The 111,283-nt window shown below is 49.4% G+C and overlaps 10 protein-coding genes across 29 annotated transcripts; 5 read left to right on the forward strand and 5 right to left on the reverse strand.

Annotated features, from left to right (window-relative positions):
• Positions 1–2,522: 2,522 nt before the first annotated feature.
• On the reverse strand, positions 2,523–28,252 carry bcl6b (BCL6B transcription repressor). 3 transcript variants are annotated; one of them, XM_088911445.1, is made up of 12 exons: positions 28,207–28,252; positions 16,881–16,957; positions 15,740–15,961; positions 14,967–15,188; positions 13,587–13,802; positions 12,663–12,864; positions 11,906–12,150; positions 11,205–11,341; positions 10,469–10,636; positions 9,777–9,907; positions 8,783–8,920; positions 2,523–8,362 (listed from the first exon to the last, which is right to left on the reverse strand). In XM_088911445.1, the coding sequence occupies exons 3-12, from the start codon at positions 15,952–15,954 to the stop codon at positions 8,222–8,224; spliced, it is 1,815 nt and encodes a 604-aa protein (XP_088767571.1). In that variant the 5' UTR covers positions 15,955–15,961; positions 16,881–16,957; positions 28,207–28,252; the 3' UTR covers positions 2,523–8,221. The 3 variants fall into 3 exon arrangements, with proteins under 3 accessions (XP_088767571.1, XP_088767568.1, XP_088767569.1); XM_088911442.1 differs by lacking the exon at positions 28,207–28,252 and adding an exon at positions 20,996–21,047 and having other exon boundaries at positions 15,740–15,956; XM_088911443.1 differs by lacking the exon at positions 28,207–28,252 and adding an exon at positions 19,564–19,708.
• trip6 (thyroid hormone receptor interactor 6) lies at positions 27,213–45,422 on the forward strand. 8 transcript variants are annotated; one of them, XM_088911449.1, is made up of 11 exons: positions 27,213–27,330; positions 30,764–30,813; positions 34,507–34,714; positions 36,057–36,211; positions 37,501–37,614; positions 38,490–39,107; positions 39,793–39,883; positions 40,096–40,265; positions 41,078–41,256; positions 41,839–41,959; positions 42,084–45,422. In XM_088911449.1, exons 3-11 carry the CDS (start codon positions 34,510–34,512, stop codon positions 42,213–42,215), a joined length of 1,785 nt encoding a protein of 594 aa, XP_088767575.1. In that variant the 5' UTR covers positions 27,213–27,330; positions 30,764–30,813; positions 34,507–34,509; the 3' UTR covers positions 42,216–45,422. The 8 variants fall into 8 exon arrangements, with proteins under 8 accessions (XP_088767575.1, XP_088767572.1, XP_088767574.1 ...); XM_088911446.1 differs by lacking the exon at positions 27,213–27,330 and adding an exon at positions 28,582–30,508; XM_088911448.1 differs by lacking the exon at positions 27,213–27,330 and adding an exon at positions 28,582–30,323.
• Positions 45,423–47,041: 1,619 nt separating this feature from the next.
• sst5 (somatostatin 5) lies at positions 47,042–48,609 on the reverse strand. The gene is made up of 2 exons (XM_088912053.1): positions 48,475–48,609; positions 47,042–47,227 (listed from the first exon to the last, which is right to left on the reverse strand). The coding sequence occupies exons 1-2, from the start codon at positions 48,607–48,609 to the stop codon at positions 47,042–47,044; spliced, it is 321 nt and encodes a 106-aa protein (XP_088768179.1).
• Positions 48,610–54,575: 5,966 nt separating this feature from the next.
• Positions 54,576–58,148, forward strand: LOC148838414 (uncharacterized). Its single transcript, XM_088911007.1, has 3 exons — positions 54,576–55,567; positions 55,753–56,022; positions 56,845–58,148. Exons 1-3 carry the CDS (start codon positions 55,057–55,059, stop codon positions 57,435–57,437), a joined length of 1,374 nt encoding a protein of 457 aa, XP_088767133.1. The 5' UTR covers positions 54,576–55,056; the 3' UTR covers positions 57,438–58,148.
• A 4,407-nt stretch (positions 58,149–62,555) lies between these two features.
• On the forward strand, positions 62,556–64,890 carry LOC148838415 (uncharacterized). The gene is made up of 2 exons (XM_088910860.1): positions 62,556–62,980; positions 64,441–64,890. The coding sequence occupies exons 1-2, from the start codon at positions 62,582–62,584 to the stop codon at positions 64,819–64,821; spliced, it is 780 nt and encodes a 259-aa protein (XP_088766986.1). The 5' UTR covers positions 62,556–62,581; the 3' UTR covers positions 64,822–64,890.
• A 7,420-nt stretch (positions 64,891–72,310) lies between these two features.
• LOC148838416 (uncharacterized) lies at positions 72,311–77,962 on the reverse strand. 2 transcript variants are annotated; one of them, XM_088911261.1, is made up of 4 exons: positions 77,577–77,962; positions 74,539–74,618; positions 73,513–73,662; positions 72,311–73,042 (listed from the first exon to the last, which is right to left on the reverse strand). In XM_088911261.1, the coding sequence occupies exons 1-4, from the start codon at positions 77,746–77,748 to the stop codon at positions 72,581–72,583; spliced, it is 864 nt and encodes a 287-aa protein (XP_088767387.1). In that variant the 5' UTR covers positions 77,749–77,962; the 3' UTR covers positions 72,311–72,580. The 2 variants fall into 2 exon arrangements, with proteins under 2 accessions (XP_088767387.1, XP_088767386.1); XM_088911260.1 differs by lacking the exon at positions 74,539–74,618 and adding an exon at positions 74,619–74,872.
• A 2,410-nt stretch (positions 77,963–80,372) lies between these two features.
• On the reverse strand, positions 80,373–83,395 carry LOC148838417 (bolA-like protein 2). Of its 2 annotated transcripts, XM_088911775.1 has the most exons (4): positions 83,353–83,395; positions 83,149–83,237; positions 81,847–81,944; positions 80,373–80,731 (listed from the first exon to the last, which is right to left on the reverse strand). In XM_088911775.1, exons 2-4 carry the CDS (start codon positions 83,209–83,211, stop codon positions 80,632–80,634), a joined length of 261 nt encoding a protein of 86 aa, XP_088767901.1. In that variant the 5' UTR covers positions 83,212–83,237; positions 83,353–83,395; the 3' UTR covers positions 80,373–80,631. The 2 variants fall into 2 exon arrangements, with proteins under 2 accessions (XP_088767901.1, XP_088767900.1); XM_088911774.1 differs by having other exon boundaries at positions 83,149–83,373.
• Positions 83,396–83,757: 362 nt separating this feature from the next.
• Positions 83,758–89,110, forward strand: slx1b (structure-specific endonuclease subunit SLX1B). Its single transcript, XM_088911044.1, has 7 exons — positions 83,758–83,856; positions 84,540–84,746; positions 85,345–85,396; positions 85,704–86,021; positions 86,158–86,285; positions 86,777–86,864; positions 87,670–89,110. The coding sequence occupies exons 2-7, from the start codon at positions 84,574–84,576 to the stop codon at positions 87,697–87,699; spliced, it is 789 nt and encodes a 262-aa protein (XP_088767170.1). The 5' UTR covers positions 83,758–83,856; positions 84,540–84,573; the 3' UTR covers positions 87,700–89,110.
• A 1,702-nt stretch (positions 89,111–90,812) lies between these two features.
• LOC148838419 (uncharacterized) lies at positions 90,813–100,681 on the reverse strand. 5 transcript variants are annotated; one of them, XM_088911822.1, is made up of 8 exons: positions 100,277–100,349; positions 99,451–99,494; positions 98,420–98,609; positions 96,809–96,919; positions 95,466–95,519; positions 93,584–93,742; positions 92,077–92,199; positions 90,813–91,557 (listed from the first exon to the last, which is right to left on the reverse strand). In XM_088911822.1, exons 3-8 carry the CDS (start codon positions 98,537–98,539, stop codon positions 91,483–91,485), a joined length of 642 nt encoding a protein of 213 aa, XP_088767948.1. In that variant the 5' UTR covers positions 98,540–98,609; positions 99,451–99,494; positions 100,277–100,349; the 3' UTR covers positions 90,813–91,482. The 5 variants fall into 5 exon arrangements, with proteins under 5 accessions (XP_088767948.1, XP_088767950.1, XP_088767945.1 ...); XM_088911824.1 differs by lacking the exons at positions 99,451–99,494; positions 100,277–100,349 and adding an exon at positions 100,602–100,681; XM_088911819.1 differs by lacking the exon at positions 99,451–99,494 and having other exon boundaries at positions 100,277–100,566.
• LOC148838420 (uncharacterized) lies at positions 100,366–104,338 on the forward strand. 5 transcript variants are annotated; one of them, XM_088911816.1, is made up of 8 exons: positions 100,487–100,611; positions 101,161–101,226; positions 101,442–101,566; positions 101,693–101,800; positions 102,232–102,285; positions 102,828–102,998; positions 103,877–103,999; positions 104,119–104,338. In XM_088911816.1, the coding sequence occupies exons 3-8, from the start codon at positions 101,456–101,458 to the stop codon at positions 104,209–104,211; spliced, it is 660 nt and encodes a 219-aa protein (XP_088767942.1). In that variant the 5' UTR covers positions 100,487–100,611; positions 101,161–101,226; positions 101,442–101,455; the 3' UTR covers positions 104,212–104,338. The 5 variants fall into 5 exon arrangements, with proteins under 5 accessions (XP_088767944.1, XP_088767942.1, XP_088767940.1 ...); XM_088911814.1 differs by lacking the exon at positions 101,161–101,226 and having other exon boundaries at positions 100,505–100,611; XM_088911815.1 differs by lacking the exon at positions 101,161–101,226 and having other exon boundaries at positions 100,529–100,611; positions 101,404–101,566.
• The last annotated feature ends 6,945 nt before the right edge of the window (positions 104,339–111,283 follow it).

The following is a 111,283-nucleotide window of genomic DNA, read 5'->3' on the forward strand; positions in this document are numbered from 1 at the left end:
TGGCCAGATGGGGCTTCTCCACGGCGAGGGAGCGCTGGAGGGGACTGTGGCCCCTGTACAGGGACTCGTGGACAAAAGCAAGTGTTGGGGCCTGGAGGGACCCTTTAATTGCGCAAATCCGGCCCCATCATCCCCTTGCACGGATTGATCATGGACAATCACCCCCGTGTGGAAAGTTTTTATTGCATGTGAAGTTCATGCCTAGTCAGAACGTTTACCAAATTCGTGAAAATATTTCTTTTGTGAGATGTTGCTATGGAAATAAAGTATGGTTTTGATTTTTAACAAATCCGGACCTGGAATGCTGGACCCAAGGAATGGCAGATCCAGCAGAGATCCGCTACTTCACTCGGATGACCCCGACGACACACCCAGGAGCACAGAGACGGCTCACGCCACGGGGGTGGCTGCACCACAAACCACTTGGCCGTGCCCACTGGTGCAACCATCGAACCCGGGACCCCAGAGTGTTTTCCTCTCCACCGTGCCCACCTGCTCTTCCGTTGCTGTTCAACATTGTCGGCCGCTTTATGATTGCGGAAGGGGCTCTGTGGCAGTGTGTGGCAAAGGGCACTTAAGCAAACTAAAAGATGAATGGATTGACGTTGCATATAAACCTGCATAACTCTTTCGCCCCTCAGCCTGACATATACAGTCCCATAACACAATCCATAGCAACTGCTTGCTCTTAAAACTTAAAATGCACTATTAAACCTGCTCCTTGCGAGTCACACAGCTCTTTCTGTCTGATCTAGTCCAGTCTGCGGTCCGTGTCGCTGATGAAAGTGAAACTCAGGAAAACACCGAGTTAAGAAACAGGACCAGCTGGCCAGCCCCTGCCCCACAGGCCAACACGCGGGAACTGTGGTGTGCGCCCCCAGGTCAATGCTGTACCGGAAACAGGTGCCTGGCGCTCAATTGTTCCTCCTTTTTTAAAAAAAAAAGTACCCGTTGCACACCCTTCGGCTGAGTCACGGCAGCAGGCTGGCGAGTTAATGAGACAGGAAGGAAGGCAGGCGGGGGCGGGCGGCCAGGGGCCGACACCGGCGGAGGGTTTCTTTAAAAGAAACCTTCTCACAATCGCATGTCCAAGAAAGAAAAAAAAACACGTCCTTTTGCTCCTCTCTGGATGGCACTCGGCGAGAGCCACTGTTGTCGCTGGCTTGTGCAGAATGGACAGGGGGGGAGCTGGGAAACTGCAATGACTCATCCCTCCATTTTCAAACTGCTTTTCCAGTTCAGTGCTGCGGGGGAGCCGGAGCCTATCCCAGCAAGCAGCGGGCACAAGGCAGGACACACCCTGGCCAAGACACCAGTCCAGCGCAGGGCACAGAGAGAGACACACATTCACACCAGGGCCAATTTTTCCAGGAGCCCATTAACCTCCCAGAATGTCTTTGGACTGTAGGAGGAAACTGGGAAAACCGGAGCCGCCAGAGGAAATCCACGCAAACTAGGTGAGAACATGCAAACTCCACCCAGACAGAACCCCTGTGTGGATGCTGCACACTGGTGGTGGTGGAGGAGAGTCCCTGTTACCTGTAAAGCGCTTTGAGTGGAGTGTCCAATAAAGTGCTATATAAGTGTAAGCGATTATTATTAACCCCAGGTCTGGAAGTGAACCCGGTGCCCTAACCAGTGCACCACTGTGCTGCTGGTGACTCAACTGTTACTCGGCTCCTACAATGGGCCCAAGCTTGCGTGATCACCTTCCCTTCTTGGTTAGTTATTGTACACTTCGGCTTTGTGTTGAGTCCTGTGTGCACTGCTGATCCTGAAGGGATCTCTCACCCCTTCTCCGCCTCCGGTCTGTCTCACGGCAGAGCTCCCAGTTGAACGTGACGCTACCTGAGAGAACCGTGTCGCGATGGTGGAGTAACCTTCTCATTCCTGCGTGGGAGGCTGCTGGTGTACGCCCTGGCCAATAGATTAGGAACCCACACTCCAGTGGAGGATGCTCCCGCAGTGTGGGTCCCCAGGAGAAAGATTCACCTGGAGAAAACTCTCCCCCCCTCACTGTTGAACTGTAGACTGCAAACCTAAGCTCATGGGCCAATATATTAGGACCCCCCAGCCAGACTAGGCTCATGGGACGGGTGTGCTGGGTCAATGAAGAGGCTGGATTTGAGGACCAGAGGCCAGAATTCCCTGCCCTTCCCCGGACAGAACAATCTGCTGGATCTCTATCCTACTGAAAACGGGGACGACAGGTGGAATCATGCAGTGCACCTCCCTTTATCCGTTCCCAGCGGAAGTTGATCCCCCCGGAAGAATGGATCAGGACTGGGCTGCAAAATGTGTATACTTTAAAACTTTCTCACAGCGACAAAAGCACGTTGATCCGTTTGTTCTGTATGGGGGGGTAGGGGGGGAGGAGGGGGGACCCCAATACTTCAACCAGAAGAAAGTGGTTATTCCCCCCCAGTGGGAATCGATCTGCGCAGAGGACACAGAACCTCTTCCTCCCCTCCGCACAGCTCTGCCAGGAGCAGGAAATCAGCGCACTCTGGGAAACACCAGCGGAAGACAGCACAGCTTTATTGAACGAGTGCATGAGGACAGAGAACAGGCAACAAAGCCAGCTTTGCGTAACTTTCAGTAACCAAAAAACACAAAGTGGAAAAAAAGCAGCACTTATGAAAGAAGACATACAGTAAACCACATGGCCAGGTGCACCAGGACAGGACTTTTGACTCCTATACTTCAGTGCAGGTCATGAAATGGGACAGTATGTCAAACAGCCCAGATATTATGTAGATACGTCTCGCAGAAGCAGAATGTTATAATTTTTTTTTTTACAATTTCCTCTTTTCACTTAACTTCCTTAATGAAAGTTTACCACAGTGAATTTACCCTGTTTAACCTGTTTGATTTACCAGCAGGCTGTATGTAACCACACTGCTCAGTGCTTTCCATGCTTTAACCAGGATGGTACCACACTTTGATAGGCTTCACTTTGCTTTTACAATGATCTACCACAGTAAACTTTTTAAGGGTTGTCTGACTCAGTTTCCTTGTAGTGATTCCCCATTGTCTTCTTCATGGTGTGTGCCCGAGAGGTGAAAAACACCTGCAGACAGAGCTGTTTTGCACCATGACCAAAGGAAGTGGCGTGGGGAAGAATGTCAAGGTTACACGGTGTAACACAGATTTGCCTCCCCAACCCACTACCTTCATTTTCTGAAGTCTGTTGACAAAGACGAACATAGCTGAAGAAAAACACTGGAGAATCACACAGGACAAAGGAAACCAGGAAGTAATTAAGGAGTAAAGAGTCAAAAGCAAAAGACTCCTTCGAAAGCTACGAAAATAGAAAAGATAGCTTTTCTAAAACGTACTAAAAATAACAAACTGGTTAAAAGAAAAATCACACCGCCTCTTCACCCAGTGAAGCACAGGATGATAATACCATAGGAAAGCACAGCAAACCAATGCAAAATGTGGGCTGAACTCACAATAAGCAAAATAATAAAATTGTCAGTAGGCTGGGAATCTGTATAATCTGAGTTGCAAAGAATTCCCATTGAGAAACCATTTCCTGAATTTCAATCACGCGAATCAAGGGCATCCTGGCCACATGGTGCCCCACCCAGACAACAGGGAATTGAGCTACGCCAACAGCACGAGGGCATGACGCCACCCAGCTTTCGAGGGGGTGATGTCATCTCTTGTAAGAGGCGTAGTGCTGAATGAGTCCCATCACATCAGTTCTCAGAATGAAACACAGAACCAGCTCCTAATAGCACGCAGAACTGGGGGAGAGCCAGGCATCTCGAGATGGAGCGGAGCAGGTCAACTTCTCCTAACGAAGCAAATCGGGTCACGAGGTCGAAACACTCCCGAGAGTTTCGCCCCCCGGAACGCGGGGTAAAAGAACACATTCGCGCAGTTAGAAATCCCACACGCACCCACAAGCCACTGCACAGCCACACTGCCGACAATGGCAAATCATCGCAGGTCTCACACACAATTTTTATTTTAGGAGTTGTACTCTCACAGATATCAAAGATACCTTGTCTTTGGCCAGCAAAATATATTTTTTTTTCCCCCATCCATGTACAGTATATATTATTCTTAAATCATTTATACTGAAGCTAACAGCATTGCTTTCAAAGCATGTTACCTTTAAAATAATATATATATATATTTGTATAAAAAGGTTTGATTCCTAACCCTTTCTGCCTTGAGGGTACTGAAAGAAAGAAGCCCGTGGCGAAGCCCGCTCCAAGTGTTTCAAACACAGATTGGAGGGATTTCAGGTTGAGCTACAAGAGTTCATCAACGTATTCTGGGTAGACATGCTCAAAGGATCCCGGATCCAATTTCGCCACAGTTAATATGACCTTTTGGATTAAAGACATTTTGCTGAAACGTTTGTGGGGAAAATGGGAGCAGCTTTACACAAAGGGCGGCGGGGGTCGGGAACAAGCCAGACAGCCAATACCCTGGCTTCTTTCGAAAACAGCCTGATGGGATGCTGGGACCAGACAAACAGGCCAAAGAGCCTCCTCTCGCTGGGAGCCTGGATTGGTTTGACTAAGCTCATGCAGCAGGAATGTTTGTGTCTCCATTTTTCCCATTTCATTCTTTCAGCTTTAGGTCTCCGGCGTTTAACACTCGACGCTGGCTCACATTTTCTACCCAACCTTTTAAATCAATCAAGATCTCGCTCTAGGATGCCAGAGCCGACAGTTTCTTCAGTCTCTGGGAATTGCGTCATGTTCTGACCCAGCACAGTAGCAATGATTGGTTTGGGTTTTCGGTCCCCCCCCCCGGCGGTTTCGCCCCAGTTACACTGTCCCAAGAAAGGTTCTTCCCGCTGTGTTTTTTTTGGGATTAGCACGGAAAGCCGGAGAAAAAAGGGAGAGCACTGTGAACGGAGTGCGTTCTTTCCCTCCACAGTGATTCTTTCTCGGTTCCACAGGCAGACAAGGGGTAGGAATGTCTATTTACATCACAATGTACAGCAATATCATAGAGGGCTCCTACAGTGGCCACCTGGCTCCACAGTGCTGGTAATGCAGCCACATGTTCACATGTCTTTTACTGCAGGAGTGATCATGCTGGCCACTGAGCCAATTCCTCCAGCCCTTCCCGAAATAAGGGGGAACTGCAGTCCCAACTGACCAGACCACCTATTCACCCTCGGTAACAAAACAAACTCATTGACGTTATAGAAATAAAATCGCACATTTCAAAATCGCTTTGTGAAGGTTGCCATGTCAAAGCAAACTCGTATCCGAGTTCCCAAGAACTGCGATGTGGTGCGGCCCTTCCTGCTCACTAGTCACCATAATGTGACGTACGAGCCGGCTCATTTACAATGTAAATCAGGTCCGCTGGACCTCGCCGGAGGTTTTGTTGCCTCGTTCTGAATCGCAGGACGTGGTGCTGTGCGTATCCGGGCATTTTGTCTATTTTGTGATGTCAGTTGGAGGTTTTACAAGTTACTGTGTACATTTTACTTGTCGCGTGGCGTGAAATGCTGATTCTTTCCAGCCCTGAAATATAACCAGAGCGTCGCGGCTCCCTTTCAGCAGTGCGGCCTTGTTTGTTGGCCTCGCCGACGATGGCTGGAGCGATTTAGCAGCTGGAGCTGATCGGAGAGACTGACTCGTTCTGTCAAGGGGGGGTTGAGTGCAGTGGGGGGTGGGCAAGGAAGGGAATCGATGTGGGATGGATCTTTATAGCAAGGGAGCTCACAAAAACAACCATAACAGAGAAATTCAAATAAAAAGCAAAAAAAAAAAACAGTTAAACTATAAGTGGAGTAGAAGGCTCCCAGCCAAGTGCCTTCCCACTTACTTTCAAGAGTGTAAGGAAACCAAGGGGAGACTAGAATGATACCCTATTTGTTGTGAAATGGCCTTTCGTCAAGAAACGAGTCATCTCATTTAACAGGTTAAAAGGTCAGGCAGTTTCTGGGCAAGGGGCCGTTTGTGTGACAGGCTGCTTTTCTCAAAACGGTTGTAGGGCCCCAGATTTTGCTGGCAGAGCAATGGCAGATCCATCCCAGCATGCCGGGCAGGTCAGAGGTCGCCAGGCTCACTCGGTCTTTGGACCCGAGCAATTTTGAAACAGGCCAAAAAAAAAGAATGGAAGCCATCGTGACATAAATAATCCGGGGATGATTCCAGACAGGAATGGTGCTGGAAAGAGTAAGAAGGGGGGTGGCCCAGGGTTTGAGGAAGTTAAACACTAGCATATAGGTTTCCTTCTGCAGTGATCTGGGGTCCCTTTTGCACAGGGGGGGTGGGGTGGAAATAAGTGATTGTGAGTCTAGGGAAGAAACTATAAGAAAAGTGATTTTAAACGGGTAAAATATCATCATAGACGAAAACAAATATCATCATCATCATTTGAAAAGGGACCTAGGAACTAAGGTGAAAAAGACACTTCTGTGACAAGAAAAAACTGACCTGTGTGGATCTTGAGGGCTAGAATTAGGAACCCCCTCCTGCAGTAACATGTGAAGTATTGTAGCTTTGGGGCGCATTCCATCACCCCTCAAACCTCGGAAACTCGGGATAGTGGAGCCAGGTGCCGACCGATCTCGGAGTCTGTGTGTGTGTGTCCAGGGGGGCAGAGAGTAGGCAGTATATCGGGGGCGTGGCTTCTAATCTAGGCTCCGCCTGCGGAGTGTGATGTCACCCAGAGATAACCGCCTCCCTCCCCCCAGACTTCTAACAGCTTGTGCCCCTTTCTGCTGGCCTGCTGGCCTGCTCGCCTGCGCTCTCTGTTGGCATCTCCCCTTCAGAAGATCCAGAAGGCCTTGTTGCCCCTCCTGTGAGGTTGGGAATTTCTCTAAAGCATGATGCGGAGAAAGAGATCAGCACAGGGGAGGGAGCATCAGGGGACAGAGATGAGAGGAAAGCACAGACTGTGAGTCCTGATCTGACCCCGTGACCTCAGGAATCTCTCGAGCCCCCATGACACACACACACAGCAGCAAGCTTACACCAGAACAAAATTCAGTCTAGACACTATAAAATTTCTCCCACACTGAAGACTCCAGCCACAGATCCCAGGGACTCTTCACTCAGCGCTTCACGGATCTCTACAGGCAGGGGGACCTTCCTGCCTTACAGATCAGATCAGTGGTCAAGACTTATAGCAGTCAGTCACTCACAAAAAAAAAAAGCACTCTGGTGCCACTGTGTAGATTTTGTGGGCAATGAACTGTGATGAATCGTGCAATTATTAATTATTACCCTTCCCAGCCTGAGTGAAGCCCCTGGGCTTCTGTCTGTCTCTCCAGCACTCAGTACTATGAACCTGTGACCCAAAAACCCTTCCGCGGCAGAGAGAGAAGCCTTCATTCTGACCCCTATTCCCTGCTGTTCGCAGGCCTGCCCCCTTGGGGGCTGTCCTTACCCCCCGTCCCGCCCACCTGGGGCCAGGTGCCGATTGGTGGAGCCGCGCGTCCTGCGCCGACATCACCGCCCAGGAAGTGGGCCGAGAGCCAGGCCTGGTCGCTCCCACGCCCACCCAGCTGTCGCCCGAGGAATCCTGCTCACAGGCGGCCGTGGTGTGACTCCGGGTTCCATCTTGCGTTGTCCGGGGCGTCGAGCGCAACCTGAAGGTTCTGTTTTCTGATCGGTTGCCGAGCAGCCGAGGAATGATGGATTGTACAGTTTCAGTGACCCACTCCCATGTTCTGGTTCCCTTCCCATGGATAAAACTATTCCAGGTTTCAGCTGTACCAATAGCTCTCTTCCAGGTCCTTCTCACACAGTCTTCCTCCAGCTTTCTTCCTTTACAACGGTTCCATTCAAATTCCTCATCCCATACACAGCTGTGTTCCACCAACACTTGTGTCTAGACTAACTGTATATTCACCTTCTGATCTGAACAGGGCAGTGACGCCAGGTCTCATCTATAGTTCCTTCCCAATCCAGTTTTATTCCAGCTCCTTCCCTTGGAATAGGGCTGCATTCCCACTCTGGAACAGCTCCCTTCCGGCTCCTGTTCCTGTCGGGAATCCAAACCATTCTTCCCATTTCTCCCCTTTAACACTGAACAATATAGCAAAGGGTCCATCTCCTCACTGAGGAGTGGGGGAACACTGGGGGACAGTCTTGCGCGGGTTGGGACACCTTGACCTCTGACCCTGCCCGAGCGTGGCAATGATCACCCGTGCAAACCAGGTTGGGGAAGGAGCGGGAGGTCGGGCCTGTGTGCCCGTGGGGGCTCAGGGGTCGGAGGGTTGCGGCGCCGGGGATCAGCAGGTCTCCAGGATGGTGCGGTAGGGGTCGGAGAGGACCTTGTAGCGGATCTTAGTGTTGGTGACGGCCCCGTGTTTCTGCCGCAGGTGGAGACGCAGCTGGCTCTTGTGCCGGAAGTGCAGGTCGCATTTTTCACACTGCGAGGCAAAGGAAAAACGTGCACGCACACACACACACAGACACACAGACACAGGGGCTGTAATTAGTATGCAGGGTCATCAGAGCATGAGCACAAAGTGAAGTCTGTTGGTGTGCATGTGTCAATATGACACCTACTGGCATTTCTAATTAAGCTCTCTGCTGTCCAGTCCCTCAGAGGTGGTCTGCATGTTTGCATGGACTTGAAAACATGTATAGTATGTTCTATGATGGTTGGAGATCAAGAGACACCCACAGAAAATGTCTAAAATGTAATTGATGGGGAAATGATCTGAGTGACTGTTTACAGACCCTGGCATTGGCTGTGTGGGGAATAACACCCTCGCTCCCACCCCCAGCTGGGCTCTCATGAGCCAGTTTTTCGCCAGGCGAAGGTCAAAGGTGAAGGGCAGGCTCACCGTGTAGGGCTTCTCTCCCGTGTGGATGCGGATGTGGCTCTTCAGGGTCTGCAGGTGCCGGAAGCGCGTGCCGCAGGTCTCACAGGGGTACGGCTTCTCCCCAGTGTGGATGAGAACATGGGCCCGCAGGTGCGCCACCTGGATCGACACAGCGCACCTGGCATGAGATATGCATGACCCACATACACAGAGGAGCATCTGCACATACTGTACACACACACACACATACACACAACATATGCACACGCATACACACACGTGCACGTGTGCACACAACACATGCACACACACATAGACAGACACGTACACACCTGCACCCACAAAGCCCCCCTTATTCAGCGTGTGCCCGTGTCTGCTCCTGGGATGGGTGCAGCCCCGCTCTGCCCCTGCGAGGATGTCATGACAGTCACTCGAGGGGTCAGAGCTCTACAGACAGGTTTCCAGGAGGCCCCCTTCTTTAAAGTGATCGCTCCCGCTGAGCCCTGTCACAACCAGCAATTATCCAATCTGCCAGCAGGATCTCTCTCCTGCTCGTATGCGACAAAAGGTTCTTCTGAACCGCTCGGCAGATCACGTGCACTGGTGAAGCCCAGCTGTTGCAGGCCACAGGAGGGGGGAGGGTGGTATCTACTGCGATAGGAACGATCACGGATGGGCTAGGTGGCATCTACTGAGCCAATCAATCGCCTGGCAGTTGCAGCAGGTCCCACCCGGCCCATTCCAGTCCACCACCCTCACACTGATGACCAATGGTCTGAGTACGAACACATCGCCTGGCAGTACAGAGAGCCCTCCTTCCAGGACAGAATGGAGAGGGAGTGAGCCACTGGTTTAATTTCTGAGGGCAGGTACATACAGATCTAATAAGAGGGTTGTGGCGAGCAGGCACCGGTTAACAGCTGGTAAAGATCAAGGGAAGGGCAGGGCTCAGTAATGCCAAGAGTCACTGTCATCGACAGCGGGCCAGGAACTCTCACGCCACAGCGCCTCCTACCTGCACGAAGCGGGCACCGCAGGTGTCGCAGCGGTAGGGCTTCTCCCCGGAGTGGATGCGTGAGTGGGTCTTCAGGTTGGCCGGCCGGTTGAACTGAGCCCCGCACACACTGCAGCGATACGGCTTCTCTCCTGCGGGGGGCGTAATCACGGCACCGGTCAGCACTGTTACACTGGAGTGACCCTGCTAGGTTTCTTCACTCTTTATTGTCTGTCCCACGTTTCTGAGACAACGCCGGGAATCTACCCATGATGCACTGCCTATAGGGTGGCAACCCCAGTGCGGCAGGAAATTGCTCCCCCAGTGCACTTCCGTACTGTTCTCTTTCAAAACTTGTTCCTTGGTGCATCACTAGTGGCCTTTTCTGCAGAATATCAGAGAGTATTCTAACGAACACTAAACCAGTAAGCAAGGAAACAATTCAAGCACACTAATGCAATAAATGATGCTCTTTAAGCACATAATAAATGAGTAATTAACAAATCATTATTTATTTACTGCCTGAAGACATGTTTTTAACAATGCTATAATTCCTTGTCGCTGTTTCTGCTTCTGGGAGAGATTAATAAAACCCACACACTGCTGTGGGTTGCATGAATGAAGCAACACATAACACCAAACACCGTTGCTGAACTCAGTCAGTTCACTTCTCTTGAGTGTGCAACAGAAGACGGCAACCAGCGCATTCCTACCTGTATGGATGGATTTGGCCCCGCCCAGGTTGCCTCGGTAACGTAACCCTGAGCAGCAACACTTGTTCTCCTGCCTGTCGTCACCGTGGTAACGCAAGGGATGCCCCGGGCTGGCCTGCTCCAGGGGGCAGGGCCGGTGACACAGGGAGCAAGAGTTGGCTCCTCCCACTGGGCGTGGCAGAAAGACAGTAATCAGAACGATGGCAGTATACATTTGTACCAGGGTCTGTAAATCTTGTTACACTATAAATTAATCAAGCACTATTTTGTTTAAAGAGAATACAGTCTTCAGGTCTTATTTGCATTTGGACTTTCTCAATTCCTGCTTTGGCACCCAAAGAATCTGAGTCTCTATGTACCTCATAAGGTATGTAACAAATGTTACTTAACGGAGATTATTAGAACATTTCCAAAATACGTACAACCTGTTTATCAGCTCCTAAATGAGGCTGTTCTCTACTTGTTGTTCCCCTTGTATTCAATTTCCTCCTCATTTCTGTTATTTCAGAAGCCAATTATGATGAAGGCAGAGGACATCTCGTTAACATTCCTCATTAAGACTTATGGCCAGCAATTAGCTAAGCAAGTACATGGCATCAACATGGTGAAATCATGGGAAAGCAGCACAAACACAGAGGGAGCGTAGAGCGTACGGAAATCCTCAATTCCATGCGCTCCTGCGGGCGAGAGACCTGATGGCACTGCTGTGCTGGACTGGACAGGCCCGGGTGCCTACCTTGGGTGCCCTCTGGCAGCAGCGGGGGGGGCACCGGCAGATCCTCTCCGGGGTGGCTGCCCAGCATGTGGCGGCACAGGTGGGCGAGGCTCTGGAAACTCTGCTGGCACACCTGGCACCGGGGGCACGCTGCCAGCCTGGAACAGCCGCACAAACACCCACACGCGTCAGCGCAACCACTTTCCTACGCCAGGAGCACAGCTGCGCTGGTCTTTGCTCGATGGGAGCCAATCCCCTCCGCTACCTATGAATCACAGCTTGTCGCTCCAGGATGAGACAAACACGCTCTCTAGTGGGGAAATCAAGTGTCTGCTCTTCTGGAGTCGGTCCGCAGAAGAGCGACCAGGTAGATTGCAGTCCTCAAAGGTCAATGACAATGTCAACCCAGTGGAGCTCTTGAGGACCGACAGTGAAGCCTGATTGACTAACCAGTGGACACAAGTCGAAACAAGTAAGTCCATATAAACAGTGAGAACAGGAGGCAGTGTTTTATTCACACTAAGGGTTTTTGGTGTATGGGAGAAGCTGCCCAGCCAAGCTGTTGAAACTGGTGACCTGACTGTCTTCAGACGCTACTGAATCAGATCAGAGATGCTTGGCTCATTTAGCCCCTGATGAGATAATGAACTGAAAGAGCTGACATGGCCTCTCGTTTGCAACCTTTCCTAAGTTCTGGTTATTTCCATGGGTCTTTCCCCTACCTGTCTGGCTGCACCCCCTCTTCCATTTTCCCCGCCTCCTGGGCGGGGCTGTCAGAGGATGTCGTCCTATCAGGGCTAGTGGGGGTGTGGCTATAAGGTTCCGCCCCCTCCTTCACCCCAGCCTCCTCTTCAGGCTCCTCCTCTTTGACGGCAGTTCTTGTACAAAGTGGGTTGAGAACAATGAACTTGTATTTCTTCCAGTTGCAGGCCTTGGGGTCTGGGTTGGGCCTGGAGTCCGACTGGGCCTAACACCAGACCACAGGACACAGGGGTTAGCGCACTAGAACCTCAATCAAGGCCATTGGAGAAAATTATAAATTGATATCCTCCACAACCCGTCAGAGTAGGAACAACATTCCTTATCATTGATGTCCCGATATCAACATGCTACTTATGCATTTAATACAACAAAAAAGCTAAGTTAAAGAAGGTAGAGCCACACAGTAAACTGTAAACGACTCTTTACGAGTGTGGTGCTGGTAATCTTCACTAAACGATGGATCATTGTGTTGTACTATACAGATTCACAGAAGAGCCTGTGCAATACCATAGGGGCTATTTTTGAGATTTTGATGATAGTGAAATCAGATATTTTCCCTAGGAAAGGGTTGATGGCAAAAAGCTATCAAAACACCACACCTCCATGCCTCTGGAATCTGTTTCCCTCACGGAAGCAGCAGGTCCCGAAGTGTCAACCCCCTGCCAGCAGACTATGGGAAAGGGTGGTGTGGAGAAACGCACAGGTGGCCACACTCACCGCGAGGGGGGGGTGGGGGGTCTGGCTCCCGCAGCCGCTAGCCTCTGACGGAGAATTGGGGTGACAGCTGGACCGCGCGGGACTGTCCGGGGCCGGGGAAGGGGACCCCGACGACTCCGCCTCCATCTTGACTCCCTCGGGCCTGGGCTCGGAATTCAGGCAAGACCCAGGGCCTCTCAGGGCCCAGCTGTCGCAGAGACCTCTGGGAACATAATTAACAGAGAAGCACAACGTCAAAACCCCACTCCTCTGGCAAAAGTGTCGCAAGCAATACGTGGAAATATCAGCCACTTTCACTTCCCCCTCTGGTGTGAATTGTCAAAATCCTAAATTATTCCTCTGTCACTGACTTCCCAACAAAGCAATAACTGACAATGTTAAACCAATTCAGTTCAAGCTTTATTATCCTGTAGTAGAAGTTTGTTTAAAAGCACAGCAATACATCAAGGAAGGCAAACATTACCAACAGAGCAGACGGTAGGATAGTGTTGAAGGAGATGAGAGCGTTTCTTTGCATTGTTTGAGAAAGATTATATGTAAGATATATGGAATATATTTTTGTAAATTTTGTAACTATTTATGTTAATATCTTATGATTGTGTCTTTATTGCAAATGTCTGTCGATTTTTGTTTATGTTAATTGTATTTGTTTTGCTTTGGCAACACTGATGGTACTCACCGGTCATGCCAATAAAGCACCTTGAATTGAACTGAACTGATTATACAGCAGAGGATTGTGACTTTTACACCTTTCACAGTGCAAATTCACAATGGAGGGGGTGAGACACACTGCATGAGAAGCTAGCCTCGACCAGGCCAATTAGCATGCCAATTCAATGCACATTATCAAGAAGTAGGTTCCATCAGCGTCCGTTAGACATCCCTTCAGTACCACACACTCCTGCCACATGCAGTCGCGCTCACCTTGTTATATCCTTGTGCTGGCCTAGAGGTGCTCCCTCTTGTGGCTGGGAGGACAGCGTGTGCTGGGCTGAGCTTGGCGCCGGCACACCGTTGGCCTGAGCGGCCAGTCCCATGCCTCTGCCTGAGGCGCTATAGGGATATGCGCCGCCGGCGGGCACCTGCAGGGCCCCAGAAGAGTCCAGCCCGGGGGATCTGGGGTGCATGGCCATGTTCTCGCTGCAGGAGGTCAAGCACAGAAACAGCGTGTCAGAGAAAGGGCTGTCTGCAAACACAACATCCATCCATGACCAGGAAGCCAACCACTCATCATTCTTCGGAGGCAATCCCAATCCAGGCACAGAAATACGGCAAGCAGGGCAGGGCTCCGCACTGGACAGGACACCAGCTCATTGCGGGACAATGCACACAGGGCCACTGCAGAGGGATCTCTCTTAAATAACGAAGCACTAACGATCAGAGCTCCTGCCTGTCGATTCATTCTCAGCAGCCATGCAAACGAAGCGACGTCTCCTGACAAGGTGGCATACTTTGCGAACAGGACGAGAAACGCTTGGAGTTACTTGTTTTTATTTCCGTTAATGAAATGGTATCAGCTGAGAGGGGTCAGTCTCCGACTTTGTCATACGTCTGATTCAACGAAACCCCTTTCACCTTCAACATCCCGGAGCCACGCAGAGGGAATAAACAGGCCACTCAATGCGAACCCCAGCCAATCCGCTCTATGGCGGGCCCTTGTGACAACCAGCACCTTCACTGCTGTACTTCCTGTGCTGGAAGGCAAAGGCTGGCTCTGCTCTGGGGCTGAGCCTTGACCCCCTGGAGCTGGTGGCGGAGAGAAGATTGCTGGCCAAGCTCACAGCCATCATGAGCAACGCCTCTCATCTGCTACATGGGACTGTTATCAGGCAGCGGAGCACTTTCAGTAACAGACTGCTCCAGCTACGGTGTTCAAGGGAACGTTTCTGCGGGTCCTTCCTCCCGGCGGCTGTCAGGGTGTCTACCACTGCCCTAGGCTAGGACTGCTAGCCCTTCATTAATATACTGCTGATACTGTGGTACTTTCAATCTGTATATACCTATGCGCATTCTGTGCATATTTTATTGTTTTACAGTGACTCTTAGCATATTTTGCACACACCTAACTCTATTTATTTTACTTTGTATTGCTGAACTTATTTTAATTCTTAGTCTCTTCTGATGTCTGTTTTTGCTCGTCTTGGGCTGGGCTGCTGTAACACCTCAATTTCCCTTTGGGATCAATTAAGGCTTAATCTATCCATCTGTTATCAATTAAGCAATTAGGGAGCTGCCTGTCCCACGGCTGTGCAAGGAAACGGGCCAGCGGTGAGTCGTGAGTCCTGAGCGGTCCCTGCCCGATACCTGGCGAGGATGAAGGCGCGGCAGGTGTCCGCCACGTGCTCCATCTGCAGGTAGGTGGCGGCGGTGAGCACGGCCCCCACCGTGTGCCGGGACAGGGGGAGGCGGGAGGTGTACATGAAGTCCAGGAGCAGCGAGATGGCCCCCACGTCCAGCGTGGCGGGGAGGGTCAGCACGCTGAGCTCCGCCGAGCCCCGCCGAGAGAACAGGGAGTAGAAGAAGCCACTACAAGGGGGACGAAAGAGAGAGAGAGGAGTCATTACCGCAGTTGCCATCATCTGCTCTGGTGCTCCTTATTCCTCAAGAGCTGCCCAGACTATCTCAAAACTAAGTTTAAATGAGCTAAATCTGCAGGGGGGAATAATGGGAGGTGAAGTAGAAATGTCGAGAACAACAGGTGCTTCTCTACCCTAAGAGTGGTAGGAGACTTGAACGGGCTGCCCAGCCTTGCTGTCAAAGCCGATCTACCTTCCCTGTTCCAGGATGCCCCGGAACCCATCGAGAAACAGCTGGATAAATTCCTCGGATCAACCAGCGATTTGCTGCTGAACACATTTGTTCCTGTGTTTGTAAAGACCATGTTTTCTCTTTTAGTCTGCCAGATGTTAAGCCAATGTAAAGCCAGTCCTGCAACCCTATCTGTAGATGGTTCTGTACTTGGGCTTTAGTCTAAATTGAAAATCCCTGGGGTGATATTTGATTCAGGCTTAACATTTGACCCACATGGGCAGCGTATTAGTAAAAGGGGGTGGGGTGGTGGGGGGGGCCGCCCTCACCTGCAGGCGATCAGCACGGCGCAGTGCGCCCGCAGCTTCGTGGTGCCCACCACCAGGGTGGCGTCCGTGAGGATCTGCCGGTGCCGGAGCTCGTTCAGGTTGAGCAGGACGTCGTTGGAGTGCCGGGTGAACTCCTTCACGTATCCCTCCGCCCCAGCGCTGCCGGAGCGCTGCTCCTCCGCCGCGTATCCTTCCGCCGCTGACCTGGAACTCATTTCTGTGCTGGGAGGCACAGAGAGAGAGAGAGAGAAAGAGAGAGAGAGAGAGTTTTACTTTTGTGTTTTGTTCAATGTTAATGTTATTATTTTTATTTGCTTTGGCAACACTGATTGTACCCATCGGTCATGCTAATAAAGCACCTTGAATTGAAATTGAATTGAATTGAGAGAGAGTGTTACTGAGCATAGAAGGGAGCAACATCTCTAAGACAGGGATTCCCAGTCCTGGTCCTGGTGACCCACAAACCCGCTGGCTTTCAGTCCCTCCCCCCTTCATTAGATAACTGAAGCCTCAACCGATCGAAGAAGTTGCTTCAATAATAATTCAGTTGCTTCTTTATAAGCATTTCATTGCGCTTGTAATGCTGAATGCATTTTATTTCTAGACACAAGTTTGGGATTTTATTTCATTGTCAGAATACAACGGTTAAAGCAGCTCCATGTCTCAGAACAGTTCCGATGAATCTTCTGATTATTAAGTCAATGAAGGGCTGGAAGAAAACCCAGCAGGTGTGTGGGAACCACTGCTGTAAGACACAGGTAGCACAAGCACCCCCTTCACCCCGCCACACCCCCCCACTTAGAACCCATGTGGGTAAGGGCAAAGGCGCGGGCATGGGTATTCGCTCCAGATCGCCCCCTTGCCATAAAGCGTTGTATTGCACTGTCAGACACTGCACTGTCTTATTCCCTTCTGCAATCAAAGCTCATCATAACACCTCCTGGCAGGCTTAAGAAAGGCAGAGGGCGCTCCCCTGCGGCTTGACGGGACTGGATTGGGAGCTTCCCCGATCACAGTGATGTCAGACCCTGGATCCTCCCCAGCTCTGCTGCCAGGGGTACGACAGCAGTGCAGAACGGAGCTGCTGAACGCAACCGATCGGCGAGCGCGATCTGACCGCTACCGGGCGGGGCCGACTCACCTGCGCTTGGGCTGGCACTGCAGGGGGCACGCGGCTGGCGGCGTCCGCCGGGCGAGACCAGCTCCCGGGAATCGTACCTAGGGGGCGACAGCGGGCACGCACTCGTTAGAGCCCCTCACCGGACAGGCATGCGCTCCTGACCCGGTCCCAGGGCGCAGGTCAAGACACTGGCTTGATCGATCACGCTCGAGCTTCTGCATATCTGAGGAGACGCAAGGACGTCCAGACACCTCACCCTGCAAACAGCCTCCTTTAACACTGATTTTCATTAAACATCTAAAACAAAGCAAGAAATCATATTTAGCATAGGAGTGTTTTGAGACCCTGCTAAATATACAGTACTAAATATACAGTACGTGACTTATTTTGAATGAACCCCTTTAAATTGTAATGTGGGTGAGAGAAACACCATGGACCTTCTTAGAGTAAAAACCCACTTGAACACACGGAAAGCACACTTCCTGACACACCCCTTGGTGAGAGTGTCATTGCGCAGTTGCGACATCGATCAGCCAGCCTTAGGTGAAACCCCGGTTTCGAACCATGTGTGCTGATTCTGCGCTTTTATCTTCCCATTGCATGAGAAAACCATCACGGGTCCTCGACTGTCTTAAAATCCAGAGCAGAAGAGGGGCCATTCTTCCATTCGAGACCTCAGAAACTCCCGATCCACTCCACCCAGCGCAGGGCTTGCCTCTGCAGCCCTCTGTCCCAGCGCAGAGGGAGAGAGCAGGGACACCGTGTGACGGGTTGGGTCTTCAGTGCACAGCAGCCCGGTCTGGCATCGCCACTTGCTCTGTCTGTGAAGATCTCCCGCTCCCAGGACCGATCGAGCCACACGGACACGCCCCCCACCCCCCCAGTTTGTCACACCAGGTGCTCCACGCCAGACAGAGGGGGGAGCACTGATTGGAGGAACCACATGCGTCTCTCTCTCTCTCTCCTTGACGTTGCTACAGGCTGACAGGTGCCTCAGCGGTTCACAGGAGCTGCTGGCCAAACCCGAACTCCTGCCCTTGATCAGAGAGCAGTAGCACTGGGGGGGGGGGGGGGGCCCAGTGACCGGCCCCCAGTAACTGACTGAAATCTCAGACTGGTTGATTCCCGGGACACTAGGCTCACTGCCCAAACCATGGTGGTCCAACCTGCAGACCTGGATAGTGTGGTGTGTCTGAAAGTTTTCGTTCCAGTTCAGTTCCTCATGACCTTAACGCGCTCGTTACCACCTAACCTGGAGCTCAGAAGGGACCCTGAATGCTGGCAGACACATTCAGGACCTGCAGGACTGGTTAACCCAACAGAGACAGAGGGATTCCGCTGGGGACAGAACACAGCTCCGTGTCCCACTCTCCCTCCTGCAGCAGCGCGGGCACGGTGGGCGTGCCAGGTGCTTCCCATGGCAGCCCCTGCTTTCTTTACACCACAGTCGCCCTCCTCCACCCTTCTTAACCCCAGCAGACACACCCGACAGCTGGGCACTGCAGGACGGAAAACTGGCATTCTGGTGCCTTGGGTGGGGCTGGGGGGCGGATGACCTAACTGCAAACCCTCCTTTCTTCCAGACACGATAGCACAGCAGCACAGAAGAGACCCCACTGGTTAAACCGTGACGCTGAGTACAACTAAAGAACAATCAAAGTCCTGAAACTTGTTCAGGATTGTGCTCCCTGTCTGCTGGGGTCAAGTGAGACCTCCCCCGCCACTGACCCATCTGCCGGCGGCCGTCACAGGCACAGCCTTAGTACTAACAGTGCTCACTGCGGTGGGAGCTGCAGGAATGGCTGCAGTAAGACCAGAGGCTCACCCACTGCACAGATACTGTTCATCCTGCAACTCACACACACACAGGCTCACAAAGACACATATTCACCCCAGGAGCGCACACACACACACACACACACACACACACGTGCGGATAGGCTCACCCCAGGAACACTGACACACTGACACACTGACACACTGACACACTCACACACTCACACACTCACACACTCACACACTCACCCCATGAAGAGCTCCACACCGAGAAGCCAGAAACGGCGCCAGAGGCAGGCGACTCTCCCTTCCCCGCCCCACCTCCCAGCCTCCTGCCAAGCTCACGCCGCAGGGGAGCACGGGGGCACGGGCCGAGCTCACGCTGGGACAATTCACTACAACCGAGAACAGCTGAACACGCAGAACCACCGTTTGACGCGACAATTGCTTCATTCTGCTTCACCCTTCCCGCTGCCGACACGGACGGCTCACCTCCGAGAGGGAGGAGATGCCCAGGCTGGAGAGCGAGCCTGCCAGCCACCAATCCTCGAACCCCTTTCACCCCAAAGAGCCCTGGGTGGGGGGCCGGGGGGTGGATGACCTACAGCGCTGAGCAAGACCTCGGCTTGACCACGGCACGCGGGGCGGTTCAGCCCCCGGTTCGGCGGGACACGCGTGCTGGAGGTCCCTTCGGGTGCTCTCACCCGCCGGAGCCTCCCCTCCGCCCGGAGCGCATCCCGCCTGGCCATCGGACTTGCCCGCCACCCCCAGAACAACAGCAGCCTCAGCGCAGGACCCCTGGAGCAGGGGACAGGAGGCTCGCAGCCCGTCCTGGCTCAGCAGGGTCCCCCGAGGTCTAGGAACCGGCACGCCCGCCCTGCGGGTCGCCCCATCCCGCAGCCCGCCTGCTCTCACCGGCACCACTCACCCCGACCAGCAGGGACGAAGCGGAGACCCGCCCGTCCTCCGGACCGGGCCGCGCTGAGCGAGATCCAGCCGCCCGCTGGCCTGTGCCAAGACCCGATTCCCAGGATCAGGAGCTGGACCAGCCTCCTCGAGTGCCTGCCTCGACTGTCCGTCTCTCTCTCTCGCCCTCGCTCTTTGGAAGAGGGAAGAGGGGCGGCTGGGAGCGGGGAGGAGGGACAAGGGGAGGGGGGGGACTCTATATAACGTCGCACAGGAAGCGCAGGGCAGCCAGGACCTCTCGTTTCCCCTTCCCTCGCGGCCCACGCAGGGGCAGGAAGCTCAGCAGGAAAGATCCAGGCCCCTGAGCCTCTTGTATTTTTAGGTCTCCTTGTTTTTTTTTTATATATGTGTGTGTGTGTTGCAGCAATGGCAGGAAAACAGTTCTCTGTTTTTCTTTCGAAAAAAATATCCCCTGGTCAGGAAAGCTACCGGCCCACTCCTAACCCTCTCCCGCCCGGCCCGTGGCGAGGAAAGGGAAGCCGGCTGAAGTGGGAGCACCTGGATTTCCACTAGGGCCTGGGGGAGAGGGGGCGGTGCTGGCGACAGCACACACTCCTCTCTCGGTAGCGGCTGCTTTTCAGAAAACACAACACCGGCTTTGCGTGCTTGCTTCCAACGCAGCCTTAGGTTTTCAAGTGAAACCGGAATAATGTCTACAATTTTGGTCACCCTGTTCCAGAGCTGACATTGCTGCTCTGGGATCAGCCCAGAGAAGAGCAACCGGATATGCCCCAGGGCTCGAGGGAAGGATCTGATTTGTCAGGCTGAAGGAACTGGATCTCTTTAGTCTTGAGCAGAAAAGACTACAAGGGGACCTGCTACACGTATTCAAACTTCTCAAAGACGCGGACAAACTCTCAATGGCAACCTTCAGAAAGAACAGCGAACACACACACACACACACACACACACACACAAGTGGAAACTACTGTATGTGGAAGTGCATTTAAGACTGAGAACAGGAGGCACTTCTTTACAGAGAGGGTGGTGGGAGTGTGGAACAAGCTGCCCAGCCATGTTGTTGAAGCCGATACCCTGGCTTCTCTCAAGACACAGAGGGATGAAATCCTCCAGTCAGGACAGCAGGCACTTCTTTACACACAAAGTGGTGGGAGTGCTGAACAAGCTGCCCAGCAATGCTGTTGAAGGGAAGCCAGGGTATCAGCTTAAGACACAGCGGGATGAGATCCTCCAGCCAGGACAGGAGGCACTTCTTTACACAAAGGGTGGTGGGAGTGTGGAACAAGCAGCCCAGCTATGTTATTGAACCTGATACCAAAAAACATTTGGATAATGAGATTCTCAGCTCAATGAGCTGCAAATGGGCCAGACAACCAGACAAGCAGAACAGTCTCCTCGATACAGCAGCGGAATGACGGGTTTAGAGACTCGACCTGTCTGTCAGGCACAGCTCCATTCCGACCTGCTGGTGTGATGAAGCCTCCAGTGTTTTTACGGTTCCTTCTGTCTGGAGCTCCGCCTGGTTTCCGGGACGGAAGGTGGACCAGGAGCACAGGGGCTGACCGGGACTGGGGGGGGAGGTTTGCAGTAGGGCGGAAAAAAATAAAATCACAGGAACTCTGGACGGGAAAACAAGACTGAACCGCAGCCCTCCCACTCCCCCCTCGCAAGAAGTACAGACGAAGACAGATGTGCCGGAACAATGGGAACCCCCAGCACGCCCCCCAAAATCCGGCGGGCTCTGGAATCACCCGGGCTACTCGCAGAAAGGACGCGTAGAGCCCTGATCCTGGCTTCCTGGTGGCGCTTTCCTCGGTGTCAGTAGGCTTCCGAGCTTCCAGAGGGAGGTCGGGAAAATCCTCCGGTCAATGTCCCACCACCCAGACTAACGCGGCTCAGTCCTCATAAAATCGCAGAAAAGGCGTCAATTCTCTCGTTCGTGTTTCTCCATCCTCTGCACCAGAGAGTACAGACCTGCTCGCGCCAGCAGCCATATCACCCTGCAGGTCACAGCTGGCAGCCCACCGGAGCTCAGCAGCTGTGAGCCTAGCCAGTACCTGGAGGGGAGACCCGCTGGGACAGCTAAGGCTGCTGCTGGAAGAGGTGTTAGTGGGGTCAGTAGGGGGCGCTCAACCTGTGGTCTGTGTGGGTCCTAATAACCCTAGAATAGTGATGGGGACACTAAACTGTAAAAAGCTGCTGTCCTTCAGATGAGATGTAAAACAGAGGTCCCGACTCGCTGTGGTCATTAAAAATCCCAGGGCTGAATCAATCTGTTCTTCTCCCCACTGAGAGCTGGTGTGTGGGGAGTGTACTGGTGCACTCTGGCTGCTCTTGCATCATCTGTACATTGGTAGTTGTGGAAGGGAGTCCCCATTACCTGGAAACTGCTCTGAGTGGAATGTCCAGAAATGTGCTGTATAAGCGTAATGAATTATTATTATTATTATTTAGTCTTGCAGATTCAAATTTAGATGCTTTCCTAATTCTGGGAGTGAATTAATCTAGAATCTAATCTAGAATTAATCTAGAAATTCTCTAGAAGCTAATCTAAAGAAGCTAATCTAGAAATTCTCTTAACTGAATGCAGCACCTGTTTAACTGGTCACGATGATGACGCTGCATGTCTTCAGAAGTGAGCGATTGGAAGCGGGCTAATAATCCTTGCAGGACTGGGACTGAGACACCTGCTCTGATTGATCTCACTTGTCCAATCACGCTCTGTCTGAGCGCGGTATGCTGTCTTTATTGGGCTAAATCTGCAAAAGCAGCTAAAGATGAAAAGTTAGCTGTGGTCTTTGAGCCTTATAAGTTAGTTATTAGTCATTTCAGGGTGTCTGCCTCTGGGTTAAATCTAGAGAGATTTTGAGCATTTCGAGTGCTTTTACAAATACTAATAATAATTCCTTACACTTATAAAGTACTCTTCTGGACACTCCACTCAAAGCTCTTTACAGGTCATGGGGATCCCCTCCACCCCCACCAGTGTGCAGCCCCATCTGGATGATGCAACAGCAGCCATAGTGCACCAGTACTCTCCCCACACACCAGCTCTCAGTGGGGAGGAGAACAGAGTGATGAAGCCAGTTCAGAGAGGGGGATTATTAGGAAGCCAAGACTGGTAAAGAACAGGGGGAAATATGGCCAGGACACCGGGGTAACACCCCAACTCTTTTCGAGAAACACCCTGGGATTTTTAATGACCATAGAGAATCAGGACCTCGGTTTTATGTCTCATCTGAAGGACGGCGCCTTTTTACAGTATAGTGTCCTCGTCACTATACTGGGACATTAGGACCCACACAGACTGCAGGGTGAGCGCCCCCTTCTAGGCCCACTAACACCTCTTCCAGCAGCAGCCTTAGCTTTCCCTGGAGGTCTCCCATCCAGGTACTGGCCAGGCTCAGCTTCAGTGGGGCTGCCAGTCGTGAGCTGCAGGGTGATGCAGCAGCTGGCTAAGGTTTTCTGGCACTTACATGGAATTGCACACATTAAAAATAGAGATCCAGCCTAGGAATGAAATGACCAAACGTACTGTATGACCCACGCAGAAAAAAAACCTCTTACAGCACACAGCATGTGCGCTATGTTTGCAGGAGAGCGTGTGGAATTACTTTTTCAATTCTTTTATGGAAGGAGAAAAAGAAACAAACACAGCAGGTCTAGGCAGCTTCCAGGCATTGTGAGCACAGGAACCGGAGGAGCAGAGGGAGAGGGAGAGGGAGAGGGAGAAGGGAGAACGAGACAGGAAGAGTGAGAGGGTGGGAGTGCTGGGAGCCGAACGAAAGGTGAAAGGTCACGGTGCCGGCTGTTAGAATCCCAGTTAGAGCTGGACAGTCCGGTCTATCGGACTCGAGGTCAACTTTGGGAAGTGTGTTCTTTTATAGCATCCATCATTTAAATGCCCGACCTGACCAAGGCCATGGACACAGAGCTCACGATCACAAACGACCAGGTCGAATGGTTGCACTGCGCGCGCTCCTCTGACACACCCACCAATCAGAGCTGTTTGCGCCGCGCCACACTATGACCTAGAACTGGCACTCAGGTGACACCTTCCCGACGCCAGTGTGAGCTCCCAGGCCTATGCCCTGTACCCCTTCTCTCTACACTGTCCCATGTGGACACAGTTGATAAGGAGGGGAAACCAGCTGTTTTTCTGATCGAGATAAAACTGGGGGGGGGGGGGAGAGACAACTTTGACTGCATGTCTTTGGAAGATTGGAGCTCTATGCCGCCACCCCCCCCCCCCAAACCTTCAACACAAATCTAGCAAGAACATGCAGGCTCCACACAGAAGGGTGGCCGGGGCACTTGTACCCAGAGCCTTGCAGGTGTGAAAGGGTGCCGTTAACCATCCTGCCACTCTGTGACCTGACATTACAGCCACGCATGTGGAGGACACACAACATGCCACATATCCAGAGTCGAATCTTCTGACCCCCTTGCCCACCAGGGCTGACTGCGGGCCACCACAGCCCGAGCCAGACCGGCCTGAGCCCAGCGTAGGTCTCTTCCAGGTTTTCAGCAACAACCGGAGCAAAGCACTCGGATAAACAAACCAAATAAGCAGAATTTCCCTTTACACGGCTTCCTGATCTGGATTTTGTACTTATATGGCGAGATGGGGAAGCGATTCCACAAGGGAGAAAGGGGAAAGGGGAGGAGGAGAGGACGGAGATCTACTTTTGTTTCGGAAAAATGGAAAAAAAAAAACAAAAACAAAACATTCGCAAAAAAACACGAACGCGACTCTTCCTTGGCAACAGCATCCGTCCTCTGCATGAAAGACAGGAAAGTCATCTCCTCCTGAGTCACTTCCTCAGCAGGTGGCACAGGGAGAGAGCGCTGGCCGGCAGGGCTGGAGAGGCACAGAGGCGGAGACTGGGAAGGAAAGGAGGGAGAGCAGGTCTGCAGAGCAGTGAAGCTGGACTGGGAGTGAGGCAGTGGGGTTAGAGCTGAGGGACTGGGAGTGAGGCAGTGGGGTTAGAGCTGAGGGACTGGGAGTGAGGCAGTGGGGTTAGAGCTGAGGGACTGGGAGTGAGGCAGTGGGGTTAGAGCTGAGGGACTGGGAGTGAGGCACTGGGGGTTAGAGCTGAGGGACTGGGAGTGAGGCAGTGGGGTTAGAGCTGAGGGACTGGGAGCAAGGCAGTGGGGTTAGAGCTGAGGGACTGGGAGTGAGGCTCTGGGGGTTAGAGCTGAGGGACTGGGAGTGAGGCTCTGGGGGTTAGAGCTGAGGGACTGGGAGTGAGGCAGTGGGGTTAGAGTTGAGGGACTGGGAGTGAGGCAGTGGGGTTAGAGCTGAGGGACTGGGAGTGAGGCAGTGGGGTTAGAGCTGAGGGACTGGGAGTGAGGCTCTGGGGGTTAGAGATGAGGGACTGGGAGTGAGGCTCTGGGGGTTAGAGCTGAGGGACTGGGAGTGAGGCTCTGGGGGTTAGAGCTGAGGGACTGGGAGTGAGGCAGTGGGGTTAGAGCTGAGGGACTGGGAGTGAGGCAGTGGGGTTAGAGTTGAGGGACTGGGAGTGAGGCAGTGGGGGTTAGAGCTGAGGGACTGGGAGTGAGGCAGTGGGGTTAGAGCTGAGGGACTGGGAGTGAGGCAGTGGGGTTAGAGCTGAGGGACTGGGAGTGAGGCAGTGGGGGTTAGAGCTGAGGGACTGGGAGTGAGGCTCTGGGGGTTAGAGCTGAGGGACTGGGAGTGAGGCAGTGGGGTTAGAGCTGAGGGACTGGGAGTGAGGCAGTGGGGTTAGAGCTGAGGGACTGGGAGTGAGGCTCTGGGGGTTAGAGCTGAGGGACTGGGAGTGAGGCAGTGGGGTTAGAGTTGAGGGACTGGGAGTGAGGCAGTGGGGTTAGAGCTGAGGGACTGGGAGTGAGGCTCTGGGGGTTAGAGCTGAGGGACTGGGAGTGAGGCAGTGGGGTTAGAGTTGAGGGACTGGGAGTGAGGCAGTGGGGTTAGAGCTGAGGGACTGGGAGTGAGGCTCTGGGGGTTAGAGCTGAGGGACCGGGAGTGAGGCAGTGGGGTTAGAGCTGAGGGACCGGGAGTGAGGCAGTGGGGTTAGAGTTGAGGGACTGGGAGTGAGGCAGTGGGGTTAGAGCTGAGGGACTGGGAGTGAGGCAGTGGGGGTTAGAGCTGAGGGACTGGGAGTGAGGCTCTGGGGGTTAGAGCTGAGGGACTGGGAACAAGGCAGTGGGGTTAGAGCTGAGGGACTGGGAGTGAGGCAGTGGGGTTAGAGCTGAGGGACTGGGAGTGAGGCAGTGGGGTTAGAGTTGAGGGACTGGGAGTGAGGCACTGGGGGTTAGAGCTGAGGGACTGGGAGTGAGGCAGTGGGGTTAGAGCTGAGGGACTGGGAGTGAGGCAGTGGGGTTAGAGTTGAGGGACTGGGAGTGAGGCACTGGGGGTTAGAGCTGAGGGACTGGGAGTGAGGCAGTGGGGTTAGAGCTGAGGGACTGGGAGTGAGGCAGTGGGGGTTAGAGCTGAGGGACTGGGAGTGTGCCAGGCTGCATTGTGTTCAGTGTTGCAGTGTCAGAGTGCTGGGCTGCAGTGTGTTCAGTGTCTCAGTGCCGGGCTGCAGTGTGTTCAGTGTAACAGTGTCAGAGTGCCGGCCTGCAGTGTGTTCAGTGTCAGAGTGCCGGGCTGCAGTGTGTTCAGTGTCTCAGTCTCAGAGTGCCGGGCTGCAGTGTGTTCAGTGTAACAGTGCTGGGCTGCAATGTGTTCAGTGTCACAGTGTCAGAGTGCCAGGCTGCAGTGTGTTCAGTGTCTCAGTGTGAGAGTGCCAGGCTGCAGTGTGTTCAGTGTCACAGTGTGTGAGTGCCAGGCTGCAGTGTGTTCAGTGTCACAGCGTGAGAGTGCCAGGCTGCAGTGTGTTCAGTGTCACAGTGCTGGGCTGCAGTGTATTCAGTGTCACAGTGTGAGAGTGCCGGGCTGCAGTGTATTCAGTGTCTCAGTCTCAGAGTGCCGGGCTGCAGTGTATTCAGTGTAACAGTGTCAGAGTGCAGGGCTGCAGTGTGTTCAGTGTAACAGTGTCAGAGTGCAGGGCTGCAGTGTGTTCAGTGTAACAGTGTCAGAGTGCCGGGCTGCAGTGTGTTCAGTGTCACGGTGTGAGAGTGCCGGGCTGCAGTGTGTTCAGTGTCTCGGTGTCAGAGTGCCATGCCGCAGTGTGTTCAGTGTCTCAGTGTGAGAGTGCCACGCCGCAGTGTGTTCAGTGTCAGAGTGCCAGGCTGCAGTGTGTTCACTGTCAGAGTGCCAGGCTGCAGTGTGTTCAGTGTCACAATGTGAGAGTGCCGCGGCGCAGTGTGTTCAGTGTCTCAGTGTGAGAGTGCCGGGCTGCAGTGTGTTCAGTGTCAGAGTGCCAGGCTACAGCGTGTTCAGTGGCACAGTGTGAGAGCGCCGGGCTGCAGTGTGTTCAGTAGTTCAGTGGTTAATTCAGTTTTAAAGATTCAGCAGCTGCTGCATATTTTGCGACTGCTGGACTGCAGTGTGGGAGTAAACTCCAAGACGAGTGGGGGGGGGGAAAGACCAATTACACCGAGCCGTGGCGAAGTTAGACTGCCAAAAATAAAGATTTTGTTTTTGTAACACGGCTTGTCAGTTCAGTGGCGTCGTTTCCAGTAGCTCCGTGGTTTTTTCAGTGCGCGATCGGCAGTCTGCGGTACAAACGATAAAAGCGCCTCCTCACACTCTCCACTACAATCTCACAAGGAGGCCGGGCGCTCCGGCGCGCTTGGCGGTCTTCCAGATCGGAGAGACGCGGCTGTGCAGAGAGTATCTGAGGTCAGTGCGCTTTCGCAATGTCGTCTGATTGCTGTAAATACCGTGAGCAACGCGAGCAGAGAGGGACCGAGACAGGGATAAAGTCGCACAGACGATTAGCTCGGAGCAACCTTACGGTCTCGACTCAAGGCAGGTAAACGGGAACGATTTGTGAAAAAGATATAGGACTAAGTAAACACAGACTCCTCGCTCATCTTAGAAGCCCGGACATACGAAATAAAAAAAGAATAAAACGTTTCGTATGTCAATGCCCTCGGAAATGTGTAAACAAGTCTATGTTTATGTACAGGGCCACCCTTTCTGTTGACAAAAACGCATCAAAGCCCAGTAAAATAAATATATAAATCACCCAGGCAGACATGCACCTGACTCTACTGTATTCCTCTTGCAAAGACCACAACTTGCATGGACGTCCAAAAGCGTCACTGAAAACGTAACGAGCGTTTCGCAAAAAAAATACACAACGTCAGAATGACAAAAATGACAAAAACATTAAAAATAAGTTCTGTGTATTTCTCAGCGGCAGCCAGAATATTTCAGGTAAAAACAATTAATGAAGGACACCCGCCTTCTTACAGTTAACCACTCGAGATTAGCAACAGAAACAAGTCGGGTAACAAACTTGCAAGTTGTGACGCTTTCTAAACCGCCGGATTCCCCACAAACACACAGCAGCATCATTAAAAAAAAAAGTAAGAGACATTCAAATAAACTTCGAAAACTGATTTCAGTTCTGTCCTCTCCAATAATTGGAACTGTAACAAAATACAGTGCTCCCCAGTTCAGCTCGTTTGCGTTCTGCCAAGATGTGTTTTACAAGGACTACAGCAAAGCGACAGGGCATGTTATATAGACAGAGACGGAGCGATACATCACCTGGTTAAACAGCGTGGCCTAATTTCCTAGAACCAGCTGCCTCGCCGGCTTTTGAGGAAATAATATTCCAAGAAACAGCCAGAGCTCAATTCTGAGAATCCAAGTAGCGGCGCATCACACTCTCGCCAGCCGTAGGGGTGCCCTTACTTTCTTGTCACGGCAGATCAGCGTTAAAGTGTTTCTGTTTTTCATTTTCACCCAAAGTTTGTAATAAAGCCTATAATGAAAGCGACTCACGCCTATCGCCAAAAGACAAGTTATTTTGGGGGAAGTTTCTTAATCCCCTTCACCCCTAAGCACCCCTCTCTTCACTTTGTGTAGTACAACCTGCTTAAAATGAATGTCACATGTCCCTGTCCGGGTAAACACGCTGATCTCAGCGCAATTTCTCAGAAGCGTGTTGGCAGAGGTTGATGTAATTTTAAACTCTCAGTGCTGTTGTTCGGGGGTCGGCTGGCGTTTCTCGTACAGTTCGGGGGTCTTTCGGGGAAATTTCGGATCTTGGTACTACGGGACTTGGGTGTCAGTGTATTTTTAGTGACGCGTGGGTTGTGCGGTGGTTTGTGTGTGTGTGCGCGCCGTGGGGAATGTGAAAGTACGCAGATAGATTTCTCTTCTTGTTCTCGTAATGACTTGTCAAACCGGCGTGTGGGGCTACCAGCAAAATCATCGAAATTTAATTTCACCTGGATGGTATCCACACATGATATCCAAAAGACGCCTTTTGCCCCATAAGAAGAAGTAAACCGATTTTAAGCAAAACCCTTGGTTTTTTAGTACTATAAATTAGAAAAAAACTCCTAACAGTGCTAATTCACAATCGTGAAGGATCAAGGGATTTAAAAGAACAAGGGTTCTGTTGCAAAACGTTTAGAAATACTGCGCCATATTGCAGTTGACGGAACTGTCAATGGCGCATTTTATTTTCGAAGCTGTAATATTCAAGTTCTGTAACAGGTGCTAATCCATCCACCTTTTTCTGTTAAACACACACAAAATTAATTTGGGGTGCAGCGGTTCGATCTTGTGAGGTTCAGACCTTTTTTAATGAGGTGATTATTGAAGATGGTTTCGCGTTTATTTCACGGTGACAGTGGAGTGAACGAGTTGTCAGTAGGGCTGGGTTGATGGTGCTCCCAGGACTGTTTATATCAGAGAATATACGTAGATCACAATCTGTCTTTGAAAATAGATGTTAACTATACTTGCAATAAAGTACAACAACAAATTTACTTGCTCCACAGGTTGCAGTTTGTTATTGTACCAGTTGTCAGATTTTGTGTGAACAGAGTGTGTCGATTAATCGTCTGGTATTACAGTCGGTCTGTGCAACAAAAGGCGGAGATGTCCAGACTCAGCAGGACGTGCTCTCAGTCAGCAGGGCGGCCCCGAGAGCAGAGCTCCGGAGCTGCTTACACTCGGGGTGCACAGGGGCCGGCTGGTGGGGTCTCCTCTGACCCCTCGCTCGTTCTGCGTGAAGAGTCCCGCCCCCCTCACGGCGGGCCTAACGAAATGAGCAATGCCTTTCCCCCACATTCAGAGGACTCGATCAATAGCATAGCGTTGGTCTTTGGGCGAGTGCGATGAGTGTTGTGTGCACAGTGAAGAGGGAGTGTGCAGTTATCGAGGCTCAGGGTGATCGTGGGCCAGGAAGCTGTGCAGATTCCGGTGGGAAGGACGTGTAATGACTGATGTATGGGTTGACGTCTTTTATGTCATGTTATATTGATTTTTCGTGTAGTGTTTGTATGTTTTTTGTAAGCCTCTGTGTGTGTAAAACATCCCATGCCTTCAAAACAATTTTCTGAGAAATCGGGCAATAAAGTATCATCGTATATAGCTATTCAGTTCGGTTTAACACCCTAAATGGCTTCGGTTATATCCTTCATGATGCTACAAAAAAAACTTAAGTCTGTTTATGAATTTCTGTCTTCTATGTAAAGCTCATTTTTGGCGCACGGGGTAGCTACACCCTCGGCCTGTCAGTGTCCACAGTAGCAACCCAGCTCGACCACAGAACCACGTCTCAGGGCGGTGACGTCACGCACTTGGATAACGGTGACGAAATAGGCCTGGAAAGTAGAGGCAGGATCCTTAAAAAAACTTTCAAAGTCGGGGTAGGAAAAAAAAAAGGAGAGAAGTTTTATTTATATTGCAAGCCCTGCGGTTGAAAAACGATAAGACGGAGTAGGTGTCGGGTTAGTGTCTTGAGAACGAAAGCAAGCGCCTAGGAGCTTTTGGAAAGGGGACGTTTAGTGAAACGTGCCGGGGAAAATAAAACTCGTTTTAGAATTGGCGTTTAGTAAGTTGCTGATCTTAACTTGTCATGTGAGGGGAAATCGCTCTTTTTTTAAAAAATCCAACATTTAGTCTTGGTCAGTTATGAATAAACAATGCACTTTAAAAACGAAATCCCAGTTTATTGGAATCGGGCAATGCAAATGCAAACTAGCTGCTCCAAAAACACCGAATAACTGTCCTATTGAAAGGTTTTTCATGATGACCCAAATGATTGAAAGACAGAGGAGGCAATATCGTGTATATCTTTCTTTTGCAGAGAAATAATAAAGAAGTCGGAGAACGAAAAGGAGGGACTTGTTTTTTAAGGTAAGACTTTCAAAAATGATTAACTCTTGTTACGGCTGGTTAGCAGAAACGCTTCCCGTTGCTGCTAAAAAAAATAATTTATTGACAGAAGACGTGGACTAGATGCATAGACCCAGGCGTCACGTAGCCGTGTGCCTTTACGGCGCACAAGAAATTGTAAATACTGTAACGAAAAACAGCCCCGGCGGGTCAGAGCGCAACTGGTTGAATCAATTTTAAAAACACTGGTAATCGAGCGCAGCCTTGGGCTCGACTCTTTATTACAATCACATCGATATTTTTCCCTTGTCAGCTGTGCCCATAGAGGCGGTTTCTATGTTTGTATGCTTAACTCATTCTCAAAGCAAGTTTAGTATTATTATTGCTTTGAACTTAACTCGCCTTTTACGTAATGAGATTGCGTCGGGCCTAGCTGACGCCGGGCTCGAGTGTGCCTGCGTGGTCGGTGTCTGCATGTGGTCGGGCGGCGTGGCGTGCCGTGCCGTGCCTGCTTGGCTGCAGTGATTCAGATTTCCTGATATTACTAATAGGGCAGTGAGGTGCGGAGATTATATTTAGGAACCATTGGTTTTCATCATAAACACGTTTCTGACTGAATCGTAGACCTTAGTGGAGTGAAGTGTCGAGATTATATTTAGGGCACATAGGTTTTAGGATAAACTAGTTTCTGATTTTAAACGTAGACTTTAGTGGAGACAGCCGTGGGAGTAGTTTACACATTTTCAGTCTAGTAAAATGGGAATTTCCTTCGCTATCGTTGGTTTAAAAACTTGATAGATTCGCCATATAGTAAATATAAGAAATTAAGCACTGACAGCTTTGTGTTCATTTTGATATCTGGAGAAGTCTGATTAGTAACCTTTTGTTCACCTGTTGGTAATGTTTACTGCATGCCAAGCTTAACTAATGTTAAGTCATCTTACAAAAGCACATGGATCTTTGTAAAAGAAACCTATCCTTTCATATACTTTAATACTGTTAATGAAATGCCACATTTGACTGTGCTGTAGACACTGCTAGAGCCACTGCTGTCCCTCTCCTCTCACACTCCCCCTGAATTCACCAGCACACACACACTGTCACACCTGACTGTACTGTAGACACTGCTAGAGCCACTGCTGTCCCTCTCCTCTCACACTCACCCTGAATTCACCAGCACACACACACTCTCACACCTGACTGTACTGTACACACTGCTAGAGCCACTGCTGTCCCTCTCCTCTCAACCTCACCCTGAATTCACCAGCACACACACACCCTCACACCTGACTATTCCCATATTTTGGCAAAATTCTCTTCTTGTTTTAACCTCATTAAGGGTAACAAGGCACAACTTTAAATTGGCACTCAATTCTGTAGAAATCTCACCAGCAAGGTCAAAGACCAAAGCAAGTACTGACAAAGTACAGCTCCTGTTGGCTGCTGAGATGCTCAGGTGGATGATGTCCTGCAGTAAACAAAACTGCCTTTCAGGGTCATTGTCTGCCCATAACAGCAGCAATCACACAATCAGACCTACTTCTCAAACTGTGGCCATCCTGATCCACTGCATTGCATAGCTGTAGTGCAACTAGTCCTTAATTGTCAAATTCCTGCTGCACATTATCAAAGCACCGAGTACCAGTTGGCACTAAATTCCTGTAATGATGCACATTGGAGGAGCCACATTATGTGACTGACACTGATATTGTGAATCCTGTACCTGTTGTCAGATTTAGGTACTGCTTACACGTGGTATGCTCTGCCAGAAGCACTGCTAAGACCTAATCCCTTACCTTAGAGGCAGAGTGAAGACAGGCAGAGGGCGAGAGATCAGATTGCAAGGTGCCCTCTCTCTGAATGCGCTCGTCACGCAACACTGCATTAACGCTCATGTCGGCCTGGAGAGAGATGGAGAGGGCATCGCGGGGAAGGTGTAAGCCGATCGGGCCTGGAAATAGATTTGCCAGGGGCTATCCGCTCAGGAACTGTGTTCCCTTTAGAGGCCTGTCGCTTGGAAACTGGGGTAATGAGGCTTTGAGGGCAGGAGTCCTCGAGCACCCAGGGGGGGATCCCAGCAGGAAGGGCAGTCTAGTGCAGTGGGCACAGCTAAGGTACTGCGTGCCTGCCGACTTGCAGCTCTTGAGAAGCCAGCTTCGTGTGCAGGAGGGTGCACTGTCTGTGCTCTGATGGGGAAAAAAAAGTCATCAGGCGGGACTGATGGTTGAGGTGCCGGTGGCAATGGCAGAGGGAGGAGAAACCTGTCCTGAAACGGGCCTGCCCCCTCAAATTTTCCCCGAACCCTCCTCCCCGGAAGAAGAGGTGTGGACAGCCACACCATCCACCATCCCTCCTTCCAAACAGTGCTGACGAGGCAGTTCTTATTGTTGTGAGGTCTCTCTGACTGGCCCTTTGAAGCTCAGTTGTGGTGGATGATGCCTTAGAAGAGCCACAGAAGCAGAGCTCCTGCAGTGCCCTCCCCCTCCCCCCCTCCCACCTCGCCCTGGTTCCCAGCCTTCAGGACCAGGGGGACGAGCACCACGATGTTCGGCATACATCCAGCGGAGCGTCTTGTTGGTAGGGATGAAGAGGGAGGGAGACCGTGAATTTCCCCTTGTGCAAAAATGGACGCGATCCAGTATTTTCACGGGGGGACACAGCAATCGTTTGACTGCCCTGTTGCTAGCGGAGACGCCAAGGTAACCAGTCTTCCCCGGCGACGAGGTGTCAGAGTCGATGGTCTAATGTGATGCGCCCACGGAGCTGGTTACTGGTCCTGTGGCCCTGCTGTGGATCTGCTGTGTTTGTGCTGTATCTGTACCTCGTGTCCTGCAAAAGGGTTTGATTGAAATGCGCAGATGCTCCCATGCGGTCTCGCAGTAATAATAATAATAATTGCTTACACTTATATAGCGCTTTTCTGGACACTCCACTCAAAGCGCTTTACAGGTAATGGGGACTCCCCTCCCCCACCAGTGTGCAGCATCCACCCGGTCTCGCAGTAGAAGCGCAGGAAAACGAGGAGGGGTCGCGGTGGGCTCCTGTGGCCGCGGGTGGATGGGCGCTGACTCGGCGCTGTTGCTGTTGCCCCGTCAGTCCGAAGTCTGAGGCGATATCGTAGCCGAGCGTGGAGCCGTCCAAGGTCGCTGCTCTGGTGCGCCGCCGGTTTGCCGGGGGGGTTCCTGGCGCTGGTCTCGGGGTCGCCTGGCCGGCATGGGACATCGGGGGGGGGGAGAGGGGGGGCGTGGGTGGCACTGTCCAGCGCTCGGGCGCTCAGCTGTGTCCGAAAGAGCGCAGAAGCGACTTCATCGCATCTAAAAATCGCAGTGAAGACACAAGAAACACTGCAGTTCGAAAAACCCTGAGACAGACCTTCGTTCTTGTTTTTTATAACACTGCTCTGTATCGGTGCTACCTTAAGATAATCGAGACGGTCTGTGTAACAACAATGAACGGCGAGCTCCCTTGTCCGTCGCTTGTAGTTTAAAAGAAAACCTGACCAGCCTTTCTGAACGGGGGTCCATTTCCAGTGCTACTGTGCCCCACCAGAAAGTGACCATGACTCCTTAGGTTTTGAACAGGATTCTGAAGCAGAGTGTTGATTTTGGATGAACCCACAGTATTTTCCCCTGTGATTTAACCTCTGATAAGAGAAAACGGTTTAAAAAAAAAAAGTTTTTTGTGAAAACAAAACTCTTCCTCCCTCGTTAACAGTGGATGATGTCAGGGCCCACTTGGCTGCCCCCGAGGACTCTGGCAAGCCCAGAGCGGCCAATCACCTCTGTCTCCAGCGCCAGTCCGGCCTTCTACAGACCGCCCAAAAAGGTTGCCGGGGAAACCAATTCCAAATACGGCCACTTCGACCAGAACAGTGGAGGGGGAGTCGGCATGGCAACCAGATACATGGCGACAGGGCCTACAGGTGAGCTAGATCTTTCATTCCTTTCGTAAGGTATGTAGCACCGTTAGACAATGAGAAGCTCCACAAATTAAAAATGATATACCATCTGAAGCAGCCATGAGAAGAAGCAGTATCTTCCTAGATCATGGCATTTTCAATACACTTTTTTTTTAAAAAAGGAAACTGTGCTTTTATTTCAGTAGACCCTTATTTCAATATCCAGACTATCAACTTGGCTCAGTGCTATACTGATAATACAACGGCAGAAAATGGCCAAACACGAACCAGACCACGGATTTAAAATGGAAAACAAGAGGAATACCTTTACACAGAGGGTGGTGGGAGTATGGAACAAACTATCCAGACATGTAGTTTAAAGCCAATACACTGACTTCTTTGTACAAATAGCTGGATGATGAGATCCTCTGATTGATTAGTTAGGAACTACCAAGAGAGCTGGGTGGGCCAGATGGCTTCCTCTCATTTGTAAACTTTTTTTGCTTCTGCAGCGTCAGGCTGTTGCTCCTTTGGAAAGTGGGAGCCCTGCTCTCGCTGCCGGCACGGCGGGGTTCCAGGGGTCCCCCTGCAAGCAGAGCGAGGTCCTGCCACAGTTCAGTTTCAAATGCTTTCTGTTCAGATTTGTTTTTCCAACCACCTGCCAATTTATAAATAGGGATTAGAAGTCAATGAGTCTCCCTTGGGTCAATTTACAGTAAAAGGTGTTGGCTGCCTGCTGCGTCTAGGAGAATTTTGGTCACTTTGAGCTTTAATGATCGTAAAAGTGTGATTATTGCGCACTACTGTATCCCCTTTCTGTTGAAAAGAATATTTGTCCAGATGTGTTGTTTAAATCCTAGCATAAACAAACCCTCCACTGTTTAAACAATGCTGATATGGGAAATGCTTGTTGCAGAGGCTGTGTTGCTGTGATCAGCATCACCTGCAAACTCTGCTTTAGGGCTGTTGAGCCTAGACGTCGGTAAGCTTCTTCTAGCTCAGCACAGGAACTGGCTTTTTGCTGAGTTTCAAGGGATTGCTCCATATCTCCAAAATCAACAAAAAACCAAAGAGCTCTGTGCTTGGGGAACTGTTTTCTCGACATGTTAGTGAAACAGTTTTATATGGGAGTGATACCCTATGATCCGGGACACAGTGTGCGACTACACGTCTCTTTGTGGTACCCAGCTGGGATCCAGACCGCTGCAGAGAGCAGGGCGATCTCTCCTGCTTGGGTACGAGCTCACTTGCTTCCAGTCTTGTTCCGGAAAGCACTGTTGACAAGGATGCGGAGCACTTTGTCATCTGGAAAATTTCACCAAAGGCTTTTCGGTGCCGTGAGGGACGTGTGGGTGTGTCTCGGCAGGTGGGATGATGCCTCACAAGCACCAGGAGGACCCTGGGCCGACGGCCTTCTGCCCACTCTCCCCCCAGTCAGGAGACCACTACTACCCATCATCCTCTGCAGGCAAAGAGGAGAGGCCTTCTTGGAGCTCCCAGATGAGTGCTTTTGACCTTCAGGTAGGAGACAAAGCAGTTTGGACATGGAGATAAATGGGGAGAGATGTGTCAAATCAGTGCTGTACTTATTGCCAATATATGCACTGCTGTGGAAAGTCTAGGGCATGTTGGACACAATTGGGCATCTTTTATCTGTGTGATATGCGTATGAATAATCTTCTCAAAACTTCCATAACTGATTTCCGCCATTACTGTTGTTGTTTTTACTTTGACTGTTAAAAGTAGAGCTTGGTGTGGGTTGCAAGAGACCAAGCTTGTCAATTAGCAATCTGTAGTTCACATTGATCAGTGCCTTTTTTGAGTTCTCCAAAACGTCATCACAGTAGCTCAAGGTGCACGAGCAGCCAATGTGAAGTGTTCCAGCTAGTCAAATCACTTTTGCCAATCCAATACGATTGACTTACTGTCCGGTGCTCCTTGCCATTAACGTCACAAGTTCCTACGCACACATCTGTAAAGATGGAACATTTTTGTAATACACGCTAACCCTTTCTGAAGATCATCACAGAATTGTTTCTGCCATAAGAAGAAAATGCATTGAGTGGAAAGAGCTGAACAGTGCACAATGTCTCTGACTTTTGCACTACAAGGTTCAGTTTTCTTCTTCTGTGTCTCAATTCCACACTTAAAAGAGCTATTTTTATGTTGGACACGAAGCACATATTTCTAGTAACAAGTTTTTTTTTAATCAGGTCAGTCTAGCTTGTACAGGTGTGTCAGGAGGAATGGGCAAACATTGCTACATCTAGGCCTGCTACATCGGTACAGACCTCTCCTGACAGAATTGTGGCTGTAACTCATGAAAAGATGCTTCCAGCTATGTACTAACTTGGGAGTGTGTACACTTATTCCACCCTTTTCTCTAGGTTTTTGTCTGCAGTGAAGTTTCAGAATATTTCAGCTTTTGTTTTTCACCCAGAGGCTGTGTGTTAGGATATTTAAATAAAGGTAAAATAAATCCTTTTTTTCAGGCAGTTAGGCCACAAAATGTGTTTACTTTGGAAAGGTTTAGTGTAGACATTCTGTAGACACTGTACCTTATTGAAAGATAAGCTTATATTGCCCATATTTGTGTTATTTATATATAATCTCTTTCAAGTTAAACATCAGAACTTCAGAATTTAGTTTGCAAATCTGTTATTACAAATATATGAACTTAGGTTTGTGAAAGCATTAAACAGGCTGGTGAGTAAAATGACTAAACTGCTATTTAAAGTCCAGTATAACGGGGTCTTGACGACACATCTCAAAGCAGATCTGAAAGAAAATCTCGCTCTTGCATCCTGCAGGCACGTGCCGCCGACAGACAGGGGGCGCCACTGTCCAGCATTGACGCAGAGATCGACTCTCTCACCAGCATGCTGGTCAACATGGAGAGCCACCCCCAGACCTCCCGGTCACAGGTGAATGAGCCCCCTCCCTCTTGTCAGTGAATGGTTCACATTCATGCGACCACAAGAGGGCGCTGGAGTCACTGACCATGTGTTATAATGTGTAAAGAAAGACACAGGCTGGGACAGAAGTGACTTCTAGATATGAATTGGAACTAGGCTGTCTCTCTGCAATAATGCCATGCTTGAAAAATTTAAAGGATAAAAGTAATTTGAGCATCACTATAAATTGACTGACTAATGATATTTATTTTTGTAATCAGCCAAATTAAGTAGTGAAAACCTGGGAAAGTTATTTCTGATCTACTCACCAAACACCCCGTTGGCTTAACTAAGAGCTCAGAGTGATCGCCTGTCTGCATTTACACCTGAAGGGAGAGAGTGATCGTCTGTGCACGATTTCCTTTCAAAATCGTGAGTGCAAGTCCGGTCAGTAAAATAAAAAGACTTGTTGATAGGTGGTGCCCAGGTGTACTCCCAGTTCCACCAGTGACTCAGTGGGCGTCACCCTGGGAAAACGGCAGAAACACATTCCTATTGGTTTGGTGCTTGGAAAACGTCTCTGCGAAACCGGTTGGTTTGAAGGTGTAGTTAGAAACAACAAGGGATTGCAAAACGAACAAATAGTAATTAGAGCACTAGGCCAAAAAAGGAGAGGGAAATTCAGCCGATCTAAGCTGATGCACTGCACATGGGTGGAGACTGTGGGGAAGGGTTGTAAATCCTGAGAACGGGACATGCAGAGGGGTGAGGGAGTCTGGAACAAGATGGAACGTCTTCAGCGAAACGGCTAGGTGAGATTGTTGGATCAGTTAGCGACAGAGCTGCGTGACCTCCTCTCGTCTGTGTCCTGCCCCCTGTTCTCATGATCTGCGTTTCCATTGCAGGTGTACGACAACATGCCTTACGCCAAGCAGCAGGCAGACCGGTACAAGCCCACAATGCAGCCTGGCGCCTCTGCGCAGGGCAAGCCGACGCCTGCCTACCACCACGCTCCGGCGCAGTACCACCGCGTGCCCCAGTATGCCAGCGGCTCACCGGTCTCTTCCAGCCAAGCCCCCCAGTCCTCCCAGTACAGCCCTGGCAGTACCCAGCAGGCCTATCCTTACTCCTCTCAGGGCGCGAAGCCGTACCCCCAGCCCGTGCCGGCCTCCTACACCACCGCCTCCACCCCCACGGGGCCCCGATTCAGCATCCAGGTCAAGACCGCGCAGCCCGTCAGCACCTATTCCCAAACGGGCCGGCAGGCCGAGCAGGCCTACGCCCCTTCCCCGCCCCGGCAGCCGGCCTCCCGCCAGCCGCAGGAGCGCAATCCCGGCTATCCTGACCCGGGACAGGCCTGGTACCGCCCCCCTCCACCGCTGCAGGCCCGGGACGAGCAGGAGAGTGGCTACAGAGGGGGGGCGCCCTCTGCCGCCGTCCCTCGAGCCAGTCAGCCCAGCCTGCCCACGAGGAGCCCAGAGGCCCTGCCCCCAGCCCCAAATCAGGGCTACCAGCAGCACAAGGTAGGATGATAGTAATAGTAAATAATAATATTACACTTCTACAGCGCTTTTCTGGACACTCCACTCAAAGCACTTTACAGGTAATGGGGACTCCCCTCCACCACCACCAGTGTGCAGCCCCACCTGGATGATGCGCCAGTACTCTCCCCACACACCAGCTCTCAGTGGGGAGGAGAACAGAGTGATGAAGCCAGTTCAGAGAGGGGGATTATTAGGAGGCCATGATTGATAAAGGCCAGGGGGAAATTTGGCCAGGATGTCGGAATAACACCCCTACTGTTTTCAAGAAAAGCCCTGGGATTTTTAATGACCACCGAAGGTCTGGGCCTTGGTTTTACGTCTCATCTGAAGGACTGCAGGACGGTTCCTATACTGGGGCATTTCGAGCCACACAGACCGCAGGGTGAGCGCCCCCTACTGGTCCCACTAACACTTCTTCCAGCAGCAGTCTTAGCTGTCCCAGGAGGTCTCCTATCCAGGTACTGGCCAGGCTCAAACCTGCTGAGCTTCAGTGGGGCTGCCAGGTTTAGGGTGATATAGCTGCTGCCTAAACAGAGGACACGTGCTCAGGGCCTGAGGAGGGGAGAAGTGACTTCTGCAAGTGTGTCACCTTGTCCTGCCTTTGTATAATCACACCGTCCATCTGCGTGATGGCTTTCTTTTCAATCTCTATCCTCTCCACCAGGGGGCGATAACCCGGCCAGAGGAGGAGCTGGACCGGCTGACCAAGAAGCTGGTGTACGATATGAATCACCCTCCAGCGGAGGAGTACTTCGGTAGGGTACTGAGACAGGCCAGGAGAGAGGCATGGGGGCAGTGGGGAGGGGTCGATTATTTAAATAGTTTTCCATTCAGCAGCCACTTAAAAAGGCGGGACCGATCCCGCCACAGCCCCCGTGCGCCGTTCCTGACGGGAACAGGAAGTGGCTCCTAATTCTGTCTCTCTCCTTCTCTCTGGCCCCGGCCGCCTTGCTGTCGCCCCCTGCAGGCCGCTGCGCGCGCTGCGGGGAGAACGTGCTGGGAGACGGCACGGGCTGCGTGGCCATGGAGCAGGTGTTCCACGTGGACTGCTTCAGCTGCATCACCTGCCACACCCGCCTGAGGGGGCAGCCCTTCTACGCCGTGGACAAGAAGAGCTACTGCGAGAGCTGCTACATCGTGAGTGCGGCGCCAATCGATCAATCAAGGTTTATTCATCAGTGCACGAGCAGTACGGCAGACAGCCGTGCCATCGGCAATGAAATGCTTTGTCCGCAAGCTGGCTAAGAGGGATAGAAGAGTAGAAGGGCAGGAATTTATAGGGATGAGATGAACGAAAAGAAAAAAAAATTAAGATACGATAAATGACACAATTGCAATTTACAATACAATTACGAATTGTGCGAAAGTAAAGGATAAGAGGTGTTTAGCGCTGTTCATACAGCAGGAGTGGAACAACAAAATAACAAGAGCTGCCTCCCATCCCCTACACTCCCAGTCTGATGATTCAGATGGAAGATTTCTGCTGTTACTCTTTAAAACTCTGATGTACAGGCCCCTTCAGAGCATTGCACTGACAGCATGCACACGGCTCACCCCCGGGTACACTGTATTGTATGGTATTGTTCCTTGTAGTACATTGATTGTATAGAGCTGTAAAATCCACTGGATGTTTTACAGCATGTACCCTGTATATACACTTTTTTATTGTTGATAATAATTCCTGACGCTTATATAGCGCTTTTATGGACACTCCACTCAGAGTGCTTTAAATGTTATGAGGACTCCCCTCCACCACCACCAGTGTGTAGCCCCCACCGGGATGACCCACCAGCTCTCAGTGGGGAGGAGAACAGAGTGGGGAAGCCAGTTCATAGAGGGGGATTATTAGGAAGCCTTGTCTCGATGATGCCGGTGGGAAGCGTCTGTTGTGTGCGGACGGTACAGTGGATTCTGACTCTGCCTCTCTCCTCTGCTCCCCGGCTGAGCAGAGCACGCTGGAGCGCTGCTCCAAGTGCCTCCAGCCCGTCCTGGACCGGATCCTGCGGGCCATGGGCAAGGCCTACCACCCGCGCTGCTTCACCTGCGTGGTCTGCGGCCGCTGCCTGGACGGCGTGCCCTTCACCGTGGACGCCACCTCGCAGATCCACTGCATCGAGGACTTCCACCGGTCAGTGACCCCCACGTAACACCCTAAACAAGCTCGTCGGCGGCTTAATGGCACCAATTTAACAGCTTCTCTCAGGCGCCAGCACTTGGAGACTTGGAAAACCTGCAGATCCGCCTGCCCTCCAGGAGCCGGATCTCTGCTTTGAGGCCAGGAATTAATCGGGTTGTAAAAGTGTGGTAGAGCTCCCCCCAGTGGTCAGCCAGGGTCAGCACAAACTCTGATTCTGTTGTGGAGAGCCGTAGCTTCAGTACCTTAATGAGTTTTTCACACTCAGCCCAGTCGTGAGGTGACTGGGGAGCAGCTTTCAGTTCTGCTGATGTCGTCACAGATGAGGTCACTTATTGAAGATGTATCTGCTCCCTCTGAACTTGCATTGACCACTCTGATGTTCTGGATCCTCCCCCTTTTCTTTGTACTTGGAGTTTCTTTTATCGAGCGAGCTGTCCTGTTTGATTTACACCTCTCTTCGTCTGTGTTCCTTCTACTCCTTTCCTGTCTCTTCCTCTTAACCATCTCTCTCTCTCCATCCCTCTCCCTCCCTGTCTGCACTCTCTCCCTCCCCCTCTCCTCCGTCTCGTTCAGGAAGTTTGCCCCGCGCTGCTCGGTGTGCAACCAGGCCATCATGCCTGAGCCGGGCCAGGAGGAGACGGTGCGGATCGTGGCTCTGGACCGCAGCTTCCATGTGAACTGCTACACGTGCGAGGTGAGGGCGGTCCGCGCTCGATGCACCAAGAGGCAGGGGGTTTGGGGGGCCAAGCTCCTCGTTCAGGAGTACCCCAGATCTGTATGTTACTGACAGGGGGCCCCCCTCTGTGCTTCTCTCACAGGAGTGTGGTCTGCTGTTGTCGTCCGAGGGGGAGGGGCGTGGCTGTTACCCCCTGGACGGGCACATCCTGTGCAAGAGCTGCAGCGCAAGCCGGATTCAGGACCTGTCTGCCAAAATATCCACCGACTGCTAACCCCCCACTATCGCCCTCCCCACACACCCCCCCCCCCCCCCCCCCGAGCCTCCTGCTCTCAGAACCACATGGATCAGGACCCCAGTCGTCCCCCAGCCCCCCGCCCCCTGAAACTGCACAGCCGAACCGGGCCCATCTCCAGACGCGACATGTGTGCCATGTGCAGGGATCTGCCGGATCCTGTGGCTAGGCTGCGGATTCTCGGGAGAGAGCCACCTCTGCAGACGTGCTGGCTGTGTCCCGTGTGAGGCTCTTACACCGGCATTTCTCCGTGTCCTACAGCTGTGTCCCCCTGGGGCATGTTAATAACTCCCCGCGCCGCTTTTCTCTACCGTATGGAAAGTGGGGATCGAAAACATTTCGCCTCCCCCGGCAGTCGACAGACTGTGTGCCAGAAGGCTGAGCTCTCATCCCAACGCTGCCGAGCATCTCGCGCCAGGGCCTCAGAGCCGCAGGGTCTTCTTTCCGGTTTTTCTTTCTGGCCTGACCTCGGAACGAGCTGGATCATCCCTGATCTGAACCGGGCTTCACCACCACCGCTGTTCTCAGCCCTCTCGTACCTGAGCAGGGCTGTGGCAGGCCAGGAGCCCTGGAAACCCTGCTGTCGCCCCTGCTCTCCGATCCCGGAGCAGCGGGGCAGGTGGGGGTGCACTGGCCTTACTTTCCTGCTTGGATCTGGATCGGGACTCTCCTGACAGCGCGGGAGGCTCCTCTGGCTGTCAGATGGGCAATGCCCCGTTCCGGAAGCAGTCAGCCGTGGAGCGAGAGAGCTTCGAGAAGGGCCCAGGTCCCTGACCCCTGTCTTCCTGCCTGCCTGTCCATCCGTCCGTCCGTCCACCTCCGAACCTGTGGGGCCTGGGGTCCCCATCGCACACGGCAGGCAGCCCGAAGACGGTGAAGCTCTGCCCCACGCCTGCTGCCTCCTGGACGAAATGACTGGTCTCCGGTGGGGCCGTGTACCCTGAGAGGGGCTCGGGGTGGGTGTGGGGGGTTTTGTGAAGGTACGATGGCAGCGAATAGGTACCGATCTGTTTATAGCTCACCCAGGGCATATTCTCCTATAGCCAACCGCAGCTGCATGGAATTTAACAAGGTACTGTACGGTCGGGTAGTTATCTCTTATACAGCATGTCGTGCTATATCGATTGGGGACAGTGGGTGCATTTATGATAAGGGATGTTCTTCTTTTCTAATTTGATTTAACCTGCACTAGAAGATGAATCTTAACTGAAGGATTTTGCTCAGCCATCCACTGGGTGGCGGGTGGTGGGTGGAAAAACAGGTCAATTTATTAATATGTTTTTATTCCTTGTACTCTGAATAGCTGGTGATCTGAGCTGGTTTCAGCTTGGCATTGGAAGTGAGGGGATGGGGGGGTATCCTGTATTTTTCTTTTGTCCCCCCCCCCCCCATCCCCATCTGATGGCAAGGGTAAAGTTGACAAGTAGGAGCCAGTCTGATTTAAGATGTTACATTAGATAGAGGCCTGCTAACGGTGAAGACAGGTTGTGTGCAAATAGCCATGATTTAGACAGTATTGTTTCACCTCATGTACTATTGAATGTATAATGAAGTAGGAGACTGAACAGCTTTATCACACAATGCTGGTCAAGCCTGGGGGTTGCAGGTTCAAGTCCAGGGGGTGCCAGTAGGCCTGTGGGGTTCTCAAGATGCTGTGAAGGTATGGGAAATATCTCAGCACTTGGTTTCTCTCCTTTAAAGTGTTACGTAGATCAAACTGAACCACTGTCACTGATGTTCCTGGGAAAACTTCAACGATGATGTTTAACGTTACAGAAGCACAATTAATTTAAAGAGTAATGGAGCCTATCTTGCAAATATTAACATTAAAGGAGGGCAAAAGCCCTTTTTTTTTTAAAAAACAATGGTGTGGTGTTGGCCATGGAACAGTGGATGCAGCTGTGTTCTTGGTCATATGGGATTTAGCAATTCTGTAGTAAAGTCAGAGCTGCAGGTAGGACTCCAGTCCAGCTAGGCTACAGTTCAGCAGGCTCTACTGGTCTCTTAAAATTGACCCTTCCCTGGTGTATTTTCTCAGTTTTATTCAGTCTTTTCTTAAGTGATCCATTTAATTGTTTAAGGTAATTAATTCATTGTTTTTATTGTCCTAAACCGTGAAAGGAGCTCACCATTTCCACCAAAAATTAAGTCTCATGTCCCTCATGAGGACTAGAACCTCTGAGGTCTTACTTGAAAACATTGGGGAAGGATAGAATTGGTTCTGTCAGTCCATTAATTAGTTTAGCCATGTAAGTAATTATGGAAACCGGGTATTTCACTTCTTCTGTCCCACTTTGAGCTCTTAATTCCCTTATTTGAATTACTCAATTAGTGCCTGGGACCATTACACCCTGTCCTTCATGCCAGTGGTAAGGTGTAGCTGAATACTGAACCTTGCGATATGATCTAGTAGTCAAGGTTCATTTATATACTGTCCAAGCAAAACATTAGAGAATAGTGTGCTTTAGAAGAGAGACCAGAGCCCTTCAGAGTAGTAGGAACGGCCCAGTATGCACGATTTGTAGGGGCTGTGAAATGGTATTAAATCGGGTCTTTTTCCCCCTGTGCACTGCACTCTTGGACAGATGGCTAATACAAGTTGCTACACATTAAAACTTGGTGCACATGCCGCTGGTGGGTAGATGAAGGCAACAGCAGACCTGGCTAATATGTCAATTCAGACACGCTCGAGGATCGCAAAATACTTGGTGGTACTGTAACTCCACAGCCAGTTGGAAATGGTGATGCATTACACAGGGCTAGCTAGAGCTTGTGCCTACAGTACTGTGCCTCTGTGGCAGCATGCTGCTTGTGGAGTCCATGCATCACCATCCTGCCCCTTTGTGGAGGGGTTAGGCACATGGTTACAATGTCAGTCCATCATCTAGTCCAGGAGTGGGAAGCTCCAAGCCTCAGGGTGCCCAGGGTCCTCTGGCTTACTAATCTTATGTCACAGCAATAATCAAGTATACTTACATTTGGATAAGATGTCTGAATCACCTTTTTAAGACCTGAATCAGCTCTAAAATCAAAAGTGCCTGTAGAACCTGCGGGATTCCTGCCAGCAGGGACTGGAGCAGGTGGCCTTGATCAGAAACAGGCATGTGATGCTAAGAGGGGAGCTCCTCATTGGTGTGAAAAGAGCACACAGTTGTTTTGGTTAATAAAGACATGTTTGGCAGTCAACCAGTTTTCTCTGTGTGTGTGTGTGTGAGCTTTCTGTTTGCTTGCTTTCCTAAACAGCATCTGAAGCCCAGAAGGAAGAGGTCCTGTCTGATATGAGGAAGGCCAGCCCCTTAGACGCAGAAAGAGATCAGTAAGAGCTCTCTGAACAGCAGGTGGTTGCTAAAAGGGATCACCCATTCTCCTTGCAACCAAGCTAGAAGTTGTCTAAGGCTCACAGAAAAGACTGCGTTATAGTACTGACTTTCGCACCTGCTTCTCCAAGATTCTTTGTCTTCCAGGTTTTGTTCCCACTGTACTCTTAATCAATTAGGCTCATCGATCACTAGCTGAGTAAGCCCTTTTTTTCAGGGATCAAGAAGCTAGACAGGATTTCCAAGAAAGATAGTCCTTGAGCCTGTGTCTACTTCTGCAAAAGAGTTAAGGGTTCCTGTCGATGTATCATTTATACCTTCCGTGAAAGTGGATCAAAGTCAGTGATTAAATGTCCTGTTCATTTAATCCTCATTTACAGCCACTGGCACGTTTAGCTTCCTGTATTCACATTTCATAAAATAAATCTGAAGCTGCCTTCAATTTAAATCTCCCCCTGCTCTCTTAATAAAGAAAGACAAGAATTTAAGAACTTCAAGAATTCACCTGCTGTCCCTTTAGGCCACTGGTTCCCAGTCCTGGTCTTGGTGACCCACACACACCTGCTGGTTTTTCTTTCCCTCCCACCTTCATGAGATAACTGAAGCCTTACTTGATCGAAGAAGATGCATCAATTGAATATTTGCATTTTGTTTATAGGCACAAGTTTGGGATTTTATTTCACTTACAAAACACAACAGTTAAAGCTCCAACATGGAAACAAAAAGTTCACGTTAATCTTATGATTATGAAGTCAATGAAGGGTTTGATGGGATTTCAGTGAGGGCACGGCTGGAACAAAATCCAACAGGTGTGTGGGTCCCCTGGACCAGGATTGGGAACCACTGCTGTAGGAAAATACACCCCGCAATCCCTACCCCCAGTGTGAATACAGGAAATTAAACTGGGATAAACAATTTGATACCCTTAAAGAAGACTGAGGCAGACATTCTCCTGCCTCTGGATGTTCTCTAGTCCTCCATCATCCTTTCCCAATCCTGTCCTCCCACAATGTCATCGCCTGCTCTGTCCTGCCCTATATTGTTCCTTACTTTCCCATCCCACCCTGCTCAATCCAGTCTGTCCTTTTCCAGCCTATCCTGTGGAGGCAACCACCATCCCTAATTTCGCCGAGATCTCCTACTATATGTTCCCGTTCCCCCGCGGCAGATCCATGGAATGGCCGGCGGAGCGACTCCATTGCAGGGGTGGGGGGGGGAGACGCAACAGGGATGAGTTTGCAATGAAAAGAGACGCACTGGCACGGAACAGCAGAGCCAAAGCCGGGTTTTAATCGAAAGATGGGGTCCAACAGGTGCAGTAGGCTGCCCTCTGCACGTGCTGTCGGGATCCATTCCCGTTCTGGCTCGTGTAAGAGGTATAACACACGTCTACGTCTACAGGTACAATTTACTGGCCGCCTAGGCCGAGGGGCAGGGTGGGAAGGAGCGGTCCTGCAGAGACGGGTGGGGGATGTGCATACAGAGGGGTCAACATGAGGTGAAGGTCTTCCAGAAGAAATTTCGGCAGCCGGCTTTCCGCTCGCGCTGCGCCAGGGGCAGCTGCCGGGGCACATCGCTCCGGATCCCGGCGTCTTCGGCCGAGCCGGGCGGGATTTCGTTCTCGGCTCTGAGGAGGTCCGAGAAGATCTTCAGGAGCAGCATCCGGGAGAGGTCCTGGGGAGTGAGGACGGAGGGTTAAGCAATCGGGGCAGGAAAAGCCGGGTCATTTCAAGGCTGGGTTGTCAATGTCTGAGAATGTGCAGAATTATAACGTCTGTTCTTGGCCAAACTGAGAGGTGAATAAGGCAATCACAAACCCAAACTACTACCCCTGTATCTGCAGAGGATTGCCTCCAGTTCTCATTCTGAAGCACTGCTTTGTCTGCAGACTTTCAATCCAGCCGAGAACTTTACAATCTAGACGAGCTCTTTATTGGCTTAGCCAACATGAGAACGTCACTTAATACACACTGGCCCTCCAGCACTAGAACTGGAGATTCCAGGCAGTGGGTAGTTTGTAGTTTCTCCAATTACTGCAACTCTAAAAAAGGATGGAGAGCCTGCATGATGATCTGCTGTATGTAAACGCAGCCGGTGTAAAAGTGAAAACATGGAGACGGATCTCCACCACTAAGCATGCACTTACAAGGCATGTCAGGGAGTCGGGGAGAATGAGAATCAATCAATCAAGGTTTATTTATCAATGCACGAACAGAGCAGCATACAGTGGTGTTGTCAGCCATGAAATGTTTTATCCGCGAGCTGGTTAAGAGGGATAGAAGAGTAGAAGGACAAAAGTTTTTAGGGATTAGGTTGGGATTATGATACAATAGATTATACAATTGCTATTTACAATACAATTAAAGATTGTACGAAAGTAACACAAGGATAGGAGGTGCAAAGTGACAGGAGGGCACCGGTGCACCTGTCAGTTCAAGTAGGTTGCCTATTTGCCAGCGGCCAGAGAGAAAGGAGAGATCATGCATCTGTGCATGCAGATGGTCTTACAGACCAAGCAGGATCTTTCACGTTCAGAGTACAGGCACTGTACAGCTAGCATCCCGGCACAAGAGAGCCACACACACACAAACAGAGAAAGCCTTATCAGTGCCAGATTCTCATCGGATTCACCTTAAGAAAGAGTTGATGAAGGGATAACCAGGTGATGCTATTGTTAAAACAGGTTTAAGTGCCAGTGGATTCCCGATTTAACCCCGTCTTGCTAATGTGTCTACTGTGTGCCATCCGGTACCAGAGATAGCAAACTTATTATGGAAGCCGTCGCACAAATTTGCATGGTAGATGTTGAGTTTTCCAGTGACGGACGGACCCGAGCATGCACTACACTTGATCTTAGCCAAAAGACCAAGAAGTGATCGACCGAAAGACCCGAGTATGCAGGCGAGCTTATAGACACCTACCTCCTTTCCTTCAGGAACCTCTGCTCGGAGCAGGTCAGCCAGCCTGTCCCTCTGCGGCACTCCACTGACCCGGGCCAGCAAGACGGAAACAGAGAGAGCCACCAGGAGCACCTGCAGCTGAGAGCACAGCATCATCTCCTCTAGGTGCTGAGGGTCTTGCAGTGAGATGCTTGATATAAACCCTGAAGGAATTTCTATGAACTGAGCCTGGGTGATCTGTGCGTGATATTTATCCCCTATTCCAGGTGTGGAACTAAGGGTGATTGAAGGATTGTTGAGGCAGCCAATCGGAACCTGTGGGTGTGGCTTAGAGCAGGATGATGTCATTGAGCCACCCCCTGTCAATTCACAAACTCAGCTCCACGTTCTAGTTGTAACAGGGAGAGTAAAACACGGGACAGGGCAAATATTCTATTTTACTTCAACTGTTAGTCCTTTTCTCTTCATCCCCAACTGGTTTCAGTATAGCCCTGCTCTGCTGCATATTTCCATCACTAAGGGAGAGGGCTGTGGAGATATGGGATCAAGCTGCCAGCTATGTTTGTTGAAACCGATTACTTCAAGAAGCTGGTAGATGAGAGCCTGCTGACACACAACTCCTCCATCTTATTAGTACCTCAATAATACTGTACAGCTGTGACCATAATTGTGGAATTCTATTCACATGCATTCCAGGTAAGGCATTAGATCATGGGAATTTTTTCATTGCCTAGCAGTTTATTTCATTTTTGGTTTTGCTCTCTGCAGACTTATGTTTCAAACCGATGCTTAGTGAATAGGTAACCATATGTTGCCTGTATGTGCTTGGAGAGTTGCTGATCAAAGTAAAACTGATGAAGTCAGCCCCTTTGGTGCTTTTGGTGCAGTTAGAACAGGCTACGCCTGAAGTAGTTCAACTTGCAGTCTTGTTTACACCCCTGCGTACCTGCATGCATCAGTTAGCCTATCTGCACTGACCCCTGGTCTCGGAACTTCTCTGCTGTGCTGTGCTCTGAAGTCCATTCCAATCAGAGGCTATGGCAGATGGGTTGTAATTAAGTCTAACAGGTTTGTGTGGCGGCATAGCTGCCTCTCAGTGGGTGTGACCTTTCGCTGTCCCCCTGTGTCCAAGATGAGAAGTGACTCAAATGTTAATTAGCCAGCCCCCTCCTCCCCACCCCCGTCTCTTCCCCCAAATTTCCGGATTTGCTCCTTGTGACATGACTGTTTAGAGGAGGAGAGTGTACTGACTAGCCTTGATCTGAAGGCAGGAGGGGGGGGGGGGGGGCACTGAGCAGCCCTCGTCTGGAGGCAAGAAGAGAGGGCACTGACTAGCCCTTGTCTGAAGGTAGGAGGAGAGGGCACTGACCAGCCCTAATCTGGAGGCAGAAACAGAACAGCCTTGTTCAGAAACAGTTTTTTAAAAGGTCGCTATAACTTCACCACGTTGCTCTTTCCTGACCCCCCAGACACTGTGTTAAAGTGAAGTGCCTCCTGTTTCCAAACCTAAATGCGCCTAACCCTAATGTCTGTTGGCAGACTCGGGCCAGTATTGTCTGGGCTAAAGCACAGCTCAGCCCGTACTTGGGTCCTTAACTGGTTGAGTCACAGTAGCCTCAGTTACCCCCCAGCTCATTGGATTCTGAATGGTTCCAATATTAGACTTGCAGTGCAGGCTTCTATTCTAAAACATTGCTGGAGTTTCAATAATGCACATATCTCTTGTCTAAACTCCCTACATATGTGGGTCCTACAGTGCCAGGGTTGTACCCCTGGGGTACCACACAAGGGACTCGGAGCTCCCCAGTGCAGTTCAGAGTGTGAGGTCCCCCCCCCACTTCCCCACCACCGTCTATCTCACTCTCAGGAAGAGCTAAGCTTGCTCTTTGTTCCAGTGAGTTATTAATCGCGGGGCTTCATGCCGCCTTGGGCTGCGATTAACATTTTAATGAGGGACGAGCTGTCTGTCCGGGGGCGCGGGGGCACCCACATCCTGCCCCTGGTAAAGGTCACTCATCTCACTGCAGCTGCTGGAGGAGGGTTTGGTGCCAGGAGCCCTGCAGCAGCTGCAGCTGATCTGTTCTGTTTGGACCTACAGGGTGTCCAGGGAGCCCCATGGCTCTGCACTTAGAAAGCTAGATGTTGACCTGATCGGCTGTTTGGCTTTGGCCCGGGGAGAGAAGGCGGGGGGAATGAAGTCCAGCAGAGACAAAAACACACAACACAAGAAGCACAAAAGGGTGCCATTCTTTAAGTGTTTGTTTCCTATGGATTCAGGGCAACAGAGAGAAGCGCATGAAGTCTGGCTTCCAGTTCATCAACATTGTGAAAGGCGCTGCCCCAGGCCATCAGTGAACTTCTCCAAGGACAGCATCCACACAAAGACATGGGGACGAGAGGGACAATCGAGCCAGGAACATCCAGGACAGAATAGGGGTAACATTGCTTCAAGCACCCATCGAATCCAGACTCCACACCTTCTCCAGAAAGGCTTTTACTTAATTGACGTCTTTGTCTACCCCCACTGAATCTTCTACTGCATTCTAAACCCTTGTTTTTAATTAGTAACAGAGTGATGACTCTGTTATCTCCTCATATTGTTCTTTTCTTATTGTCAAACTGTTTGAGAGTCTACTTTCAAAGGTGCTATATAAATAAAGTGTATTATTATTATGCAAAGGAAATTGGGGTAATAGGTTTTACAAGTAATAGGTTTATTCCAAGCTGGAAAGAGAAGAGAGCAAACACAACGTTTCAGCTGTGAAGCCTTCTTCAGCTCTGAAGCCTTCTTCAGGTGTGAAGAAGGCTCCACAGCCGAAACGTTGTGTTTTCTCTCTTCCCTTTTCAGCATGGAATAAACCTGTTACTTGTTCCTTTGCAGCCAACGCATGCTGATGCAGCTCCCCACCTGAACTACTTTATTATCATTATTGTTATTAGCATCATCATCATCAACGTCCTACCTTGTGCTGCTGGAAGCCCTGATTTGGGGCTGGGGCTGGGGGCAGGCTGGGCTGACTGGCTCAAGGGATGGCGGCAGAGGGCACCCCTCCTGTGTACCCACTATCCTGCTTGTCCCGGGGCTGCAGGCTGGTCCTGGGTCAGGATAGCCAGGGCTTGACTGGGATGGACAGGCAAACTGCTGGCTTTATTATTATTATACAGAAAACTGCAGGAATTCAGAACCATATGCATTGCCAACCAGGCGAAACTGACGTTTTGGAACTTGATAAGGACCTCCTGGACCATTTATTTCATTTCAAAATGCAGTATGTACTCTAAAAATGTAGAAACCACGAGTCTGCAAATGGAATGCAAAAGCATTTACATGGTAACTTGGTCTTATGCCCCTTGTAGGGCCTGATGCAGATGCTCAAGCAAAATGTTGTATCTACACACAGTGGCACTGTGGCTAAGGATTTGCACCTGTGGCTGGAAGGTTGCTGGTTCAAATCCTGTGGCTGGCAGAGAAATCCTACTCTGTTGGGCCCCTGAGCAAGGACCTTAACCCCAACTGCTCCAGGGGTGCTGTATAAATGGCTGATCCTGCACTCTGATCCCAAGCTTCTCTCCCTCTCTGTGTGTCTCATGGAGAGCAAGCTGGGGTATGCGAAAAGACAAATTCCTAATGCAAGAAATTGTATGGCTAATCTTATATTATCTTACCCAGTGCTCATGGGAAAATTCCACTCATTCGGGGACCGGGGGCAGGAGCTGGATTGGTCCAGCAGCAGGTTCCTTCCGTTATCTTGTCACATCTATTCAGCTTGCAAAGTTTTTTTGGAAGCAGTTTTTTTTTCCACTGGAATGTTAGCGCCCCCCAAAAAAGTGAGCTGAATAAGCTGGGGGAGAGTATCTAACAGGCGGTCTGGTGAAGTTACGCTAATAAGAAAGCTCCTTTAAAGTCGGGAACTCGTCAGCCCAACACGAAAGCAGTGAACTAGTCATGCTAATTAAAAACAAATAAATAAAGATCGACAAGGCTATGGCTGATGACATTTAGTCCCCAGCAGGTGATGGCTGCTCTCACAATAGCCAAGCGTGTTGCTCACTGATCTTTTAATTATCCCACCCATGTAAGCGTAAGAGAGGAGGAATATACCAATTCTATAGACATCCAAGGGACTTGCCACAGTGTATCTGGAGGGTGCTTTAAACCAAAATACCAGACCTTTCCCTGGTTAAAAAGTTAAGTATTAAGTGTTAAGTGTTGTGGTCATGTTTTAGTTGAACCGGGCTACATAACACACCACCACTCATCCATTTTCAGACTTTGAAAGGGGGGAGCTGGAGTCTATCCTGGTAAGCAGTGAGGGAAAGGCAGGGTACACCCTGGAAGGGACACCAGTCCATCACAGGGCAGACAGACACAAACATATGCGCTCGAACCTAGGGCCAATTTTCCCAGAAGCCAATTAACTCATCGGCATGTCTGGACTGTGAGAGGAAACTGGAGCACCAAGAAGGATTTTTTTTTAAGTTGTATGTTATTTAACTTGTTGTTGTTATTGCTGCTGTTCTGTGTTTCTGTTTTTGGTGATTCCTTCAATGCCTTTGTATTGGAGCATACATGCAAATAAGCATTTCATTGCACTTCTGCAAAGGACAATAAACTGAACTGAAATCCACATGCACACGGGGAAAACATGCAAACTCCACACAGACAGCACCCCAGGTCCAGAATTGAACCCAGGGCCCCAGCACTGCAAGGAAGCGATGCTAACCCCCTTCATCTAGGTGGATGCTGCACATTGGTGGGGGTGGAGGGGAGTCCCCATTACCTGTAAAGCGCTTTGAGTGGAGTGTCCAGAAAAGCGCTATATAAGTGTAAGCAATTATTATTATTAATTATTCACCACTGTGCAATCCTATCACAATCATAAATACTTCATAAAAACTGCACAACATGAGATAATATGTCACATCCATTTGTACTGTTGATACATCCTCTACTGACTATACAGCCTCGTAGACCATTATGCATATGTGTCTAGGGAACCAAATTTAATTCAATGTATTTACATCTTGTCACCACTGGTGATGTTTTTTTTTAAAGCCCGACAGTCTCGCTTCATCTCAGCATCGTCTCGACGCCTTATGCACACCAGTTGCTCAATGGACGCTAAACAACAAACAAGAAATAAAGTCAGAAACAGATGCCAAAACGTGCAATTCGGCATTAACAGTTTATCCTGTGCATTCATTAGAACGAAGTCGTTTTGGGATTTAACCGGCTTAGACACAAGCCCACTCAGGCGGTTTTTACAGATAATAGTTCAGGTGGGTAGCTGCGTTAGCATGTGTAGGCTGCAAAGGAACAAGTAATAGGTTTATTCCATGCTGAAAAAAAGAAGAAAGAGAACACAACGTTTCGGCCGTGGAGCCTTCTTGAAGGCTTCTTGAAGAAGAAAGAGAACACAACGTTTCGGCCGTGGAGCCTTCTTGAAGGCTTCTTGAAGAAGAAAGAGAACACAACGTTTCGGCCGTGGAGCCTAGAAGGCTCCACGGCCGAAACGTTGTGTTCTCTTTCTTCTTTTTTTCAGCATGGAATAAACCTATTACTTGTTCTTTTACAGATAATGTTCACGCAACTCTGGATGTTGATAGGTTGGTCTTCAAACGCTGACCAATCACTTTTGAAAACTGCGCAGACGGCCTGCCTATGACGTTTTGTCCAACCCACCCCGGTTGGCTGGCTGATTTGGTTTTTGGCCAACCATGAGTCATGCTCCAATAAAGGTGCATGTATCTTAAAGAGGATGAAGTTGGTGTTTCAATGTTTTTTTTTCACGATTTAAGGTTGATGCTAAGCTTTCTAGGTATGGAATTAAAAGAAACGTTTCAAAATTCCCTGTGATATCAGCTCATTTAGAAATACACACCTTCAGAAAGGCATGAGAAATTTTCCTGTCACATCTAAATTTACAGTAAGAACATAAATGAGCAATCGACGCAACTTTGAATTTGTTTCATTTGAAATCAACTAAAATTGGAATCAAACATTGCATATTTGAGTTATCTTGTACATTTTATCCCAGCTCATGGTTATTTTCTGCACAGTACATTTCTGGCTTTCGGGAGTGATGAACTCTGGGAAAGTGAACCAGTCGGCCAATTCAATCTATAAAGAGGAAACAGGAAGTTAGAGAGCCATCCCCGAGTGTTTTGAAAAACAAGCGATTCGTTTCTTCTGTCCCACAAATCAAATACCTAGAGTTTTAAAAGGAAAAAAATCTTTATTTTATATATATTTTTTAACAAGTGTATTAATCGGGGTTGCTCACGTCGTTCTCACCAACCATGTAACGGAACTCTGACGGGTTCTTTTTATCGGTCTTGGTGTTTCTCGGAGTTACACTTATTAACCCGACCGATTTGGTCGGCTTTTGTAATAGTTTTATTTTCACTGGATCGCATTTGTCCTCGATTCTCGGGTCATTTCCGATTAAAACCCGTTCTCTCCATTTGTAGGAGCTGTAAGTAAAAGAAAATACATTTTCAAACGGATCGCGCGTGTGAATGCCGATACGTGGCCGCTGCATGAGACGACTCTTCTTGTGAAAGGCAGCTTCGCTGTGCTTGCTGGAATCGATCGGAAAAGACATGAAGCCGGTCCCCAATACATCCCAAAAAACGGCCGTAGGCGTCTCGCATGCCCTGCAGGACGAACTGGCCGCCACTATTGAGAACGCCTTCAAGGTGGCCGTGGAAATAGCCGTCTTCGAGATCACCAAGCTGGTGGGCACCGTGCTCGGGGACGTCCGGGACCAGATGGACGAAACCCTGCAGGAGAACCAGTCCCTCAAGCTGAGGCTGGAAATCTCCGAGCGGGAGCTCAAGCTGACCCGGGCCTCGCTGGGAAGCCAGCGGCGCCCAAGGGTCAACCCGCACAAGTCCGGGGCGCAGAGAAAGCGAGCCGGCGAGGCGACCGCAGACGAGGACCGAAACGACCTGTTGGCCCCGGACGAGCCTCCTCCTCCATCCCGCTGCCAGAGACCCGCGGCTGCCGATCTGTCTGAAGATGGCGACGATGGCCGAGCCGGCTCCCCCGAAGGCGATGGCACTTGTGGGGAAGACGCGCACGGGAGACAGCCTGGAGAATCGGCTGCGGCAGGTTCGTTATGGCTTAGAGATCAGTTTCCAGCCCCGATCCTGGAACAGTTGTCTCTTCTGGATTTTATTCGTCTGAGCAATGATTCATCGAGTGTGCCTGTGTCTCTGTGTGCCGTGTGTATATGCAAACTTTTGCACGGTGGTGCTGTGTGCCTGACGCATGCTTCTTGATCCTGTGCTCCCTAGAAGGCGCGGACGAGATCTCCATCATCCCGGACTCGCCGGCGGAGCCCGCCGACGGACAGCAGGCGAGCGGACGGAGCCCCCCGGGCCGGGAGAAGCTCGACGACGTCTCCGACGTGGAGTATGTGATCGTCAAGGAGGAGGGCTCGGACCCGGAGCCCGTCGCCGAGGAGCTGGCGCGCCTGCAGTCCCGGCTGCTGGAGGAGTGGAGACCGGAGCCCCTGCCGGGCCGCGACGCCGACGGATTCGGTCCTTCCTCGGGCCGCCCGCTGTGTGAGTAACGGCTGAGGTCCGGTAGAAAGTGGGAACGGGTTTCTTTCAGTTCCCCGGCTCCGGTGCAAAAGGCTGGGAAAAATGCCTTTGCGGGCGTTGGGCTTTCCCCAGTGTTTCTTCCTGTGGGATTCTGGAAGTTCCCAGGCTCAGGTAGCAGAGTGCAGCAGCAACACACGTCAGCATTTTGGGGAAAAGATTTCTGTTCTCGCACCTGTGTTTTTAAGCATACTTATCCTTTTGCTCCTTTGACATTATCCGTTTCCCCGAAAAGGACTATACTCTTTTAGTTTCTTTCTGAAATTCATTGCACTGTTCTTATCAGTGCGGGCTTGTGCTGCTGCCTAATGGAAGCTCCCCCAAGCACACACCTGTAGCAAGGCACTTGAACCCTGTCCTCCAGAGCTGCCCAGCGTATGAGTGTCGACTCCGCCCTGCTCCCTTCCAGCTAGTTTGTCCTAATTGCTGATTGCGGTTTCCCCTGAGCCGTTGATCACGCCACTGAAAGTGGGTTTCAGATGAGCAAGAAGCTAGAGATGAAGGAGAGTCTGGGGTCCAAGACCAGCTTGCCTTCCTGTTTTGCTGACAGCACAGTTAGGCAGGAAGTGTGGTACCTGAACGTGGGGTAATGTCAGCAAAACAAACCAACTTGTTACACAGCAATCACGACATTGCTACAACCGTGAGACTGATCACTAAACAGGTACAGCTTTGGGGAATATGATGTTCCACCTTGAATTTGTATAAGAAGGTGAATGTTTTTTAGACTCTGCATCTGAAATCGCAGGAAAAACCTGACTGGGTCTTTTCCTTCTTCCGAAACAGTCGGCGAAGACCCTCACGCCTTCTCCCGGACTCCTGATCCCGTGCCCCTGGAGACCCTGCAGGGCGCCCAGGAAGAAGGCCCAGTGCCTGATCCCAGCGCCCTCCCTGCATCCGGCTCCATCGGGGCATCCTTGCCCACCCTTCACCCCCCAGGTCATCCAGACCTCTCCGGAGATCCCTGGGCCGGATCTTCCAGTGGCGGCGGCGCCTCGCTCCAGCCCGGGAAGGAGGGCAGCTACCCCTGCAAGACCTGCGGCGAGCTCTTCCAGCTGCCGGGCGAGCTGCGCAGGCACCGCCGCGCCCACGCCGGCGAGCGCGGCCCGTACCGCTGCCAGCAGTGCGGCAAGGACTTCAACCGGCTGGAGAACCTGAAGACCCACCAGCGCATCCACACCGGCGAGAGGCCCTACTGCTGCTCCGAGTGCGGCGTGCGCTTCCGCCACTCGGGGGCGCTCAAGCGCCACTTCCGCATCCACACGGGGGAGAAGCCCTACCCCTGCCTGCACTGCGGCAAGGCCTTCCGCAACTGCGGGGGGCTGAAGTTCCACATGCGCATCCACATGCGCGAAGCCCTGCTCCTGCAGCTGGACTGAGCGGCGGCCCCGCGGGGGCTGTTGATGCCGGAGCCAGGCGCCACCGTCGGTCGGCCTGTGCAGAGCAGAGCCGCTGGCTTGGCGGGCTGATCAGCACTGTGCAAGACCACCGGTTGGTATTGTCATGATGGCAGCAATTCGGGGGGCTAAACCGATGACCTGTAGCACAGCCCTTTTGCCTTATCTGTAGGCTCATCAAGGCTTTCTTCTGAAATAGGAAACACATGTGAATCTTGATACACTACCTGCAGCAGCCCCAGTGTAAAGCTGCCCCAGATGTCGAATTCCTGTGCCGAGCTGCCAGGCTGGGCAGTCATACTAACGGATAGGAGATCTGGGTGAGAGATCTGCTGCAGCTCAGTTTGATCCATGCCAAGGTTTGTCAGCTTGTGGGGTTAATGAGCGAGAGGTCACTTTTTTTCTGCGTCACTGAGAGATCTCGGCTCGCTTGTTGGCTCCGGTGTGGATCAGACTGCTCTTCGGTGGGAGTCTCTGGTTCTACCTCCAACGTTCCTCGTGTGTTATAAGTCTGAACAGTAAAATGGGCTTACCTGGTCAGTTCTGTGACCAGAGTGATTCTGGAGTGGGGTTTCTGAATAAGAATGCATTCCTAACACATATCAGTCACACCACTGGAAATGCGGTATAGAAAATGTTCCTGATGTGCAAGAGTCTTTAACCAAACCTTAATAATAAAAATAATAATAATAATAACAATAATTCCTTACACTTGTTTTGCCTTTCTGGACACTCCACTCAAAGAGCTTTACAGATAATGGAGACTCCCCTCCACCACCAATGTAGATGATGCGATGGCAGCCAGAATGCACCAGTATGCTCACCACACATCAGAGTGAAGAAGCCAGTTTATAAATGGGGATTATTAGGAAGCCATGATAGGTAAAGGCCAGGGGGAAATTTGACCAAGACATGAACTTTAGAAGGTGCACAAGAGATAATGTATGTGCAAGTCTGGTCCAAAAAAGCACTGCTATGTTAGCAGAGACTGCAGGGTTTGAGCTGCTGGTGCTGAGAATGAAAATCCAAACTTGGGTATTTTTACCTTGGTGATTGCTGGTGATGGGCTTTTCTTATGAATCTGGTAAATGATGGGGAGTTAGATCACGGGGAAAGTTTCTTCCGAAGGAAGAATGCAAAATGTAAATATACTGAGAAATCCAGTATATTTAAAGCAACTTTCCACAGAGGTGCTGAATAAAGAGCTCCTGTGTGAAACAACCAAGCTAAAGCCAGCCAGCCAGCCTGTGTGTGCTCTTCCTGTGGCAGCACCAGTTTCTGTTCCAGCTGCAGCTCTGTGGTCACTGCGGGAGCCGGCTGGTGTATCGTTGCTGAGATCAGCGTGCAAGCTGTGACTGAAAGCTGGCTTTTGCGGTCGAGGGCGTTTACTCCACTGGTGGCTCATTGATGTACTGAGCCAACCGCAGCAGAAGAAACAAGGTTTGGCTTTGATGTATTGGCATCCAAGTTGCAACCCAGGTGTCTGAAAGGGATCATTAAAGCTCTAGACCAGGGCTGTCCGATCGGTGTTCTGGAGGACCTGGTGAGTTTGCACAATCTCTTTGAAGCAGCAGCATCTGAAGAGCTGGGAGAACCAGTGAAACTGGTCCAACTAAATACCGAGGTGATTGATTAGCTGAGTGGGAACAAATACTGCAGACACACCGACCCTGCAGGACCAGGACTGGACAGTAGCAGATTGGAAGCATAAAGAAAATAAGAGGAGGTCATTCAGACCATTTGGCTTGTATGGTACTTAGTAGCTTAATGATCCAAAGATCTTCAAAAAAACAGCCGATGCCAATTTTGAGAACATATCTGGATTGCCTTTTCCATACTCTCACAGCTCTTGGTGAAAAGAAGAGCCTCCTGTTCTCAGTCTTAAATGTTCTTCCATGTAGTTTCCACTTGTGCCCTGTGGTTGTGTGTTCCACAGTTCACTCTGAAGAAAGTGAAGATTTTGAAACTGCTTGTATCAGATCTAACCTGTAGTCTTCAGTTTTTTCAGGTGGTCAGAGTAGGCCCAGAGATCCTGAATTCTGGTTAATGAGCAAAAGTAACATGTACTCACATGTAAGAGACCTGGGAGAAAGCATCTACATCATTTACATTAACAGAAGGGCTTATACACAAACGTATGTGAGGAATAATAACTTCAGAAGTGTATCATTGATCGGAGTGGAAAACTGCTTCTATAATGACACCCCCCCCCAACAACGTGAGCACACAGCCCCTCACCGCACTGAAGTGTCGTCCGCCTACTGTCGCACTCCAGCACTGGGGGTCTGCTGCCCTGTATAGCGCTTTGGTTCTTGTGGGCTCCCATCCCACAGCATATCGGAAAAAGACAAGATGTGCAGAACTGTCCTCTTGACAAGAAACACACCCATCCTACACGTCTCCCGTCTGCAGTATGGCCTGACCACACAGCCGCGCTGAACGGCTCAGAGCTGAGAGAATGCATCATCCTCGCTCTGAGCCGACTGCTTTATTGCTCCCTCCCAGAGCATCATTATTCAACCACAGTCAGATGAACAAGCAGAGGCACCCTTCACCGGAAACCGCCGTCTAGTAGTTTTTCGGAGATTAGTGTCTTTGAACTAACGCAGAATAATACTCATGTGCAGAGATACTGAGTCTGAGGTTTCTACCACTGCCTTCCTGCCTGCTCTGCTTCTGAAGTGGCTTCTTACCAAGCAGCCTCTGAATTCGAGGAGAGAAGGACAAAAGGACTGAACTGAAATATCTCATCCGGAAAAGCTCCAGGAACCTCATCTCTTAGTAAAAGGATAAGGTTGTTAGCACACCATAGGCAAAAGTGCAACTACTTTACACTATTTCCCTCTATCATCCCGAATGTGCTGTTGTCTTTTCACCTCTGACTTCATCTAGAGAAGAACAAAACAGGAACTTGTTTCTGTTTCTGCGAGTCTGCCGGGTCTCCATTAATGCCCAGTCGTGACACAGAGAGGATCTGATCAGACAGTGCGGTATGTTATTATCTTTATGTGTAGCAATGCACCCTAGAAGTGTAATTTTCACATACCATATAAGACATAACATTAAATAAAAGGTTACGGATGACAGGAGGTCCTTAAATTTCCCTGCAATTTCCCTCACGGGATCAATAAAGTATCTATTCATCTAAACCTGTCAAACTCATTTGGTTTCTAGTAGATAATCTCGTGCTGTCATTTCTTGGAGGTATCTGGCACATCAGCTTTATGATGATATTGATAATTGTATAGCTCTGTATTGCTTGAACTGTAAGCAGTTCAGAGAGAAGCAAAAAGGGCAATTCCTGGCCTTAGATAGGCTGTTTTAAATAGTTAAGGGAAGTAAAAGTAACTTACCGTCTTCAGTCCTCCACAAGGACAATTACAAGGAGACATGTAATTGATAGATGTAACAGTAATTAAAATCCTTTAAAGGTTGTTGACAAGACCATACTGGAGGACTGTGCTACAGGACTAACAGTGAAGCAATGAAAACAAGGGGAGAATGAGTTAGATTGTATTCAGGAATGAAAGCAGGACCACAACAGGACAGGAGCTCTTTACACCAAGAAAGGTGGAGGATGGGAGCAGTCCAAGCTCTGCCGCTAATTTCCTGGGGGTGACATCCTGCATTTGAACAGCTGCTTGCCAGGCAAATGAGCAAGATGTGTCAATGTCCTAATTTGTCCCTGTTATAATTTTAAAGTTTATATTTAATTTATAGAGAATTTAGTTCGTTTGGGAATTAATCTGAGTAGAGAAAATCTATAGGGCACCAGTAACGGAACGTTACAGAACAAAGAGGTTATATGCCTCTACTTTCTCAGAGCATAGTCAACATACAGTCCCAGAGAATGGTATTAACACCACCCTGTGTGACTTCAATAAATTCACCTGGAATTTCAACTCATTAGGATGTGTCAGATGCAGGGGAGTTTCAAATGAAGGGGGCCGAGAATATACAGCTGTACAGGTGATCCTTGATGAGAGACGTGTCAGTGGAAAAAAGATGTGGAAGAGATAAAGATCTTGCAGAGGTATTTCTATATTAGTCTGTGGTCAGAGCTGTGTCTCTTATGCAGAGGTGCAGAACAATCTGGTCTATTCTTAGTACTGAGCGTGCTGTGGGCTATCAGCCTGCGTCACTCTGGGAGTGCACAGGAAAGCGAGCAGCATAAAACTAAGAGCCGCAGACTCTCGAGACTGGAGAGTGAAGGCGGACAAGTGGCAGACCCCACCCTGAAGACCCCCTGTGGATAGCAGCCCTCCTCTGTCAGCGGTGACCGAAGACGAGACCAGGCAAGTACTGCACCTGCTGGCCAGGGGTCTGCCGGTCTACCCCTGGAAAGCCAAGGTGTCTGTCAGTGATCGGACAGGGTCATCCGGTTTGGTTCGTGAGGAGACACTTAAGGACTGTGGCTCTCCAGGAGCCGGGCTGTGTTGCTGCTAAACCAGCTGGCTTAAAAAGACATAAAGTTTTCTGTCCTTAGTATTTTTGCAGACTTACTGTGGTTCCACCATAGTTTTCTTTCATCACCCTTAATGTGAGCTTTGTACTACAATGGGAGTCTTGCAGGGAATGTGGCTTGAAAACACAGTTTATATGCCATTGCCATGCTCCAGTGTGGTCAAGCTAAGCAGAAGTGCAGGAAACAGAAAAGGAAAATCCACAGTAAGTCTTCACAACACTATGGAAAAACATAAGCCATTCATAACGGCTGTAGTGTAGCTGTAAGAGTGACTGCACTGCAGCAAACACCCTGTAGATTAAAGCAAGCAAGGTCATGGTTTGTAAATAGCGAAATATCTGCATTCTTCAAGATGAAGCTGATTTTTTTTTTACTTTGAAGCAATAGCTTGATATACCATTTTGAGTTAATATCCATAACAATAAAGACACTACTCTGCAGACACCAGCTAAAAGCATGCCATCCGAAACTGACATGAACAGAACTTCCCAGGTCATAAGACTTGTGGTATTCTGTGGTCGGAGTGAGGTGTGGAACGTAACCAAACTGATTATGCTATACCGTGTACACTGGCAACTATTCCCAATCAAATATGTATTTCTATATTTTTACACGCTCTCCTTTTCATTCTGTCTACAGATAGTGTGCAGATCCAGAGACGATGAGGAGGACGGTGTTGAAGATGCCTCTGTGGCTCACCTGTTTGCTCCTGCCACTCTCCAGCTGCCAGTTCCTGGAGAGCTCCTCTGTGCCTCGGCCCTGCGTCTACCTGCACCCCTCGGAGCCTGGGACTCGCCTGCCACTGCCTCCCCAGAGAGGAGAAGGGGGAGAGGGGCAGATTCGTCCGGGCTCTGCTGGGTTCCTCAGCTCCTTCACTGTAGCACAGGGCTGCGTGCTCACGCTGTGGGGGGGCAAGGCACTGGAAGGACCTCGCTCCTTCCCCAGTGGGACGTACTTCCATGTGTCCCTGGGGCTGGGGGAGGAGTGGGACCCCACCGACTTCCACTGCAGCTGTGAGGACCAGCAAGGATACGAGGAGAGCAATGACCAGCACGGTTTGGTAAGATGGCACACTGATACACTAATATTAAACATCGTGCTCTCTGATCTCGAAACAGCATGTGTTCTCTTGGGTAGTACTATAGAGCAGTGGACTCTAGACACTGCTTTGACCAAGCTACTTTACTCCAAGTGCTGCATTTCACTAGGAATGACAACACCCAAGATGAAAGCGTCATGAAAGGCTTATGGAGCAAAGTTTTTGGCTTAACCCGCTTGGCCGACTTCGCGGCCATGGGACCCCCATGCAGGGTGACCAAGGAGTAGCTGCAGAGGTGGAGATGGGGTGGAGGTGGGATGCAAGAGACATCTCGTAGGTATTCATAGCGTTTTGGGAGAGGAACAGATGTCAGGAGCGATTGCTAATTACTTATGGCTGAGGCTGATTGAACTTGGTTGTTGTCATCCCTCCTGAACTTTCGTTAGAAATTCCATTACATCCTCTGCTGCAGGTAAGTGATCATTGCAGATGGGAACTTGCAATTGATTCATCTAGTTAAATAAAAGATTCAACTAGAAAAAAATAGAGGGATAGAATACAAGACAATACAATAATACCTCAGTGTTTGATTTCTCCAAAATTTGTTTTGCATCCAGACAGCTATGCTTTACACACAAAGAAACTTACAAAAAAAACATATAAATAGTACAAATAAACATTACATTAAGAACAAAGCTTTACATTGTTCTTAAAACATTACATAAAATATATCAATCATACATACAGTACAATTCCTTCAGGAATCTACACAGCTACACCTGAACCTGTAAGTTTACTCCCCTATATGGGGAGTGTGCCTCCCTGTATACTGTAAGTCTTTTTTAAGTGTTAGGGTAGGGGGGAAACATTTGTAAGTGTTAAAGGCTGACATTTATAGTACGGGATTCTGCAGAATCAGTGTGTCTGGGTAATGTTTTCTGTCCATCTCATCTGGGATGTTCCCAGCCAGTGATTTGCTATGCAACTCAATCTGGCCTCCCTAAAGTTTCCTGAATTAAACTGGTGAACCAATTTCTCTCTTCTCTGCGTCTGCTGTGTGCCGGTGCATACTGGCTGTCGTGTGTGGCCGAGGTGAGAGCTGTATTTCAGTGGTGGATGAAGGGGATTCTCTCTTGTGTGTAAAACACTTCGGGTTCCTTTAGAAGAAAAAGCACCGTACACTTATTAACAGTGCTGTGAATGTCTGACTGTTAATCATCATTTGAGGGGTTCTTTACAAAACCTGCATTTGAGACTGTGGCATGAGTTTTTGGAAGAATTCTGTGCATTATAATATATGTGTTAATTATGATAATTGAAATAATATGTTAATTATTTCTCCTAAATCCCAGTGCCTCATAGGTGGGGCTTGGGAGTGCTAACTGTGGAAAGTGACAGGCAAGCCCAAGCTCATAGCTCAAATGAAATAAAAGAGGTTCAATGCTAAGCACATATTCTGTCTGCTTGCCTCACTGCGACAGCGTCCGTGGGAGAACCCATACAAGAAGTTTGTGAGGCAGCATGTGGACAACTCTGTTCAGAAAGGCGACGCCAATTACTGTAAAAGGAAAATGAAGATGATCAACGCACAGCGGAGCACATGTAAGCTGAACAACACCTTCATCCACGCCGACGAAAGTCAGGTCAAAAAAGTCTGCACTGAGAATCCTCAGAAGAATCCTAGCAAACACAAGAGCAGCAAGCCCTTCCCCCTCACCCTCTGTGAGCGGGTGGGACAAACCTGCGACTACAAGGCGAGAAACATGAATAAGCACATCCTGATCACCTGCAAAGACAGAAAGCCCGTGCATTTCGACGGGGACAAGCTCCTGGCCAGCATGGGGGGCACTGATAGCTTCTAATTCCTTAAGAGTGGCAATGTTTTTGGCGTGCCACGAAGCATTCTAATAAAAATGCTCTAAAAAAAAAAAGAACTGCAGCTTTCTGGTTTTTATTTCACCCTGCAAGAGGTATTCAAGATGTTGTGGTGTGTTGGCTATGTAAGGCCAGATACCGTGTATCAGATTGCTCAGTCTTTAACCTACTCATCCACCCATCTACAGGGCAGGATAAAGATGTGGGGTACACCATAGTAATAAGCAGTAGTAGTAGTTCAGGTGGGGAGCTGCATCAGCATGCGTAGGCTGCAAAGGAACAAGTAATAGGTTTATCCCATGCTAGAAAGAAAACACAAGATTTTGGCTGTGGAGCCTTCTTCGGGTGTAATAATAATAATAGTTTACACTTACATAGCACTTCTCAGTGCCCTCCACTGGCCCCACTAACACCTCTTCCAGCAGCAGCCTTAGCTTTCCCAAGAGGTCTCCTGTCCAGGTACTGGCCAGGCTCACAGCTGCTGAGCTTCAGCAATCTGCCAGGTGTGAGTTACAGGGTGGAGTAAGGAGGTGGGGTATGTGGTGGAGTAAAAAGGTGGGGTGCAGGGTGGAGTAAAGAGGTGGGGTACGTGGTGGAGTGAAAAGGTGAGGTACAGCTCATTTCCTCAGAGTCAGCACCTTAGAGCGGGGCTATGGGACTGTTTATACTGGAACGGAGGCTGGGAAACAGTCTCTTCCCTTCATGTCTGTGTTAGTGTGGTTGCAGCGCTGAAATCCCTGCTCCTGTGTGTGTACCTTTCCCCTGACCGGGTTAATAAATGTGTTGTTCAACCCTTTTTCCCTTTTTCCTACGCCTGCTCCATTCCGTACCGAACCCTGTGGTCGTTACATTATTCTTCACTCCTTGGTGTCTGGCTGGGCGCAGTGACACTGATCTAACAGCCCGGATCTTCCACGTGACCAGTGACCATGCTTTCACTGTGACTCGCTAGGGCTGCAACTCTCTTCTGCAGCTGCCCCCCAGACTGCCCCAGCCCCGTTTCTCCACGGTGAGAATTAAAATCGTCACTCCCTGGTGCCTGGGCGCATTGACACCGATCTGACAACCGGGGCGCCCTGCCCTCTGTCCTGGGGTCACGGGCTGTATCGGGGCGGGGCTTGCATGAGCCCTGGCAGGAGGGTTCTGCTTCCCCCTGCTGGTTAGGGTGCGCCCCGCTGTCTTGAGTCGGCTGATAAAACCGCGCTAATCCAGCAGTCACCCGGATCGCTCATTTCTTTTTACACTCTGGTGCAAAAAGCGTGACGTTTCAGCCAATGATCTGGTGCAGGTGGGCTTAAGGCTTCCATTATCTGTGCCCCGAGGCTGCTGGGGGGGCTCAGAGCCAGGTGTTGATAATGGGGGGGGGCGCAAACTGAGCTGCAGGATAATGTGGCTCGGTCTGCCGTGAGCAGCGGAGGTGGAGCCAGTCGATGAAGCCTCAGAACAAATAAAAAACTATTTAGGAACACCCACGCTGCTTTGATCCGATTTTCCATGTGATTAGTGAAGCTGGTATATCTGCTTAGCGCATTTTCTGCATTGCTCCGGCGGCAGTGGGAAGTCAGGGCAAATCAGCACAACAGCGGTCAAGCGCTGTCTATCTGAGCCAAGTGATCACGTCAAGGAGCTCCAAGAACTGAATTGTTGTAGCCTCAGGAGTGAAATACAAACCAGGAGGACGCCAAGGGAAACGAATGGGGACGTGTATTTAGAGCTGAGAAAAGGAGGTACCTCTTCACACAAAGAGTTGTGGGAGTGTGGAACAAATGACCCACTCATACGGCTTTTCCTTGTTTGTTGCCAGAAGCGGCTGGATGAGATCAATTAGCTGCTGAAAAACAGACATGCCTGATGGGCCAAAAGGCCTTCCTGTCGTTTGCCAACCTTATATTCTCACGTGATCAGCTGGGAAAGAGCAGAGCACAAGTTTAACTGCGTGTTAATAAATCTGAAACCTAAACTGCAAAACAGGAAAGGGGTGAAGGTATTAAATGCGGTGAACGAGTAAACGGTCATTGATGTTTTTAGCAGGTCACACCCATCCTTAAATGCCCCACCACATGTAATATTCTGGTTTTTTTCAGGAAACAGAAAAGCAGCAAAGTTAGAGGTGAATGGCAGAAGTTCACAATCTGTACTGGTGTCACCGTGAATTTCGCATTCAAGCCCAGATAGAATAGCCTGAAATGTAAGGAGATGTCTTTGTGATTAGATTTGCAAGCCCAGCTCGAATTGAAAGCGAGATCAGCCCAGGATGCTGCTCGGCTTGCACCATCCTCAGCCCGCCGTGTTTTGTCAAAACAGATCTGTCTGCAAAATGCTTAAACTTTCACTCTTGATCTGAGCATTTGTGGTTTGCTTGCCCATTTGAGATTTATTGACTTCTGGGAAATCCCCTGTTCAATAATTGGCTTGGCAATCGCCCTCAGAGGCTTACCAGATGGGGCTGTCCAATAAGAGAAGGAGCAGAAAATTCAAACCTGCAGAGACTCCGACAGACTCACGCCAACACGGAACAACCCCACAACAGGCAACAACCACCGCCATTCCTGCAGGTAAGAAGCCATTTTTTACATTTAATTTATTAAAGCACGAGACCACATAACGAATGTGGGCTGCCCTTGCGCCAGAACAGTGGTTTTTATTAATGTTTCTGGCAACTAGATGAAAAAAATTTCCCGGAAGAAATTGCCCTATCCTTCTGGCACAGTGAACAATGTTTAACTTGTTATGGAGCTATTTAGAAAACCACAGCCTGTCTCAGCCCTATTTAAATGGCCCCGTGGGTGTGGGTTGTTAAGGTTAATTATGAGTATTAATCAGTTCAAGCCCTTCTTCCAATAAGAGGGAAGACATCTTGTGTTTGTTTGCCGAGAGTGGTCTCCTTGACCTGATCCTGGAGGAACACCACAAGTTCAGGAGAGACTCAACTCAGCTGTGTGCGTTCACCTGTGCCGAAGCACTTCTGAAACGAAAACGCGAGGAAGGCTCCGTGTGATCTATTCAAGCAAACAGATCAATGAAAGCGATCGGGTAATGCAAGAAGCCCAAGAGGCATGAAAGAAGCCCAGCAGGCATGAAAACAGAAGAACGCGCGGTTATGTCTGGACCAGGGCCAAGATCCACTGGCTTAAAGCATTCTGGGAAGGAGACGCTGAGTGAGCGATGCTTTCATTTTTGAAAACGTTGCCTCAGGTCTGACAACAGGCGAGTTCTTCTGATGGGAGTTCCCCAGCTCCCATCAGAGCCCAGGCACAACAGCGTTGTTAGAAAGGGTGTCGAGTAACTCTGGTCTCTCCAGCCACCCTGCAGAAACAGACGACAGTAAGCCTGCAGTCTGCATTTGCTGCAACAATCTTCTGTCCAGCAGCTGTGGTTGATGTGCATGTCTTTCAGCAGGCTGGGCTGCTGAGTTTTAAGTCAAAGTTTTTTTAGCCTGGGGAGTTCATCTGTCGGCATCCCCTCACTTTCATTTTAATCCTTTTTTTTTCAAGGGGAGCAGACATTTACTGAGTGGACTCTGAGTGGGCAGCGATCTGGGCGATGGCCAGCAGTAAGTGAATTCGAGGGCATATCTATGAGCTGCCCTTCCCCAAACAACATCAACCACAGGAAGGAAACTGACCGAAGATCATTTTTTTGTTGCATTAAATTTAGTTAATTACATACATATGCATTTCACCACACCGCCCTATACAGAATAGCTTCAAGTTCACAAAATAGTTCATGAGCTGATCTTAAATGTTATTGTTACTCATAGTAGTTAAGTAGCAGTAGCAGTACGACAGTGGTAACAGTGTTAGCAGTCCAGTTTAGTGAGAGTTATATACAGTAAGTAGCAGCAGTATTACAGTAGTAATAGCATTAGAGGTAGTTTTAGTAGGAGTACAGTAGTAACAGTATCAGAGGGAGTGGTATTACTGCTCTACTAATTAATAAGGCCCTTAGTGTTATTTACTGCAACATGTAAATGCACAACTTCTGACATCATGTTAAACACTGTTTCACACAGGTCATGTCAGTGATTTATAAAAAAACCCAAGTGTGGTGTTGCAAAGTCCCACAGCTTATCCAATCTTCCCTCTTTGTCCTTCTCCCTCTCCAAGCGATTTGGGAAAGGGACTGGTGCCTGGCTCTGTCCAACATCCTGGAGGAGCTCCTGGAGAGGGAGTACAAGAAGCTGCTCCTGCTGCTGGACGAGATCCCAGCCGGAGTGAAGGAGAAGACCGGGAGGGAGGACCTGCCCCAGGTCATCGTCTCTCACTACGGCCTGGAGGGCTCCGTGAGGGCCATCCAGAGAGCCATGAGGGCCATCCCCCGGAAAGACTCCAGGGTGCAGGGCCTGCTGGCGCCCTTCACTGCGGGAATCCTGCGGACAGGTAGGTGTGATTGTGCCACGTGTCCTTCCCCATCACTTAAGACATTCATTGCCATCATAGCATTTAAATTCCATCTAGTTTGGATTCGCCAATTGTCGCTTCACGTTGTGGCTCACAAAGACCCCTCCACCCCCCCCCCCTCCCCACCACCTCACGGGGAGAATGTCATTGGGCGGATGAGCTCCTCTGACCCTCCTACCCCTAAGGAGCCATCCAATCTGGGACCCTGCCAGCTCCACACCACCACAGCCGCCGAAGGGGAGAGTGAGTGTCGACAGGAGCCCCATAACTTCAGTAGCGGAATTAGCCTGGATTGGAATAGAGGTGTGGCTCTCCAGAATGCATGGCAAGCTCACAGGCACCCCAGCAATGCATTGGAACATGATTTGTTCACATTTTCTTTTTAAATAGACTTGCTAGCGATTTCTTTGTTTTTACACTCCTGAAAGCAGCTGGAATCTCCTCTAAGACCTTTATGACCTGCTTCAAGGTGTTAGTGGCCTGACCTTCCAGTAAGAAATTGACTGCATCGAAGTCTAGCCTTTTTGTCTTTTGTTCCCCTCTAGGGAAAAAAAGCACTGGGCCTCAGATTGTACCAAAATCAAGTCAGGACCAACCGGGCTTTCCCTTCCTCCAGTGTGAGTACGTCTTTGCACAATTCCTCCAGGGTGTCTTCCGAACAGAGGACTTGGATCAGAGTATGAATTTCCAAACCAGAATTATTTTGTTTTCTATCGTGGTACGTCACCAACTAAAGCTGATTTTTAGGAACTGTAAAAAATAATGAAACATTTTTTAAAATAGTTCAATCACGAGTAGCATATTGGCCCAGTAATTAGCATTGCTGCCTCACTGTGCTGGGACCCAAGATTCAGCTCTGGGGTACCATCTGTGTGAAGTTTGCTTGTGCTCCCTGTGTTAATGTAGATTTCTTCTGGGTCCTCCAAGTTTCCTCTCACAGTCCAAAAACATGTTAGTGAGTCTATGGACCTCTAGCAAAATTGACCCTGGTATGAGTATGTCCTCATCTGCCCTGTGATGGACTGGAGTCTCATCCAGGGTGTATCATGCCTTGTGCCCATTGCATGCTGGGATGGGCTCCGGCTTCCCCGTGACACCGTACTGGATAAAGGGGTTAGAAAATGGGTGGATGGATTGTGTAATCATTTTCTACAGCAAACAAAGCGGACCCCTGCTTCTCTTTTTGGTTCGCCGAACTGAAGCTGCCACAATACCAGTGTGTTCATTCTGAACTGCAGGCGAGTACCACCTGAAAACAATGGCGGATTTTGCCGGCGCTCCCGAGCGACAGGACCGGCTCATCGCGCAGCTGTCCTTGACGCCCGCAGAGCTGCGGGAGAAGGGGGCGGAGCTGAAGGGGAGGAGACTGGCGGAGCAGCTGGACCTGAACGTGACGGCAGCGAGGGAGCTGGCGTCTCGCGTGGACCCTTACTTGTACCAGGGGAAAGTGTTCCCTTGGCAATACCTCATCCAGATGCTCCTGCTCTCTGACACGGGGCCCGAACGTCAGGACAACACTGCTGGTCTTGTCCCACAGCAAACGGTCCTCAAGCACAGGGGAAGGAGCTCACCAGTGAGGCCACAACACTCCACAAGGAGAGGCCGGAAGAAGGGATGTACTGTACTGGATGAGAGCGGTAAGCGGGAATCGGCAGAAGGCCTCCATCAAGGTGGTCATCAGACACAACCAGATCGTTTCGAGGCTATATCCCGTGTGGGACCAAGAGAGGAGGAGGAAGCTCGGGCTGTTGCATCTGAGCGTGGTCGGTATTTCACCCGAACATGGAAAAAGGATTATCTAAACACAAACCATCTTTCTGAAGAACAGAGCACTGTGGGCTTAAGGAAGGGGTCTGAGGTCAAAGATCAGATCCATAAGCCTACTGACTTTAGTCCCATCAGGTTAAAGGCGTCGGTTCCTGATGAGCTCTTGGATGAAGAACAAGAAAGTCCACTGATCCAACAGGTTGAACTTTCTGACCTCCAAAGGTTGATGTCTGGCCTTTCTCTGGATGAGGACATCCCTCACAGCTCCATCAGCCTGGGCTTGAATCCCACCGCTGACACCAAATGCCAAGACAAGAGCACTGATGAAACCAAATCCCTGAGCCGGTGGGTGAGCTGGAAGGCAGACAAGGATGGCGTGAGTGAGGAGGAGGTAAGGCGTCAGGTAGTGAAAGAGACCAAGAGGCAGCACAGAATGTATCGGTGCCTGAGCGCACATGACTGCACTGTCTATCGCAGTGGGCGTGAGGTGCGCCTGTTGTGCACTGGGCGGAGGAAGAGCGAGTGCTTGACACACAGTGGTGAGCCCAGGGTGAAGTTCAAGTTTGAACTGCAGTACAACATGTGGACAATGGGAGACATCTGCGTTACAGACGTGGTCTTCCTTGACGACGCCTCCATCCGGAGTTACAGGTACAACCTGCTCTGGTTCAAAAACTTCCACCACACTTTCCAGTTTTTCCTTGACAAGATGCTCTTTCCAGTCCTGGCACTGTACACAAAAGCTCAGAAGGAAAAGGTGCATGAAGTACCAGAATAATTGGAGAATAATAGAATAATCATTGGTGAATAATTAAAACTTTGAATTGCAACTCACCATGAAAAACTACAACAAAGAGGACAACTCCGTCATCCCTCTCTGGAACTAATATAGTTGTGCAGTAATACTTTCCTCGTGCAGGCTTTCCTTTTCTGCTCCAAAACATTAGCATCTTGTTTACTTAGAAAACACAGGTGAATTCTGGTGCTCGTGAGTCCACTCTGGGAACCGCTATACGTAGTCATGACGATACAGGGTGTGGCCCAGGATCATCCGTAATTGTGTGCTGTATGTGATGTTCTACCACCTTTAAAAGTAGACGTGTTTTCATGTTCCTGTATTTCTGCTGAATTCTCCCTTGTGCACAAAAACTCTTTTTTTAAATTAATTATTTCATAATCATTTCACCGTACCAGTGTTATATCTACAAAACATCTGTCTTTACTTGCTAGGACACCAGCCAAAAGACTCATTACAGAATGATAACATGACAGTGATTTTGGAAGTGAAACCAAGACCCAAGCAAGTTAATCTTTCAGTAATATTTAGATTTAGGCAGAAAGAAATCAGATTAAGTAATCTCAAGTGCATAAAAAACACAAGTCTTATTAAGAATGTACACTTCATTTGAATTAAATCAACCCCCAGTGATCAGATAAAGCATTCATGTTTTGATTAAAAATATTCACTTTAAAAAACGTGTGTGCATCATTTATAATTCATCAAAACAGGAAGTCACTGAAAGAAAGGCACTGTGTATATTCCAATGTAGAAGAGTAGCTCAGCTGCCTAATGCTGGCGCTACTTGGGCATCTGGGTGAAGAATGTCTGTCTCCTAGCTCTGTGTTTCTTGCAAGTTAAGGAAAAGTACAACTCTTCATCTTTTCGGCAAATTTTGCTCCTCTCCAAGCAGATGAAGCAGAAGCCATGCCTGCAGCTCTGGCACCTGACATATTTGCAGCCTGTCGTGTGCATGAGCAGGCTGTGGCACAGCGGACAGGAGCGGAAGATCGGGCACCCGTACACCAGGCTGCTGAAGTCGGTGACCGTTGGACAGGTCAGGAGGGTGGCCACAAGCTCGCAGGAGGAGTTGGCACATTGCCCGGGGCTGGCGCACTCGGGGACGGGCCAGCGGCTATGGCACGACCAGCAGAAGAGATGGGGCTTGCCCTGTTTCTGGGAGCACAGTGGGCACTTGACGTAGGGGCAGGGCGCCCCACAGGTATCTACGGCCCTCTTCAGGATGTGGTCACAGGTCGGGCACTGGAGAAGATGGCACAGTAAGGAAAGATTGAGAACACACTGCAGTCCCTGGCTTCGGTAGCATGACTTCCCAGCATGCCCCACTATTTGCTGTTTGCAGTTGCCTGGTCTCATGACTTCCGGGACCTCTGTGGTACTTATCTATACTCCAAGTACACATACAAACTACTCCAGCTGGTATATTTGATCTAACCATATCTTATTTTCCACATTTTTATTAATCATTTCAATATGCTTTTTCTGGTAATCCTTAACAGTAAGATACATGTTCAAAATATGTTCTCAGGAATATATTCCTTTTCCTTAATCAGTGTTCCAGGAAGCTCCCCCCCTGTTTTTAAAGGTCTGTTTTGTTCCCTACAGAACTACACCCTCTGCATTACACACAGTGAGCTGCCACCTCTATTTATTGGGAGTAATGTCAGAAATCGTTAAAAAAAAACAACCAGAAAGATGTTGTGTCCACTTGCCTTCTTGTAAAGATGGGAAGAATCCAGAAGGATCTGGTTCACTTTCTCCTCCAGAGGCTTGAGCTCCGATTCCGGCAGCTCTGCCAGATTCCGCACCTCCCTCCATTCCCATTGTGTCTCACAAACTGGGCAGCCGAAGTCCAGGCTCTTCTACAGCAAGAGACAGATATGCACCCATATTACCCCCTCTCTAATTGCCTCAGTGGTTTTGCCCTGCACAGGGTCTTCAAGAAAGCACAGATCACATGATTTAACCTGTCATGATTCACAGAGCTTCCCCAACACCTGTGGAGCGGGCAACAGTGGAACAGTGAATTCTGGGAGTTTGTTTTTTCTGCCCTGCCCACATTATTGAGTAGCGGGTTGCTTAGTTTTGAAGATGACATTAGTGCTGATCTCGGCATCAAACTCTGGAGAGTGTCGCTGCTATCCAGGGGGCCTGTCCCTCAAGTATAGGGCGCAAAGGAAAGGAAGCCGGTCTATTGGAAAAGGTGTTAGTGAGGCCGGTCCTAATGCCCCCGTATAGTGCCGTCCTTCAGATGAGACATAAAACCAAGGTCCTGACTCTCTGTGGTCATTAAAAATCCCAGGGCGTTTCTTGAAACGAGTAGGGTGTTTCCCCAGTGTCCTGGCCAAATTCCCCCCGGGCCTTTACCAATCATGGCCTCCTAATAATCCCCATCTCTGAACTCTGTTCTCCTCCCCACTGAGAGCTGGTGTGTGGGGAGAGTACTGGTGCATCATCCAGGTGGGGCTGCACACTGGTGGTGGCGGAGGGGAGTCCCCCTTTGAGTGGTGTGTCCAGAAAAGCACTACATAAGTATAAGGAATTATTATTATTATTATTATTGGTAGACATGTGGGCAACCTACATACCCCCACCAAGACCCATGGGGCAACATGCAAACTCCACATAGAAGGTGTCCCATCCCAGAATCAAACCCAAGACCCAAGAACTGCGATGCAGCCTCACAGCCACTGCTGCTGGTAACACCCATTAACAGGGAAGCTGGAAAGCGAGCTTACTTGATCCAGGCACGTCTTGATTAAGCTGATGACTTCTCTGCGGCTGACTTTGTGTCCACAGGGACTCTGCATGTCCTTACCTGGGAGGAAAGGGCTCTGTCAAGGAGGCACACAGCACAGCCAGATTCAACAGCTTCTTCACATGGGACCGTCGCGGTTCCGCACGGGCTTGTGCCCTCGCCGCTCCACCCCGCCGGTTCGTCCCGCAACACCGGGGGCGCGAACCCGGGTCTCCGGCGTAACGCTACAGGGAACCACCGGAGTGACCTAAAGGCGGCTGGGGTGCCCGCTATGCGCAGGGAGGGGATGACGTCACCGTGCCGAACTAGCTCCGCTAGACACACAACAGGACGAATCAGAATCACTGCAGTGAGTCACTCATTTACAAACGCACACTAGAGCTCTAACAAAACTGGATATATTATTGTGGTAGTAATACAGTATTGGCAACTCTCTGCAGATCCACGGTGTCATTTTTATCAGAGGAACCAATGTAACATAACCCAGAGCAGAGTATATATCTGACTGTAAGACTGATGGTCAGTTTCCATTTTAAAAAATGTCACTGTGGTAAAACTGCATTTTAGAAGAAGCTTAAATGTAACTAAACTGAGGAACAGCATCTCCTTAACTGAAACAGAGGTGCTTGTATTTATGAGCTCCGATCTTCGGTGCACTATTTCACATTCAGCAAATAGACAGCAGTCCCGGAGACATGGATGAGAATTTAGAGCTGGACGATTGCGCGCAGAAAATAAGGAGCTTCACACAGCGAGTCCTGCATGCAGCATCGTCTGAAAACAAAGAGCTGGCATTCTTCAGGAAGGGGCTATGTATCCTCGGATCACAACCGCATAAGGGATCAGCCAAACGAGATCAACAGGCCTTCCAGGTGAATATTGCAGAAACCCTGCAGGATCGTCTCTTTGGTGAATCACTGTCTCCACCTTGTGGGCATATTTAGATATAACAGCCCACAGAGCTATCCATCTTCACAACAGGGACGACCGATCCTGGCGCCCGTGTGCGGTAATATAGTGGGTTTTGGAGTTCATCATTAAATCGTAGATTTCTAAAGATTGAGAAATATCATCAATCTAGCAGTAGATCTGTCAAAGCTGGTAAATTAGAGATCATTTGGAATGTGGACTCATTGTCTTTTCAGGACCAACTGCCTTCATTAATTAAATTACAAATGACTGGATGAATAATTGACGTGTGTTTCTAGTACCTAGAACTGGTATTCTTTTCTCTCTAGGATTTAGCATAAGACTGACTGGCTTGGACTGTCTTATAAGGCTGATCCAAAACAGCCATTCTCAGCCACGCGAGTCCTCTGGGTATCATTCCAGTCGGGCTCTTAATCAGAGTAATCGATTACTTCAATTGAACTGCTTCAAACAGGCTTGTTAACCAGATTGTTGGCTTTTTATTCCATTTCTGTTCCAAGAGCCCTCAACAGGCGACCCACACCAGGTAGGAAAACACCTTTGATTGGAAACACCTGACGCTCTGCCCGGGGTTTTTATCAGCGTGCAATCGAAACCAGTTTCGGAAGTGCTCAGCGCTGGATGGCTAGCGAATTTTCTCACGCATGTAGTACAATGGCGAAACGGATTCGGGTCTGACAACAACACACATTGATCGTAGCTGCTCTCTCAAGTTTTCGTGGTGTGAATGACCGTATCAATCTCAGCTAAGCGGTACATTGGAAGCGCCCGACGTGCTCGTAGTGTGAGGCTGTTTTAAAATAACGGTTGCAAAAAAAAAAACACGTTGGGTTGTTACAACTATTAATAACAACTAATTAACATCGACAAAACTCCGTTGTCGAGCCGTTAAGAATCGGAACGGAAGCCGACACAGACCTGCTCATAAATTAAAACACCAGTTTGACATACGGAAGTCATTAGCTTTGATTGATGTCGCCTCAATCACACAAATAATGTGCATTAAAACAACTCCTGGGAGACTTCGGGTTTTCCACAAGGAGACAAACCGTTCGGAGTCCTACAATCGCGTCAGAGAGCCTTCGCCTACTTTCCTACGGAACCGCATTGCTGCCGTCAAGGAAAAAAAAATTCACCCCCTTATCTCGTAATTACGAGAAAATGATTCTCCCGTACTTTACGTGATCACGCGATAGCCCGATTGTCATATAATACCTATATCGCTACGTGCGGACTTGCAGTTTTAAGCAGTGAAGCCGATTGCACGTCTCACTGTTCATAACGGAGCCGTCATCACTTTGATCTCTAAATCCCACAAAACCGGTCCTCATGCTTATAACGATTCTGTTCATATTTGCTCAAAATTGCAAGATTTCATTATGACTAAACTCCAGTCGAAAGTAAAACCGTACAAATTCTGCAGCGCTGGACAGGGACACTAAACCGAAAGTTTCAGCCAAGTTCACGGCAGCTTCTAGATGCGTTCAGTGCACAACGTTAACGGGTTGTACATACACTGGAGTAAGCACTGCTATCTCGTAATTACGTGATAATTCGTAATTACGAGATATGGGGGCGATTTGTTTTCCCTTGGTGGCAGCAATGCGTGTCCGTACTTTCCTTATTATAAACGAACACATCAGTAGAGACCCTCCCGAAATACCGACGTTACTCTGCGGTTTCTGAATCCAGACGTTGTCTGGGAGGCATCCGATCTGGGTGTTTGAAAGGCCGCGACGGACAAACTCCCCGACAGCCGCAGAGCTGCGCGTTTACAGCGACGGTACTTAAAATTGTAGTGTCTTCCTTAAGCTTCACTCGTCTCGATTCCCGGAAGTATGACGGTATCTCACCGCCTTAACCTGAGTCAGCAGGTATTTTAATTCTCATCTATGGTGCTCTATAGTCTAAACAACTACACAGAACTGTAAAATCACACATAAAACGCAAGGATCATTTCTTATTCTGACGCATTATACACTATACACAGTACATGTATTTATATGGATATTGAATAGCGTAAGAACTACGGAGGCTTCACGCATCAAGCGAGTCACTCGGTCTGGATGTCCTGCGGGCTTGACGTACCGATCTCTGTGTGGGCCGGGCTGCGCTCTGGTTCCGATCCGCCTGCCTTCTTCTCGCCCGAAGCTTTATACCTGCCTCTGGCTCCCACGCCCTCCCGGCGGACCCCTCGTTGTTTTCTTCCCCTGGGTTTCGTTTTCTCCTCGCTGTGCGTTGCCGTCTTCTTCCTGGGCATCTCCTCCTCCTCCTCCGTGCAGTAGCAGGGCGAGACGGGCGTCACTGTCCGTCGGGCCTCAGAGCCGAGCGGTACCCGAATAGCCCAGAGTTACGTTTACCGGTAACGCGGACCTGTGCCCTGTACCGCCCAGGAAAGCCCCGGTCAGTGCACTTGTGTAACAACAACAACTGTACAAATTGTTTCACTTTCTTCTCCCGCTGTATTGTAAGGAATTTCCACGAACCGCGCAGACAGTGTGGGGGGTAAATAGCGCTTTTCATCTCAAAACACTTTACACGTTACAGAAGGGGAGCCCTCTTCAACTCCCGTGAATTACTGCCCCGCACCTGGACGATACGTAGGGGCCGTTCTGCACCAGCAGCCTGGCTGTATAGCAGACTGTGTAAGGAAGTGAGAAATTGCTTCACCGATCTTCCCACAGGGGAATTTTTAGGCTTGTAGAAGCCTGGAGCAGAACAGTGTCATGGGATTTTAAATGACCAAGAGGTCAGGATTGCAATATCGCATCCAAAGGATGACACCTCCTCCAGTACTGTCCCCAGTTACCATACTGGAAATTCAGGTTTGGAGGGAAGAGCGCCACCTACTGGGCTACCCACAGCACTTACAGCAGCCAACTCCAGTGCTTGGATCCAGCGACTGTCGCTTGGAATAGCTTGGATAACTGATTCAGACTGGGAGAAAGGGACAAAAACGGGCCACAGCACTCGCATCGGATGCAGTCCAGAACTTTTCAGAATGTATCGAGGGTCGATTCTGAAAATCAAAAAGGCATTTCTTTTTTTTTTTAAACACCTTTTTCCTGCTCTTTTCCAAGATCATTCATTTCTCTTTCCCCTTTTCTGCCAGTGAATAGCACCTTTCCCAGGAAAATCACCCAGGTCTCAACAAGACAGGATTGCAAGTTATTAAAAAGGCTGTCTTTAAATCAGAAATGTGGGAACACAGATGTTTGTGTGTGGTGGGAATCCTTTTTTAATGGAATTATTGCAAACTGGTAAAAGTCTCTATACTGGCAACGAACAACTTCACATTTTAAAGATCGGAGTGCTTGATGGCTTTTATTCCACTTTATTTCTTAATGATTTAAATGTTTAAATGGACCAATTTAACAAGCTTCTGATGATTTATACCAGGGTTGTCAGGCCCGATTCCTTCCGAGTTCTGATCCATCCTGAGTCATCAATTACCCAAGAACCTAATTATATTCCGAGCACGTTTCTCTGGTCTTTTACAGTTGATTACTCAAATTCACTTAAAGGGGAACTGCAGTCCCAATTTCTCAGACCGGCTCTTGAATCCCTGGAACAAAATAAACTCACTGACGTTATAGAAAAAAAATTACAAATTGAGAATTAAGCACAAAATGGTGAACTTGGTGACAGTACTGTAAGTCACCATTTTGTAGCAAACCCCTGGTTTCACCATGGGCGAGAGCACGTGTTCCCACGAATCGTGACGCGATGCAGCCCTTCCTGTTCACTAGTCCCTGTAATGAAGAATATACTGTTTTGTACAAGCGAATCAGTACAGGTTGTGTAGCAGAAATTTCACTGCAGAAATGTTCCAATGTGATCTGCAGGCAGAGCTAACAAGTAAGTTGTATTTGTCAGCAAAACCCTCTCAGGCTATATTTCCTATTGGATTAAAAGAGATGTACTCACAAGCCTGCTTGTTTGCACTGTGATAGGGCCAGCAACACGTCACTGGAAGTTTTGTTGCCTTGTTCTGAGTCACATAACATGGGGCTGCGCAGACCTGGAAATTTTGTCCATTTGGTGATGTAAATTGGAGGTTTTACAAGTTACCGTGTACGTTTGACTTTTATTGTGGTTTGAAAGGCCCTCATCAATGCTGATTCTTCTCAAACCTTAAACTATGAAATTAGCTTTGCAGTTCCCCCTTTAAATAAAGAGGCGGGTGCTTACAAAACACCTCAGGGCCAGGACAGGAGTATCACAATCGTGCAGTTAAGTTTGTAACTGCTCACTCAGGTGGACCACAAACCAGAAGACACTCGCCCCCCCCCCCACAACACACACACACACACACACCACTGCAGCTGGCTCCTTGATTGTCATATTAATTCTGCTAATTACTAATTAAAAACCCAATTAAAGTGGACTCATGCCAGATCCTCCAGCTGACCAGCCTTGGAGTACGCCAGCACTCATCTCTTCGCGGTGAGGACTCCCAGGCCATCATGATCCAGAAGGAATCATCCAGGCAACGCTGAATGCTAATTGGGAATAAGTCCACACTCTGCGCAATTAAAAGCATGCTTCCCCCATGAAAAGCAGAAGCCTAATTCTCTCTCCCCCCCGCCCCCCTTCACTTTAGATAGGCGAAGACACCAGAGTAGGACATGTAGCTTCATGCTGTGCTCTGCCCCAGGGTACTGGTGTGCTCAAGCCACTGACACCCCTATTTTAATAATCCAGGAACTAATGAAACCCAGTCTTTGGGTTATCCCCCCAGGATCAGGTCTGCATACACCTGGACTCTACCTTCTTCTTTTCTCACTCTCGAACTCAAGACATTACAAAGTGCTGATTACTCCTCTGTTAGTATTGTGAGGGGCACACTGCAGACATGGTCCAAACTCAAAGGAAGACAGAGGCTAGAAACAGAAATAACTTTTACCATGTTGGCAAAAATGTGTAACATCTCCCCATTACGACCTCCAACACATACACACCCAGAATCTAGTCCAAGCTGATGGGACAAAAACACAGCAAAGATACGAGGGGCTGGAGTGGACCTGTGATTGTTCACTCTGACTGAGCGCTTAAGCACAGCGCCCCCTCCAGGCGAGGAAAAGCATTGCACTGCAATGTCGGGCTGGTCCCGGGGGAGGCTGGTCTGAGGCTCGGTCTTCCACTACTGAGCATTCTGCTTCTCCCACTGCTCCGGCGTCAGCGTCTTCTGCTCAAAGGCATGGATCTCCTTCAGCTCCTTGGCCAGACAGGAGTTGACCATCCTGGAAATGGGCAGCAGATCATAGTTGGTCACTTGAGACAAGGTCATCGGGGAAAGGGGGCTTGCTCTTACTGCTGGTACCTCTCATCACTATTCACTTGTAGGACTGCACAACTGAGATTTAATCCAGAATCGGCGTGTAGTTGCTAGAGACTGATAAATAAAATGCTCGTTTATCAGCATGGAATTCTGCAGGTGATCTTCAATATTTCAGAGTCAATCAGCTTGGCCTGTGTCATTCTAAGCCTCCCAGGAAACTGTGGTGCGTTCTAAACGGCACTGATCTCTTTGTCTCGTGTAATAAGTGGGTGCTCTGACTCCCTCCCACAGTCCAAATACATGCTTGTAGGTTAATTGGCTTCTGGGAAAATTGGCCCCGGTTCGTGTGTTTGAGTCTGTGTGTGCCCTGTGATAGACTGGCGTCCTATCCAGGGCGTACCCTGCTTTACTCCCGTTGCTTTGCCAGTATAGACTCTGGCTCCCCTGTGGCCCTGAATTGGATAAAGCGGTTAGGAAACTGATGGATTAATAATAATAATTAATTCCTTACACTCATATAGCGCTTTTCTGGACACCCCACTCAAAGTGCTTTCCAGGTAATGGGGACTCCCCTCCACCACCACCACCAATGTGCAGCCCCACCTGGATGATGCACCAGTACTCTCCGCACACACCAGCTCTCAGTGGGGAGGAGAACAGAGTGATGACACCAGTTCAGAGAGGGGGATTAGGACACTGGGCCAGAACACTGGGGTAACACCCCTTCTCTTTGCAAGAAAGGCCCAGGGATTTTTAATCACAGCAGAAGATCAGCACCTCGGTTTAATTTCTCATCTGAAGGACGGCGCTTTTTTACAGTATAGTGTCACAATCCCTATACTGGGCCTTTAGAACTCACACAGACTGCAGGATGAGCGTCCCCTGCTGGTCCCACTAACACCTCTTCCAGCAGCAGCCTTAGCTTTCCCAGGAGGTCTCCCATCCAGGTACTGGCCAGGATCACACCTGCTGAGCTTCAGTGGGCTGCCAGTTGTGAGAGGCCGGGTGATAGAGCTGCTGGCTTCTGCAGTATATAATGGGATTTTCCCAGCCCCCAGTCGCCAGTTTGCTCCGTACCTGTGTCTCTGCAGCAGCGTCTTGCCCTCGAACTGTGGCGACACCACCAGCACCTTGAAGCTCGCCGCACACCTATTGGGGGACGTGTCCTCCACTTCCTGCGGGAGAAGAAGAGGGGCTCTGAGTCCTGAGACCGGGACCGGGGACCCACAGTCCAGCTGCCTGTGCAGCGGTGGTGCGGTAAAAAGCTACAACGCTAATGGTCCAGTAGGGAAAAAAAGAGCAAGGCGTTCAAACCATTCAACCTGGTTCAATAAAATAAAGATCATCTGGAATAAAACCCCAGGGGCATGCTGGGACAGGAGATTTGCTGCCCAATTCTTATCATCATGCTCAATGTACACATACCTTGTCTGCACTGGCATCACACCTAATGTAGAAGTTTGTAAACGGTGTTAATAGCTACTGATAAGTGCATTTGCTAAGCAGATGAGTTATAACAAAGACAACGCAGTATAGAATGCTTGCGTGAATCCAGTATCCTAATTTTTAGGGGTTCCCCAGTCCTGGTGGCCCTCTCACTTGCTGGTGTGTGCTCCAGCCCAGCTCTGTTCCACAAATTCAATTCTTGATTGACTTAATAACAGACTTCATTTGGGCTGTCTGACTTTTCAGCTCTCAAACGTGAGCTTCAAATGATCGCATGATGCAAATAAAAAACAACAACTTCTCGACTAGACAGAATGAACTTGCCACTATTCCAGTCAAGCAATGGGCGAGATCAATTAATTCATTAAGGTGGCCTGGAAGGAAAAGCAGGTGTGCAGAGATACACCGGGCTTAAGTCCTCTTTGAGTAGAGGCGTGGGGACTGTGCTTATATAACCAATTACACCGATTACAAGAGCAACTGATTCCATCCAGTCATTGAGAGACCGGGGTTGGATAAAAACCAGGAAATCAGCCGCCTCCCTGGACCAGTCGTGATTATCAGCGCTCTAGGCCTGCTGGGTCCATCTCCTCTATAGCAATCTGATTTAGTTCAGACTGTCCAAATGTCTTCGTTCCCTGAGGACGACAGGCTGAAATCGCAATCTCTAGTGTTATTTTTGTTTGCGGTTTGTTCAGGGGACTGAAGGACTTTCACAACGAGACGCAGTGCGTTTGTTTGTTCATGAACCGGCAACACCTGCGTATTACGTCGGATAATGTATTGAAGAAAAAATAAAGCCCTTGTCTTCGGAAGCCTGACATCTTAAACAGAGCCGCGGGAACCCCTGCCATTCCCGTTCATAGTATTTAAGGCTGTTTCAAAGGGGATTATTCCAATTATTTTTCCCGCTGGCCAATTATACTGACTTACCACATGCACTGCACCGATTTCTGCGGTCAGCTTCTCGCGAATGTGCTCAGCGGTGATCGCCATGGCATTACAGCCGGAGAAGGAGGAAACTGACAAATTAAAAAAATATATATATTTTTTTATTTCCCGAACGAATTGGTGTGCGAGCACAATTTTATTTTGCCTACATCAAGTAAGGAAACCTAATAGACCTATTCCCCTTACCGGTTCTTGCAGGGAGGAGTCACGAAAGAAACCCCGCCTCTTAATATATGTCCACCTATAGTAGACGGAGTAGGTAATAAAGGCGGGACTCTCTTCCAATAGCCACCAATGAGCTCTTTTCTTTTACAAGCAGGGAGGAGAAAGCATGGAGTTAAGGGCTTGAAGGATACAACCAATCACAGTGGTTTTCGGAAAGGGGGACTCTTTAGCCGTCCTTTGTAAACGCCTGAGCTAAATACAAAATATCAATGGGAGAAAAACGAATCGTTGTGTTTCCAAGACATTTGAAAGCAATATGTGATAACATGGAAATGCTTTTATTTCTAATATATTTTATCGCTTTAGTTTATAAAAAGTAACAAGAGGAGGAGAAATAAAATATCAGGCGAGAATGTCGACAGCTTTAGACAGGGTAGTTGATTTTTTTAAAACACCCCTCTTGAGCAGTTTAGCGATGTTCAATAATTCAAAATGGCATAATTAATTGTGACTTTTTGTGCTGAGGTGAGTCTGCAATTCATTATAGCGATATGTTGAGCATAAGAACATATTTAATTAGTTTCTGTAATGCAGCCCATCGGTGCGTTGCTAGTAGCTTATTGACCCGAGCATTTCATCCAACAGTTTCTGTAGACCAGCAAGTCTCAGTTCTGTATCGGCTTCTACAGCACGGTTGGGTACTTTTTCCAGACTTCCACAGCCGTCTGAGTGAAACGGTTCTCGGTTTTAAGTGCCCTTCGCCGTAGTTAGGATTTGTGCCCAGTGGGTGTCTTTCTATGCCTTCCTTAGTCTCCTTTGTTCAAGACAAAACGTCTTAATTTCTTTAGCCTCGGTATTTGGTCGCTTTTCACTGGACTGATTACCTCTTTATCTATTCTAATGTGTATGATTCATTCATTGAACGGGCCCGGGCAATTTATTATACATAATAATGATATTAAGTCATTTGTTTTGTTTGAGAGATATTAATAATGAAGACGAAATAGTAATATTAATTGGAGATTTTGTGAATGGTTTTGAGTGACTTCTCTATTTGGATCATCATGACTTAAACGTTAAGATCCTTTAGACTTTAAAAGGTCTAAAAAGTCTGCTCTGGAAGCTGACTATTTACACTTAATTGTTTGGTACATAGTTTACATCTTGGATGACAACAATTCGCATCATCACGTGGTTTCCTCTTCCAGGTCTGTGTTACTGGTGCTCTCTGGTGGCGGCAGGATGGTGGTGGAGGTGGAGAACTTTTTTGGGGTGTACATGCTCTACTGCACCAACCCCAAGTTCAAAGGCCGCATCTATATTGGGTTCACGGTGAATCCGGAGCGCCGGATTGGTCAGCACAATGGTGGGCGGCAGAGGGGCGGGGCCAAGAGGACGAGTGGGCGTGGTCCATGGTGAGAGGACGCGGGGGTTGGTGGTCTGGGGGTTGGGGGGCGTGTCTTTGCCATTGGAACAGGTGGTCCTGTTAATCTGCTTAATCTGTTTGTCTTTCTGTTTCTGTGTGCCGCCTTTTAGGCAGTAAGTGCTCCTTCTGCCTATATTTATCTGTCAGCTATCTGTCCTCACCTCTCCATTGACTGCTTTCCCGTGTATCCATCCATCCATCCATCCATCCATCCATCCATCCACAGTCAGGGGGAGAGCATGGGGGGCTAAAGGAGTTCTCACACCACAGTCACTGTCATCTGTGTCAAGAAAGGGTGACCTTCTCACTCCTGTGATACTCCGGTGGCGTATGAGGGGGCACATCCATCCTGACACGCCCATCACACTCATTTCCCAGAATGCTCTCCCAGTTCCCCTTGTGTTCGGCCTTGAGGGCCTTGCCTGGTGCTTAGCCTTGTGCCTAACAGAGATCACTTGCTCGAGGGTTTTCTAGTCTAGTCTAGAAAAATGAAAAAGTTGCCCGTGCCACCAGCCACTCTGCCGTTGAATGCTCTTTGGTGTTGTGGTTGCCTCTCAGTCTCCTGGTGTCGTCTTTCTTCCATTCAGGGAGATGATCTTGATAATTCATGGCTTCCCTTCGGACATTGCGGCTTTGCGGGTGAGTCCTTCGTGACGACCGGTTCCGTACAGTATTTAGAAATACTTCTCACCCTGTCAGCAGGGTGAATCCTTATCGGATGTAAGCAATAAGCTGTCCAAATATAATGAATAGAAATAAGGATACGTTTATGCTGCCAGATATGCTGGATAACTTGGTTTTCTGATCCATTAGAATTTGTCCAGTCCTGAGAACGTGAAGTTTTAATAAACCTGCCACACAAAGGGATTCTTATCCCTCAGAACCAGATTTGTAACTGTGGGAACACAGACACCCCCCCCTCACTAACCCCTCCCCCCTCTCACAGTTCGAGTGGGCGTGGCAGCACCCGCACTCTTCCCGCCGCCTGGCCCACGTGGCTCGCAAGTCCCGCCGCGAGTCCAGCCTGGAGTTCCACTGGCGCGTGGTCTCCCACATGCTGCGGGTGGCGCCCTGGAGCCGGCTGCCCCTGACCGCCCGCTGGCTCAAGCAGGAGTATCGGCTGGACTTCGATCCCGCCCTCCAGCCCCCCCTGCACGTGCCCATCGCCTTCGGGAGTGTCCGTGCCAAGAAGACCAGCGGGCAGGAGCCGGGCACACTCGCCACGGGCACAGAGAAGTGCGTGTTGTGTCGGGAGTCCATTGAGGTACGGCTGCCTGAGTGGCATCTCTCTTCCCCTTCCCCTTCCCCCCTCATCTCCCACCCTTTTCTACCCCATTCCACGTTCTTCTCTCCACCTCCCTTTCAGAGCCTGATTTCCAGCCTTCCTTCTGTCCTTCCAGTTGTCTGAAGACCTGCTCTGCTGTTTCCACCCCTCTTGTCACATGACCAGTCATGTGACCTGCTTGGCCAAGCACTTCCTCCAGGCAGAGCCCGCCCACCTGCTTCCTGTGGAGGGGATTTGTCCCGAGTGAGTCACAGTCCGGCACAAACGCGAACCTGTCTCTTTTCGTCTCGAGGGATGTTCAAGTTCAGTCCAAAAAATCAGAATTCCCAAAGGTACCGTTTCACTAAACATTCATTTAGGGCATAGAAGAGGCGGCAATTTGTTACAAAAAGGGCAGGAGGAGTCTGGAATAAGCTGAGCAGACATGTTGTTGAAGCCGATACCCACACACTTACAGTAGAAATGACCATTAAACGCAAAGACAAGATCAAATATCTACACCTGGATGGGCCCAATTGGGCATTCTCTCATATTTAATCTTTTTCTGTTTAAATGAAGTCTGCGGTTAAACTGGAACTTACTTCTAGTCTCTAAAATGTCATTTCCATTTTACTCCATCAGGACACTGCAATATAGAACACCTGTGTTATATTAAATATTATTTAGATTTTTTTGAAGATGCAAGGAAGATACAAGGTTTTACTCATGCAATCTTTTCTTGTGCTTCTTTCCAGTTGTGAATCCCCAGTGCTCTGGGGCAGTCTGATCCGCTACAAGAAGGGTTGCTATGGCGACTTAGAAGAAATTAGCGCTTCTTCCCAGGTGGGCAACCAGCCTCGAGAGATGGAAGGATTTTGTTTTATTTTGCTTTGGAAGGAAGCCTAGTTGACCTGGTACACAGTCGGACAGGGCAAGCAGCAGCAACATCTGGGACCTGCTGTCCACAAATGGGCTTTTGGAGCCTAGTTCACAGTGTTTTTTTCCTTTAGTGTGCTGAAGATGTATTACTAGTTGTGTAAAATTGTCCCTCTTTCTTTTCCCCTTGCGAAGTCAAGGGTGAAGGGTGGGTGCCTGAGTTTATTAAGGTCTCCTGCTCTTGGAGAGCCAAAACCCTGCTTGTTTCAACTCCTTCAATGTCAAATAAGACCGGTTAGGACAGTAACTGATTTACTTAGGTCATTAAGAGCTCAGATAGGAAAGCAAAACAGAAGACCTTGTTGGTTCTGAAGACTCAGGAGTGAGGAGATTGGCATAAAGCACTTGAGACTGACAGTCTCTGGCTGGAACTAGACTTCCCCTAAATCAATCAAAAGGAAGAGTCAGAAGAGCTTTAGAATTATCCTGCTATTGGGAGTGTTAAGCACATTATACTGTATATCTTCCTTCACTGCAGATTCTCATGCTAGAGTTACATCTTTACATTTCAACACTTCCTACAATGCTGGGAAGACTGTTTTACCCCAGGCCCACAAGACTCTGTCGGGTTTCTTTAAAAGCTGTTCAAGAGGCGGTTTTCTAAAAAACTATGCTTCTTGTCTAGTACAGCAATGGTACTTTTGCCTTTTTTACCCAAAAAAGCATGTCTGTATTTATTTCAGCACGTCTGCACATTTGTTTTGCTCTACAGAGCCACTGGGCAGACGAGCTGCAGCTGTGATTGGAACCATGATGCCACATCTGGACAGGAAGTGTCTACACAGCTGAGAGCCGCAGCCAATGAGCATGGAGAACACAGCTGCTGTTTCCAAAGGAGAGGGCAGCCTCTCTGCAGCCCTGGCCACTTCAATCTGCAAGCACAAGATTTCTGGTTAGCGCACCTTGACCGCTCCAGCTGTTTTGCGGATTTTGGAAATGGATTATCTCTTTTTCCTCCAACTGTGGTATGATGGGTGATTTGTAAAATGCACTGGCTTGTTGCCGGTACGGGACCTAAAAAGATCTGTGCAATATGTCCCTTTGATCTAGAGCTGATCTCTGTAGCCTGAGCCGAGTGGGCAACAGTCCAGCAGGTTTTGTAGGCCTTCTAAAAAAATGGCAGTACAGGACTTCACCAAAATGATTATGTTGGATAAGGCTTGAATGAATCAGTGTACCCTTCCTGCACACTTCCTGCAGCTACCCAGTCCTGGTCTGGGTTACCACAGCATCTCTTAGTCTTGCTAGGCTTTTAGGTGTTCAGCTAGTGTCTCGATTGAATTAATTACTTGAGTAATTACTCTTTAATTCTTTCCTACACTTCAATTATGACGCTTCCAGATTACTTGTGATTTTTTTTCCAAATACACAGGATTGTATATTTGTAAAATTGCTGACATTTCCAGAACAGGAATTCAGAAAGGTCTAATTAGTGAAGAGTTAGTTGAAGCTGGGGGCTCAATTAAATAATTGGTTGGAATGAAACCAGCAGGCACCGTCAGTCTTAAGAACCTGGATTAGGAAACCAGCAACACCTCCTGGAGTATTGACATGAAGTTAACCAAGAGCCCTGGGTGTCAGGAGCTTCTGTTTTGTAATTTTAGGCCTGCTGTGTTCAAGATGAAATATCTGAATCCCCTGTCTAAACTCCACTAATTCAAACTCGATTTTTGCTGCTTGCTAGGATGAATCTGGTCTCAGTGAACTTCAAAAACAGATCACCGATAAGCAAGTATAGTTCTGTAAGCAATATTTACTAGATGTAGCTGTGAACCCGTTTCACATGAAAGCTGTTGACACTGAAGTGCACGCCTGAGTGCATCAGTGCTCAGTGTAGACTGCTTAAGCTGTTTCATCTCCCTGTGCAGCCTCTTGGGCAAAGATAATGAATGACTGCAAACCAGCAGCTCCATTTTCATAGTGAGGCTGGATCAAGCGGGTAATCATATCTGATAAACAGCCGCAAGAATTTCCCCCCCAAAAATTTTAATGGTATTATACTGTGTACAGCCGACTTTTTAAAAATGTTTTTAGAACCCATGCAATAAATCTTTTTTAAAGGTATTTAAACACATAGCTGTATACGTTGATGTCAATGTAAGTAGATTTGGATCATAATGTGAGCTGTTATTAAAAAAAAAATCAGTATATAGAGTAAATGTGATAATGACTGATATGATTATGATGTTGTAAAATCATATAGGAGGGTACGATCATAAATAGTGAATGACAATAAACAACAGTTTTCTTTTCCTGTTTGTACTGGGCACTAGAAACCTCTCTGGACTCATTGTAGGACAGGGCTGCAACACCTGGGTTTTGCCGAAATGTACTACAGCCAGCTCCTTAACTGGCTGATTGGCAATGAGCAGGTTGAATTTGACAGTGAAGGTGCTGGGTGTCCCGTGGACTGAACGGCAGTGGTTTGGAAGGGCGGTGGGGCTCATGTTTTTCTCGCTGAAAAATGTTTTTCCCAACTTCAAGCCTGCCCTGGGAGAAGCTGACCGAACGATGTCATGAATATGTTTGTGGAGGCCATGGCCTGGCTGTGCTGCTGGCCAGTGAGAAAAGGCATTTTAATGCTGCGCGCCGTTGTGCGTTTGTTTGGCTCAAGTCCTTTCGCAAGAACATTTCACAGGTAGGTTTGTGTTAGCAAGATTGAAGGCCAGAAACGAGGCGATTCAGCTTCTGTTCCAAATAATTAATTCAATTAAGCAATTAAGATCAGAGGTGCAGCAAGAACTGATGTGGCCTGGAGTTGCCAGGTCCTGCTCGAGGTTTTTGGAATCCAGACCCCCTTTCTTCTGCCCTTGCGGTGTTGAGGTGGCCCTCGCCTCGCTCCGGCGCCTGGGTGGCAGATGTGTTCCCGAAAACGCACCCTAAAACGGGGAGGTCTTCAGAAAGTATCCGCCACACTGGTGTGCAGGCCGGTGTGCCCACAGAGTGCCCTGCTTCCCGAAAGTCTTGTCTGAGGCCTTGCGGCAGTGTGGGGCCGCCCCTACGTAACGGCCCTGGGTTGGCGGCCGTGGCTGCCCAGCTGGCTGAATTCGGGGTACAGAAAGGGCGTCTCCCCACAATGGACCCCCTAGGGCTCCTTGACGTTGCCCAGGCAACAATGAAATTTGCTTTCAGGCCTTGAAATCCTCTTCATATGGGACACCATCTCCAGCTGTAAGCAGCGACATGCTGCAGGCCTCAGTTGGGAACTGTGGCTCTTTCCCCGATCCTGATTAATGATTTAGATTCTGATACAGCAGCCCCACAGGTTCACTTTACTTGCGAGGCAGAAGTGGGGAGCGAGTGACGCACAGAAACAGCCGCAAGGAAATCACAGAGAGAATTGGGGACACGTGAAACGTCCCCAACATTAGTGCAATGTGATCCAGGCAGGAAGCAGAAAACTACATGCAGAATGGAGTTGTCTTTGCTACAGGAAAATATGCATGAAAGGGGTCTTGGTATTTACTAGATATACACCTCAAGACAATGTGGGTAAGAAAAAAGCAGACGGTGCTTGGATGTATAGCCACGAGTGTGCAATTAAATTAGGGTAAGATCTCCTCTAGCTTTACAAGGCGCTGGTGAGGCCTCATTTAGAATGTCATTGTGAGATTCGGTCACCAAACCACAAGTAAGCTATTGCTGGCTGGGAAAAAGTTCAAAGAGAGTTCAGAGAAGGAAAAAAAAAGTGATGCTTTGTGTCTCAGGGAGTTGTCATGTATGAAGAGGGCAGAAGACCTTAATCCTTTCAGTCTAGATAAAAGGAGCTTGAAAGGATTCAAGGACAAAATTCCTTCAGATCAAAAGATCAAAAGAGGGGGCTGTTTCACGAGTCACAAGTAGGAGCTAAAAGGATTTTGTTTAGGGAATTTATTTAGGATTGGTTGTCCACCAACAGACAGGGGTGCCTCAGAATGTCAGAAGTACTAATTCATTTTAGGCAAATAGAGCATTAAAATGGACTATGACAGCCTGTCCTGCACTTGGGCACATTTGACATGCTGTGTTCTGCTGTTCTCAACCCTTCAGTGTCTGGATCCTTGGCAGACTTTTGACCAGAGGTCTCAGTGTTAGCACAGCTCGTCTTTTTGCCACACCAGGGATTGCTGCTGACACAATTTTAAGAGCATGCTGCCTTTGGCGTTGGCAGAGCACTGGAGTCAGTACAGTGCATCAGGGGGGACACAGACGGATATAACACAATATAGGATCATAACATAAGTAGCCACAGGAAAATCTTTATGCTTCAAGCCCAGTCCTGTTGGTTGAAGCCTAGTCGTGTGGGATATTTATAACATATTTATAGTATACCTCAGACTAAGCCAGCTACTGAGTAATACAGAGCTCTGAAGCTCTTAGAGTAATAAACCTGTTAGCGCATCAATGTTGTTAGAGAGACACTTATTTCACAGAGGTTCGTTGACAGGAGAGCTGATTAAAGGAAGACGCTGTGAGGGGAAGAGCAGGTCAGTGGGAATGGGGCCTCGGAGCTGCTGTGCGGCATGTGGAGCTGTAGGAGGGGGAGTCACTGGCCAGCCTCTTGCCAAACCTCCTCGCTGCTCTGGCTGGGCGGTGGTGGGTTGTTTACCGTGATCACTGGCTGCACAACAGGAAAGAGGCAACAGACAAGAGAAGGGTTTAAAGAGAGGAACACGGCGCAGCGGTCAAACTGTCAGTTTCAGTGTGACGCACTCTGTGCGACTCTCCACCCATTACCTGGCTCCTGCTCGATTTGAGGATTTTAGGTTTGTACTTTGGGTTAAGGTCATAACTAAGACTAATTGAAGACTCAGACTTAGGCTAAGACTCTGAGACTGGATTTAATGAGACAGAATTCCGGTTTGCAGACACGCTCGGTAAACCACCCCCGTAAAAACCGAAAGCGAGCGAGTTTCCCCGTGGAATATCGCCAACCCCTCGCAACACATCTCAAAGGACTGCTCTGATCTTGATCTCATTTTCGGCACTGGCTATATTGCACCCCCCCCCCCCCCGTAATAACGCACAGGACGTCGCACTGTGAATGAGGCTCAACGTGTCAAGGAAAAATGAGTTGAGTAACGAACCCCCCCTTCCCCCCTTCAACCCGCCATCTCCCAACACTCCCAGCATCCTTTACCATGCGGGATCCCTGGCCACAGCACTGGATGGCCTTGCCGCTGTAGACGGCCAGAGTCATGCACACGGCTATGAGCGCCACTTGCACGAGCTCCCCCTCGGCACTGATGCGCCCGTACACCGCCTGTCGGAGAGAGAGGGGAAAGGCGTGAGAGGCCGGGAGAGCTGCAGCAAGGAGAGGCCAGCTCTGGCTCTTTCAGCTCAGTCCAGGGTACGACTGATGGTCCTTCCGGTGCATTACCGACTCGGGTTGGTTCCTCAAGTGATCATTACGGATTGACGCTGGAGGCATGATTTGAAATGGAAAGGAACAGAAAGGCAGTTTTGGTTGTTGACGCCCAGCGTACTGGTCGACCAATAACCACCTCCGTGATCTGTCAGATGTGCGTGACCAGCAGCCTGTGTAAATGGGATCACCATGGAGGAACAAAAGACCACTTTCATGAGAGGAACACGCCATCCAGGCCCTACATGTTTGCCATTTCTCTCTCCATTGAAGGAGCTCACAGTCTGTCAGTAAGAGACGCCCCACACTCCTCCAGTTGGGACCCCCTCTCCTGTCAGGCGCTGGGGGGGCTCACAGTGTGTCAGTGAGAAACACCCCACTCCTCCAGGCAGCACCCCCTCTCCTGTCAGGTGCAGGGGAGCACGCAGTGTCAAAGGAGCTTGTCTGCATGCCCCAGTCTCCCCCAGTTGGCAATCAGTGCAAGGGCTGAGGCCTTAAAACTCAGTTCCACACTGGACATTCATACAACTACAGAAATCCTTGGCAATTTTAACTTTTCCAGGTCTTGCAGACAGTCCAATAATTCTAATGCATGTGCTCCCGGAGAACATCCTAAAATCTTAATCTACTGTCCTCATTTTCTTTGCCTGGGAAGGAGGAAGGAGGCTCCAGAAATGCGATGCAAGAATCTTTTCTGTGGGGCTGACCATCTTCCGACAGGGACAAATCAACTCGATTCCACAAAAGACATCTTACAATGAGCACACACTCCAACAAGTCATGCAATCTGTACTATAATACAAAAGTTCTGAAAAGGGTGATTGTCCTTCTTCAATCCGAGCAAGTGGATGCCGGTGCTGGATTTGCACTGTGAAGGAGTCCCTCCAAGCCCTACCACTCGCTTTTGGCCATGCCCTTTTCCCTGTCCCGGCTCTGAAACTGCAGTCGTCCAGTCCTCCGCAGGAGCTCAGGGAAGAGGGCTTTCCTCCTTAATCCCCGTACAGTCTTCTTCCGATCAGTTCAGTTTATTGTCAGATGCTCAATGCCTGTTTGCACATGTGCTCCAATACAAAGACATTAAAGGAATCACCAAACACAAACACAGAACAGCTGCAGAAACAACACCAAATTAAATAACATACAAAAACCTCAGTGTGAGCCAGTGGGAGGGGTCGAGTTCAGTAATCTGACAGCGTGTGGGAAGAAACCGTCTCTGAATCTGGAAGTCCGTGCCTTTATGCTCCTGTAGCTCATACCGTGGGGGAGAGGAGAGTGAGCTCACCTGGAAGCTGTCGCACAAGGCGGTTCTGGCTGCTGTCATGTTGCTCTCGGTCCAGCACAAGTTGTACGAATAGACGACGCTTATGGTGCCCAGGTGCAGGGGCCACACGACGACGAGGAGAGCGCCGCCGATGATCTGCAGAGCCAGGCAGGCTTTGAGCTGCAGGGAGGACAGACAGACTGCGATGGGTATCGACCAGCTCGCTCGTTTCCTCTTCACCGCACGTTTGGAATGCTCGGGCCCCATTTTCGAGGCACAGATCGAGCTCTTTCGGAAAAATGGGATAGCTCTTTTTTTCTAAACAAGTCGGGATAACATGGGACAGACCTTTACGTGTGGACCTGCCCTGGGCAATAGTAGGACGTAGGTCACTCCTAATATTATTAGGGATTCCTCTTGTCGTTTCTTAATATTCTAATATACCTTGCTCTAACACTTTAGACGTTTGTACTTGCCAAGAAGGAACTATTGCTTTGGTGCCATTGTGTGGGATGATTCTTAAAAGTGAATGTTGAAAATGTCCCAGATTACAGCAATAGGTGTTGGTGTTATTTTCTGGCATTTTCTTAAAGGCTGTCCCTAACAGTACAGTACATGCGTGCAAAAAACGCAAGGGGAATTCAGGTTCAAAGAGGTTAAATTATAGTGGGATTGTTTTGTCGTCGTTGTTGTTTACGAGACAATGTAATTGTGACAAAGTTGCAGCCAGACACGACAAGACAGACTCAAAACAGTGATCCTTGCTCCAGCTCTGCAGAGCCACAGGATCTCCAGGTTCTCGGTCAACCTGCACTCCTAATGATTCATGGAATCAGTTATTGGCTTAAATGGGCTGAACTGAAATGGTTTCCAAGTCTGTAGCCATGGAGAAGTTTGTGTTCCCTGTCGAGTCCTGCACAGGCCAGGACCAGGAGTGTGGAGAACTTTGCAGCAGTGAAAATACAGGCACTACAATTTTTTGTTTAACAAAGTTTGAAGTAGTGAACTGCAGGAAGGAAATCGGAGTTAAATAGTCAAGTGAAAGATATTTGGAGACTATGAGGTGTGTGTGTGTGCGTGCGTGTGCGCGCGCTCTCAATGTTATCTGTAAAAATCCAGATAAGGCAAACCTGAATCAATGCTCCATGAGGCTAAAGAGAATAAGTTGGCTTCAACTGAGGCAAGACCTAGCAGGCATCCGCAAGGAGTTTATAGTGTGACCTTTCCCCAGTCTGGATCGCTACATTCCAAGATCCACACGAGAGCAGGACTGCAGGCTTTCTATCTTACACATAAGCAGCGTGCATTCTCACAGGTGGTTGGAAATGTGCAGGGGGTGCACAATGAGAAAACGGAGTCTAAGCCGCACGGCAGTGAACAAGTCACGCTATGGCCTAGAAAACCAACAGCATCAACATCAGACATAACTGTAACCTGTACTGTAAACTGAGAAAACTGAAGGGTTGTAACTGGATGCCTCACATGATGTCATCACATTGTCCCCTTTACAATTCACAAAAAAAAAGAGAAAAAAGAACATAAGTCTGGCGTGCAGCAGGTTGTGACAGGCCGGATAAAGAAAGGGCTGTAATTATGGCTATTTGGCCACTAGAGGTCGCTACAAGGCCGCTGAAGTACATGTTTCTAGCTACAGTGGGGATTAATTAGGCAATTAAGAGTTAATTGGTAATGGGTTTAGGAAATCACATTTTCACATGGAAGCAATTAAGCTTTATTTTGAGCATTAGGACCCTTGAGACAGCCCTGGTGGGGTCAATTACTCAGGTATAGTAGTGGGATAAAATTTAGTTGAATGGGCAGTATTTTCAGCTAGACAATGACTAACTTATTCCACACATGCAGTCTAGCTCATTCTAATGTGGGAGTCTTTTAATTCTCTTACCTTTGGCAGATGAAGGTCTTGGGCAGAAATCGCTATGCTCCCAGCTGCAATTGTCTGAACCAACCATGGGAGAACAGAATTAGTCCACCGGCAAAACCTTCTGTCTGCTGGCAGCTTACTGTCAGTTTGATTTGTGGATGCACTATAAAATATGTATACATTATGTCTATCCAACACATTCTACATTCTATATAAAAAAAAACCTTTCACAAGAACAACCAGGTGTCATCTGGTTCAAAAACTACATTAGGAAGAAGACTGCAGAATCAGAACTGTCAAGAATAATTTAGAGAAGCCTCTATAAGCATGATATACTGTCTCTGACTGCTGCAAAGCAGAAGTGTCTCAACAGGTTTCTAATTCCATCTCACATAAATAAAGTCGATGGTAATGACAATAATAATAATTGTCTCACCTTTAGAAAAAAAAATATTTCAATAAATGGCCAACATCATGTATAGTTGGCTATGCCATGCTGGTGACCCCTAATAAGGACAAAACAGCTATCTGTGGCAGCTCACATAAGCATTATCATTATCAATGATATAATTGGTATGCACACCAATTGCATAATATTTACAATGATTATTTCAGAGATCAGATATCTATATACTGTATATACTGCAACTCACAACTGGCAACCCACTGAAGCTAAGCAGGTGTGAGCCTGGTCAGTACCTGGATGGGAGACCTCCTGGGAAAAACTAAGGTTGCTGCTGGAAGAGGTGTTAGTGGGGCCAGCAGGGGGCGCTCACCCTGCGGTCCATGTGGGTCCTAATGCCCCAGTATAGTGATGGGGACACTATACTGTAAACAGGCGCCGTCCTTCGGATGAGACGTAAAACCAAGGTTCTGACTCTCTGTGGTCATTAAAAATCCCAGGGCGTTTCTCGAAAAGAGTAGGGGCCAAATTTCCCATTGGCCCTTACCAATCATGGCCTCCTAATAATCCCCCTCTCTGAACTGGCTTCATCACTCTGCTCTCCTCCCCACTGAGAGCTGGTGTGTGGGGAGAGTACTGGTGCACTATGGCTGCCGTCGCATCATCCAGGTGGGGCTGCACACTGGTGCTGGTGGAGGGGATCCCCATTACTTGTAAAGCGCTTTGAGTGGAGTGTCCAGAAAAGCGCTATATAAGTGCAAGCAATTATTATTATACTGTACTTCTATGCTGAAAGGTAAAGAAATTAAACAACATTTTAGCTGTGCAGCCTTCTTCAGGTCTACAGTACATAAATGGATCTGCTTTCTAGAGTTATAAGAAGGCTAGTGCTTAGTAAATGTTCCCCTTCCCATACTTCATATCTCTCTGGCGTTCTTTAACTCCTCCTGTAAATACTTACGCAAAGGCTAACGAAAATGGATGCCAGTTCCACCTTGCAATTTTGCTGGACAGTCAAACACCCGATGGCAGACATTCCGATGTTGAATAAACTGAGCATGATCTGAGCAACCTGCAACACACAGAGGATCCATTTCAGCCCAGCATGCCTGGGAAAGCAGAGGCCATGAGGAATCTTTAAAAGACTTAAGAACTGGAGTGGTTTACATAGCATTTAAGGTACCATTGTATCTTGAGGCACATACAGTATCTCTGGTCAACATTTACATGGGCTGTTCCGTGGGCTTTGTATTGTACTTCATGTACCGTTGAATTGGTCAAGAGTAAATTTCTCCAGGTATTGCTTGGCTATGAAGAGTCTCTACACTATAAAGGAATTCTCAGCAGGGGTGTGAGAGGGAGTGGTGTCAGGAATAATATCACTGCTGCACATCTGCGCAACGCTAATATGCCTCCTTCTCTCGGGTCCTGACAGAGAAAGTAAATTCAAAGAGTTTTCTAGAACAAGATACTCAGCCCCCTTGATTTTCTGTCATGCTTCCTATGATGAGGTGCGGGCTACAGAACAGGCACTGGAGAAATGAGAAATCAGGGCATGAAGACCATGGAGCCCGCAGGAAATAGACATTTTCCACACAAAAAAAAGATGTACACAGGGAAATGCGGCTGCAGAATTTCCTGTATCCAAAGGGAGCTGGATCGAAATGACAACGGGACAGGGGATCGGAATAAGAAGAGTGGACGGTGAGTATCCCAGGCCTTGATTCGTGGGGGTGGGGGGGTTCTCTGGGGAGGGGCGCTGTTTTGTTCTGAAAAGCAGGTGGTGGCTGAGATTCAGTCTCGTCAGGGGACAGAACTGACTGTCACGGATGTCGGAAGGGACGAGCTGTGGAATGGCAGGAGAGCAGAAAAAGACCCTATGCGTAGCGGAGGGCCGGGGGTGAGCCCGGGCTCAGCTGTTCAGGAAAAGCCGTATAGAAACCTACGCCCTCAGGCCATGGACAGGAGCGGCCTGGTGCTAGGCGGGTCTCAGGACATCCGAACCTCAATGCTGAGTGAGGAGCAGAGCAGACACAGGACACACAGCTCCACAACAAGACACACCAGAAAGACATGAATAATCACAGGGGAATTAGGAACGGGACAGAAGTAGAGCGCCCTCTAGGTGTACTGGGCGTGGCACTGGCCTCCTTACCGATGCAGTATTTAAAACCGCACAAAACGGTTGATGCCCCCAACAAAGGCCAAAGCTCAGCTTCAGCCAGGGCTGGTCCACTGGGCTCCCCGGCAGCTGAGGGATCCCCAGAATTTCATCCCGCGACTGATCTCCCCACTCACTGTAACTCGACTCAAGCATCAGGTTTAAAAAGGCACGCTGGGAAATTTTCTCCAACGTTTGCTTCAGGAATTTTATTTTAATATGCCGTCGCAGTAAATAGTTGTATTTTTAAGGTATGGATACGAGGGGTTTATTATCATTCAAGTTAATTGAATTTAGCGAGGGCGGCTCAGACAGCCTTCTCCAGGAAGCCGGTCTGACTGCCCTGTGCTGTAGGTTACTACAAGCGCTGGGAACCTCTGTCCCAGAGATTACTCGCACAGAAAGCCTCACCCCCAAGATTTTGGGATCAGCCTCCAGGAACTTCCTCTTGCGGTCTGGGTCTTTCTCGAAGGATAAGGAGACCAGGGGAGTTTTCCCAGGAGACGGCTCGGTGCTGGCAGGAGACTCCATCACTTGTGTTTTATCGGACCGTCTTGCGACAGCGGCCGGGAGAAACGCACTGATTGGAAGACTGTGTTGTCTAAAAACACACAAAAAAGAAAGAAGCAGATTTAAGACACGAGTTTTTGAGGCTGTCTGGACAGCGGAGATGCATTAATCTTAAATGCAATATGTATTTTTTAAGGCTGATTAAGGCTCTTCAATAACTTTTTTTAAAGGGTAATTTGTAACAGCTATGTGGTGGTAGACATGCACAACCGGCAAAACACGCGTTGAAATATTAGGCGTCTGAAATACTTATTGCACAGCAAATGTGTGAAACTTTTATATGCAACAGATTCCCGTGTAATGGACACGCAATTCCAATTACAGTAAATTATCTGTAAAAACGTTCTGCAGTTCAGTTGTAGCACACCTAGTGAACTACAGCAAAATTGCACGACTGTGAAGCATTATTGCCTCTGTGCACAAAAAAAAAAGTTACGGCACTGCATTTTTCCAAATGCGTTTCAAATATCCAAGGACTTATTTTTAACGAGTACAACCCACATGCAGTATGAAAATTACTACCGCGAGGCTGTGAAACAATTCCTGCTGCCCTTCATAAATTCCTAAAACATGGAGATGGTGTAGAAATGTAGAGCTTCAGTAGTTGCCGGAGGAGGGCAAGTCATTTTATAAACGCAAGGAAACTTGCCAATAAAAGTCTTCTGCAGTCAACGAAATGTGCTCGCGTTTAGCTAAACGCCCTGACAACGGTAAGACCTGAGGGAGTAACATTTATTTATTTTTTTACTGTAAATTAAAACTCCAGTCCGTTAGTATGAACAGACAAGACAGAACAACACCACCGAGACGAACACAGATCGTTAGGTTTTTAAAAGTCGGCATTTTCAAAATTTTGAAATTTTGACAGTTACCTATTCCAAAACAGCGATTGAATCTTTTTTTTTCTACTGAAGATCTGGTGGAAATAAAAAAAAAACTTCCAATAGTTTTATCAACAATATCCGATAGGAGGAGAGTCGTCTCTCACGCGTTCTTTTTTCTGTGGAAAGAACAGATTTATGTTCGTTTCGCTCTAGGAGGCGGGATTCTGCTGCGTCTGGTTTAACGCTGAGCAAACGCTGGAATCTATCCAGACATTTCGACTATCGCCCCGTCTGAAAAATATAATGGTTTGTAATTTCGGACACCGCGTGTCGCGCTGCGCAGTCAATTTGTGTGTATGTACTGTACAGTTCACAGTTTTCTGTACAATAAAGAGCTTTTTCAGCCATCTTTTTTTTATGTGTGACCGAACTGGGGGGCCGTGTGCGTTAGGAAATACAGTCTCTGCCCTGTTCAGGGTATTGCTAAATTTCAAAAGCGTCTCCTTCTCTGGGGGCCGAAAACATGACGAAAACATTGTTTTCACGGACGGTACAGAGAGATCACAACGTTTTGCTGCATTCACAAAAATGAACGCGGTAGAGTAAAACGTCACTGTGTTTTGAAACAGTAAAGCACTTGGTCCACACAAAACTGAGTAAACAGAGCGCGGTGGCACTGCGTAGTTATTCCTTGAAATTATCTCGGAAAATGTTGTTGCTGTGCGAAGTCAAATTTGAGCTTTTTTTAAATGACATACGCATACGCGTACATCGATGGCTAAAACGTACGGAATGTTAATATTAATATTAATGAATATTAATGCGATGTTCGAATCATGCAATGTTATCATGTTAATGCAACCCGTCTTCTCACAGTAAGTAATTCAACTTGTGCGCCGTCCTTCCACACACAATGCAAACTCGTGGCGGCTCTCAGCTCTCCGAGATCTTCCACAGCCGTTCAGTCTGAAGAAGCGCCTCCTGCCGCCGGGAGCAACTCGCCTCTCCTCCCACCCCCGCCATCGCGCAGCTCCAGGATGTTGGAGAGGTTTTTTTGGCAGAAGACCGCGGTTCAATGATTTCCAGAGGGAACCTCTGCTGCGATAGAGGAGGGGTCGCTGGCCGTGGAAAGACGAAAACAAAGCCGTGGCCGCGTTTCCAGAGGGGTAGGGAGTCGCTGCTGAAAAACTTTCACTCACCGCACTTCAGGTAAAACACTCCCAGAGTGTATTCTTTCCTGAGAAGGGCCAGTCGCGTACAGAAAAATGAATCCGATTTTTCTCTCTGTCCTCGGTCGCCAAGCAAGAAAAACCCCACAGAGATTACTCTTTTCTGCTGCCTGCTAAACTTGTTTTTTTCTTCTCGGTCAATAAATCGTGTCTTTTCGCAAACCTCGAATATACGTCATACAGTGTATTTCAGCCATTTGCTACGATATTTATTTGTAACAATAACGGGAAAGTTTCAACAGCCAGTCCACAGTTCGACGTACTAAAGTGTTTGCGTCGGCAGGCTACAGGGTTCTGGAATTAGGTAGAAGAACAGTATTTGATGGCTGAATTACTTAGAGGCTGTGCTGTATTTTGACGGAAAAAACACTTTCTTCTATTAGTTGCGTTTTTTGCATGTAATCCGGAGATAATCCTCAAATAACAAAGATTAATTTTCTGAAGAAAATGCACGAAGATCCAATTGAATTTTCCTAGAAATCTTTGCTGATATTGGAGTCCAGTTAAGAAGCCGTTGTGTCCATTCCAGGTTTTACAAACACCGGATATTCGACGGATCTCGGCAATAAACCAGAAAGTCGACAATATTTAAGAGGTGAACTCCTTGCACCCCTGCCCACACTTGATAAGGAAACCCTTGAACTTGTGTGCACCCGGAGTTGAGTGTAGGGGGTAAGACCTGGAATGGATCTGCCGGCGGTGCACCGCGAGTCTGATTGCTTCCTGTGTCTTTATAAGTGTGCAGTCCTTCTGCTCTCCCTCCCTGCATCAGGGGCTCAGAAGGATCCTCTGTGTGAATCTGTCTCCCAGGAAGAGAGCGAGACATGGAGTCGGCCGCACGCCCAGAGAGCGAAGGGCCCCTTCTGTCTCTGTCCTTCCAGAAGGACCCGGAGCAGAAGAAGAAGTTCCTGGACAGTCAGCCCAAGGCCCTGGGGGTGAGGAGTTTTAGGGTGTCAGCAGTCTGGTGGCACATTGGCACTGCAGTGCTGCGCTGTTTCCTTGGCTTGCTGGTTCCCTGAGTGCTCCTGGCTTTCAGTGTCCTTTTTGTCCTTTTGTTCCAGGTGACCCAGATCATGGTGAGCTTGTTCACGTTGAGCATGAGCATCGTCCTGGTGAAGGAGGACATCAACAGGCCTGGAGAAATCTTGTGCATCGTCGTGACCCTCATCGTAAGTGTGCATGGCCTCAGACGTGCTCTGCTTGGGCGCCCGTCTTTGTCCCAGTGTCCAGCTGGGGCACTGGAATCCTCCGGAATGAAAACAGGTGGGGCCTCTTGCACCAGGGGCAGGGTCTGGAATGATTGGGTGAACCAGGCATGTAGAGACTCGGGGTTAAATCTGATGAATAAGAGCCTGTCAGCCATGCAAGCAAGAAAGGGCTAATGGCCTCTTTGTGTCTATAACCTTTCTGGTTAACAGGCCAGATTGTAAATGTAGTGCATTTGAAGTGAAGTCAAAGGTACTAATTTGCCTCACAGTCTGATGCCCTCCACACCCCCCTTTCCTTTCGGAGGAATGTGAAGCTTGTGTCTCTAGTACAGGTGTGCTGTTGTCCCCCCACCCTCCAGCTTTAACAGTGCTGTTCCCTCGTATTGTTCCAGAGCGCGATTGCTGGGGGTCTGGCGATGGCAGCGGTCAGCCTTCACCTGCCCACTGTAGGTCTCCCAGGTTGGCTGTGGTCAGCCTGCTCGGTCTATTTCGGGAGAAGGGGAGGGAAAGTTGGGGAAAGTGCATGAGCCTTTTGTAAGGGGCTTTGAAGAGAGAGAGAGAGAGGGGCATTATCTGTAGACAGATGGGTCTGGGGCTCAGGTCTCCTCACAAGTGATGTACTGTTGCAGCTCAGAGCAAAGGTTTCTTGACTGGCTGGATGAGATCCACGGCTTAATTAACTACTAACTAGCCAATGGATTAAATGAGCAGAATGGCTGCTTTCATCTGTCCCCTTTCTTCTGCTCTTTGAAGTTATGGTTACACTGTTAGCTATGGGGGCTTTGACCTGTGAGCCACTTGGCCATTGCCCACAGTCACATCTTGGAGCTCAGACCCCCCTGCGCCTGTCGGGTCTCTGGGGGAGGGAATGTGACACAACTCCACTCCACTAGAGGGAGCCATCAGATGCTGAGGAGTCACGATCAGCTTGTGCCTTCCTGCTGTGAGCTGCAGATTCCTGATGAGCCTCCTTTCTCTCCCTCTGCAGATGAAAGCCTGCCTGGCGATGGAGATCTTCAGCAGCATCTGTACAGGCCTGGGCTTCTTCATCTTCTTCACCTACCAATTCATATTCAGGGTTTTTATCATTGACTTCCCCGTTTGCTGGAGATTTGAAAACTACACGCAACCCGAGCGCCGTATCTGTAGACAGTCTTTTGTAAGTCGCATCTTTCCCAGGTCAGGTTCTTTTTTTACTTCTTCTGGGATGAACAGGAAGAGAACCCAGTGATTTCTTCTGTCGCATAACACAAAGATCAAGGCGAGGAACAGGAATCTTTACAGCCCTGTCAGGCTGTCAGTAAATGCAACAGGCGCTGCTACTCTGTCCTGTCCCTTGTTTCCTGTGCTTGTCTCTCCTTCCGGTGTCTATCTCTCTGTGGTTATATATTTCCGGGTCACTCATTCCCCTTCGCTCAGCATTGACGTTCGGATGTCCTGAGACCCGCCGAGCACCAGGTCGCCGCCCCGTTCATGGCCTGAGGGCGTAGGTTTCTATATGGCAGTTCCTGAACTCCTGCTCTGCTGAGCCTGGGCTAACTCCCCGTTCCGCCGCCTCGCATAGGGTCTTTCTCTGCTCTTCTGCCTCTCCACGGTTTGTCCCTTCCGACATCTGTGACAAAGGCGAGGAACAGGAATCGTTCAAGCCCTGTCAGGCTGTCAGGAAATGCAACAGGAGCCATGCAATGTAGTTGAACAGTGTGTGCCAATGGCTGCAATGGTCATTGCAGTGTAGGATCCATGTGCTGGGTGTGGAGGAGGAGGTCAGCGATGGTGCAGTCCTGATGTTTGTAGGGATCTAGAAGGAGGACCAGTGACGTTCACAATCCTCAGTGTCCCAGCTGCCTGCTTTCTAATGACATGCATTCGGCAGTAAGTATCTTTGCTCGTTTGTGGTCTCCTGGTCCAACTCTGGACCACTTAGCGTGACTCTACCAAGAATCAGGTGTGGTTAGACAGTAGCATTGGCCCAGTATGTCAGTAGGGGAGAGAACTCGCTGATTGACCTCGGTGTGTGGGCTTTGCTCTGGCCAACAGGACCTGAATATGCTCTTCCACAACGAGCAAAGCCTGATGCTGGCGGTGAACTTCACCCTGGGCGTCACCATCAGCTCCTACTGCTGCAAGGCCATTCGGTGCTGTGGGCCGGCCTCCTCTATGGTAAAGAGCGAGTCCCAGCCTCTCCACTCTGGAGCCTCCTGCTGGCCTTTGAATCTGACCTTTGGCTCCGTAAAGCTCTGCTTAAACTCCTCCTTCCGCCTCCTTTTCCTGTTGCGCAGCCGGTGATCGTGCTGACCGCCCCCTCCGCTCCCCTCTCCGGCCCGAGCCGCGGCGCCGACGCCCCGCAGGGAATCCCCACGGAGGAGCCCTGACTCTCGCCTCTCCTGCCTCCACTGTGCCGAGACTCCGGCGCCCAGGCCTGTCCTGCTCCTGACCAGCAGCAGCTCCCCTGCAACTGTAGCTCTTAAGCTTTGTTATAAAAGTTGATTTTTCTCTTCTTTCCTGTGTCCTGACTGTCATTTTTCCTGATCTCCAGAATATTGCGCTGCCGCGGTCGATTGAGAATAAGTGCACTGCCCTGTGGGATTGCTGTCTGGTCCGCCACTCACTGCTCCTAGTGCTGTGCCGCCCCCGACCTCTGACCCCTACAGCCCAGACAGCCTCAGTAGGTCTCCTGCTGTCACTGGCTTCCCTGTCCAGACACGGGTATATGCCTGCCAGCACAGCAGCTGGGGCAGGGTGGGCAATAGAGAGTCAGGGCTCCCCTGTCTACCGTGAGCGTACTGTTCCAATCACAAGATAGACGGGTCAGCCAACACACCACCACCAGAGGCTGCATGTGGAGCTGCGTAGAAGTGCTTTTAAAACAGGAGCAGGAGGCACCTGTTTACACAAAGGGTGGCGGGAGCGTGGAACAGGCTGCCCAGCCATGTTGCTGAAGCCGACACCCTGGTTCCTGGATGGGAGCTGGATGAGATCCAGGGTTCAATTAATGGTATTTAACAGACGTTCGGGTGGAAAGCCAATTCTATTCCTGTTTGTCAGCTTCCCTGCACATGAAAGCTCCTTGCCAGGACACGGAGCTGCCCGTCTTTTCTAGCGCCCCTCCCTGCACCCCAACATCTCTGCTGCAGCAGTTCCACCTGGCTCGTCCCTCAGGGGTGAGTGAAGATGTGACGGCACTGATCTCCGACCTGCGCTGTCCTGTCCTCGGTCAGGAGGGACAAAGCCAAAATGTTAATTGTTTCCTCTCTTTATATCCACCGGCCTGAGCTCCGGTTTGCGTGTATCTGTGAGAAATACAGAGACAGTACCGAACTCTTTGCGCAAACTAACCCCATTGCACCCCCTCTCGTGCAGCTGCCTCAGCCGTGTTCCCTTAAGGCATGAGCAGGAAGCAGGATCACTTCCAGCAGCTGGAGGAGAAGGGGAAAGAATTTCCGGCTGTTCTGGACTCCTGGGGCACTAAAAAAGAAATGTAATAAAAGCTGTAATTTCTGAGAGGACATAGGGATGGGAGGGGGATTGCACAAGTAGGAAACACATGGACCTGAGGTGAAAAGGTCCATACAGCTCCTCCGATCTGAAGCTCTAACAGCTGGGTGCCGTAGTGGTGGAGTTCAAGAGTTACTGCATGTCCAGCAGCTCTCCAGCTCGATTAAACACGGAGTGGCTGTGGGGCAGGCAGCTCACCCCCAGAGGAACTGCTTTCTGCAGTCACACAGAGACTCACACAGAGACTCACACATAGACATGTACACAGAGACACAACACAGACACAGAGACGCACAAACACGCACAGATAGAAATACGTTATCTCACAGACACACAGAGACACGCACGGGAAAAGACACGCACACACTTACACACATAGAGGCACAGACTCATGGAACAATATGTCTCTGTGAGAGACACAGAAGATCCATTCAGCTCTTCTGCTTCCTGAGGGGTGGGGGAGGACCACAGAGTGGGTGAATTAAAGACCGGAGTGAAAGAGTGCTGATCATCACAAAATGAAGAGCACCTCTTCCACTGACGGGGGGGGGGGGGACCTCCTCACGTCACTCGGGCAGCGTTTCTGAAGCCGAGCCCAGGACGCCCTGAGCACCACTCCCATCCCCTGATTGGCTAGTGGTGGTGGAGGGGGAGGGGCCTTGCTGGACTCTCAGGGCAGGTTTGCATGTTTCAAGGTGGCCAGTTGGGGGCAGTGTCCCCCCCCCTGACTGATCCAAATCCTGGATGGTAAGGAAAGTGGGGTGGAGCCGTTCTCACTTCCAAGGAAAACCACCACTATTCTTCTGGGTTAGCTGAAGCGGCCTGGGTAACATCCAAAAGGATACAGTAGCTATACCCATCTGGGATTCGAACCCGAGACCACAGCAGGTACTGCCTATGTTTCTGGGGCAGCAGCTGAAGGTGGTGCCTATATATTGTATGGGATACGGAATTAGGTCTTGTTACTTCATTGTGTGGCTTTAATATTGTACCACTTGTTGGCTTGGTGGGTTATTTGGTTTTGCAGCCTTCCTAGCAGTTATGCCCGTAACATTATTCAGCAAAAATAAACACCCAAGGCTCCGGCTCTCGGTAAGATATGGAAAAACTGAAGCGGAAAGTGAAATAGGTCGAAGGCGTCAAAGGGAGAATAACAGATTTGCTGGCGTCGGTCTAGCAAACTCGAATTTCCGGCGCAGAGAGAGAAAATAAATCTACTCCGTTTAATCTAGTTAGGGGAAAAAACGGAATTAGTTACAGCCAGTTAGCAGCCAGCTTTTGGACGTGCAAAAGATCAACAATATTTTGAGGTAGCCTCCTCAGAGAGGAGGAAGACAGCAGGGGGCTGAGGCGCGTCAGAGCTGGACAATTCGTGTGCTGAAAAAGCTGAACACGTCGGGCCGCAGACTGGGGTGTTCCAGCCATTTGGGGGGAGCGTGATCCCTCTCGGGCTCCGCGAGCGCTGCTGTAGTAAGTGTTCTCCTTACTGCTCGTGCCGTTTGCCCGGGTGGAAGACGACACTGTGGAAAGAAACGCTTTAGCGCGGGCTGGAGGTGTTGCACTCGGATTGGACACGGAAAGGGCTGCAAAACGTGAAACGCAACAGAAAGATTTGGGGATGTGGCGATTGAGGCAGATGTGCCGGGTGAATCGTTTAACCAATTCCGCGGCACAGACGAGGTTCGCTTCCAGGCTTACGAAGGCTGCGTTTCAGCTGGACGATTCCTTTGAAATTTACTAGAAATTGTACAGTCTGATATTCAAAGATGTTTCAGGCGAATCTGCCGCAAAGATGTCTGATTTGAAGCTCCGTGTATTTTGCAAGTTGCAACTTTTGAAAAGCCTGCCTGGTTCTGTTTAGATCGATGATGTCCTGGACGTTACTACAGGGCTACGGGACTGGCCACGAGGGGGCGCCAATAGAGGACAAAAGAGCGGTATTGTTAACTCCAAGCGTAACGTATTGAGACGGGGGAGGGCTGTCGCACAGCTGCACGGAGAGGCTATATTTAACACCCGCTGTTACTTCATTTAGGAGTCTGTGGGAGACTGTCTTTTTCTCCTTCCAACCCAAAGCAAACTCTTCCAAGGTGCGGTCCTGCCTATTATCAGGAGAAACGTCATCATCATCGTTGTTCTCTCCCAGAGATCTGGCTCCAAAAACACAGAAGCAGTCATCCCAGCACAAGAGATTGTGTGGCAGTTTGGAAAAAGCCTTAAGCCCTCACCTGTTGTGTTTCATTAGCTTATGCATATACAGTACGTGCTTGGCGTAGTGCTCCATACATGTGCATTATGTTACAGAAAATAGCTACATAAAAAACTTGGCAATCTGTCAACAGCGTATGATGTGTTCTCCAATGACTGTCTGCATCACAGAGCATCATTGAAACCTTAATTTTTTTTTTGCAGACCCTATTTGTTGTATTGTAACGCCCACCAGATTCGAGCAAGTCATAGCAGCAGCACCTGAAGAGCTGAAAGAACCTGTTCAATGAATCCCAGGTCAACAGTGCGCTGCCTGGTGATTGCTTTTTAAGAGCTGGGTTGGAATAAAAACGAGCACTGGCTCTACAGAACCAGGACTGGAGCTCTAGATGTGCACTACGCAGTCAGCTGTCCCATCGCCTCCCCAAGGGAGAAACGCGCGGCAATACTGTATTCTGTCCTGCTCCCGTTCCCAGAGAACTGCCTTTTCCAAAGACACAGTGAGGGTTAGAGTCAGATGTTCACGTGCGGGCTCCTGTGGAGTTCCAGCATATTCGAGTGCCTGGGACATTGTATAAAGTAACTTCCTGGAAAGGTATGTTTAACACACACACGTACACAACTCCACTCCAGGCTAGGGAGCCGATGGTGGGGGTGCTCAGCTCCACAAGCTACCTCTGGACAGGAGATGAGGAGCTGTATCTCCAGGTCATGGCTGTGACCTTCTTCCCAGTTTCAGGAGGGATCGGATGCAGTTCTGGTTTTCCAAGATGGGAGGGAGAGATCTCTTTCCCTATGCACGTTTTTATATATTAAATGTAATATTTTGATTTATCATTGTATGCTTTTAGGTGGGCAACCTAAGTGGACACCCTTCTCCAGGAAGATTGGCTACATAGATAATAATACAGCAGGTCAATTAAAAATACTTCAAATTCGGTTGAATTAAATCATTTTAAATACAGTAAAGCTGTTGGAGCGATAATAATGTCCAGCGAGCGATAAACAGCGTGTAGATAAAAAAAATGGTAGTAACAAATGAATTACATTGGGCAGTATATCAATATTCATCATAGTGTTGATTATAATACTAATGATAAAAACTAGGTACTCAAGAGTTCCCCGTTAGAGCACTGATAGCGCGAAGTCCTCGCCACCTCAGACGTCACGCTATTGACCTCCGCTGACACTATATCACAAGAACCCAGAATCCTCTGGGCTCGGGCTTTTGAATCCTGTAGACAGAACAGGGTATGTGTCAAGAGCCATTGACAGCCCTCAAGGAGAGATTGTTCTCGGTCGCCAAAGCGGAAAGTCGTGCAGAAAAGCCGACAGCGGCGAAATTATGTTGCCGCTGAACCGATTACATTCGTATTTTGTGTTTGATCTGTTTTTTCCCCCCATAAATGTTTAATATTAAATAGTAGGTTGTCTCTGACGTCATTATATGCACGTTGGTGCACGGCCACATTTTACCTGTAGTCGTTTTGTTTAAAAAAAAAACATTTAAAAATGTGAATACACGTATATGTGACCTTAACAGAAAGGCTTTGCGTTCATATCTTGAAATCATTTCTCCGCCCCAGTAAACTAGCCTAGCTGGCACAAGGGCTGCGGAAAAAGAGCGTCTCTTCAACACAGAAGATAATTGTTGTTAATTAGAAAGAACGTTGATTGACAGTCCTCGGGCGACGCTGTCCACACCGCGTTGCTAAATGAGGAACCGCCCAGTCACACCCGCCGCCCTGGCAGGGCGCGGGAGGATTTAGAGAGCAGAGCACGAGCAACGAGCTATTCCTCTCTGCAGTTCACAATGGAGAAGGCTGGATGTGGAGTGATTGTGTGGGTTTGGATCGCGCTGTTTATCGGATCGCTTGATATTTCTGTAGCTCAGGTTCAGAAGTGCCTGGTTAATGACAACGACAAGATAACGTGTGGTGATCCGGCTATCGGTAAAAGCGATTGTGAGGCTGAAAACTGCTGCTTTGATCCGTCCAGCCGAAATCGCTGTTACTATGGGAATGAAGGTGGGTTTTGGAATCTCTAGAGTCTTCTATGATGAGCTTAACGGGCTTCACCTACTTCATCTTGCTTTCCTCCAGTGACTGTCCAGTGCACCAGGGATGGCCAGTTTGTGGTGGTCGTGTCCAGGAATGCCACCAGCCCTCAGCTGAGCCTGGATTCAGTCAGCCTGCAGGGGGGCAGGAGTGCCCCCTGTGGTCCTGTTGGCACCACTTTGCCATGTTCCAGTTCCCAGTCAGTGCCTGTGGCACCAGCATGAAGGTGAGGGGCTTGATCCTTCAGCTGAGGATGTTGTTCCTGTGGTGATTCCTGACCTTGTTCATGTGTCCTTCCTCCAGATTGAAGGTGGTGCTGTGGTGTATGAGAACATGATGTCCTCAACCTTTGCTGTGATTAGGGGACCAAGGTGCTGCGGGATCCTCTGTATGTGGAGGTCCACATCTTGAACAGGACTGACCCCAACATTGTCCTGACCCTGGGGGACTGCTGGGCCACTTCCACTCCCAGTCCTCTCAGCCAGCCCAGCTGGAGCCTTCTGGTTGCTGGGTAACCTGACCCCTGTGGCTCCGACTGGCTCGTCTCTGTAGTGTCCCCTTGCGGAAGAGCTCACCCTCCCTGTTGCTGTCCTTGCAGGTGTCCCTACGGAGGTGACAACTACCAGACCACCTTGATCCCTGTGGGTGGCTCCTCAGGGCTGCCGTACCCAACGCACTACCAGCGCTTCATGGTTCAGATGTTCACTTTTGTGGATCCTGCCTCTCAGGTGCCTCTGATGGAGAAGGTAGGGAGCAGCTTGTGGGGAAGGAGGTGGTGGCTGGTCCTGGGCTGTGCAGTGACCCTTGCTCTGCTCTCTCCAGGTGTTCATCCACTGTAGTGCAGCAGTGTGCCAGCCGACTGCTACTGAGCGCTGTGTGCCCACCTGTGGCAGGAGGAGTGAGTTCTGTCGGGACGGGGCGGTTGTGTGCCAGTCAGCTGTGTGTATCCTTTCCTGATGCTGTTGTCCTGTCCTCTTGCAGGAAGAGCTGTTGCTCGCGTGGCAGAGGACTCCTCCAGAGAAACTGTGCTGGTGTCCAGTGGGGAAGTGATCCTGGTTGGATCTGAGCTTCCAGCTCTGGATCAGCTGGATTCCCATCCTGAAGGTGAGGGAGGGGGGTGGAGGCTGAGTGTCTGATCCTGTTCCCTGTGTCTGACCCCTCACTAAAGCTCTTCTCTCCACAGCACCCCGGTTCCTGAGCTATGGGCTGCCGGTAGTAGCTGCCTCCACTGTGCTTGTGGTCTCTTCTCTGGTTTTGGTGGCTGTGTGGAGATCTAGACCTCGCATCCAGAATACCAAGCTGAATCTGGAGTATGAATAAAGGCCTTGTTCTGAACTCCCTTGTGTACTGTTTTGGATGCTTCCCTCTTCCGTCAGCATGAAGTGCTGTAGTTCAGTGTCTATGTGAAGATGTCCCTGTAAGCCTCTTCAATGGCAGTGTTTTTCCATCTTTCATAGACAAGTACTTGCACTAGTTCTTGGCCAATGCTTTTTCTTGGAGGCTGTGGTCTTAATGATATTCCTTCAACGGGCCTGGGTTCTAATTGACTGCACTTTGGAAGACCAAAGTGGGGGGGCTCATCAGGGCTATAGGGCTCATAAACAATTCCTCTTTCATTCTCAGCCCCGTGCACAAGTTGACAAACTAGCTCCCACTCCCTTCTGAGTGAGTTCAGCCAATGCCC

The sequence above is a fragment of the Atractosteus spatula genome, chromosome 3 (genome assembly GCF_055471065.1).
Source record: "Atractosteus spatula isolate fAtrSpa1 chromosome 3, fAtrSpa1.hap1, whole genome shotgun sequence".
In the NCBI taxonomy this organism is placed as follows: Eukaryota; Metazoa; Chordata; class Actinopteri; order Semionotiformes; family Lepisosteidae; genus Atractosteus; species Atractosteus spatula.

Coding starts and splice junctions, on each gene's coding strand:
- bcl6b (XM_088911442.1), bottom strand. CDS start 21,018: ATGGAGCTGTGCCTGACAGACAG. Junction 16,958..20,995: donor GAGCTGTGCCTGACAGACAG/GTCGAGTCTCTA, acceptor GTCGCCCCCTAG/GTACGATTCCCGGGAGCTGG. Junction 12,151..12,662: donor CCCCCCACCCCCCCCTCGCG/GTGAGTGTGGCC, acceptor GTCTGGTGTTAG/GCCCAGTCGGACTCCAGGCC.
- trip6 (XM_088911449.1), top strand. CDS start 34,510: ATGATGTCAGGGCCCACTTGGCTGCCCCCGAGGACTCTGGCAAGCCCA. Junction 34,715..36,056: donor CATGGCGACAGGGCCTACAG/GTGAGCTAGATC, acceptor GTGTCTCGGCAG/GTGGGATGATGCCTCACAAG. Junction 39,884..40,095: donor TCCAGCGGAGGAGTACTTCG/GTAGGGTACTGA, acceptor CGCCCCCTGCAG/GCCGCTGCGCGCGCTGCGGG.
- sst5 (XM_088912053.1), bottom strand. CDS start 48,609: ATGATGCTGTGCTCTCAGCTGCAGGTGCTCCTGGTGGCTCTCTCTGTT. Junction 47,228..48,474: donor AGGTTCCTGAAGGAAAGGAG/GTAGGTGTCTAT, acceptor CTCACTCCCCAG/GACCTCTCCCGGATGCTGCT.
- LOC148838414 (XM_088911007.1), top strand. CDS start 55,057: ATGAAGCCGGTCCCCAATACATCCCAAAAAACGGCCGTAGGCGTCTCG. Junction 55,568..55,752: donor TGGAGAATCGGCTGCGGCAG/GTTCGTTATGGC, acceptor TGTGCTCCCTAG/AAGGCGCGGACGAGATCTCC. Junction 56,023..56,844: donor TTCCTCGGGCCGCCCGCTGT/GTGAGTAACGGC, acceptor CTTCCGAAACAG/TCGGCGAAGACCCTCACGCC.
- LOC148838415 (XM_088910860.1), top strand. CDS start 62,582: ATGAGGAGGACGGTGTTGAAGATGCCTCTGTGGCTCACCTGTTTGCTC. Junction 62,981..64,440: donor GCAATGACCAGCACGGTTTG/GTAAGATGGCAC, acceptor TCACTGCGACAG/CGTCCGTGGGAGAACCCATA.
- LOC148838416 (XM_088911260.1), bottom strand. CDS start 77,748: ATGCCCAGGAAGAAGACGGCAACGCACAGCGAGGAGAAAACGAAACCC. Junction 73,663..74,618: donor ACAGAGCCCTTTCCTCCCAG/GTAAGGACATGC, acceptor CTCTTGCTGTAG/AAGAGCCTGGACTTCGGCTG. Junction 73,043..73,512: donor CTTCCCATCTTTACAAGAAG/GCAAGTGGACAC, acceptor CATCTTCTCCAG/TGCCCGACCTGTGACCACAT.
- LOC148838417 (XM_088911775.1), bottom strand. CDS start 83,211: ATGGCGATCACCGCTGAGCACATTCGCGAGAAGCTGACCGCAGAAATC. Junction 81,945..83,148: donor AAATCGGTGCAGTGCATGTG/GTAAGTCAGTAT, acceptor CTTCTCCCGCAG/GAAGTGGAGGACACGTCCCC. Junction 80,732..81,846: donor ACGCTGCTGCAGAGACACAG/GTACGGAGCAAA, acceptor GCCCATTTCCAG/GATGGTCAACTCCTGTCTGG.
- slx1b (XM_088911044.1), top strand. CDS start 84,574: ATGGTGGTGGAGGTGGAGAACTTTTTTGGGGTGTACATGCTCTACTGC. Junction 85,397..85,703: donor CGGACATTGCGGCTTTGCGG/GTGAGTCCTTCG, acceptor CCCCTCTCACAG/TTCGAGTGGGCGTGGCAGCA. Junction 86,022..86,157: donor TGTGTCGGGAGTCCATTGAG/GTACGGCTGCCT, acceptor CTGTCCTTCCAG/TTGTCTGAAGACCTGCTCTG.
- LOC148838419 (XM_088911824.1), bottom strand. CDS start 98,539: ATGGAGTCTCCTGCCAGCACCGAGCCGTCTCCTGGGAAAACTCCCCTG. Junction 95,520..96,808: donor CCATTTTCGTTAGCCTTTGC/GTAAGTATTTAC, acceptor TGGTTGGTTCAG/ACAATTGCAGCTGGGAGCAT. Junction 92,200..93,583: donor CCTTGTGCGACAGCTTCCAG/GTGAGCTCACTC, acceptor TCTCTCCGACAG/GCGGTGTACGGGCGCATCAG.
- LOC148838420 (XM_088911816.1), top strand. CDS start 101,456: ATGGAGTCGGCCGCACGCCCAGAGAGCGAAGGGCCCCTTCTGTCTCTG. Junction 101,567..101,692: donor GTCAGCCCAAGGCCCTGGGG/GTGAGGAGTTTT, acceptor CTTTTGTTCCAG/GTGACCCAGATCATGGTGAG. Junction 101,801..102,231: donor GCATCGTCGTGACCCTCATC/GTAAGTGTGCAT, acceptor GTATTGTTCCAG/AGCGCGATTGCTGGGGGTCT.